Source organism: Scomber japonicus, chromosome 18 (assembly GCF_027409825.1).
Source record: "Scomber japonicus isolate fScoJap1 chromosome 18, fScoJap1.pri, whole genome shotgun sequence".
NCBI classification, from domain to species: Eukaryota; Metazoa; Chordata; class Actinopteri; order Scombriformes; family Scombridae; genus Scomber; species Scomber japonicus.
This window is the reverse complement of record NC_070595.1, coordinates 11,735,664-11,879,842: the sequence shown is the minus strand read 5'-3', so window position 1 is coordinate 11,879,842 and position 144,179 is coordinate 11,735,664. Positions and strand designations below refer to the sequence as shown.

Below are 144,179 nucleotides of genomic sequence, written 5' to 3'. Positions count from 1 at the left end.
TTGTTATCACTTGTTTCTTAGTGACTGTGATCAAACGTTATGGGGCTTATGTCAGATAATAAATAGAATTAAAATAGTTATACATTGTGAGCTGAAAGTAGTTTTGGTTTTATATGACTTTTTCAGGACATTTAAATGACATTTAAAACACTAAACCCCCCTCTCTTATAGTAACAACCTGAAGTTGGACTGAACCTGTTGAATTGTCTTATGTTGTTTTTTTTTACAAGTTACATAGGACATTTCTGTATTTACAGACATGCCCTGTGTAACTTGTAACAGAAAAGCAGCCTGTTGATATTACCTTCACCTCTTATCTAAAGATCGTGCTTACAAGTTGCTCAAAAGTCGTGTTAAAGGCCAGGAAAAGGTTATCAATAATTTACTGGATGATGACTTGCGTTAAACTTGGGGGATTTTTTTTTATTATCTCAATGCCAGAAAATCAGAATCACATGTCCAAACCATGTCAATAGATTAAAAAAAAAGACATTCTGATCATAATTCAGTTAGTTTAGACTATGTATCCCTTCTGTTTCCATTCCGAGCTGTTACCAGCTGGACACTCACAAATCCTTGAATTATTTCACTACTTCACTTGAATTGCAAAAAAGCAGCCATATCTATTAAATCCTCTAATAGTACAGCAGAAAAGTCCTTACCGTTTCGCTCTGACAACAGCGGCTGTTTAAAGCTCAATTTCTTTGTAAATCCCAAAGTGCGTAAACTGGACTGACAGCGGTAAATATCCTGCAAGCAATCCGTGTCGCAGCGCTGGGTAGATAGGGTAGAACGAGGCTTGGGGGGCCCGATGGATACAATAACGTCGACCTGCTTGCTTGACTGTGATTTCTACCCTTCAAAATTATACTATCATGTGTGAAGCGTTGTCACAGTTTCCAACGTTTTTATAGTCTAAGCCCCGCCTGTCGCGCTCTTTACAGTCAGCCGCGATCATTAGAAGAAGTGAAAGTGAAACTAAACTCGGTTCGTTTCTGCCTCTCTCAGTTTATTTGAACTCGCGTTGTATTTTGAGAATTTCTCGAAAACCACAAAACCCACATGACAGCGTTTACAGAAAACACAGGCTGATCCGAGTAATGGCAGCTTGTACGAGATGATCTTGCTGTAGTGTTGTTAGTGATCGTTTTTTAAAGTTTTGACGTTACGTTGACGTCTCATGTTTGCTAGGAGATGAAATATTTTATTAAATGGTACAGTTTGATTAAACATGAAAAACATCCTAAGGCATTCTATGATCTTGGATTATTATTATGTCGCTATCATTTGCCAGTTTAAGCAGATTTTGCACGAAGATTAAAGTCCATTAACCTTTGCTCACTCAGATAAATCAGGTAAGGAAGTCTATTCTCCTTTCCAGTAAAGGTGCATGTGCCCAAACAGTCATATAGAAGTTTCTGTTACACAGCAGCCATTTATGATATCATGTCACATTAACAGGAAAACTCTTTTTTTTCCCCATCCACAGTAAATATTGAAGGGGGAAAAGCAGCTGTGATTAATAATCACAAGGAGCACAAGTGAAATCAAGTCCATGCTTGTTGCACTTCTTCATTTGCTGTTAAAAGTAGACACTTCTGTAGAAAAAAGAGTTTCATCCAACCCTCACATTTGAGGTGATTCATCTTAGTGATGCTGGTATTGTGACATCGTAACAGTCATTTCGCTATTTTGACTTTCAAAACTTTATTTCAACTAAGCCACATCAAGCTGTTTCCACCACTTTTTTAAGTATATAGTGTGTGGTATCAATGACATCATGAAAGATCAGAACTTGTTGACTACTCAATGTGGATTGGGCAGTGAATCTCTTAGACTGGTTATTTTCTTATTATATCTGGAACCAGAACTAAAATAACATTGTATATTGTCAAACTTAACTGTTGTTGAAAACTATTCACATCTCATTTCAACTTAATGTTTTTCAATCATAAGTAAAAAAAAATTGACTGATGCTGCAAATTTGAAGATGACATATAATCATATCTAATCTATTAAAGTCCCCTTGCTTGTTAAGGTTGCAGCATTTGGATACTGGCTGCAGACGTCCCTCCTCTCTACTTACAGTGCTGCAGTACTACGTTTTGGCATTGGATTGCATATTACTCAATCAGTGATTCATGCCAAAAAGAGACATCTATTTGGCAAGCAGCGCAAACTTAATGAATCTGCATATGTTGACATCACCTCATGGCATCATAATTAGGAGACTATTTTGAGAGAGAATAGTAAGAAATGAAAGTTAAGAGCTGTCTCCTACTTGCAAGTCTGAATAATATCACATTACAGATAAATATATCATTGCTTTAAGGAGAGGCAGATGGATCAACACTCCCAACACCCCAACCCTTCCCCCATCCTTCACATGTTGTAACGTTAGAAAAGAGCGAGTCTGTTAAACAGAAAGTTAAGGAAAGATCTGAGGTCAGCTGCTGCAGGCTTAAAGAGACAGAGACAGGCATGCAGACAGATGATAGCTATGAAAAGGCATGTGAGGTAATAGTGTCAGTATTTAAACTAGTCTGACTCAACTTGTGGTTAGATTAGCCTGCTGGTTCCATTGTGTATATCTAATCATGCTAATGAAGACCACAATCTCATTTACCACTGCCCATTACGTCTCCACCATTGTGTTGTTCCTCCCTCATAACAGAAACAGGACAAGAGTTCATTTTGTATCCCATCGCCCAACTTGAAAACCATTAGTGTGAGCCTCTATTGTTGTGTGCATGTCCTGGTTGCATTCATTCTTTTTCAATTAGTTTCATTCAGTTTTTATCATTACTTGCTTTTGAGACAATGCAATCAATGCTTATCACGTTATAAATAATTCCTTCATGTGTAGCGTTGTGTATTTTGTGGGTGGCTTGGCAAATAAACACTTATACCAAAAAATGTTATCAGATCTTTGGTTTTTTTAATGTAATTTGAAAGTTTAATGTTGCTTTCACAGTGCAGAGAGAGAGATAGACAAGGCAGACAGGGGGAGCGAGGTCACTGGGTTTGAGGATCATGCTTAAATAAAAACACATGCTAAATGTAACAGTGGGTGTGTGCTGCTGCTGCATGACTGCCCTACTGTCCATGCATTGTGGATTATTTGAATTGTAAATCATCATGTCATATTATACAGTCCATTGTGTAATGGTCTGCTCATGTGTACATGTGTTTTGTGTTTACTTGTGTGCAGTCAATGTTTAATTGTACGAGCGTGGATGTTCCATGAGTTTCATTTCTGTGAAACAGGGAGGGAGAGAGAAGACTGAAACATAGCGAGCTTAACAGTGGGTCTATGTTTTGTAATTGCGGATCCTTGCGTGTGTATTTATGGTTGCAGTAGTTAAGATGGCAAACACGCTAGAAAATAAATTCAACATATGCATTCATATGGAAGTAGGGAAGTAGTATGAAATGAAAGCTAACATGTATATTGCACTTAAAATGATCTGGGATTAGTTTTATTCGTAGATAAGTGTTTGTTGTTGTAGACACGTGAACATTTTTTTGCTTGCATGAGACCATGGACAGATGCATGAAAAATGCAGAGCAGGGGAAATCCTTTTTTTTATAGTCTTGTTAAGGCATGACTGCTATTTATAATTTGCAGATCACCATATCAACATGTCACAGCACATTGAGCTTTAGGAGTTTCTGCAGGAGGAAAAGGATGATCTGATTCTGTGGTTGTTCAGAGGTCCTCATTAACTTCAAATTCAACTATGTATACCTGCAATTTCCAGCAACATGTCACACCTGGTAGAAGACGACTTGTGTGTCTTCGTGTGTATGACTTTGTGAGTGCAATCAAATCGAAACTTTTCCAAACCTGAGGTGTTCATGAAGGCTCCATGTCTGACTCTACAAAGAAGAATTCTGCACTTCCTTTGCTGTGTCCTTTTAATGATTTTAAAGCTAATGTATTATTTTATGCTGCAATCATTTTATTTATGTCTTTCTATTTTTCTGTACTTTGTTTTATTATCATTGGGGGGGGGGGTTAATTGTATGTTTTAAGTTTCTCAAATTACATGTTTTTCTGTTTTATGTAAAGCACATTGAATTGCCATTGTGTATGAAATGCGCTATATAAATAAAACTGCCTTGCCTTGCCTTGCCTTGCCGTAGCTTCAACATACTTCAAATCTATTTCCTTTTCTTGTTGTTTAGCAGTGAGAAAGGGTAACATTGACGGGACATTGTGTATTTACATTATTACATTGTTTGCTCTTTTCTCTTTTCTTTTCCTGGCTTCCTCACAGAGATTGTCTTCATTGTTGTTTCACAATTTGAACATTTCAAAACCTTCGTAATGGGTATAATATGTGTTACATACTGTACTTGTACTGTGAGTACAACACCACCTCCCCCTACTTCAAGTCAACTGCCCCTATGTCAAGTCAACTCCCCTACACGCAGTCACCGGGCATTGCTCCATAGCAGAATATAGTTTCAATATGAGGTCACGGTGAAAATTTAGAAAGAAAAAACAGTTTTATTGCTGTTTTGTACTCTTTACTTTCACTTTATTCTAATGTAATTCAGTGATAAGGACTACTGATGATAAGGTGTGAATGGAAGCTTCAGGGAATGGAAAGCTGTTATCTTACAGTAAACACTACACTGTAACATTAACTGCTGTTTTCACAGCACATGTAAATGTTAAGGCAGTGTATCCTAAAGTGCCCTGGTGCAGCAAACCAGCACCTACACTATGTTAAAAAAAAGTGATTTTAACGTCTCCACTCTTTGTGTGTTTTGGCTTGGTAGACTGAAAATAAAACCACAAAGAAGAAAAAGTACATTGTAAGAAGTAGTAAGAATGAACATGTTTAAAAGAAAAGGGGAAGCTGCATTACAATTACATCAAAACAATACTAGGAAAGTTTGTTCCAAGACAGTACGACATGTTGCTACTGGCAAACTCTCAAGCTAACATTTATTGCATTGTGGAAGTTGTTTACTTAGTTTAGGACAGCTATTTATTGCTGCTATTCATTTACTCTGGAAACACTTCCCTGACCTGCAGCATACACTTCTGAATATCACTATAGGATTAGTCAGATAGCTCTGTGGAAACATGGAAGTTTTCTTTTGTTATTCCTCTAAATCGTACTATCTGTAACAGTTAGTCATAAGGAAGATAATCAACACTATGGGCCAATCCAGTAAATTTGATACTGTACTTCCTGCAGTCATCTGTAATAACATAAATGAGCCAGGATGAAAGAGGAAGTTAAGGTGAAATGAGAAGCTGAATTTCAGTTCTAATTATGGTAAGAAGGTTCTGGAAATCCACTGGGGCATTAATAGATTACTACATTACTACTTAATACTACTTTCTAATTCACAAAGCAGATGCATAAACTTGCATAATCGAGATAGTGAGTGGCCTGTGCACTACAGCCAATTCTTCTAAATGTGAAAGTAAGAAGACTTCCATGAATTCTTGGTTTTTATGGGAATCAGCTTTTAGTGGTTGAAAACTCAGCAAGAGTCCATAAAATCCACTGAGCCTGTTTCCAGTTCTTTCCATGTTCAATAAATTCATGTGATAAGGCCACAAAAATGCTTATTAATTGTTGAAGGAAAAAACTCCTGCTCATGTTGTTTTACCCTTAGAAACCTTCTCAGACTATGGTGCTTTTTGTAATGTTTGAGTTATAAATAACCAGAGTATTTGGGGCACATCTTGTTTTCTACTCCACTAGGGTTTCTTGCTTTTTCCACACACGCAGAATGGATGCTTTTAAAGGTCTAGCGCACGTTCTGTATTGCATACAGACAAACAAACTTGAAAAAAAAACCTTCCATAATTTTTTCATCCGGCTGCATATTTCTGCAACTGAACAGTCTTTGTTTCCTGTGCACTAACAGAACAATGATATGTCATTGTTTATAATATAGACTCTCTGATTCATTGCCCTGCTTAAGAGCCCAGCTTCAGGACTATCACTTGGAGCCATGGAGTCCATGGCTTCATCCAAAGCATCAAGTCACTGAAGGATTTTTAAAGTCTGTGTAAAGAACAATGAGAGATTTCTTTTTAAACCCATTTAACATGTTAGGAAATAATAGCTGAAAACATGTGAAAAGACTGTGAACTATTTAGTACTGAACTGTGGCAAAGTTAAACTCTTTTTCAACATTTCTATATTCAGGATTCTGTGGATGGGCCTGAAAAAGTGGCTCAATTACAAATATGCGTTGCTAGCATGACCCCTCTCTCCACTAAAAACTAGAGCACACATAGTATTGTGGTATTTTAATCGGAGACAACTAGGATTCCTGTCAGATAATCTGCTCTTACTGGTGAATGGAACCAAACTCCATTGACAAAAATGCCTTATACCTACAAGCAAAATACAAACTTTTTTAAAGTTTGTATTTTTACATGGAAGTTGGTATGAGAGTTGTTAATTCAGAAACTTCCTTAGTTTGGCAATGCTTTCAGCCCCTTTAGCACACACACTTCCAATGACTCCTGTTGTAAGTATACAAAGGTCATCCAGAAAGTGAAACAACTCAGTAGTAAAAACACAGTAAGTCAAACAATGGTTTTACTTGAAACACCAAGATAACTTTGAATAACCAGTCCGACTGCTGTACTGGTAAAAGTCTTATAGAGCGTTTCATCATGATGTTAACTTTTGATAAATACTCTGGAGAGCATCACAGGCACCGTGTGAACTCTGGGGAAGAGGTTGATACATTAATTATGTGAGTTGTAGGCACCTTAACACCAATAGAGGAGTCCTTTTTGCTGGTTGTCTCCTAAAACCAGTGGTGAAAGAAGGTGTTCAGAACCCTCATATATATATAAAAGAACCAATACCATACTCTAAATATACTCTTTGTAGAAGCCTGACTCTGGACACTCCTTTTTTGTAAGAATGTCAACCAAAAAGGCTGGACGCTGATTTATTATTTGATAATGCTTTATATTTTATAAACTTATCATAGTTGTTTTTTTTCAGGTACATCCTTAATCCTGTCAGTAAAGTAATCAAAATAATAACATACACTACAATTACTCTAATAAGGTACAAGTTCCTCAAAAATCATAAGTTCAGTTCTTACACAAATGTACTTTACCACTTTTCAGCACTGTCTGAATATACAGGAAAAATGAGGTGACACATCCTTGAATTTGAAAACCATCAGCTCAAAGTGCGTACATGTATGATGAAATGCACGATAGACTACACACATGACTTATTAACAGATCATATGTTTGACAATGTATCACACTGGAGTCACACTGTCTGTTGTGAAAGCGATAAATGCTCCGTCTCTTGGCTCACTATGCAAAAATACTACCATGGTGTCAAAACGATACTGAATGTAAAATCATCTTAACTACTTAATTATAGTGTCATAGTTCATATTAAAATAGATAAGATTCAGCTTTATTGTTATTGGACAGAGTACAAACACTGAGATAACAACATTTATTATATGTATTGTAATTAGAGGCTTTACGTGAAAATGGTAACGCTGAGGAAATAATGAAATAGAAAAAAGCAAACTAATGCTAACCACTGAGCATTACCTTCATGATTTTAATTAATGATCAAATGGCAACTTGAGATCAGTGGTTGTTTCTGTTGAGTCCAGTCAGAGGGATTTGACCTAAAAAAGCAGCTGAGTTTCTTTGATTTCCTTAAGCCCATCTGGCATGGATTGTTTAAACCAAACAGAGCACTAAAAAAAAAGAAACCCGCTGTGCAGGTGTGGGCTTGTTGCTTCAAGTACTGTTGACAAAGTGAAATGTGATCCATGTGAGGCCCTATTAAACAATAGTTGCATTAATGAAGGCTTATCAGATGCCAATAGTGCCAACAGGTTTTTGTTGAGAGAATTTGAAAACTCGGAGGAAAAGATAACAGTAACAATAACTTTATATTCTCAGTCCAGGTTTGAAGATTATTCCAAGTTGCTCCAAACTTTGTTGTATTACTTGTGTATTATCAAACGGGTGTCCATGCCAAGGATCACATCATCTCCTACTCCAACACACTTTTAGTCTATCTCTCTCTGCAGAGTGCCATTCTAACTGCTAGCAATCTTTCCAAAACGTGCTTGTGGTTTAATAGCCAACTGTTGCAAAGTGCTTTACTACTGTTGAAAGATTGAAAAACATTACACCATCATGCATTCAGTATGAAATTTCAGCCATCTGCTGAAATGCAAAACATACAATAACCATTTACTGTAAAATCAGTCGCTTTCATCAGGAAACTTTGTAAAATAAACGGGCGTTGTCAAAATGAAACTGAAATGAAACTACTTAAGCAATTCCAGGATTAAGGGTCTTCATTATTTTGAGAAGAGGATACAAGTCCTTAGAAGTTGCTGTTTCCTGTTACCCCCTCCACTTTCTGAGGTAATAGGTTACAGTTTAAGTAAGGGCCAGGTGGAGGGAGGAGGACAAGGAGAAGAAAACATCTTGTTGTCTGAAGCAGTCATGTAAATAAGTGTTAACATGCAATCCCACAAACACATGTAATAACAGCAGTTGACAGACAACTAGTTGAATATGCACACACTCATATATACACACACACACACACAGAGAGAGAGAGAGAGAGAGAGAGAGAGAGAGAGAGAGAGATACTGCATATCAGTACTTTATGGCATGATAAGTGTGTGTGCAGGCGCCAGATGTACTTGGTTTATGTCTATGTCCATGAAATGCTCCGTCTTCTTGGAATACGAAACTGAAAGTTATGTTGCCAACCCGTCTCTGGCCACATAGCAACTGATGATGCAACATGCGCCTGATTGGCTCTTGTTCCTCCATGCTTCCTTCAAGGAAATTAGAAAAATGGAACCTTAAATTTAAGGCAAGTTTATAAATTAGCATTTATAGGATATACAAAAGTTAATTTCGGGTATTTCATTAAAACATATACACTGTAAAAAATATCCGTAGATTTCACGGTGGAAAACTGTGAAAATGCAACAGTCTAAAACTGTAAATCAAAAAAAGGTAGAAAACAGTTTTTGAAACGGTAGAACACTGTAAACGAATATACCACACTGAACTGTACAAATTACAGATTTTTTCCGTAAAAAATACAACATTTATCCTTAAAAAAGTCACAAGACAGTTTATAGCTTATATCCGTAGATTTCACGGTGGAAAACTGTGAAAATGCAACAGTCTAAACCTGTAAATCGAAAAAAGGTAGAAAACAGTCTTTGAAACGGTAGAACACTGTAAACGAATTTACCACACTGAACTGTATAAATTACAGATTTTTTCCGTAAAAAAAATGCAACAGTCTAAACCTGTAAATCGAAAAAAGGTAGAAAACAGTTTTTGAAACGGTAGAACACTGTAAACGAATATACCACACTGAACTGTATAAATTACATTTTTTTTTCATTAAAAAAATGCAACAGTCTAAACCTGTAAATCAAAAAAAGGTAGAAAACAGTTTTTGAAACGGTAGTAAACTGTAAACGAATATACCACACTGAAATGTAAAAATTACAGATTTTTTTCGTAAAAAAAATGCAACAGTCTAAACCTGTAAATCGAAAAAAGGTAGAAAACAGTTTTTGAAACGGTAGAACACTGTAAACGAATATACCACACACTGAAAAAAGTGAACTTGGGCAACCATTGATGTAAGGAGGGATTTCTCTTTGAACTGACCCATAATCGCTATGTTTCTGTCTTTTACTTGGTTTAAGGTAAAATATCACTGTGATTAAATGTAAATCAAGGTCTCATTGGTTCAAAGTAATTCACAAACATCCAATCAAGCAACAATTGTACTTTTAAGTTGAAAACGTTGCATGTCACGTGACGTGCGTACGTACTGACGTCACGCTACAACCAGACTTCAACTTTGAATTTTCCGCCATCTTGTTTTCCCGCATGAAGACTTCACAGAAGAAAAGAGAAAGAAATCGGTAAGAAATATGCATGACTGTTAAATATGTGTCTACATTCATACACCACTCTTACACAATGTAACTTTACGCTGTTTTTATCACACAACGTCGATGATTAGCCGTGACTGTTTGGTACAATTAGCTAACGTTAGCTAGCGGATCGATACAGGTTAGCGTTAGCATTAGCATTAGCTTAGAAGACGCCGCCATGTGTCTGTGTCTGAGCGCGAGTTTCAGGTAACTGACGTCCTGCTTCACACCTACTGCCACACAAGTACAGAGTAACTGAAAACTTTATTACACTTTCACTGAAGTTTTCAGAAATGATAGTTTTCAGTGACTTGAAGCTTATTTTTCGTGTTAACAAAAGGAGAAAGACAGTGTTTGTATGTGTTCAAATGGAAAACACTTGTTTGCTCTCATTAACAAATGTCTCCTTTCTTCCAGGCATGCAGTGATCTCATATAGTTAAAAGAAGCAACGTTTAATGGGTAAGTGTTTATATTTGAATGTCATGTGAGTTATGCAGCTGAGTATCAGGTGTAAGGTTATGGTCATGATTATTATGAGATAAGTATTATTATTGTTCATCACCTGTGATATGGAGTTTTATTTTCTGTGACTGAATCCAAAGTCAAAAGCAATAGAAAAAAAAATCAAAAGGACTTTTTGTATATCATTCCATATGTTCAACATATGCATTAAGTATTATTAAAATAATACCACATGGTAATATCCTGTGTGACGTAAAAAAAAAATCAAAATTCCAAGTAGTCCTTATGTTTCATGCTTTATTTTGTCAGTGGTAATCGTGAGGATTTGCCTACCATATAAGACAGAAGTGTATCCCTATATTACTGTATATTAAATTTATAAAATATATTTAAAATATTTTTATGTATTTTTTATATTTTATTATAATCTATTTTGTAATATATATTTATAAATTGAGTTTTCAGTATCACTTCCACTTCTACCAACAATGCCAATGTAATTTGGGTCTTTCTTATGCTCCAACCACCCCCATCCTCCCCTTTTCAGTCATCTGCTGAATGTGGAAATGTAAAGACTGTGGGGTCACCAAATCACGACGATCGGAACTTCTGAAGCATTACAAACTCCAGGAGCGATGGCCAGCGATGTTTCAAGAAGCGGAGGTATGAGCTGTTAAAACTCTATTCCAGAGTCCAGTCAGGCAAACACTATATTTTCCTGATCTTTTTTGAACTTTGCCAATGCCTTAACATGAAATGTGTTGTCTAATTTGTATATTTCAGATCAATGCTGAATTCCTAAGAATTACAACGGTACCGCTACAACCACGATTCTTGGCTGGTTTGGATAAGCAGAGCAGTCAGCTTCTTCAGGTCATGAGGAAAAAAGGTGGAGCTGTCGGTCAGAAAATCAGGGACACCCTTAAACCTTTGGATCAGGTATGAAATGCATATGTGTTGCATTTGATTTCCTCTTTTGTCAGTTCAGTTCTCTCTGTGGGTGAGTTGAAAGGTGATACGTATTTTATCTTTCATCTTTTGATATGTCTTTGTTGCTACAGGGTGTGGACTTGAACAGAGTGCCTCCTGAAGTCGCTCGTGATTTACCTGGGTGAAGATGTGAGCCACCTGATCAAAGAGTACCTGGTAAGTCAGCAAATCATGGCAGTGCACTGAGATCAGGGTGTTTTCTGTTAAATGTAACTGTTGGCCCTGGGCGTTTGATCAGACTAATCAATAACTACCGGTATCCAGGAGAATGACATTGAGGGTCTTTCCATCTCCTTGCTGTCTTTCTCTCAGTTCAATTACTTATTTGGATTGTCATGCAACTGTCCCTATTTCTCTCTCTCTTTCTCTACCTCCCTTTGATATTTAACCCTCCTGTTGGCCCGGCGTCCGAGGGAGAGTTTCTCTCGACGGGGTAGAGACAGAGACGAGGGGAGAGACCCTAGGCTGGGACCCGGGGCGACAGGAGGGTTAAAATTAGAATGTGATCAGAGGAGTGCACATATTATGTACTACTTGCATGATTAATTGTGTGTCAATAATTGTAATCATTATTTAATTAATAATCTCCCCTCTCCCCTCCCTGGGTACAGTTATCTAAACTAACTTAATTGTCTGATTTCAGGTTGTCCAACAGGAAGAGGCGGAGGAAGAACTTGAAAAAGCCGCCATGGCCATCTTTGTCCTGCACAATGGTGATGCTCTCTCCCCTCCAAAGGACATTGGCCTTGTCATCGATGGTGTTGAGGTACTTAATGACTTGTCCTCCATTGCATCGGCTTGTGCCATGCTATCTGGCCTGACTTATGCACTCAACCTGAGTTACCCAGTGTCGAGATACGGCTCTGAGCGCAGCAGCCCATTCTTTCTGAATGGAGTCTGCACTCCCCCTAGAGTGTAGAACCACCCAGAAAAGTGGAGTCTCTCGTTATATCCCTACAATATCTCTGGTGTGTTTGAGTCAACGATGCGCACGCATTCATGAGCACGTCGACTCTGAACGGGTCTATAGGAGGCGCGCACACACACACACACACAGGTGTTCATGCACAGTTTTAATTCCCTTCATGAAAGTGTACTGTGAAGCACCACAAAAAAACAATTTAAATTGATTGATTGACGTGTGTCCAAACTTTTGCCTACACTATATATATATTGGTGTTTTACTGTTAACTTTATTTGTTTGAGCAGTGTTGTCATCTTCAGGTTCCACTACAGCATTGCATTTTAACAGATGGACTATGCACCCACTGAAATGGTGGCGATTTCTTGTAACGGATAAATTGTCATTTATTCTGTCTACTCCATTAGTTCTAATGGCTTAATGTTGTCTTTGTTCTCACAGCTCTGTGCTTGCACTGGTGCTTCTGATTCACGCAGTGGAACCAGCAGATGTTAAAGCGGCATACCTTCATCGTTCACACACCTTCAAGCCAGGTTGGATCACCAGAACAGCCCCCTTTTTGACTTTGCATGCCACAGAAAGGCAAGACCTTTGGCTCCTTTCTATGGTGTTTGGACTTTGGGGCACGTTCTACACCGAAAGACTGTTGAACTCTTTGGGACTTTTACCAGATTTTCCATTGTTTAAGTCTTTTAAGACAATTTGGTGCAAAACGCTCAAAACGGCAAACTTATGTTAAGAGATGGGGGCACAGAGAGTTGTAAATTATAGGAATAAAGTAACTATTTATGGGAAACTGGTCATTTCTGTGATTTCTTGTGATTAACTATTTATTAGGGTTAAGGTTTAAGCTGAGCTGAGTGTCAGACTTTTACCGTCAAATTTACAGAGAAATTCTGGCAACTCAGCTGCCAGATTTTCACCGTTAAAATAACGGATGTCCTTTCACCGTAAAATATACGGAGAAATTCTGGCAACTCAGCTGCCAGATTTTCACCGTTAAAAATAACGGATGTCCTTTCACCGTAAAATATACGGAGAAATTCTGGCAACTCAGCTGCCAGATTTTCACCGTTAAAATAACGGATGTCCTTTCACCGTAAAATATACGGAGAAATTCTGGCAACTCAGCTGCCAGATTTTCACCGTTAAAAATAACGGATGTCCTTTCACCGTAAAATATACGGAGAAATTCTGGCAACTCAGCTGCCAGATTTTCACCGTTAAAAATAACGGATGTCCTTTCACCGTAAAATATACGGAGAAATTCTGGCAACTCAGCTGCCAGATTTTCACCGCTAAAATAACGGATGTCCTTTCACCGTAAAATATACGGAGAAATTCTGGCAACTGATCTGCCAGATTTTCACCGTTAAAAATAACGAATGTTCTTTCGTCGTAAAATTTACGGTGAAATTCTGGCGACTTAGCTGCCAGACTTTCACCGTAAAATTTACAGGGAAAAACTGGCAACTCAGCTGCCAGATTTTCACCGTGAAATTGACGGGTTTTTTTTTACAGTGTAGAGGAGACCAACATGAGAATTAATTATTTTAAAAAGCATGTGATAGTGTGATGTCAGTAGGGCTGTAATGATTAGTTAATAATCAGGAAATGAATCAGAAAATGAACTGCCTCATCTATGAATCATGAATGCCAAATAAATGATGGGTCCAGCTTCTTGTGAATATTTGCAATTTTTTCCCCCCAACATCCATGACAAGTGTTACTTGGAAAAACAAGAGCACTTAATATGACCATGTCACCATGTCCTGTGTCACATTTTTAAGCATTTCATAGACTCTAAATGATGAATTAAGAAAATAATATGCAGATGAATCGATAATGAAAATAACCGTTAATTGCAGCATGTTCATCTCTTCTGCTATAGTGGTGTTGATTTTGATTGTGCCAAAAGACAGCTGTCAACTGTCAACTGTCAGTCACGATAGTCTAATCTGATGAAATAGTGAGTTTGTGTCACATACCAGCACGTGTCCATCAGTGAGTTTCCACACCACTGAGTGCTGTGATCTTACAGCTTCTCAACTAATGGCGGTTTATTTCCAGCCTGGTCTTCATTATCAGCCTTGCACTTATCACCACTGCTTATGAAAAGGGCCATTTCCAATGTCAATCAGTACATCTGATTCTGATGAAAAAACACATGAATTATCATTCAGCATCTGTAAAAGGACTGAGGTCTGTGACCAAGCTGCCTACTCACTGTGGTCTGCCAATGTTAGTTACCAGCATGTTGGGGCTTTCTTTACCTTCTGTTCTGCACACAATCTATGACCATTTTCTTAAAAAGTGACACACTGATAGGAAGGCAGGGTCACACTGAGGCATCAATGCCAACATCACCGGACATTTCAACTCACGCAATGCATAAAACATTTGATCTTACATGCATAGCATAGCATATTTTGGTATGTTCATGTCAAGTGCTAACTGATAAGGAAAGAGAAACCAAAAGAAACAGCCAAATGACACTGACATAAAGTTCAGAATGAGCTTTGAAACATCTTAGGTATGTGATATATGATATGCTTTTGATTGTTTAGATTTCCACAAAGATTCACTTTAAGTAATCTTTGCTGTCGTCAACATCCTGCTCATTCAAGGCAGCAAAGATGAGATCCTGGATAAATCTTCCTCCCTCTGCACACATATAAGCCTTGTTTAGTTTATGTGATATGGCATGATCATTCTATGCTGCTGGAGAGTTGGATGTGCAATATTGCTCAATGTCAACAGTCTGTCTCCCTCTGGATTTACTCTGGACCTCCTCCTTTGGCTGGCTGTCATGCAAATCAGTTAAACCCGTAGTGATCACACATAACAGTTTTCTGTGTTAAAAGAAACTCAAAGAAACAAAAGTAACTTAGATTTTCCTGTAGTTTTGACATACTTTTTGTTTGATACATTTTCACTCTGGGGGGGGGGGGGGGGGGGGGGTAGATGTGTTTACAGCAGGGAAGTAAAACCAAAAGCTCTTGTAAATTAAACTCAACAAGTGCTGAGTGGTCTGTCCCCCATTATAACATTTGAGAGGGTTAAAAAAACAACTACTCCACTGAACATCTTCCCTTTAGTCTGATATGTTTGACATTTTCTAAAGAAAAAATTTCACAAATATGTCAACTTTTTAAAAAGAAATTGTGCTATGATAAAGTGTCATTGTTAATGTTTTTGTCCATTAACAAATAGTGCACTTATTTTTAAACATATGAATAAATGTAGATTTGTGAAGAAAATTTGGCTTAGAGACTTAATATGGGGGGGATACTCACAAGGGTCACAATATGAACAGTTTTTAAGATTCAGACTTTTGCTTTCAAGTTAAGCACATGCACGTCATGCTCAAAATAAACGTGTGTGTGTGTGTGTGTGTGTGTGCATGTGTGCGTGCGTATGTATGTGTGTTTGAATAATACCACATTTTTTAAAGACATTATACTGCAAATAGGCCTATTTTCTAATCTTGAGAGATTTATATTTCTTGTTTGAATCAGCCGAAGCAACAGAGCTTTTTATTCACCGCTACTGTTACTGCTGTCAATACTATCCATCCATCCATTTTCATGACTGCTTATCCTCTAGAGGGTCGTAGGGAAGCTGGAACCAATCTCAGCTGGGCAAGAGACAAGTTGCATTACTACTGCCACAGTGCTTACATTTATGTATAGAAATGTCCTAGATGGAGTTATGAAAAATGTTAATGTTAATGCCTTGGAGAATGTAAAAGGAATTGAAAGTAAAATCAAGACATTTTCATCCCGGGCCGAGATGGACCTGCTGCGTCTTCTTCCATTGTTTCCTCCATGGTTTCATTTCTCATCTAACCTGACCATGGAGTTGACTTTGGCTGAAGGTGATTGCTGATAGGCTGTCCCAATCAGTGGTGCCTGCACAATCCAATCACGTTTGAGAGGGAAACGACAAATTGAGTTTTTTTTGTTTTTTTTTAGTAGAAGTAACGGGTATTCACGGTTATGGATAGAAATAGTGGAGTAAAGAGTACAATATTTGCCTCTCAAATGTACTTGAGTAAAGTCATGAGTACTCGCCAAAAATGATACTCGAGTAAAGTACAGATCCCTCAAAATTGTACTTAAGTACTGTACTCAAGTAAATGTACTCCGTTACTGTCCAGCTCTGGTTAGTTCAATAGCATGTTATATAATGTCACTAGTCCGTGTGTTATTGACCCTGGTTGGGCTTCCTGGGTGGTGGTGCCCTGGATCAGATAGATGCATACATTGCCCTACACAGTAGACTCTTGAGGGCCTGCTACTGATACTATAACTACTACTACTAATACTGCATTAGACATTTCCTCTATGATCACTGCCTTCATATTATTACCACTACCACTACAGTTGCTGCTAAACACTCCTAATACTATTTTACTCTACATACTATTCTATTTTAATTTTATAATTACAGTACTTCTGCTGGTTTCAACAAGTTATTTTAAGGTTTTTATTTTTATTTTTATCATAATGACTGAAGTTACTTTTATAACTCTCCAGTGTACACCTCAGCATCTCGGCTCAACACTTAGGACTTACAAGAATACACACACATACACACAGCTACATGGTTTACGGTAAATAGCCTGAATCATTATTTTTGTCTTTCCACTAAACAGTCTCAAATGTATGTCAAGCATATACCCAAACACACAAAACACCAACGTACTCAAACACACACACCAACACACCACATCTCTGTGGTCGTCCCTCTTTCACACTCATTTTAGTTTATAAGAGTTTATGTGACCTCCAGTTGACTTGGTAGTATTAGATCATTGATATTATTAACCAAGTAATATTAAAAGACTATGCCTGTGTGTGTGTGTGTGTGTGTGTGTGTGTGTGTATGTGTGTGTGTGTGTGTGTGTGTGTGTGTGTGTGTGTGTGTGTGTGTGTGTGTGTGTGTTTCATTATTTTAGCCTTTAGCTTTATATTTTCACCTGATCTAATGCAATAAACAGACCACACCGAAAACTGGTTTGATGTCATTTTCTTTTTACACTTTTTACTTTTAAAGAAATTAAATGATGAAACGAAAGTGATGTCAGTATCACGGTAGTAGCCATTTAAGAAAAACAGGAATAAGCTGTTACTGTTACTAAAACAATGACTGTTTGTGGTGGTTAAGTATTTACTGCTCATGTCTGTCTGTACTGTCTGTACCATATGCTGTGTGTGTGTGTGTGTGTGTGTGTGTGTGTGTGTGTGTGTGTGTGCACTTAGTTATGGTGTGTGCGAAGCCATAAAAAGAAGGAAATGACACTTCTCTATAATAATTTAGCATTTCAAAAGAAGAGGATCTATGTAAAGCATTTACAGTAAGTGTACACATAACTTACGCACAGACAGAAACTTTGATTTGAAATTGAACATTTGCAACTCCAAAGAAGTTTCACTTGTGTTTTGTTATCAGGTTTGGCAGTCAAGCCTGTCATCACTACCAGTTCTCCACAATCAAAGACAGTGTGGCGACAGACACGTCACCGATCATTAGGCCTCGATGGCGTGTTGGCATGAGGCTACTGTAGACACCATGATGCAGGCTCCAATTAGAAAAATGTTATGTGAAAGTAAACTGTATTTATTTGTTTGCATTTTACAGGGACTGGGCTGTGTCTGTTCATCACTGAGCACATTGACGTGATGCATCCTCATACTCTGTCGCAGACTTAAAATCTTCATATGGCGGACACTGTCATCCAAGGTGGAAACATTTCTTGTAAGTTCATCCATGCCATTGCCTTACATTATTTTTGAGGCCCTATTTTTAAACGTACCCTACATGTAAAAAGTAAAGTTGGTGTAATGGTCGTGCTGTGATTAAAAGACTTATGACTTTGTGAAGCTAGCCGCTAACTGACATCTTAATACTGAAACCAACCTCAAGCTTTTTGAAAGTATCAGTTTAAACTTTAAACACGGATCTTTCTTTTTTTTCTTCTTCATAGGATCATAGGGGCACTTAATGGCAACATATGTACAAATGTAGAAAAAGGAGCTCGAAGCACAACTTTTTTTTAAATTCATGACGATAATTTAGCCAAGAAAAATCTCAAAAACGGGTGTGTTTATTGTTCTCAAAAAGAAAAATTGTTGAAAGGTTACTTACAATATTAATGAGACATGAGAAAAGTGGCTCCGCCCTTATCAGCAGTGTGCTCAGTACGTCCTTCACAAATAACACCCACCCCCACCCAATCGTTTGTCCCATTATACATAGTTGGCCTCTCCCACTGGATCATATCAGCAAACTTAACATTTAAAACTGAAACAACTATGACCACTGCTGTCCATTACGCCTAATAAAAATGCTTATGACACATAAACACATTTAAGTCAATACCATAAAGATTTCACAGAACTCTTAATTCGGTTAAACTGGTCTCACTTGTCTGCTCCACCCTGCTAAGGGACAAGGATAAGAACTAATTAGAACATATTATATTGCATTAATGTTAAATTACAGAAAATAATTCATGAAAATAAATAAATTTCTCCTACTTAAATGTGTCTGGCTCTTATTTGGTAATGGGAACAAAAAGTAGATCAGGGTATTTTTTTAATGTGAAATATGAGACTGGGTGTGCACATACCAGACTAGCTTTTGTGTACTTCCTTGGTACTCTCAGTAAATCAAGATGCTTGGAACCACCTATCTGTCAAATTCCCTGAAAACAAGTGTACCAAAGAGAACTGGTGTTTTAAAGGCAAAGCGTGGTCTTTGTATAAAATAAATTGATAAATACAAACAGTTCATGGCATTATCAGTTTTTTTTAGTGTATAAAGCATCTTGCACAGATCTGTATGACTCATATTTTGTATTGCATGAGATAGAATTGACCATGTGCAGAATGGTCCATAATATAATGAGACACTCCATATCAGGTGCAACAGGTATAGCTAATAAAGGTAATAAAGGTCTTGCCAGGTGTCTCTCCTACACGTGCACAGTGCCACAAGTGTCTATTTGAGCAGAGAGAAAAAAACACACCTTAAACACACAGTGAATGTATTCACCGCTGTACAGGCCACCCACCAATTGACTGAAAGCACTTGAAAGCACAAAAACCATACCTCTTCTTGGATATTATCTGGACTGTTACAGAATCACAGGACAGGATCTTTCAATTGGCCTGAATTTTATTCAGTTCCCTTTTATTAATTATATTTCCTTCATCTACTATATGGCATTGAACTGTTTTTGTTAACAGTGTCTTGGGAATGGCCGGTATTAAATCTGCTCCACATGAGCTGCACAATAGCTGTCATCAGGTTATTCATCTGTAGTCCTGTGGGTGTTGTACACGGAGCAAAGGTACATTGGGAGTTCCCGATTTAAACAGAAACAGACAAACAAGTTGAGAAAAAGACAGTAAATTACAGTGCAGCATTACAATGTAACTTATAGAATATTCTAAAGATTACAGGCTAATGATGATGATTTTGGTAAGAGAGCAGATGTCTCCTTAAAGCCCATTCGTCCAGTGGGAGTGGTGCCTGTTCCCATCCAACACAGTAGAGGAAATAAATGAATGCATACAAATAATTACCATAATAACCATTTATATTGACACTCCCGGTCATTAGGGTGGAGCTACTAAAATCTGGAAAGTATCAAATGATTTTGTTTGTGTTGCTTAAAAAGAGCACTTACTGGGTTCAGACTGTTGAAAAACAGGCCCGGTCAGCAAATTAAAGTATTAACAGAACTACGCCCATCCAAACACAAGAAATAGAGAGTATATTTTCCTATTCCTAATAGATATTTATGCCATTTTTATTCATCTAAACTGTGGGTTGAGACTGTGGGATTAAAAAATAGGTAATATAAGACTCCTGCACTTTGTGGTTTGATGAGAATTAAAACTGTGAATGTGGAAAACAGATTTTCTGTGGAGATACATTAACCCTCAAACCAATTTTGTGCTAGTAAATCCCATTTGAAGTAACCATTAATCACATGGACCAAGACTGATAGATAAGCAGTTTTCTTTATTAAATCAACAGTCACTGTCCTTGTAAATAACTACCCTGGCAGTGTATAGTTAAGCTTTCCCTTAGTGGAGATTTATCAGCGTGCACTTATACAGTATTAACAAATATGTAGCTCTGTGTCCCTCTGGTGGTTGGCAAGTAAGACTATCAAGGTGATGTCTGTGTTAACTCTCCTTAGCTTGATTGTTTTAACTATAACACACAGTAAAGAAATACATAAAATAAATTAATAGGCCATTTGAAGAACTTGACAGGACTAGTTTTTATAACATGTAGATTAGTAAGGGCTGCTATAAACTGTAAAGAAACACAACAGGCTATAAGAGAAGATGAGGTAGGACAGGATTTAACAGAAGGTGCACAGTAGAGTGTGACAACAAGAAAATAGGAGAAGAGATGCTGACGCACAACAAAAATGGGAAAAGGTACAAAAAGCTTCACTATCTAGGAAATTAGGGGAGGCCAGGGAAGACAAGAAAGCTGCATATTGGGTAAGAAACTACATCTTGTAGCCACTAGAGTGCACCATCTGGTTATTTTCTTTTCCCTACTCTTTGGCTTTGAGAAGTTGATAAAGACTGTGAGAATGAAGCAGAGAAAGACAGGACGAGAGAGAGAGAGAGTGAGAGAGAGAGAGAGAGAGAGAGAGAGAGAGAGAGAGAGAGAGAGAGAGAGAGAGAGAGGTCATAATAAGGTGTTGTGTGGGTGTGTTTTTCTAGATGAGAGATGGAGATTGCCACCAGGCTGGAGGTAGAAAGTCTATCACTATTTTCTCCCTCTGCTCTTGCTTAATTTCCCTACATCTACATCTCTCTCTCTCTCTCTCTCTTTCTATCTCTCTCTCTCCCAGGAGATCCAATCTTTCATATATTTATAGTAGTACTGTACACAGTGTAATGAGTCCTCTTTAGTCCTTGGTTCCGTATTGCTTATTTGATGTTCAAGAATCAAGGATTCATCAGTGTACCAATTATTGTTAGTTTATTAACTGAGATATTATTGAGTGGGCAGAGGACAAAATGGAAATTTGCTCTCCTTTACATTCATTTCTATAAAAAAGCTAAATAAGAAGCTCATGTTAACACATTGCCGTTCTCTATGCTGAAATACCTGTTATAATGTGAAACCCCTGGCAAATTCACAGATAGGCTGATACATATATGTGTTCAAAATTTGTCATAAAAATACAGATACATCTTGGCAGCTGGGAAGCCAGTGAGGGATTGCGCTTTTCACTGCTCTGTTGGTTGATTGGGGGTACCTGGTGGCTGGGTTTGGGGGAGAAAACGTGAAATTCTAAGTTTTCTCCAGGTGAAACTAATCCTGGACAGGTAAAACAAAGTAGCTGGCACAAGTCCATGTGCATCAGAGAAGAAATGTTGTTTACTCTCTCCCCAGGCCAACAGTGGGAGTAAGCAGCAGCAACAACCACAGTGTGAGAGGAATTAGCTGTTCTAATGTGGGAGAAAAAGGGAAAACATGCAGAAAATACAATAATAGAGGTCAGATGTCCTCCAGCAAAATACTGACTTGTGTGCTTCTAGCCTTACCAGGTTTGTCAATACACTTGTGCTGATACATCAGGGTGTACGCAAACAGCCTGACAATGAATTGTTTTACTTTATTTTGCATCTAAAATGACATACTTTGTGTGCATTTTAAACTTTTGGCTTGTCAGTCTCCACTTAATTTCTGTTCCTTACAAAAATAATGACTATATGTGATTTCAATGCTTGCATGCATATTTGTATTTTATATTGTTTTTGTGGATAAAATACAGTGGCCCTGAGTTGCAAAACACAACATCATTTCAAGAAACACAACAAGGTGGTTGAGGCAGCTGTAACTAAGGAGGTAGAGCAGATTGTCCACTAATCAGAGTTTTGTTGGTTTGATCCCTGACTCCTCCTGTCAACATGTTGAAGTGTCCTTGGGCAAGATACTGAACCCAAAATTACTTCTCATGGTTGTGCCTGCACCTTGTATAGTAGTTTGCTGCTATCAGTGTGTGAATGGGTAAGTGAACAGCAGAAACATTGTTAAGTGCTTTGGATAAAATGTTATATACATGAATACCATTTATACTCCCAACATATTTACAACAACAGAAACCACAGCATTTCACAAAATGCAACAACACTGTTTTGTTGTGTTTTGTGGAACGTTGTGTTTTGCACCTCAGGGTCAGTGCAATAATATCTATAACTGGATCAAAGTGACATTTGCAGGTACATTTACATGCAGGTTTGGACAAAACCACATAACCACTAACTGAACACAAAATCAGTCTGAGACTTGGCACTACAAATAGACCTCAGGTAAGCTCACCTCTTTTGTGAGAACTTTGCAAACAGGGAGGCAGTGAGGGCAAGAGGGAAAGACAGAGGTAGAGGGGAGAGAGGAGTAGGAAAAGGGTGAGGACATGATCAAAAAAGGGGAGCAGGCAATAGCCCAACCTGATCACATAACATAATATCTACCATGTCAGTATTTCGACACTCTGCCACATCTTGCGTCAAGACTAACCTACCATAGAGAATTTGTACAGGGCTTCAATTGAGGAACACATTAGGGTCAAAGATCTTCACTATGACAATTTGTAATTGTCACTGTACTGTACTGTGATACAGTAATGGCAGTAGACTGTGTCCTATTTGCACTGCATACAGACAAAGCAGTATGTGACCTATAGGCAGTTGTTCCCAATCTGGGGGGTGGGTGCTATGGGGGCACTTGCCTTGCCTGTAGCTTGTACTTTTGACTAAATGTGTATGAGCCATACTTGTGAGAAAATGTAGATATTGTAGTCCAGTGTTTTGAATTACACTAGATTCACAGTACAGTGTATGCATTTTCTCTTACATCCCTATCTTACCTATGTAAAGTACTTGATTACGTGGTATAAGGACGACTGGAACATAGTAATAGTTTCTTTGGCAGGTACCAGGAAACCAATGTGGAAGTGCATTATTTCAAATGGCCAGCAGGGGGCAAATCCATTGGTGTCAAAACCATAGACTGTAGGTCAAAACACAAGTCTATATAGTGACTGTATGGAAGTCCTTGAAAATGACCTAATACTTCTCACTTTAAGCAATTTTCTTATGAGTTTATGATTTCAAACACCAGTTTCAAGCATTCTTTAATACAGCGTCATGTTTATTTAGTAAATTTCAGTTTTATTTAGAGTACAATAAACGATAAAGCAGAGTATTCTTTAGGGCGTGGATACGTTGTGATTGACAAGTGGCTACTATGGCGACAACTTTGATTACGTTGTCGCCATAGTGCAGTAGTAGATGCCACAGTCTTTTGTCCAACAGAGAATAAATAATTAGGGCCAATATGTAAAAAACATAATAATAATATTTCGAGAAGAAAACTGATAAAGTCTGAGATTAAATTTGGGGGAAAAACTGACTTCCCTTAATTCATACTCCTTCAAATGTATGAGAAATAAACTCTTAATTCTTTTGTATGGGTTTTTCTCTGAAACAGATCCAGTTTCCATGCCTTTTTTAAAGTCCGGATGCTTAGGATGATATGGTGACTCTGGGCTAAAATAACAAACACATTTTGTAATGTTACTGATGTGTCATTTTTTTCCTGCAGCAAAGTCACAAAAACACACTCTTGTGTATTTATTGTAGCTGGCAGATAGTGAGGTCCTAGTCTCTAAATTGCTCCAGCAGTTCAAACCATATATAGTATTTTGACCTGAAGCGATTCAAAATCCAAATGGTTGTAGGCTGTAGGATGCTGCTTAAATCACAGTGCTGGTAAGATGAGGTTAATACCCATTTTATGTAATAAAGATTGTGCAAAATATCCGGTCGCTAACAATAACAAGACTTGTTATTGACAGGTGGACAGCACGCATTTGATTTTATACTTCCTGTCATTTTGAACTCTAGCTGTGTGGCTGGATTCACACACACTAATGTTGTGTGTATACATTATGTCCCTTGCCATGAGGAAAGATTTTGCTCTTTTGTCACATATGATTTAAGCTTCCGAACTTATGTTAACTGTATGAGTATATATAAAATATAATGGACACGTGCACTTATGCATTATAAGGTCAAGTTATGTTTATTCCGGTTGAGCATTCACACAGTGAAGATGTGATTTTATTTTGAAGGAGTATAACGGAAGTGAGTGTATGTGGATGTGAGGCAACTGACGTGTGATCAGAAAAGTGAAGTAATAAATGTGTGGCCATCCTGTTCTAGCAGCGGAGCCTCTATGTTTTAATTTTATAACCTATTTAAGCATAACGCTCGGTTACACAAGTATCTCCTTATTGCTAAACACAACTGAAAAGTACAATTAGATCAGTTCTTCCATGATGGCAGCATAAAGCACAAACGACTCTCCAGTGTTGCAAAGTGAGGTGATTGTTTGGCAGAATAAAACACCTTTTTCCGAGTTTTTTATGGCAGATTTGTGAGTTATTATCTCGCAAATTTGCAAGTTTAATTTCAGAAATTCTGAGTTTAAACCCCCAGTATTTTTATTTTACTTTTTACATGTGGCCCTAATACGCTGTCAATACAGTGTGTTGTCAGCTCATGTAAGTTCATTGCAACACCTGGTCGCCCAAACAGTCTTGTTCAGCATTCTGGTAAGTATGTTTTGTTTTTTAATGGTTTTTGCTAGCGAAAATGATCATTTTCATTATCACAGTTATGGCAGTCTTTGTAAATGCGCTGTGCTGAGTCTGACCAAGCTAGCAACTAGTGCTAGGCTAAGCTCCACCCTCTCGTCTAAATATGGTAACCTGACCTATGGCTCCAAAAATCAAGGGGATGACGGATCAAGCTTCAAAACAGCAGTCCACCATACTGTCCACAAACCAATACGTGGCGTCATGGTGACTATATTTTTAAAAAGTCTGTGGCAGGTGTGTTTACATGCTGTAGCTGACCAGCTAATTAGCTGCTAGCCTGCTAACTGACGTTAGCTGTACCTTCCCCTTTGCACATGGGCAGATAGGCAACAAAAAGCAGCCCGGGATCTGTTCATTTGTTTTCCTTCCTTCCTTCCCATGTTTGTGTGTACGGTAAGCATACATTCAAAGAATGAATGTAACCTGATTTTATCAGAATTATGATCAACAATTAGTTGTGTTCAATCAGTAAGACCACATAAGTGCCAAAAACATATCTATGCTTCACTTAAACTCATTTTAACTCTAAAGGTAAGAGGCAATGGCTGGTAGAAGTAGTGCAACTTGATTACATGAATGATGTATTATGCTCGAATGTACTTCACAGTTAAACAATCACATTGAATAGTGCATGCTCCTCTTATAAGATCTGTGCTAGTTCCTGCTGTGTAGGTTGTAACACCTCTCTTGTTCTTTCTTTTGAAACAGCAACATTTGAAGGGTTAATTTCAAAACACTATACAATATGTCCATATGAAGTTTATCATTAGTCATTATAAAAAGCAAATCATAAAGATGTTGTGTAAGCAAAGGCCTCGTAGTGACCCATGATTTAGACAACATGGGAGGGGTGGTTTACTTAAATCATAGTACATCAGAGATCTTTTTTCAAATGTAGTCTTATTGAGTGGATTGCTGTAAGATCTGGCACAGATATTCATAATGCCCAGAGGAGGTATCCTAACAGCTTTGATGGTCCTCAGACCTTTTCTCTAGTGATGTTCATATTTATGGCGGTAGCTGAATTATCTTAATAACTACATGATGACTGGCCATGAAATCTGGTACACACATTCATTGCCTTCTCTGGATGAATTGTAATAACTTGATATGATTTATAACCTTTCATCTAGCGCCATCATCAGGTCAAATTTGTCCTAAACTGTAATCAACTACCAAAACCAACAACCAACTACAACCTAATATCTGCAAAGCTAGTCAAATTTCCATCACTGCACTTTAGTGCTAAGTTTAGTGCTAATTAGCAGATTCTAGCACGCTAAATTTGACTTTAGTTTGATTTTTAAAAGATCAAACATTTTCTTAATATGTCATTATTAGGCAATCTAGCATCACTATGTGTTTCTGCTGAAGTGACTTAACCTGAAATATACAATGCCTGCACTTTCTGTTACGCAAGACTTCACAATTGGAGCTATGTTTGGTGTGTATGCATGTGTGTACATGTTTGGGGGTGTGTATGCATGTGTGTGACCAGCCCTTATGTTGTGCCTTGTTTGACATGAAACAGGGTGAGATTTTAGTCTTGTTTGCATATCCAGAGCTGACCTGTTTGTGCTGCTCAGAGGGAGTAAACATGATTTCTGGCAGTTTCCTTGACCTCATTAGTAATGAAGCCATCACCCAGACCAATTAATCTCAAACTTGTGTTTTAAAAAATCACAACTGTCATTATTGTGAGCCATAATTTACATACTACACTGACTCTGAAATCACAAAAGATTAATACAATAATTATTACCTTGAAATTTAGCTGCAGGCTGCAATATAAATGTCAAGTCTTTGTCATGACCGTTCCTTTTCAAAACACACAAAAATTGCCAGAACTGTACTGTATGCCATCCAATCCAGTATTTTAATCAGATGGTAGGGGAAAATTCTAAAATATACGTAATATATATGTATGCACAGTTTTCAAAAAAGTTACTTCCAAATCCTTAATGTCAGTGTTTCTTGCTCTTGTTGATCATTTCACTGTAAAGAGTCCATGCTGCCTGTGTGTGGTGTCAAACAGAAACACAACACCAACGTGCTCTACCTTCACACTGACTGCCAAAGAGAGAGAAGGAGAAGTGCATTTATGCAAATACAGTGTGAAAGCAGAAGAATGGTCGCTCTGTGGTTTCAGATCAATTTTGTTTGAGCCGTATTTAACCACTCTTAAAGTAAGAGAGACGGGTGGATAGACACAGAGCAAAGACATAGAAGGGGGGAGATGGAGTGGGTGGGCGAGACAGGAAGGACTAGAGGAACAAGTTAAGTCATAAGAGATGTACAAAAGTTGAGTTGAGGGTCTACGTTGAAACATGCTGATTGCCAAATGAATAAATACATTTATTAATAGAATATTTAATAGCCTAACATCGTGTGACTTAAAAGATTTGTTGCCAAGACAACTTAAATCTACATTTATATTATATGCAAAAGTTAGGCTTTGTTCCCGCTGTGAAGACATTTGAAGATTGGAGTGTTTTAGTCATGTGACTGCGAGTGGCACGAGATGAAAAGAGTGCACACTTAAGCAAAAACCCTGAGCTTCGGCTGGACAGCAGTTAACATGACTCTGAAAAGTCCAAGGGTTTCCTCTCAGGTAACGTTACATCCATCCATCCTTGGCACAGAGAAACAAACAGATCAGCCCAGAGCAATACGCTTAAATACTGATTAGTAGGAGGTTGTTGTTTTTTTTTACCCTGCCCCGGTAAAGATGGGAGAAATGTGTGAACGTTTAGGAAAGACGAAGGCAACTGAAGAAAGCTGTGTTGTTGTCTATAGCTGGATATCTGGAGTCTTAACGTACTGCCTGTCAAAAAACAAGTGTAGTGTAAATTCTGATTGAGTTACATAAGTAAAGTAGTTGTGCTTCTAAGTGTGGGTTTGCAGCTTGATTGTCGGTCGTTAAACATATTTGTGACATGCGTGTGTGTGCGTGTGTGTGTGTGTGTGTGTGTGTGTGTGCGCATTATGAATGACATGAAAGTTTTAAAAAAATGACACAACTGAACTGAGTGAGGACAAGTGATTAAAACTCAATGTACCGAGTTGAGTGTGTGTGTGTGTGTGTGTGTGTGTGTGTGTGTGTATGTTTAAGTGTATGTGCGTGTGTCAGAGTGTGTTGTGTGTGCTGTTGTCAGTAGATGACGACAGAAACAACAGGTTTATATAACAACTCCCTCCCTCTACGGAAGAAAAAGATGAGAAAGAGAAGGAGTGATGGATTGGAGAGGAATGACGCTCAGAGACAGAGAGAGAGAGAGAGAGAGGCAGAACATGGCGTAATGAGACACAATACATGACAGAAAGGAAGAGATAAACTGTTTGGAGATAACAGGAGACAGAGACAGAACGGAGAGATAAATCCACGCTACGACACATTTATTTTACATTATCACACATCCTATAAAAGTAAAAAATATCTGTTAACTGACATCCAGGACAGGTTTTGTATGAACTCTTTTTTTAGGTGAATTATTGGAGAACTTTCACCCTTCTCATATCACTGTTTTGGTTTTTCATTGCAGGGAAAGCACAGGTGTGATGAATGACGTTAACAATGACTTCCATTTAGCTGTGGCAATATGCTATTATTAATATAAGTAGTCAAGCTGCCAATATGATAAAGATCTGCTTGTATATCTATCTCTTCTAGGACAGGTAGTAATATAGTTACAAGTTGATGCAGTCGTGATTGTAAGAAATGCCTTTATTCTGATTGTGCTGACTGTGACTTTGAAATGGTCAATTCAAGGTCATATTTGTATCAAGAAGTGGCTGCAAGTAGTCTACATTTGACCCGTTATCCAGAGAAGAATGAAGGTCTGAGGTTGTAGTCACCCTATAACGATGTTGGTTTGACTGATGGTAAGTCCGCCACATTGGTCCAGATTGAAAAGATTCAGATATTCATGTCCCCACATAATGTATCCTGTTAACTCTGATGATCCTGACTTCTCTAACGCCACCATAAGGTTCATATTTGTGGACTTGAGTGAATATCTCCTAACCTCTTTGGTACAGATATTCCTCACAAGATGACTCCTATTGTTATCCTACACTATCATCACATCAAGATTTTAATTTAATACTTTTTGGTCAGTTATTTACAAAACTGATGACATTCCCATCACTTGCAGCCTACCACTGTATTTGTGCTGATTAGCTAATGTTAGTATGTAAAACACTATGGTGAGATGTTGAACCTGATAACATTATACAGTACCTGCTAAAGATCAGCAGGTTACCGTTGTTAGCATGTGGAAGTTAGCCTTTAGCTGGTACTGCACAGCTGGTACTGTATTTAGTGCTGTCCACTTGTGATCCGATCACCCAAGATGCATTGTAAAACTTAAACTGATTTGGGTGATGACACATACATTTATTGGCAGCAAGTTGCCTAAATTAGTACAATTATCCACGGACAAATGGAAATGTGTGGTGCACCTCCAACAGATTTTTAGTTGGTGATAATACCAGAGACATACCTGCTCTCATCCACATCATATCGGTCAAGCTGGCTCGCCCCGCACAGACACTCGCTCTAGTTCAACAGCCCAGGGGAGTAGTTACATCAGATCCTGTGTATTGATGAAATTGAAAGAGATCAGTGGCTTATGAGCAAAATGATGAGTCACTGTGTCACCCACCGTCTATACATACACACAGGCCCGTTCAGGTATTCGTAGGGCATGCTTACGTCACTACCAGTCTCTTGATGCCTGTTACCATTGCAAATTAAGCTGTTCCTATCATTTTACTGTCTGCCGGCCTTCGAGACAGACCGTTATGTAATGTTGCAGGTAGCTAAGCGGTTGTATGAAGGAATAAGCAAGGTAATGGGGGGAAAAGAAAGGGTATAAATTAAGATTTAACTGGTAGCTAAATCCATGGTAAACCTTGTATTGATGAGACCAGGGTGAACTGCACACACTGTTATCTGTCCTGCAGCTAAATCAATCTCATCTAGGTCATTCACTGCCAGCTGACTGCCACCGTGTGTGTGTGTGTGTGTGTGTGGGTGCGCACAGAGGTAGGACTGGTTAGGATGATGTTGTCGATGTCCTGAAATGAGAATCTGTGGCATTAAAACTGGTGGAACATCAATTAATGAAGAATTAGGGTTTGTATGTTTTAACAAAGGTCTGTCGTTGTGTTATACCTCCACCTTTTAACTATTAAAGATTGTTTCTTGCACTGTATCTGTGCGCCACAGTGCTGTAGCTCAATGCTAAATGTATTGCGTGCAGTATGTAGTGCCATATAAGTTTAGCCAGTACCAGTGTGTATCTGTTGTTACTGCTTTAATGCTTTACAGTATGTACCTGAAGGACGTGTAGTCACTGCTTGCACATGGTCCAGTTTTCCCACTCACAGTATGAACAGTCACACCTGTCCCTGCATCACTGTCGCTGGCTCACATATTCATCCCTTTACATTTAAAACACTCAGAAACACAGGTGGTTAAATAGATATGACGGCTCCTTATGTGAAGTATCACATTCACTGATTGGACTGTAGGAAGTCATATAATTGATGGGTTTCACTCTAAAAATACCTCGTTTGGAAAACTTGGTGACATGAAATGCATCCAATGCACATGATAAAATCCCTTTGAAACTTAAAGTCTTAAAATGAGTCAGAACTCAGCAACTGTGCCTGCTTTCAGTGCCAGCACTCAGGATGTCACTGTTTTATTTCATTTTCCCAAGTGGTGGATATCTCCTTTTGGAAATGAACACTTTATTTTCAAATATTGAGAATCTTGGCCCGTGTTTGCTGTCAGCTGTACATACTGCTAGTGATAATGGAAATTATGTTTATTCTGCGGTTACACACACTGCCTCACTCAACATAGAGCTACAGTATATCTGAATCTTAAAAAGTTTGTGACATGTTAATGTGTCATTTTACATTAACTATCACCAGGCGAGCAGTTTGACAATAATGGATTGTTCACATTTGAAATGAGTTTTCAGACTGAAATCCTTGAATCTGCAGATTAAAGTCTGTGGTGTACTGCAGCTGTGTTTGGAGGTCTGTGACAAGGAAGGTTTACACAGTAAAAATAGGAAAGACTCACTTGTCACGACTTTAACTATTGAATACCAACCCAACACTTGACTTCTGGTTACTTTAACATTTGATCATCCAATCACAATCACTTCATCATGATGTATAGCCTACCAGAATTATTTCTTCTTTTTAAATGTATTTAACCTTTGTTTGAGTGTCTTGAGATACATTATTTTATATTACAGGGGAGACCTGGACAAAGTGGTAGCATACAAAGCTGTCACAAAGTGACATACAAACATCATTTCCAACAATCACATCCAATGCAACAACACAGGATCTGACAAATAAGAGAGATAAAACCTCACTGTTTAAAAAAATGTAGCTACATGCATCACAAATCTTTTTCAATTGCTTGAATAGCTGATATGAAGGCGATGTTTTCAGGTAAAGTTTGAATCTACATTGACATCATATCACTGATTTTATTCAAACCACCCAAACCTGGCCTATTTATTGTATTTAAAGCACCCCAGCCACCACCATTCAAATGTTCTATGTATACATCCAAGTCGCAACGTTATCGCAAAAGCATCAAGTCTCTTTCTCTATCTCTATCTCTTCTCCATTCGCCCTCTCTATTTATCTCTCCTCTCTCTCTCTCGCTCGCTCTCTCTCTCTCTCTCTCTCTCTCTCTCTCTCTCTCTTTCGCTCTCTCTGACAGTCAGGCTCTCTGTGCGCTCATAAGAAAAGGAGGAAGCAGAAAGCAGCGCAGCGCAGCTGCAGCCTGTCAAGTCAGCCGAAGGACGCGATAACAAATATCCAAACTACCGAAAACTAAATTAGCTGATCGGTTTTAAACTCCTTCGCTCAGAAGAACGCACGAGAAGCCACTTTTCTGAAGCCAGAAACGCTTTTTCCACCAACTTCCGTTGGTTAATTAAAGTAGATAGAAAGATAGTTGCACAGATAGCAGCAGAATGGCAGACTCGGCGGCGGCCAACAGCGACGGGGAGGACGGACCCCGCGAGCCCATGCGGGGCTTCGCGCGCCAGGGAGCCCTTCGCCAGAAGAACGTGCATGAAGTGAAGGACCACAAATTCATCGCGCGCTTCTTCAAGCAGCCCACCTTCTGCAGCCACTGCACCGACTTCATCTGGTGAGGAGCGGACAGAGGGATGGATGGAGGGCTTCACACGGACCCTCCATTCATGACAGTTTTTGAAATGTATTTATTTCAGTTGGTTTATGCATTTATTAGTACATCACATAATAAGGTAAATACATAATTTGGTAGGCTATGTAATTGGTAGGCTATAATGGTATTTTAAGTTAATTTAGTCATGGGCAGAATAAAAGGAATTCACTATAAAGACAATAACAGGACAAGTTTCAGTTGAACAATGAAGCTCTGGTTAGATCATGAGTTAATGACTTCACAGCTTAAATAAAGAGGTAAAGGGAGAGATGAATAATGAAATGATGAAAAAGACAAAATGGCTGTAGACTAAAATGTTTGTATTTGGTAGTATTACATCAGTAAGTTACAACGGGATAAATAAAGTGGGAGGGATATACTGGTTACACAGTTTTCCCAAAATAAACATTGATTTTAGCCTTATTCATGGACTTGTTGATGCTATAAATGTGAGGTAGGACAGAAGCAAGACGAAGAGATATGTGGGCTGCACCAATAAAAAGGAATGGCTGCAGACCATTGTTTGATGGCATCAAGTAGGCAGAGGAACTGAGAGAGGCTGAGAAAAAAATGCAACATGTTCTCCAGTGGTGGTGAAAGGCAGTGAAAATCGGTGTGAACGTAAAGTGCTATGTGTCTTAAACACTGGCTCAGTTGCTGACACAACTTCAGCCTTCCTCCTCATTCCCCCTCAATTTTCTCCTCTCAGTCACCTGTGCAGACTTGTCACCAGCCCACCGGGGTTTACTAGACAGTGATACAACGCTCGGGTTATTAAATGAATTTCCGGCTCTAGGTTGGCCTAATTTGTCCCGTTTCTTATTATCTTCACTGTGCACTATTCCCTAAACGGCCATTATTTAAGTCCTGCGACAGGCTTTTTAATTTGTGAATGGCTAAATGATTTGACCTAGAAGACTGTGCGTGTGACCATGTATCTATGCGTATGTGAGTGTGCAGTATATGTGCGTGTTCGTGGGATTGTCTCACAGGTTGTAAAATTCCCTAAATAGAGGAACATTGTGCACCCAGTCTAACAGCTTGACCCGTTTCAACAATAAAATCTATCTATCCATCTATCTATCTATCTATCTATCTATCTATCTATCTATCTATCTATCTGGGTCAATAAGCATAATGAAAAAGAACAATGAGAGCACTAAGTGATTTCACACCCCGAGAGATGATCTATTTGTAGCCACAATATGAAAATGAGCAGGGCTGAGTGTGCGTTCGTGCGTGTTTGTGTGTGTGTGTGTGTGTTTGTGCATGAGTGCGTGCGTGTACCTGCAAGCATCCCAGCATTCTCTATACCACCAACTAGGTGTGGTTGACCATCTTGCCCTGAGGCAGCTGCAATCCAGCCTCACAGCATGTGTGTGTTGTGAGTGGACCTTAGTTGACCTCAGTACATGCACTGTACTGTTTGTACAATAATCGAATGTCCTCACTGCCTGCATACTTCAGTGGTGGTGTGTGTATGAGTTTTCTGCCCTTTTGGATGGAAAGCTTTAGCACTGCAGGACAAAAGTGGCAGATAGTATTTGACATTTGCCTCCATGCAAATGTCTTGAGGCAAAGAGAGAGATTTTCAGAATTCCTCTGCCAGGTTTGTTTTCTCTTTGTGTGTAGCATGTTTTCATGTGCACGTCTGTGCCTGCACAATGTTCAACCTGTTTTTTGCTTATGTTCTCTCCACAGGGGTTTTGGCAAGCAGGGATTCCAGTGTCAAGGTACGTGGACCAACTAGTCCTCATAATGAAACAGAATTAATGTGTCTATTTCCAGTACCTCCCAAAATGACATGTATGAATATTTCCAACGCCCTCTATAGGAGAGATGGGAACCGCGTAGGTTGATGGCACCTACACTCAAAAACGCCCCATAGGAGCGAAATATGGCACTTCAAAACCGTTCCAAATCACTGTTAGAATATAATGATGTTGCTGTGACAACGCTGTGGTTAAGGTCTAGTTAGGTTTAGGCACAAAAACCACTTGGTTAGGCAAAGAAGTTTGGGTTCAAATCTCTTGAAGTGTGGTTAATACTTCCTTAAGGTTACGAAGCCTTCATCGTCATGGCAACTGTAAACACTACAAATGTATGTTGTTGTTTTTTTTTAATGTCCCAAATCTCAGTTGGAAACTGGAAGTGAATGGAGGTCTCCCGCAGCTAAGTCAACTTCCTGCAATCTAACTGTAGCCATCCACCCAAACGCCTCCTCCTAAAAAGGCAAAATCACTTTAAATCTGTGTCGTCTGAACTGTGTCACTCCCCCCAGTCATAATTACGACCGCCACTAGATGGTGTAAACATAACTACAGGTTGTTTTTGCGGATCTGAGTTTTAGACTTTTACTCTACTTTAGTCATTTGCACATAAAGTAGGAGTTCCGAGTTGGTGCTCTGTGTTATTTAATGGCTGAATGTCAGCTTTGATGTCGCTAGTTTCTTTTCTATTTTTCTGTGTTTTGTCTCTGTTCTCATATCCGTGTCTCTCTTTGGTCCTTCCATTTCCCACTTTCAGTCTCTCTTGAGCTTCACACTACAAAAGCAATCTTTTCTTAATAATTTAATAAGTTTATTTTCTGTTCCTCTCTTTATCTCCTTAATTCATCTCTCTCCCCCCCTCTCTTCTAATTTCTTTACTCTCCACTATTTCTAAGCTGGACCTTTGTTGTTTGTCTGTTGTTTCTCTCTCTCTCTTAATTCCATTACTTTCTTCTCTCTTCTTCCCTAGTAAATAATTTAATCTGGTTTTAACATGTTTTCAATGTATGATCTACCTATTTCTACATGTGAAAGATGAGGTTCCAAGTTCTTGTTTCTAATTCACAAAATGGCAAATTCATGAAAATATTGCACAAAAATATGCTGTCAACTTCACTTATTCTGATGAAATGAGGCCATGTCATTGTTTGTTCAGTGTTATTATTTTTAGCAAATGTTAATGAACACCATTACCAAGGCCCAAATCTTGACTGCATATGTCACAAGATTGACAGGCCAGTCAATCTAAGTGTACATTTAGTTCACAGTGTAGCGATCTGAAAAGAGCCTTGAAATTTGAGATTTAGATGGGAAGGAAGAACGACACTGTGAAGCTCTCACTCCAGTCTCAAACAAAATAAAAGGACAACAGGATTTTTGACATATTACAATATACAGCGTGGTGGGTCGTGTGGTTGTTAAATGCCAGAGAAATATTCTGTTCCTTACATCAGGGAATTTAGCTTTTTCGTATAAATAGCACAACCTAATATTATGTCTCAGCTTTATTAAAAATGAGTAAGAAAAGTCTCTATGGGAAACAATATAGTGCAACAGAGGCGAGTCTGGTAGTGGAGGCAGCACTTTGGTGCTTTATTCACAGAGTGGAGCATGTTGTAGGTGTAGATTTAGTTATGGATATTACTGTAGGAAGGCCTCAGGAAGTAAATAGATATCATGTTTATTACTGTGTTATGGTGACTGAGCTTCAAACTGCCTTAGCTCTATCATTAAATGTATTTCTTTTAAAAAATGGGCAGAAATAGTGACATGTCATTGTAGGAAAAGGCGCAGGTGTTAATAATGACATTAGTGATCATTTGTGTCCCAGTAAGTGATGTCAGTGTGACAGTGAGCCAGCACACACAAAACCAAGACCTTGAAACCGAAGCAGAGAATATATTTGATTATTTCCACTTGTGTTTTAAAGTCTGGCATGTCAAAATGTCAGTAATAAAACCTCTAGTGTACTCAAGAACTTTAAAAGACAAATGAGCAGGAAGCATTCTGTCTCCAAGTCAACTGCTTTCACCCTTGATGGAGGATTGAGTTAGTGTGTTTGTTCATTTGGGATCAGTTCATCAACAGCGATACAGTGTTCACTTCCTTTAATGGTGCAGCAGAGCAATGACACATCTGATTTTTGTGGCTCTTGCTGGATTCATATATGCAGTAGTAGACATTGATGAAACTCATAGGTGCTGTAGGTTTTTGCTGCCATTCTGACTGATCATAGGGACTCACAAACAGAGCTGTCCTAGCCGAAGGTCATAACACCACCCTGTAGAAAAAAGTAACCCATCTGTGTTTCTGTGTTGTGTGACATTCAAATGGTCATTTTAAACAAATGCAGAGTTAATCATAGAAACACTTGGGAGACAGTTTTCTACTTTGCTTTTCTCCCTCCCTTCTCCCTCTCCCTCCCGCTGTCTCACTGTCTTCCTGTGAGGTCCATCATCTCTATATGTTACAGTGGAGATTCATTTCACTCACATCTGCATCTGGTTTGTAGCTGTTATGACGAGAAATGACATCAACCATCAGAGAAACATAGTTAGATGACAACAATGTTGAGGTGCTTTTGGACTTTTGTGTTTTGTATCAATTTACATGTCTTTTTTTTCTACTTGTACTAACAGCCAACTGGATGTGTTCAAGGATTTTCACGTCTCCTAGCAACAGTGAAAAATTCAGACGCAGCCGTCTATATGCTGTAAGATGGAAGAGATGTTGTTTGACACAGCAGTGGCTTTGCTGGTAATTAGCCTGTGTGAATATGTGATGGGTCAATAGTGTCCTTTTAGGGCAAGCATCTGCTGCGCTGTAGGAACCCTCGGTGCTCTCGGAGATGAAGGTGGGGCTTTTGTAGGTCTGGGGGCACCTGGGCATGGTCATTGGTGGATGGATGGAAGAATGGATGGATAGAAGAGGAAGAGGGAATGAGAAAAAGTGTCTGACATCTGACATTGTTTGTGTGTGTGTGTGTGTGTGTGTGTGTGTGTGTGTGTCTGTGTCTGTGTGTGTATGAGTGAATAATCACCACCACTTAGCAACAGTTTGCACCTACCTTCTTCCATCAGGTGTGTTTATCCTGAGTTACTCTCTGACCCATCTGTCTGTCTGGAGCAGGGTATCACTTTCCTAGAGCTCAGGGAGAAAGGGAATTCCTTTGCAAGGTCACACACACACACACACACACACACACACACACACACACAGAGTAAAGTGAGATCAGGGTTTGGGTGTGCTTTGCGTCTTGGTTGTGTTTGAGAGTCACATAGCAGAACTAAAGGCTGACTATTAGTGTTTATGCAGCATTATATACTGTAGTGCATGAATAGATAGATTTATGGTTGTGCAGTGGTGAGAAAGAGAATAAAGGAAGAGACATTTTTATAGTTATTTGACTTTTCAATCACCCGAAGCTGTGTAAGAGAGATCGTATTAAATGGTCTGCATGTTTAAATGTGAGCTTTGTTTATTTACATGGTGTCTATGGATCAATTGTAAACTCGTAAGTCGGTTTCCTCTGTCTATAATTTCACTCCTTTCTTACAGTAGTTCATTTCCATTGTTGGTGTGAAATAATTGCAGATGAGCTGCAAAGCAAATGTGTGGTTTCAGCAAAGCTAAACTTTATTCACGGTATTGACATTGTGCCCTTTGTTCCTCTTGGTCTTTAGTCTGACTTGTCATATTTGAAAAAGGAAGTACATTTTTATCGCTTTTTTTAGAAGCAAGTTGGAGGGAAATTGCTTTACTATCAAAGTGTAAACAGTTAAGTGTACTTTCAGTTAGTGTACATGTTAGTGAACATTCTTGATTCTTGAAGTGAAGGGTTACGGTTAGGGTTAGGGTTAAATGTATGAAAGGCTATGCGATATTTGATGATGCAAGTCCAGCTCTCTTTATTGGACGCATATATACACACACACACACACACACACACACACACACACACACACACACACACATGCTTCTGACAGTGGATTAGGTGTGGGCTGTGCATGGCCAATCCTATAACTTTCCAAAATGGACAAGCCGACATTCACACCCACTTCACGCAGAGTTTCTCTAGTTCTGTGGACGTGAGAAAGGATTCAGTTTTTGACCTTCTCTAGCTTCTCTAGCTCTTCTTTTTCATTCATTACACAACAATTTCTGTCACGTTTCATGTGAACAGCAGAGTACAACACTATGACTGCCTTCAAAGAGTGACTGTCTAAAATATATATATGTAAAAAAAATTCCCGTATTTAAACAATATCACGTCCCCCTCACCTTTCCACCTTTCTGTGAGGCTGTTTGGAACAACAACTATAAAACACATTTGATTTCCAACACGGTCAGACAGCAAGTCATAAGAAGTGCACTGAGCGACCGTATAAGTCAAGCTTTAGTAAGCAAGGGGAGGCTGGAGCAGCACCCCTAACAGCAGCCTGTAACAGGTTTCGTAAAGCAGCAACAGCTTGTGGTAAGAAGGAAGTGGTGGTGGTGTTTCAAACATGATTTGATGTTTTTTTATATCTACTGAAAGTCAGCTGATATGAAGCATATAATTTGTATTTCCTGTCTGAGACTGTATAATTTCGCTTGAGTTATCTTTGTTAATAATTGTCTTGTTGGATATCCGCAGTATTTTCAAAGTAAAATGTATGTTTGGTACATTTGCAATATAAGCCTTTATTACAGACAGTAGTAGAGGGTAGAAACTACAGGAAATGAGAGAGAGTGATCTAACTAGAGACTAACTGAAGACGTTGCAGTTCATGGTCAGTGTCTTCTATTTTCAGTTTCAATAACACATCATCAAATATCTGTTGTTTAGAGAGACAAACACATCCAGCAGTCCACCACTTGGCTATCCAGTTGTCTGCTCAGTATGTATTACATCTATTGTCCTCACATGAATTCAAATTGATGAAAGCCATTTTTCTTAATGAAGGACAAAACCACAGACTTTAAACAGCCACCTTTGAAGCCCAGGAAGTGTTTTTGATTTTAAAAATAGAGCTTTAGTTTTTTGTTGATCAGGAAAACATGTGAACAAATGAACCCTGCTCGTATGCTCACCTTTCCATCTGCTGTACATCTAATGTATATTTCCATTTGTCGTTTTTTTTCAAGGATGGGAAAAGTGAATGAGTACAGTACAGGCAGAATAAAAAGGAAGGAAACCTCATTGCTTTGAATGGTGGTTTGCTCAGTCTTACTGCAAATGCATGTACTGTCCGGGTTTTGTATATTGCGCAACTGTGTGTGTGGTATTGCTGGTCAGAGCAGCTCTCTGCCTCTTTGTATTGTTGTTGTAAACAGTGAAGTGTAATGCATGAGTGGGATTCTGCTGTGTAGTTTTCCATACATGAGAAAGAGTCAAAGACCACACATGTTGCCAGAGGGAACTAATTGGGCGGGTTTGCCAGTAAGGAGCTGCTGCACCTGTTACAGCACAATGTTTATTCAAGGGGATTTTATTGCTAAACCAATTTGTATTATTACCACTAGGTCCATATTCACTTAACAACTGTTGCTGATATGATTATAAAACTATTCATACCATGAAAAAAAGAAGCACACTTCATTAAAAACACAATACCTGAAGCTTAGTGAAATCCCTGCTGCTGTGTTTTTCAGCTAAAATACACCTTCACAAATAGTCATAACTAGCTGCACTGTATGCATGTGCATTTCAGTTCCCTTTCTCCGTGCAATACATCCACATTATTAAAATCCAAGGCTCATCATTGTCCATACGACAGACCTCAATGATTTCTTGATTGTCTTGGCTCTCAGTTTATTTCATTCCAGTCCATGTGTCCATTTAGTCATTTCAAACTCACTGGATTAGAGGTGTGCACTAAGCTAAAGGCATCTTCAGACTGTGCAACATCAGTGACTGTGTAAGTTTATTGCATGTCGCACTATGTGAGACAGATAAGAGAACCTTGGTTGCAATCCGCGTCAGAACATACAATATTCATTTGAGCGATGTCAGAATGTGCAATGATGAATGAATGATGAATTCTATCGCTATGATGTAAATAGTAAGAAATGAAGGCAGAGGCGTGCCAGTACTCCTGTCATCTATCTTAGTTTGTGACTGACATGTTTATTAAGGAGAAAGCTTGTTTTTCCCCAGAACTTGACTATGACTATGACGATGACTATGACATTTACGAAATGTCTTGCTAACCAGTGTATTCTGTATAATTTTTTAATTCAAAATCCAACTAATCAAAGTAAGAATGATTGGGAGTGCTTCTCCCTGTTTCTCTAACTCTAACCCTTGCTAGCTACTTTCAAATAAAGGCAAAAATATAATATTTAAAAAAAAGAGAATAGGAGTGATTGGCTTATAGACAGAGCTGAAAGAGTTTGGGGCGGGGGGGGGCACCTGTGGCCCAATCACATGATGATAATATAGCTTGTCCTTTATAATGTGATGTTTCTTAAGAGTGTTTATGAACATATTTCATATTTCTTTGTATTGGGAGTGTGTGTGTGTGTGTGTGTGTGTGTGTGTGAGTCTGTGCACGTGTGTCATGTTCCATTTAATGAACCGGCGAGGACTTATTTCCTTAATGGCTGCTTTTGGTGCTTACCAGAACTGTGTGTACTGTAACACTTCCACGTGATTGGTTTTGTGTGTGTGTGTGTGTGTGTGTGTGTGTGTGTGTGTGTGTGTGTGTGTGTGTGTGTGTGTGTGTGTGTGTGTGTGTGTGTGTGTGTGTGTGTGTGTGTGTGTGTGTTCATTCGTGCACTTCTAAATGGGTGTGTTAATAATGAGTTTGGTTTCAATGTGTCACTGGCGGTCAAGTGTCCTCCACTGTCTCCCCACAGCCTTAATGGACAAATTATCCCTCCAGAGTGCTTTAGAGGGATGGAAGGAGGACTGGTTGGCAGGAAGTGTGAGAAACATGGTAAATACGTAGCTAGGGAGGAAAAGAAAGAAAGAAAAAAAGATAGAAAGAAAGAAATGCATGAAATGATGGAAAAGAGAAACGAGATGAGAGATTAGAAAGGGGAGGAGACAGAGGAAAATGGAAAGAAAAAGTGTGGGTGGAATTCATAGAGGAAAGAGGGAGAGACAAAAGGGGGAGAAAGTGAGTGGGAAGGACGTAGGAAGGAGAGGAGGATTACATTTCCTCGAAAGTCCTGAAGAAAGTGGATCATACAGTAGCAAGTGCAGTTAAAGCAGAAGAATGAAAGACGTGCAATATTTGAATGTAATACGAAACGTGCAGTATAGAGGAAAGAGCAAGTAGGTTAAGTTTGGAAACAAAAGAGGAATTTATAAAGATTGCGGAAGGATGAATTGGGTTAAAAATAAAGGCAGATGCATGCTTAGTTCTCTGTAATATATTCAATCCACCATTACATAAGACATCACATCCTAAAAAATCCCCTTGCAGTGTATATGAGCTCTTATTGTGCATACTGTAACATGCTGTGTCAAATCGTGGTACATTTATTTCTGTTCTGTATGATTTAAGATCGTACTCTGGATCAAGAGGACTGCACACAACTAGAGTGGCTACGTCCTACAGCCAGAAGACAATTACATACAGTATATTCTAAAAGAAAAAAAGGGAATAAATTAAAGCAGGCAGATGGTTTAAAATGAGTGAAAAAGGTATGCTGGAATGACACTCTAGCAGACAGGTGGTGGGTGAGATTTTTTTTTTCTTGCATGCAGAGGAGATAATGGACAGGGAAGAAGGGGTATATAAAGCATGCGAGAGAGAGAAGCATAAAATGGTGTAGGCACAGAGTGTAGATTGCACCTGAAACAAGCCCATAAAGGTGTCGTTAGCTTGTTAGCTGCAGCTATTAGCCCTCATCAAAAAGAAACATGTATGTTTTAAAGGGGGTCTATTCAAGCCTCCCTATGACTAAGGGAGTCATCTATGTTCAAGTTTAATCGGGTGTCTTTCGCTTTCACCAGCAACCATTGAGCTGCCGCTGGGCACGGTGCCCGCGCTTTGCTTCTGAATTCACATAATACGTTTTCTCCCTTTTCATGAGTCTATCTGGGTTCAAATGAGTTAGTGAGCATTTGCAAACATTGGCGTCTGTTGGCGGTGCCGAGCGCAACTCAGGTGCTTCTGCAACTCCGACCTGCGTGGGTGGGAGGTCTCCGGATCCAAAACCTGCCTCCTACACACACAACTGTACACACATACACACACACTCACACTCTCACACACACACACTCACACTCACACTCACACTCGCACTCACACTCACACTCGCACTCACACACACACACACCTGATGTTAAAGTGTATCATTGAGATCCTGAAGAAAAGGGAAGTGGACGAAAACATATCTGACTCTCTCTTCCAGTCTTTTCTTTTTTTTCTACCTCCTCCTCCTTCCTCATTTCTTTTGACCTGCTGCTCTCTCCCCTCCACCTCACTCCATTTTTTCCCCTGTTTTTTTCCCTCTCCCTCCTTGTACCTCTCGGTGTCCCTTCTCTCCTCCTTCCTCTAGCTCCCCACTTGTCCCTCCCCTCCTCTCTCTCTCTCTCTCTCTCTCTCCATCTCCCCCTGTTTCTCTCTAGTGGCTGTGTGTTGGAAGCTGTGGGCTTTGATGCTTTTATAAATAGCCTAAGTGTTCCGCTGAGAGTACCACCAAATGGGATGGATGGATGGATAGATGGACGGATGGATGGGTGGTTGGGGGAGTAGAGAGGGGGAAGGAGGAGGAGGAGGGAGGGCTTGAGTGTGTAGGTGTGAAAGGAGAACATTGGAAAGCGCCAGAAAAATGGCAATGATGAAAAAGCGACAGAGGTGTTTATTAACAGAAAGCACCGATGGAGAATAAAGTAGAGAAACTGTCGGGTTCTTAACACTGCAGCAGAAATGCCAGGAGTTGAAGAGGCAGAGGCTACTACAGCTGCTCGATACGTCCATACACAGAAAATTAAACGGCAACTGTTTGATGATCAGTTAATCGTTTAAACCAATTTTCAAGAATAAATATTTTTAAAATAATCTGATCCTTTTCTTGATTTGTGAAATAAATACAATATTTTTAAATTAAAATATCAGAGCCCCTGAATTAAAGAAGAATGGATACCTGAGATTTGAGATTTTTATTATTTTATTTTCACAACTAGTTCACCTTGAATAAAAAATAACATTATGTAGTCTTTTTTAAAGTAGACTTCAATTCCAATGATTCAATGAGAAAACTCTGCTATAATAAGTCCACTCTGTACTTAAATGTTGTGCTACTGGTCATTTTATAATGAGAATTTGAGCCTGTGATTGTCATTTCCTTGGTAAACAGACGTGTGTGTGTGTGTGTGTGTGTGCTCCATGTCTGTATGATATAGTACAGATATAACGTATATCAAAATTAATGAATTAGAGTTAGTGCAGAATATCTTCCTGTACATTAGTAGCGTGGTTAAGTTAACACAGTGTTAGCTTTCAGCAGTCAGTGTCATGCTAACCGTCAGTGTAGCAGCTGTAGTCGATGCTGTGGATGCATTGTCTGAGTTCTCAAAGTCAGTCAGCAGATTATTGTAAGCGAAGCATCGACCACGTCCAGTTTGTCAATGACTTTATTTGCAGCATTTTCAAGAGTTCCTGTTGTACATCAGCACTGTGCGGTGTTTGAAGCTGTGCTACTGTAGTACATAGTGTCAGCTTATTGATGGGGCCAAAAATATTGCAGCATTATAGTGTATTGATTTTTCCCTTGTTCCCCTGGTGCTTTTCAGACACAACAAACTTGCATTCTAAACAGGTTGCACTCATGGCACACAGCAACATAATACAGAATGAATCATATGGTTGAGATGGGAAGGCGAAGTGTGAGTATTTCTAGGGCTGTCGTGCTCAAGGAATTTCTCCTGCGATGAGTCAGGCTGGCTCAACATCATAGTATAGGATCTATACAATGTTAACGCCATTTTTGGGCTGGCGGGATCAAGCTATGTTAGTCTGATAATATGTCAGCTGAATTAAGCAGCAGGACCAGACACTAAATTATGTTGTAGCAGGTTGGCTACAGCTGAGTCCACTTAAACCTGGGGTTTATGGACCGGCCTTTAGATTGTATGATTGGTGGAAAACGACTTTACCTCACATGTTTAATGGCAGCCTGCTCGACCACGTAAGAGAGTTTAAGCATATAGCTGAGACAAAATATTCATACAGACGTATTTGTAACTACCGAGCCTCAGCACTGACCCCCTGCCACCCGGTGCCCAGCTCTATCATGAGGGCTGGCTGCCAGGTAGGTTAGCTAGAGCTCAGTGTACGAGACGTAGCATGCTGTGGGTGGAATCCTCCACAACCGCTGTACATTCAATACATACACATTCAAGTGTAAAACAAGAAGATGAATTCAAGAAGTGGAGTTATAGATTAAATCAGAATGTCTTTAATTAATTCATACAGAATTATGCAGAGTTAAATAACTGCGAAACAAAAATGAATTAATTCATTAACACAGCAGACAGATGGGTTATCCACAAATACAGAGACGAGACCTGCTGGTCTTTTTGTTGAAATTTGACAGCTGATTTTCAGCTTTTAGTAAACATGCATGTAAACTGAGACTCTGTCATGTCTTTGTTAGTAGTAGTTTATGTGACAGTAACTACAGTAACACCCAGCGTGTTTCCTCCCAGAACAGCTTCCTCTTCTCACTTTAATGTGGAGGGTGTTAAAGAGCTAGTGTGTGTGTGTGTGTGTGTGTGTGTGTGTGTGTGTGTGGCCTGTCATAGGCTCCTTTTAAGGACAAATTTCAGACTAAAGAGCAGTTAATTGGGGACGGCTTGTCTGATTGGGGGCAAAAGCTGTGTCCCCAATTGGGAAAAAGCAGATTTTTTCGGTCAGTGGTTATGGTTATGGTTATGGTTAGGCTAAGTCTCCAGGAAATTAAGTCTATGTCTATGTAATGTCCCCAAAAGTGACCCAGGACATGTGTGTGTGTCCAATGCCAGACATTGCACTGTATGTGTGTGTCCAGTTCTGTATACTGACAGAAGAAGTGAATAAGAGTAAATCAGCTTAAAACAGGACATGTCACTGTTTCGGTTTATCAGTCCATCAGCGGTGGCTGTCTGTGTGTGTGCGCGTGTGTGTGTGCGTGTGTGCGTATGTGTGTGTGTGTGTTAATCCACAGGTTTGTGTGCAACAGAGTCTAATTTTACTTGTCAGCGAGGGGCAGCTCCTTCTGCTCTGATCTACTTTCACACATCTGAAGACTGATCACTGAGCGTTTGTTTGTTTGTGTGTGTGTGTGTGCTTGTACCACTTTCAGTTACACATTGACAGACAATCTCCTTCAGGGTTTGGCTGTCCTTGCTGCTGACATTTGTGGTAATAGTAAACCCGTTGCCACGGTGACACCTTGGAGACGTATCAGGACGGATCAGACAGCCAATGTGGGTCAAGATTGTTCGACATCTCAGTCTACAAACACACACACACACACACACACACACACACACACACACACACACACACACACACACAAAGACTGAACACAAACTACAGGTGTTTCTAAATTTAGATTTGTCCTCCTCAGACTGACAGAATAAGCAAATGTGAACGTGTTTGAGGAAAAGATATTATCACTTCATCCATCAAATGTGATGAATTTGAATAAAGAGCAAGGATCCAGAAAATCAAGACCTTAATTAGAGTGTGCTCATCAGAAAAACTAAATGTCTTAAGGAAGGGGTTGAGTGGACATTTTGGTGTATAGAAATGTGTGACTCCAACACAGGAGATAGCTGTCCTCCTATATGTCCGGCATCCAACAAACAGTCTCATTGGTTTAAGTTCACCCTTGAGCTTGATCGCTCCCTGACTGTAACCAAGTCGATTTTATTTCCTGAATTGAACTAAACGCTTAAAAGAGGGGTTGCAGATCAGAAAACATTCACATGAGTCATTTATGAACAGTCACACAGTTTAGGCGTTTAGTCATTTTGGTTATCAGGCTGCAGTTGATCGCTGACACTCTCATTTGTCAGACGGAGATAACAACTCTCCAGACCGACTAAGATTCAGCTCATTAAACTGATGTCTTGTTGGATATTGACACTTGTGTATGGTTGTAACACATTAATAGGTGCTAACTGTTGGTAGCATTGCAAATCTGTGTCAGTCCCAGACAGAACCGTCACCTACACTTAACCCTGTCGATAGCTGGGAAAAGGCCTCCACCAGCTACTGTTGGCAGGTACTAATCAGACATCAATTACATCTCCTGTGAGGAAGATCTGAAACTTTGACTTGATGACTTTAAGTGGCAGTACTCTTAGTAGCAGTAGTAGGGTTAGGGTTGGGGTTGGGGTTGGGGTTCAGGGGTTGCTGGAGGACATAAAGTGCACTGACCTACACACTTGGGCTATCCCTGTCCTTTGTTGGTGTGGTGTGTAATGGTGTGGATGGTAAACGGGGGAAGTATGGCAGTGACTATATGTGTTTCTGTGGTACAGGTGTACCAGTACCAACTATCATCCGGGGGACCAGGGTTTGAATCCCAGCGCTGGCAACCCCAGGTCTCTCACTCTTAGGGGAGCAGCCATCATGGCCACGTGTCTCCCAACTAAACAAAACTACAACATAAAAGCGGGTATATTAACCTCTGTATGTTTCTTTTCCTTTTTTATCAAGGGTTATGGGGTAAAAGGATGGTTGTTAGGATGTGTCGTGTGATACAACCATTCAACCATAAAATAAATATAAAATATATAAATAATATAATAAATTGATATTATATTATATAAAACATAAATAATGGATAATGGAAGAATAATAATCTGAAATCTGAAACTTTGACTTGATGACTTTAAGTGGCAGTACTCTTAGTAGCAGTAGGGTTAGGGTTAGGGTTAGGGTTTTTTTATTAGTATTATTTTATTCATTCCTAATCCTGGTACAGTGGTCTGTTAAAAATAACCAGGATTCACCTTGGTTAGTTATGTTTGTCCCTGAGGTGTTTCCCAAAAAGTGTCAGTGTTAATAGTTAACAAGGCTGCAACTTTTATTTTGACGATTATCTTCATTATTGATTCATCTGCAGATTACTTTCTTGATATATCGCTTAATCTTTTAGTCTGTGAAATGTCAAATGAAAAAAGTGAAACATGCAATTAAAAGTTTCCAAAACTAAAGTTAACACATTCAAAAGTGTTGCTCGTCTCAAAGTGGACTTTCCTAATCGCCATGTTTGTACCCACCAGACATACCGTCATGAGTCATTTTAGTGTGGGCATTATTACTTTTAGAGAACACCCAACATTTTTAATTAACACAGTAAGTAACATGAGTTGGTGGTAAATTCCCATTGTACTGAACAGACTCATCCTTTTATTTTCTGCAATTACCCCTAAACCAAAATAATTATAAATTGACAATGATACAATGATACGTCTTAATGTGGTTCTTCTCCTTCAAGAAGAGGTTTGTGTCAGACTGATGCTTGAACAATCACATTGTATCATAGATTTATTTTTTGATACCTTTTTATAATTTCAACATAATTACCCATAATTAGAGAGAGACTATCCTGCAGTGAAAGCTCTACAATGATGTATTCTTGCTATAGTTTTGTTTTAATGTAAATGTAAATGTCTGTAAATGTAGTCTGAGGAAAACTAAGGGTCTGTTACAAACTCTTCCACCCACTCACTGAAAAAAAACAACAACCATATGCCCCCTCAGCTCGTCCCTGTCTTTAATTATTCACTTTCCCAGCACTTGTCTCCTACGTGATCAACATTACGGGGACTTTAGCACCACTCAGTATTTGTTGTCAGTAATATAGGTGCTATACAAACTGAACCCGATCAGTTGCACTCATGGTCCAATTGGCGTTGATGATGAAGAAGCTAAATGTCTAAAACGTGAATCATGGTGTATGTAGGTGGGATGGCCCACCTGGATTACTAACTGCTGGGGCAGAGATGCTGCTGTGCTGCTGTTGTGGGTTTCAAAGTATTCTTTGAAAAAAAAAGGCTTGCAATTGTATAAGGACTTTGCTTCCAAACTGAGTACCAGTATTGGAAAATTAAAAGCAGAAAACAGTGATATAATGCTTAGCAAATGTTGTTGGAAGGTTGGTTTGGTCAAAGTTTAGTCCAGCTTGTTTTAACCCTTAAACAGGCAGGAGTGAAACATTATATGATGTCACTAGTTATCTCATTTGCACTGAAGTAAAGCATTTCTACAAATATATGTTTTTTTTAATATACTTGGGATTTCATGAGTTGTATGTCCAAAAGGATACGTTGCCCCTATTAATGAATTAAAATGGTCATAATGGTAAATAATTGAATGAAGTGGTACATTCTTGCCTTCCCTGGTCATTAATACTAGTTTCTAAACTGATTTTTTATCATTTATATCAAAGTATAGACCTACAACAAGCTTCAATTCTACCAATCCAGTTCTATCAATTCAAGGCACATACTATTGAACTATCACCTTAACCAATCATGCTCCTAACAGGCTGTTAAAGAGACCGTATGTCCTGGTGCACGTTGCCTGTTTAAGGGTTAATATCATGTTTATGGTATGTTAATGTTGACTTTACAGTGTTTTCCAGCCAGCAGGTTTATGATGTGTTTAACCTATAAGCATCCCTGGCAATGAATGTTTATTTCTCAACATGTTTCCAGACAGTTCACAGCAATAAGGACTCACTGTGTGTGTGTGTGTGTGTGTGTGTGTGTGTGTGTGTGTGTGTGTGTGTGTGTGTGTGTGTGTGTGTGTGTGTGTGTGTGTGTGTGTGTGTGTGTGTGTGTGTGTGTGTGTGTGTGTGTGTTTACATCTTCTTATATCACTGGCAAAATCTAAATCTAAATATGGGTAAACATATTTGCTCCATTTCTGTGTACACTTCAAAGTCGCTTGTGTGTCTGTGTGCATGTGTTTAGTGTGTGTGTGTGTGGTGTGTGCGCGCCTGTCATCTGATGGAGACCAGCTAACTATGTCACTGTCGCTCCTGAGATACTTTAACCCGTTCATCTACGGGTGGTAACCTAGCAACAGGGACAGGAGTGCAGTGATCCCAGACCTCTTTTTTTCTGTCTGTCTCCATCTCTCCATCTCTTTTTCTTTATTTGCTTTTCTGCGTTTGTGTCACTCCACCTCGCTTTTTTTCCCCCTCATCTGTCCTCTTCCACTCTGTAGCCTGCTCATTCCTCTTTCTTTAAATAGCTTTTGAGGAATCTTTGAAGAATCCAGGGTTTTTTGGGATGAAATATTTAGTTTCTAGTTACAGTAAACTAGTAACTGTAAGTATTATAGTTTGTGGGTTTATGTGTTATATGACTAAAGTGTGTCTTTAGTTTTAGAGATATCACCTCCGCTGTCACCTACAGTGTCTTCAATTTGACTATTTGAATTCTTTTCTCAATATAACCACCACTTAAATAACCTTGTAGTGTGAAGCTTTGCTGTTTTTCAATAAAGCACATTTAAATTATATATTGCAAAAAATAAAACCCTATAGATATAACTTTAGATATTTAAGTTTGTGTTGTTCAGCTGTCTGTCTGTCTGTCTGTGGCCTTGGCTGTCATGATTACTAAAATGTCAAAACATGTTCGTTTGTTGTGTGTGTGTGCGTGTGCGTGTGCGTGTGTGTGTGTGTGTGTGTATGTGTGTGTGTCTGCGTATGTGTGTTTGCACATACAGAGAGAATAATACGCAGCCAGGCATCACTGGTCTGTTGCCAAGCATTGAGCGAGTTGTTGTAGACTCTGTCCTGCCCTGCCCTCGAACACACACACGGAGAAACACACACAAACACAAGGCCTTGCATCAAGTTTCAGTCTCAGCTTCTTTCAGCTGTCAACATCTGAGAAATTATCACAAAGATGTTTTTTTCCATATTTCAATTGACATAAATGGAGAATAAATCAGCTGTTGTTGTGTGTCTGGCTGTAATACAGTAATACTGGTACCCACACCACCAGTCAGCATCATATGTCTTGTTTTTCAGCCTTTATAAGCAAGATGAACGGTGGTGGATTGTATCATAGTTGCCATGTCACATCTCTAAAGATGAAAAGTTCTGTAACAGCAACTCAGCTGGTTGAGGCAGATGGCCGCCCACCTATAGCCCGGCTCTGCTCGATGTTTCTTCATGTTTTAAAGGGGAGTTTTTCATTGCTGCAGCCGCCATGGGGGAGTGTTGGTGTCTCTGTAAATGAAAGATTACAGTCTCAAACTGCTCTATGTGAACAGTACCCTGAGATAACTTCTTTTGGGATTTGGGTGCTGTATGAATAAAACTGACTTGACTTGACTGGACTGTAGAGTGTGGAACCACTGAAATTTCATAAATGATGCAACGACATCCAACTTAATACATTTTGTCACCTTGCAAAGCTTTTCCTCTCTCCTCTCTTTTCACCAGACAGGTGCTATGTATGTACACGTTTAAGACATAATCAAAAGTACACATAAAAGGGCTTTTTTCATCGTTGTAAGAGAGAATTAGTAGTTTTGAAAATTGCATCTATCCCACTGACTGATGCTTAATAATGCATGGCCGTGGCTCAGCAGGTGGAGTGGCTTGTCCACTAATCACAGGGTTGGCTCCTTTCTACATGTTGAAGTTTTCTTGTGTCAGAAACTGAACCCACTGATTGCTTCCATTGCTGTATGAATTGGTGAATGAAAGGGAAATTGTAAAGCACTTTGGATGATAAAAATGATTTATGAAATGCAGTCCATTTGCAGTTCCGTAATGCATCAATTACAGTGTGCCACAGGATTATATGGAAATAGCGCACATGCTGTGTAGTGATTCAGAGCACATATAGAAGCTTTTACAAAGCAGACTATTGTTTGCATCATTTTTTATTATATTGGTAAATTGATTTGTGATGAGTGATATTTTAGCTGAAATTCACAGATAGATTGTTGACCACTGCTAATTGAGAGTTGACAGCAGATCCTCCCTGTGAGTGTTGTCTAGTATATTAACAGCACAAAGTGTGGCCTAAAAAATGACCCGACTTGAATCTATACTTTCACAAACACAGCAGCTATCACAGGGTTATTGTGCTGGATTTTGATTGAATGTGTCCATGATAGAGTGACAATTATGAGTATCTTTTCAAAAGATGGAAGCAGATATCATAGGATCAAATCAGACTTGTGGTATTATGAAAGAATGTGTTTTTTATAATGCAATGGATGGTAGCATTTTTCCCAACTTGCATTTAGTTCATTATATGGTATTCAAAGCTGTTAGTCTCATCCACTCTCTTGTTAATATCTGCAGCTCTCCACTTTCACCCCTCTGTCCTCTCTCTCCCACTCTTCCTCTCGCTTCCCTCTTCATACAGTACCACTCTCTCTCTCTCTCCTCTCTCTCCTCTCTCTCTCTCATTGAAATGAGTAAATCAGTAGATTAGATAAAACTGCATGTTGACGGTGATGACTACACTATTCAGCAAATTATATACAGCAAGCACTCATAATGTATGCATTCAAGCTTTGCATTTCTCCAACTTATTCTTTCCTACCTTCAGTTTTTCTTTCCTTTTTTCTTGCCGTCTAGTCCTAAAACAGCTGGCGCTGTTTGCGGGGGAGAGAGACAAAGTGGCATAGAAGGGTGGAGGGAGTGAGGGAGGAGGGCAGCAGAGTAGTGAAAAGTTGATCTACAGTACAGGAGATTAGAGGGTTGTGTGCGTGTGTTTGTGTGTTCGTGTGTGCGTTTGTGTGCGTGTGTGTGTGTTAGCTGGACATGTTCAGGTCACACTGTGGAGGTAGATGTACAGCACTGCTGGTATGAGAGGAAACTTAAGAGCCCTTCAAACACACACAAACAGACAGAGAGAGAACAGAGCATAGACAAACAGTGTAAATGTCATTATTTCTTCTTTACAGTTAATGATTCATGTTAGCCTCTTCTCTAGAGATTAGGGGAATCAATTTACATATAAATAATAATTCTTACATCTATGATTGTGATTCAATTCACAGATTCCAGAAAAGGTGATTTTTTTTGTATGTTAATAATGTTATTGATATTAAAACAATTAGTCCTTTTGGTGACATTTGGATTGAATAACTTAAGAATTAGCTCACTTAAATGTATTTTCACGTCAGTATCCAGAGACTAATGTTTGTGAAGCACCAAACTCTAGCTCAAGAAAACCAACCAACTCAGAAACACACAAATAACTCAGCCAACTCTGATCTGGCAAAGAAAATAAATTAGTCCATCACCTCTTTTATTTCAAAAGACTTGCATCCCCACGGTGTTGAGGATAAGGACAGGTTTCCATGGTACTACTGTGCAGCAGAGGATGTGTTTTTCTACTGCAAGACACATTAATAACGCTGCAGTTATTGCCTGAAGATAGAGCTTTTTCTGTGTATTGAACCAAGAATCGACTCACAATGGAGGAATGATTCTGAATTAAATGATGGCACCAAGAATCAATATCTAATCACATTGATTCCCCAAGATTCTATATGTCTTGTATCACTTAGGGCTGAATATTGATCGCCAATAGGTTGAGTTGAGACCAAAATGTGGCACACGTGGTGTACAGATGTAATGATTAGTCAATTAATAGATCAGTGTATTGACACAAAATTCACCTGCAATATTTAAAATGTCAATTATTGATCAGAAATTGGAAAGGTTTTCTGCTTCTGGCTTCCTTTTTTAAAATCTTTCATCAGTATAAATCAAACATCTTACAGTTGATCGGACAAAAGAAGACATTTTAAGCCATCACTTTAAGCTCTAATAAATTGTGACTGGCATTTTTGCTATTTCGTGATATTTTATGGTGTAAATTATCACCAATCAATCATTTTTCAGAATCAGAATTGTCATCAAATCAAATTGCAACTGTGTAAGTTTGAATCAAGGTTAACAAAAAGCAGTTGTGTAATAATATCAAACACGGGAGATAGACAGACAGAGAGAACAGTGGAGACAGGAAGTAATGAAGAAAGAAGAGCAACGGAATGAAAAATGGCAGAAAAAGAAACAGATGGATGAATCAGACAGAGAGGAAGGAGATGAAAAGAAAAAGACAAACGGAGAGACAGAGGGATCTAACAGACGGAAATCAAGACAAGGAGATGGAGTGAATGAGAGACGGTGAGAAGGATGTAGTGAATTGAATGAGGGAGACAGAGAGAGAGAGAGAGAGAGAGAGAGAGATGGAGTGAATGAGAGGTAGTGTAAGGGTGGAGGTGTAAGCTGGACCATGTAAAATCATCTTGTGCCAGACTTTTTTTTTCGCGGCGCTGGCACAGAGCTACAACTGAAATCGAACAGAGCGTGAAGCCAGCCAGACTGTAGTGTCTCCCAAAAAAAAAAAAGATTGGATTTCATTGTTTTGGTCCCTCTGGTTTTGTCTAATTGAATGTTACACTAATGAAAGGGATAACATGCTGCATTGGCTGATATGCACATGGGATAAAGAGGTCTAATTCTGCAAATATTGAACCCAATCACAGTCGTCGTAACACTTTAACAACAGCTGAGAAGAGTCAAAATGTGTTTCTCACTGCTGTGCTCCGTGTGATTCTTAGATTAAAAAAAACACAGCAAGGCCACTTAAAGAACAGATGGACAAGAAACCCTTATGAGTAGAATAGAAATATGAATAGAATTGTTCTATAGCCTCAAACGCTTTTTCACAATTATTCAGCATGACCGTTCTTTTGGAAACCTTGGCATCAAAGAAACACAATTTTTTAAAAGGGCGCTTTTGTGAAAGTGTAATAGACGCTTTTGTTTATACGAGGTTGTTACTTTCCTTACGATCATCGCCAACTGGAGGTCACCGTTTGCCTGCCAAGTGAAGTCCTTTGTGGTTTTCTCATGAAAAAAACATGAGAAACGATAGATGTAGAGTTGGAGGAGGAGGAGAATGGAAAGGAAAAAAAGAGAGAGGATGGATTGATAGAAGGGAAGAGAGAGGAAGAGGAGGAGTGATATGGGTGTGCTGACTCACTCTGACCCTTCTCCCTGCTTCACCAACAGCATTGTGGGTATTTATACATTGGCGTAGGCTGCTCAGCCCCCTTATATAAGCCCTTACACACACATACACACGCACATAAGGGGAGGTGCCCAAGGTGAATGGCATGTTTTGTTCACATTATTGACTTTCTTCCTCCTGTTTTTCTCTTCTTTATCGTCTTGCCCTTGTTCTTCGTCTTTGAGATTTCCACCCCACTCATCAGGACGTTTCCTCCTCACTGAGACAGTAGGAAGAGCAAGAAACAGGAACGATCGTCTGTCTCGCCTGGACCTTTTAACACTGTGCCAGGTCTGCTGGGCCGTAGTGAGGAAGAAGATCTGACGGAGACAGGTTTTTTTTTTCAGTCAGTGAATCCAGCCAGTCAGAAGACCAGTCGATATAAGCGTCAAATAGTCATCTAGCTGTTTAATTAGAAAGCCAGAGCTCATCTAGTCAGTCAGAAAGTAATCAGGCTCTTCACACCGAACACACATGTGCAGCAAGATTCTCAAAGGGGTGTGCAGCTTGAACTGCCCTGATTTTCCTGACACGTTATGTATCCAAATCCCACATCATACTGTGTCATCAGTGTGGAGGATGCATATTTGTACAGTAAAAAATGGAGTTACTGCCGGAAACCAGTTAGTGAAGCTAACCTGGCTGTGTTCAAAGCGTTACAACAAAAAGTGAAAGTACAGAGATAGCAATATAGAAGTGCAGCAAGAGCAGTTCATAAAATAAGACGATCGCTATACTTCCTGTTATAAACCCTGACATTTCCCTTTATGGAAAGGTGTCTTTATCGTAACGTGAAACTGACAACATGCCAACAACACTTTAGGAATATAGGAATGATGAAGCAGAAATTCTAACCCACATCCTTCAACTTTAAAAGTCTGATTCAATCCATATAAAAATCTTTTGAACATGTGCAATGTCCTCTTCATAATACAGTGCAACAACATCACACTACTAATCTAAGCAAAGCCAAGCGACTGCTGGCAGTAGCTTCATGTTTACTGGACAGATGGTGTGGTAGGAATCTTCTCATCTAACGCTTGGCAAGATGGTGAGTCAGCTAAAATGTTGGACTATTCCTTTACGCAGACTGAAAGCCCCTCTTCCAGTGGAGCTCTTTCTTACAATAAGAAACTCCATACAGAAGGTGTTAATTACTGTAAATGTGCCCATTATGGTGAATAATAGCAGAGTTGTGTTCAGATCTGACACATCCAATCAGTCAGGTGTTAATTCTAAGTACTTCATAATAGTCAGCTGATCAAACCATCATTAATCAAGCAGTTATACTAAGATATTACAGCTAGAGATGAATAAATGTGACATACCAAAGAGCATGTGGTAGTATTAAACCTGGCCACTGAATCGAACACTATCCAAATCTGGGACATCATCATACACTGTGTCACTGCGTTTCACACACAGATGCATGCACGCACACATTGGCAGCTCATTAGAGGGAGAAGCTGCGTGCAACATCCGTGTTCTGCCAACATATCATAAACAGAGTATACTGGAACGAGGGGATTGAAAGAACTAGAAGGAAGGGAGATGAGTTGAGGGGAAAGACAGAAATGTTACGTAATAAAAATCCTGTAGATTTAGTCCATGAATGAGTTATGAGAAACATTAGTCCAGATAGTAAATGATGACTGATATGGTGAAAGATACTTAACAAATACATTAACTGTCATTTGTTTGAATCAACAGAAATGCAAACGAGTTCACCTCTGCAGCGTGAAGAACAGTTTTCAGGGTGGATGAAACTAGATGTAAAATGATCTAAGAGAAGGGGCACACACTCTCTCTCATTCTCTCTCTCTCTCTCTCATTCCCTCTCTCCCTCTCTCTCTCTCTCTCTCTCTCTCTCTCCCTCCCTCCCTCTCTCTCTCTATCTCTCTATCTCTCTCTCTCTCTCTCTCTCTCTCTCTCTCTCCCTCCCTCCCTCCGTCCCTCCCTCTCCTCCCCTCTCTCTCTCTATCTCCCTCTCTCTCTCTCTCTCTGTCTCTCCCTCCCTCCCTCCCTCCCTCTTTCTCTCTCTCTCTCCCTCTCTCTCTCTCTCTCTCTCTCTCTCTCTCTCTCTCCCCTCCCTCCCTCTCTCTCTCTATCTCTCTATCTCTCTCTCTCTCTCTCTCCCTCCCTCCCTCCGTCCCTCCCTCTCCTCCCCTCTCTCTCTCTATCTCCCTCTCTCTCTCTCTCTCTCTCTCTCTGTCTCTCCCTCCCTCCCTCCCTCCCTCCCTCTCTCTCTCTCTCTCTCTCTCTCTCTCTCTCTCTCTCTCTCTCTCTCTCTCTCTCTCTCTCTCTCCCTCTTTCTCCCCTCTCTTTCACCCTGTATTGATACACAGAAAGGATGATATTGATTGACAAACCAGCTGTTACATAATGATGTCATGAGACTGTTGGTGTGGGCCGGTGAAACACGGGATACTTCACAGAGCTACATCTGACAAGAACATGTTTCAAGTAGTAGTCACTGTGTGTTTGCATGTGCGTGTGTGAAAGCATGCATGAAAAAATAACATGAGTTGTGAAAAGTGGCGGAATTGAGATAAACACAGGCTATATATAATAAGTAGAGTTTAATTTCTCTGTTGCACTGAATGAATTTAAAACTTGACACATTACCAATATTAAACGCCCATATTTTGCATTGCCCAATTTGATCTGATGTGGGCTGGACCATTAAAAAGATGGAAGAAAGGAGGGAAGAAAAAAAGGAAGGAAGGAAGGAACGAAAAGGAGACAGGAAAGAAAGATGGAAGGAAGGAGGGAAGGAAGGAAGGAATGAATGAAAAGGAGACAGGAAAGAAAGATGGAAGGAAGGAGGGAAGAAAAAAGGAAGGAAGGAAGGAATGAAAAGGAGACAGGAAAGAAAGAAGGAAGGAGGGAGGGAAGAAAGATATGATGGACGGGCAGAATGAAGGAAGGAAGAAAGGAATGGATGGAAGGAAGGATAAAAGGAACGAAAAGAAGACAAGAAGAAAAGAAAGGGAGGAAGGAAATATGGAAGGAAGCACAGATGAAAGGACAGAAGGAAGGAAGGAGGGATGAAAAGAAGGAAGGAAGGAAGGTGGGCTGGATTAGACCCCTCGGCGGGCTGGTTCTGGCCCACGGGCCACATGTTTGACATCCCTGACCTATAGGAACCTACAATGTAAAGGAAAGACGTGGTTCACTGCAATGACTGCGTGTAGTAACATGTCCTATACTGGTAAAAATGCTTATGTAAATCACTGTTGTTAGGTCAACGTAGGAATGTGTCAACGCTTGCATAGCAGCAACACAAGTCATGTAATTAGAGACAAAGATGGAGATGAGGTTTTTGAAGTACAGTACAAGAGGTTAACAGGGGTGCTACAGTAACTGCAGCCTTTAATGTAACTTAATGCTCAGCCAGTGTTACAAGTAGACTGTACAGGTACACTACATGGATGCTTACCTCTGCAGTAACCTGTATTAATCGGATTGATTTACCAGGTTAGCGCATGTGTGTGTGTGTGTAATGTTATAGCCCTGGTCACAGCCACAGTTATGTAATGTAACCGATGAGAGGAGGGATGTGGACTGTGAAAGAAATGACAAAGAGAGACATAGAGGAGAAATTTTAATTGTGTTTATTTCTAATTGTGTGTGCGTGTGTGTGTGTGTGTGCGTGTGTGTTCGTGTGTGTGTGTGTGTGTATGTGTTTCTCTCATGGATATTTAATGTAACCGATAAATAATGAAGGCACAGAGGCAGGGTGCCAGCTAGAGATCAGTACACGGAGGGTACCGAGAGGTCAGAGGGAAGGGTGTGTGAGTGTCACAGGCTGGGATGGACTGCTAACTGGAAGGACACCAGTTTGATTGATGAACCAGTCAGGACCACCAGCAGCAGTTACTGAGCGCTAACAAAATGGTGTTTCTTGACCAGTACTGAAATGTATATTTATTCAAGTCCTGTACTCTTTCCATTTAATGCCATTTAATAGTTCTACTCCTCTACAGTACATACATATTGCACTTTTTACTCCACTACATTGTTCTGATGGTATTTATTTATGTCATAATGAGTGCTGAGAAATGATTACGCAATCTCTGTTTTCTAATTTCTCCCACTGTAAAAAAGGCATGTGTAAATGAGTAAATGAGGTCACTATTGTTGTTATGGATGTTGGAGTGAAGTTTGTCATTTGTTGGTTAAAGAGAGAAATGGAGGGCACACTTCATTTCTGGTGTGCTGTAATTTTGTAAAGAGGTATTATTTGTTTTGGCCCAAGGGTCATTTCATTGGATATCGTACATTTCTATTTTAGTGAAAGTGATCTGTGTGTGTGTGTGTGTGTGTGTGTGTGTGTGTGTGTGTGTGTGTGTGTGTGTGTGTGTGTGTGTGTGTGTGTGTGTGTATGTGTATTGGTTAGGGATTTGGCAGAAGAAATACTCCAAAGGAGCAGTTGCCTTGAAGCAATATGTGCACACAGCTCTTCATTTCTATCTCTACCTCTATCCCTCCACCCTTACTTTGTGTATTCAATCTGCGATATCACTGGAATGAGTGGGTGGTCTGTGTGTGAGTGTGTGTGTGTGTGTGTGTGTGTGTGTGCGTTGTATCATCGCAGTGAGTGGGTGGTGTGACCAAAGAGAGGATATTGCATGGGAGTGAAGTACCATTGAGGTGCATATTGTGTGTGTGTGCATGTATGTGTGTGTGTCTTGTGTTAATCATAACCCCTCTGATCAGTGCAGGTCTGACAGTAGAAAAAGAATAGAAAACGATGGAATATCTAGCCCTCAAATATGTAAATGAAACAATGGAGGAGACCTTTAAGAGTGAAAATGTTAAGATTATATAATTTTGAACGCTCTGATCTACCAATCACTGATCTCTTAACTGAGATTACTGCATTATTTTACACTTATGTGACCTTGTTTCCCTAAACTCAAGTACATTTATCCAAATACCTCAGTTAGTTGTAATGAAGCAGCTCCGACTGTGTCCACTATATTCAGAAGACATAACATATTGTTCACAGTGTATTTTTCCATTTTTCTGGCTCCTGTTAGCCTGGGAAAGTTGTGTATTACCCATATACAGTCTATGGTATTACCACATAATTCTCTGCCATAAGGAAACATATCTACTGATAGCTTAGTGTGTCTGCACTGTCAAGGGGAGCGTACCTATGTTCCCCGGGTCCTATGTTCCCCAATTGCGGCTAACTCGGTTGCTTGCTCGGCGGCCAACTCGGCTGCTAATTCGGCTGCTAGCTCGGTGGCTAACTCAGCGGCTAATTCGGCTGCTAGTTCGGCGGCTAACTCGGTTGCTAGCTCGGCGTCTAACTCAGCTAACTGTAGACGGGATCATCCCTATGTTCCCCGTTCACATACAAAGCGGGGAACATAGGACCCGGGGAACATAGGGATGATCCCCTGTCAAGTATGATCAACATGATTTGAACCTGATGACATGTTTCAGACATCTACTACAGCGTCTTACCTATTTTAAACCAGTGCTTCAGGCTCATTTCTATATTTTCTTACCAATCAAATGTGGAAGCCCCCGTCTATAAAAGAAGCAAGGTTGCAAAATGATCAGCTCTCATTATGTTTTTTTTTTTTTTTTTTTATCTCCACTCATTTGATAGTAAATCAAAGTGCTATAAACATGCTTTCTTATTTTGAGTTGTTGCTCTTTGCCTGTTTTAACTGCTGCTATCATCAAACTGTCTTGTGATTCTCAGTGTATTTACAGTACCTGTCTGTATCTCTTACTCAGACATACACACTTATGTAAATATACTCAGGGGCACCATCATAAAGACTGCTTGTGTGTGTGTGTGTGTGTGTGTGAGATTGCGAGATGTAGGTTATTTTTAGCAGCTTGTGTTCGTCTTGCCTGTCAGTGGAGCTGACATTGATCAGGGTGGAGATGACAGGCTCGCTGTGCGTCGAAGCTTTCACATCTGCACCGCTGATTGTTATCAACCTGGAAACTACACACAAAGTGGAGTCTTGTTACGCTTTTCATCTCCTGTAGATTTTGATTATTTGATTTTTCATACGTGCTTACGTGTTTGCTTGTTTTCAACAAATATGTGTCGTGGGAGAAAAAAACAACAATAAATCTTGGGTTTGTTTGTAAATTCAAATGTTTCAGTTCTGATGTAGACACAGGAAATTCAGTTTAAAAAGAAGCCATTTCGGTAAATACTCTAACATGAATATGAGGTTACATTTTACATTCTAGACATTTAGAAGGTGCTCTTATCCAGAGTCGCTGACAATGAGTCAACGGTGCGGGAGTGACAATAAGAGTGCGTGGGTGTTAAGACAGAAACACAGCATCGCTCTGTACATTTATTTCCACTAAAGCCTTTCATAGGTTAAGTAAGTGGTGCTTCTAACAGCTTGTAGACAGCACAATAACTCTACTTCCATCAAGCCTCCTTCTCAGAATCACATCTAATTTTGCTTCAGCTGAACTAAAGATGTTTCTTTTGATTTAAAACTGTAGTTAAAAGAGTCTACAAAGTCAACCATGGGTCCAGTTTACAGTGAGTTAGAGTATGTCGACCCTATTCCTCTCAATTTAAACACAAATTAACACACCTCAACATGTTACTATTATCACAACTGTGGTTATCACAACTGACAGCTGTATAGAGACGTGACCTGAAAGGATGGGGGTCATGTAGTCAACAGCTAGCACCACTATGCTATTCTGGCAACATGTTTGCTGCCAGCTAACCGCTATTAACCGCTATTGGCTGTGTGAGTTTGTTTTTAATTAGAACTGCACTCATTAGTCCATTGATTGATAAGTCGATCAAAAGTAAATGAATCTGCAGGTATTTTCATAATCAATTAATCGTTTTAGTAGTTTTTCAAATAAAAAAGCCAAAAAATAATCTTTGGGTTATGGATGGTTTCAGACAAAACATTTTAATACATCACCTTCAGCTGTGGGAAATAAGAACACACATTGTATTTTCTGACAACTCATAGACTAAAAGATATTCAGTTAAGCACAATAATTGGCAGATTGATAATGATAATGATAATAATTGGTAGTTGAAGCCCTAATTTTTCTTATATTAAAATTGATGTTTGTCTTTTACTACAACAGCGGAAGAAGTCTTATGTTGGGTGTCAGACTCACACATTAAAGAATTTAAAGATATGTTTTCTTATAATCATCGTTGAAATTGTCTCTCTGCTGTACAGTTTTTTAATGTTATAAGGAAAGTTGTGTTTGGTTGTGTTTGGTGCCTCTCGTCTACTAAAAATGATCCTTCTGGTTGCCTCCGGCCGTCTCTGTCCCTGACAGACGGCTACGACCTGCAAGGTGAGAGTCATGTGATTTTACATGACCCTCACCTTGCAGTCCGTCTGTAGAGTCCCCCGCCATCTATGGCCTTGAGTGGGTTCATCTCTTTTTCTGTGCCAGACAAACTGTATCAGATGCAGTTTCACTATGAAAAATGTTAATACATTCTCTCTCTGTCTTTTCTCTCTTTACAGTTTGTTGTTTCGTGGTTCACAAACGTTGCCATGAGTTCGTCACTTTCTCCTGTCCAGGCGCTGATAAAGGACCTGCATCAGATGTGAGTACAAATAAATGAGTGTTGAAGAAATAGTATGGCTGCCTGTGAGAGCGAGAATGAGTAGTGAAAGACAGATGGAACGACAGAGAGAGAGATTGCACAAGACTTTTCTGGCTCATGAGCCGCCGTCAACACCACCAGCGTTACAGCTGAGCTGCCTTCATCTTCTTCACTCTTCTCACTTTCCTTTTTCTGTAGTGACAGTTATTCTGAACCATCACACACTCACACACACAGATAAACTAGATACTACATATTTGATACTGTATATAAGTTACAGACATGACATGTAACAGCTGGAGCAGCAGATGACGGGAAATGAATTTTCATGTTTACTTCAAATGTTAGAATAAGAATTTTTCTGAGCTTTGATCATCAATGGAGCTTCTTAAACATAGTGTGAAATGTTTTGTTTCATCATATCGTTGTCAAATTATATTAAACAGATGGTATGGTGTAATCAATACATATATAACCATATATAACCAATTATGATAAAATGATATTTAGCTGTTGCCTTGTTTAAATGATAGTTGCATTTGTTTACAACACTGAACCTCAAAAGTGAATTTGTATAGCATTATCTTAGAGTTATTTAGTACAAATCTTTCCCTCAGGAGTTGATAGAGAGCAACCACAGGGCGGCAAAGACTCCAAATCAATGGCAATTTTGCTTTATACTTGTTTAGTGTGTGAAAAAGCAACTGTTAGCCAACTTAAACTCAACTGAAAGTGTATTGCAATTAAAAGGTGATGATATGATGTGTTCACAGCTTGTTTTCACTGCCCCCAAGTGTCCAAAAAACCTATTAATGCACGTTTAAGATACAAAATCTACAAAGTTTAGACAAAAGATACGTAAAGATACAGTACGTGTCCCATTTAGAGTCTCAAGTTTCTTAAAAATATATATCTGTCTGAGACCAACTTTTATAGATTTCTCTCAAAGGGCTGATTTTATATTGATTCACTCATGGGTCTTAAAGTAGAACCTTAACTAACTAAATTTGATCTAATCAACCTTTCAATGTTGAATAGGTTTAACAGCACTCTATAAAATGACTTGTGTCTTTTATTGAGTATCTTTAAAGTTTGAAAAATAAATCTGTTGCGTACATTTGAAGGATGAGTGCCGTGCCTTTCCTCACATTAATAATTGTCTTTAAACATTTTCTCTTCACCTCTCTCATCCGCTCTAACAACAGGACGTGCTGTTAAGTGGTAATTTTATTATAATCTCATCCACCTTCTCAAGGAGCTGACAGTCCCTCCTTTGATTTTTTTATTTCAAATGCTAACTGGTTCTCTTATCCATCCTTTTCAAGGGGACAAAATTAGTTACCTTTTCTTCTCCTAAGAGCACTCTCATAATGCCAACTAAACTCTTCAAAAACCCAGGGGTCTTTAAGTTCCTCATCCATGTCCTCTCCTCCCTCTGGAGTGCCCTTTCAGTCTGACAAGTGCACTCAGTGAGCCGCCTCCAGAGGAAACGCTGGTGTTCGTTGTTTGGCTTCCTGTGGCGCATTCAGCAGTCTTTCTTCTCATCTATCTATCTTATCGCTATTTTTTTTTATAAATTTTGTCTTCTTTCACTTGACTGTTTCTTCCTTTCTCTCTCTCAGTGCTGTTGGAGTAGTGCATGTCATGCCACAAATAGTGTCTTTGATAGCTTCTGTGTTAGTTGGGACCAGAACTGCCAGGGCTAGAGGTATTTGTGTACACGCAGGAGTTTCTCTAAAAATCTTTTTTCAGTGTTTTCCTTCCAAGAATATCTGCAGGTTGTCAGACGGCAAAATCTTGAGACGTCTGTTAAAATTTTAGACAATGTAAAGAGTGTATTGAAATTTCTTATTTCAGTTTTGACCTTCATAGTCAAAGGAACACTGTGCAGGGTTTTTATGGTGAAGGAGAGAGGGAGCGGGGCTGGTGAGAAGAAAGTCATGAAATCAAAGAGAAATCAGAGAAATCAAATGTTTTCTGATTTATTTATTTATTCTTTCTAAAGCACAAGTAAACACACCTCCACACAACCCTGCAGGAAGGTGCTGTATTGCCAGATTTTAGGTGAATGCATCATTAGAAAACATTTGATCCTATCCACTGTGTGTAGCTCAGCCCGGCTCTTTATACATCCAGGACACACAGACAGAGAGCAGAGCAGAGCGGAGGCAGTGATGTAACCTGGTGTGTACATTTGCAAAGCCACAAGGTTTGCTAGCTTGAAGTCCTCATCTTTACTGTCTTCGTAGGTGCATTGGAGCCATGCTAATCTGTGGCATGACAAAACAGGGAATCACTTCTAGAGACATTGGTCTGTTGCACTACTAGTGTTTAAAAACTCCACAGGGGACCGATTCAATGCAGATAGCACTACTGAAGTCTGCACAGAAGAATTACAGTTAGTCCTTTCTTATGCTGCTACTTTGTAGTTTCAGAAGTGTTCAATCAAAAAATATGCTTTTTAAAATGTATTTTGGCTTAAATCATTCTTTTTCCTGCATCTAAAACATCTTCAAAGACTTTACACTTGACTTTTTGGAACCAGCAGATAATTTGTTTTTTGATTGGTCCGATCAAATGTCATTACATATCTGCATGTACGGCACAGTATTCCCTTTTATCTATTTCCTCTGAATCCCTTCTCTCGCTCTCTCTCTCTCTCTCTTTCTTTCTTTATTTGTCTCTCTCCACCAACCCTCCCTCCCTCCCTCCATATCTATCTCTATACTGTACATCCTCTTTTTAAATGCCACTCTACCCCTGGGGCTCCTGCTCTTAATTACGGGGCCTTACCACCCCCACCATGTCATTTCCTTAATGAGTTCATGGCCTTACGACCTCAGTTCCTGCACAGTGGGAATGTAGTGTAGCTCGGCTCCAAACTAGCTGCACATTTAAATATAGTAGACGGGAAGACAGGTCTGCTCTTATGATTATGCAAAGAACAAGGAAGATAAAGATGAGGAGACTCACAGAAACCAGCCTTTCCCACTGGTCACTGAATTATATACAGTTTATTGGAGAATCAAATATATTACAGTATCTGATCATGTGTTCAGATTTTGCTGTGTAACATTGTGGAGCAAAGGACTAAAGATTGTCTAATAGGGGCTGTCAGATTTGTGCAGCTTGGAACAATGTTTTCACCCACGCACACCTGCAGAGGCTCTGCTTTTTGAACCTGAAACCATGAGAACAAAACATTTCCATCAGTTAGTTAGTTTAGTCATTTTAAGCTTGGTCGTGTAACATATTTAGGTGTCAAGGACAGTTTTATCTATCTAATGGTTTATAGTGTGTGAGATCAGCTTTTCTAGGCAGCTAAAAAAAGAAAATACGGCAGCATTTTTCTTTTACTTGCTTTGCATTTTTTGTATTAATAACAGTGAATTTCCACATGACCAATGAGGCAGATTTTTGGTTTCTAGAGCATTTTTAGTTCACTGTAGGATGCTGTCCAACTGTCTTCCAAAAACTTGGTTTTTGAGTCACTATTTAATTTACAAAATCAGTAATGATCTGCCAAATATTGACAGCCAAATATTTACAAACTTGAAAGACTCTTAGAGCCAATAGTGTCAGTGTAGTGCTTTTAACTATTTATTCAGTCTTTTTTTTAACTTCAAAATTAGCTGCTTCCAGCTTCTCAAATGGGAACATTTGCTGCTTTATTTGCCATAAATGAAAGTTAACTGAATGTGTTTGGTTTTCATATCATTTGTCTGACAAATTAAGACATTTAAAGGCCACATGCTTAATAGAATAATTGAGACAATAATGGGAAGACTAAATGAAGAACATGATCTCTGTTGCACTATAGTGCAATTATAGGATTCATCTCAGGATGAAATGACAATCCTGAGACTTTCTTTGATCAGATCATGTTAAAGGAGTTTTTCATGCGTCATATATATGAATATGGAGATGTTTTTGAAGGTCATCAGATAAATGCAGCTACAGAGGAAGATTTATTGTATGGAATTAGTCAATCTTGTCTCTTTGTCTCTCTGTAGCAATCAACTCACCACTCCTATTTTACCTCCTGCCAATCCCCCCATCTCTCTTCCTCTCTCTGTCAGCTATGTATGTTTAAAAGAAGAAGTCAATTATAGATCTGGGTTAATAGAATGGGTTCCCTGTGGGAGAAGTCGAGGGATGAGATCCTGTAATGAAACCTACATTTCAGGCCCACAGCCCGCACAATGGTATAGAGCTGTTTGTGTGTGTTTGTGTGTGTGTGTGCGCGCATTTGTGTGTATGTGTGTGTGTGTGTGTGTGTGTGTGTGTGTGTGTGTAGAGGCAAAGATACCAAGATATACCACATCAACAAGTGCAGCACTACTCAAAATTAGGGAGACAATTAGGGACAATTTGCCATTTTGAGAAATACTTTTGGGTATTATTGAGACTTCAATGACAAGATTTATTCCACTCTCATGTCTGTACAGTGCATATCAACCTTAGCACAAAGACTGTAAACAGGGAAACAGCTATGTCTGCCAAAGGAAGCAAAATCTGCCTACCAAAACCTAAACTCACTAATTAAGACATTATGTCTCCTTTATTCAAATCATACAAAAACAGAAGTGTAAATACATCACATAGTTGTTTTACAGAGTAAAGTGGCAGACTATTTCTTAGTGGGGAAAGTGACTAAATTTCTAGCTAGTTCCAACCTTCATGCTAAGCTAAGCTAACTGGCTACTGACAGAAGCTTCATATTTGCCATACACACAAGAGAGTGTTGCAGATCAAAGTAGGACATTTTTTTCAAAATGTTGAACTATTCCTGTAACAAACTGGACCGGAGACTAGATTGGTCCTGTAATTATTTTCATTTAACATGGAATTCCTGGAATGTCATGGAATTTACTATTATATTTTGTCCACAGGAACGTTAACATATTTATATTCAGTGATTTAAAAAAACAAATCACAAATTACAAACCCAAACTGAATACAGTATTTCTTTTCTTACAATAATGTGATTTAGTGAAAGATAACTTCAGTACATGAAGATTTGTATTTTATTTTATCAAATTTAATCATTGTCATTTTTGTGTGCAGTCTTGCCTCCTCAGGGAAATGTCACAACTCGCATATCTTTTATTGTAAATCTGATAAGACATGCCTCCTCCCCCCCTCTCTCTCACACACACGCACACACACACAGACACACACACACACACACACACACACACACACACACACACACACACACTGTTTTATATGCTCATACATTTGTCTTGCCATATGCATCTAATGACAGTTGTCATTACATGCCATATGCATCTAATGCACTCATTTTCAGACATTAACTCTGTTTATGTTCAGTTTATCACTGACTCTGATTTTTTGAATTTTTTAAGTCAGTGAATTGTCCAAACACTGTTAATGAATGACATCAGTCAACACTGAAAGTTATTATTTATTGGAGAATTTCTCCTCCTTCAAAACTATAAGGTTAATGAAAATGTTCCAAAGATCTTTTCAAGAAGTGCAGATAAAAGTCAGGACCACAGTTGTAGAGTAATTATCAGGATTTTATTATAAACAGATGTGTTCAAACTCAGGTCCAGATTCAAATGTATTACTAGTTCTTTTTTCAGATTTCACATACAGTAGCACATAAATTCAGTTTGAGCCAGAGTTGAGTGTGTAGATGTGATGATATATTTAACAGTATGTGTGACCAGATGGTTAAAATCCACAAGGTAACCTTTGAGAGAGGAGGGCTGACAAAAAGATAGAGACTGCAATTAGCATATGGAGGGGGGGAAGGAAGAGAGGAATTATTTTTCAGGGTGTGAAAATGAAACCGCCATTCCCGGCCCTCTCTTCCCTTCCTTGTTCTGTCTCTTTTTTAACACTCTTTAATTCTCAGCTGTGCTTACGATGTCATTAGTCCTCTTTTCCAAAAATGATTGCTCTGCAAATCCTCCCCAATCAAAAATAGATCCTGTAGAGAGCATCTCAAACAAACGCAATCAAACGCTGTAAACTTTCTTAGAGGAAGAATTACAAGCCTTGAGGGGGATAAACACAGTTATATCATAAATGAGTGGATATTGGAGGCCTGAATTGTGGGAATTGGTTATTTGTTTATTTCAGGATACACACCATGACACTTGTTGTATTGATCAGGATGGAAAAAGCAGTAATACAGCCTCTGGAATATTACATTTTACTTTGTTCCTCATATGCACGATGTTATTGAAATAGAGTGGGAAGATGCTGGAATATAATTGTAAAAGAAACGTTTCTTTACTGAGTTTAAGAACTTTGTCCACACTTCTAAAGGAATTACAGATTTTCAGAAAAGCAACACTTTGATTAACTTAATGCTGTGAGGAATATGAGTAATGTAATTTTTAGCAAACATTCAACATCAATATATATTTTGGCAAGAGGGTGCAGTCATCCCCATGGTAACCAGACACTACCCTCTAGCTGGCTTGTTTTATCACATTTTATCTTTCTGACTGGGACTAATTAAACAAGGACGTTACAAGTTTTTCTAAAGCATACCAAAATATCAATAAGGAAATTCCGTCTCCATGGCAATGTTAGTGACACCAGCAAATCACATCGCACAACAAAATATGGCGGTGTTGACCCACACTTTTTTCTGTTGAAAGTGCGTCATTTCTGTTGAACAACACTTATCAGAAGCGTGGAATAACTCACCATAAATAAGTCTTTAGTCTGCTGCTGTGGGGTTTTTTAGCAGAAGTATTTAGTATTAAACTAAATATACACCGGAACAAACACAGTGGATTAAATAGCTTATCTAACAATATCCTGTTGTTCTGTTTTAAGTTTTTACATCATTGTTTAATCCTGCTAAAGGAAAACAATTATGAACATTTTAATTAGCATGAGTCACCAAGAGAAGCACAAAACAAAGTTAATAAAGCTATGCTCTTCTTTGTGGCCTCACCCTGCCTGTCTTCATCTCTATTCAGATGAGCTTTAATATTTTGCATTGTAAAGCATTTTAAAGCATATAGAGTTAACTCATTTTATTTTATGCATAAGTTCAAAAGTGAATTTACTTTATAAGAAAGCTGGGAAATGGATTCAGACAGCTGTAATGGCCCACATACATTTTTCTGTTAGGTTTGGGTTTGTTATGTTGTTGTTTTTTCCAGTTTGTCTATAATTGCTTTGATCTCCTTTCAGATTTATTGCTAATGTATCTATGTATGGGCACAATAAAGATATGAGAAAACAGTGTACAGCAGATGAGTGATGTGGGGGCACGATTTGATGATTCCACTGTAGAAATGTCAGAAAGTCAGTAAATTAATAAAAAAATGTAAAAAAGTCAGAAAAATAGTTCTTATGTCAGTCACTCTCTGTTACTGCCTGTCAGGCTGCTTGTCACAAAGCATCACAAATGACATGACAGGATGTCTGTGTGTGTGTGTGTGGGGGGGGGGGGGGTTGATTGATGTTGCTGGCAGGGAAAATAACAGATAGCAGAGTGTTAAACAAAAAACCAAAGAAAAGCGGAGCATGAGAGAAAGCAGAATGACTAGAAAACAGTCAAAACAGTGTGTGGCTTACTGCAGCATTGACTGATGGGTAATGACTTTTCTGGCATCATGTTGATGTTGTGAGCGGGTTCTCAGTTCAGACACTCAGTAATATAACATATGCCATGCAATACACTCATTTGTCCAGGAGCACCACACAGTACCATCTGCTTTTGATTAATGGTCTCCCATAATGAATAAAACAATTGAAACAAGGCTACAACTGCTACAAAAGTTGACACCAGGGTGGCAAAAAAGAAAAAGTCTACACAAACCAGCTTGTGAAATCATAAAAAAGTAAGTGTATTTATATAGCACCTTAAGGAGCTGACATCACACTGCATTATTGTTTCATTAAATAGTCCCAGAGAAGAAAGCGATTGTGGAGTTTACATCAAAACTGATTTTTATTGATTGAACATTGCAAAGATGTAAATGCATTGCTTCAGGTTTTCTCTCTCTTCTCAGTCAGAAAATCACATATTACTTTTCTAGTAACAGCAGTAAAAATGGTGGTTCTCAATCAGGGGATTCAAATCCTTATGGTCTGAATATTCTGCAAAAACCTCCTCAGTCCTTAAAGCCAGCGCTGTAGGATTATTTCTGCATTTGATTAGTGGTAATCAGTATTCTCTAAAAAATCAAGTTCAGTATTCGACACTGATTTCTAGAAAATCATTTATAACATTTATTCTCACCTCACTTGTATATTTTTTCACTTGTTTCAAGAAAATTAGGTTTTTAAGATTTAAGTATAGCCAGAAATGATGTGACAGGGTGGAGCTCTTTAAACAGTGATAATTAAAGGAATTAGAAAGTCATTTTTCAAATGCATTTTCCTCCATCCTCTGAAATTCTTAAATGAAAGTCTGAAAAGAAAAACTTTGGGGAGAACCTGTAACAAGGGGGTGCACAAACAGACATTTCATCATTTTAAAGGGTCACCAGCCGGTCTAGGGAACATTTGCCTCTACGGGCCTGATATGAGGCACGACAATGTGTGCAACACTTGCATTGCATGGTAAAATTGATTGACAGCTGTATTGGCATCACAACATTTTTATAGCTATCTATCATTCTTTTTATTTTACTTGATCAGCCATCAACGAAAGATCACATGCAGTGATTCATAAAAAGAGAAAGACGCAGGAGACGTGTTGTCTTTTTTGTCCCCATTCATTATTTTTTCTCGCCTTCTTTTTTCCTGCTGCTTTGTTTCTGATCAGTCCTTTTATTTTCGAGGCGGATGTGTCATTATGGTCAGTGTTCATAAATAAGCCAGCACCTGTCCTTCATCAGCCCTCATATCGCTCCCTTGCTGCTGTCGCTCATCACAACGTTCTCTTGTTTTTCAGTATGGCAAAAACGAGCAAGAGGTGGTCTCGTCCTTGAGAAAAACGAGAACCGGCAGAGAAACAAACACACACACATGCACGAAGAAAGAAACACACACACCTACGCGCAGGCAATCACTGGCGCCCGCACAGTCATTTAGTCCTAACAAGCACACACACTTGTGAAGAAACCTTGGGGAAGCTGGGTATAATTCAGGCAGTGGCAGCCTAAATTAAACATTATTTTCCAGGACAGGTGTGCAAGAGAGGAAGAAATCAATCAGCTCGTTTTTCTGGCTCATGAGGCGAAAGGACGTGAACACACACACGTCAAAGTAAACCGTGTACACATACTTATATAACAGGTGCTGGACTTAATACCACAATCTGTAGATAAGCAAATGTTTCATTTTGCAAGAAGCAGTTCTGTATTTGGCACCTTATGTGAAATGATCCTTTAGAATTTTGTGTATTATAGCTTCATATGGAGCATACTGTATGCAGGACATAATCCATTGAATACAGTAGATATTTAAACTCTTAGCTCCACTTCACTGCACAATCTGGATCTTTCTCAAGCGGTGGATTGGATGTTCTCACACTCCGTGGGTTCATGTTGCAATATGTGTGTGTGTGCGTGTATGTGTGTGTACCAGTGTCTGAGTTAATGTGAATGTGACTGTAAACCACTAAAACTGCATTGCTTTATATGCAGGTGTGTATGCCCACTGAGCCGTGGCTGCAGGTGTTTCAGACACACATATGAACACGTAGCACACTCACACATCAGACAGAAATATACTTTGTTTCTGCCCCAGTTACGCCTCAGTTATGGATGTTCACAAAAGAGGAAATAATACCCAAGTTTCCCGTTGTCAATCAGAAATACATAATTAGCATAAAAATAAAGAAGAAAAAAAAAACAATGAATCAAAGATGAAAGTAATATTTTATGTAAGGTGCAAAGGGGTGTAATGCTGAGTGGTATGTCAACAAGATTATCGATGAGGCCTGAACTGGCACACGTCATGCATGTAGCTGTCTTTGTGGTCTTTGTCAGCTGACGTCAACAAAGACTAAATTTATCTGATCAGATTACAAACACACACTGACAGCATGCAGCATACACATAAGGCACAGGACTGAATTATAAATGACACATTGTTCATAAACAAAATGTGCGCAGAGTTGAAAGGTGGACGATAAGCAGAGAAATAAGAATGCTAACAGTTACTTTCGGTATACATTTTTCCACAATAATGGACGTGTCTTTTGGTGTAAAAAATGACGGTCCACAACTCAGATATTCCATTTACTATCAAAGGAGATAAAGAAACTAAACTAAACTAAATTAAACTAAATAATTACAACTGAGAAGCTGGAATGAGAAAACGTTGGCATTTACTCTTAAAAATGACAAAGCAATCATAGTCGCTGATCGGATAATCATTGCTGCTCTTTCAAGCTGCATGATCGCTGCGTTAATCTGAATCATGTCTTCCTGTTATCAATTGCACTGAGGAAAAGAAGACAGGAAATGGTCTGAATGTAGATTTGAATGATTAATTGTACTCCCCCTCTCTCCCCCTCTCTCTCTCACACTCACTCTCTCCAGGACCCGAGGGCAAAGCATAAGTTTAAGATCCATACCTACTCCAGCCCGACTTTCTGCGACCACTGTGGCTCTCTGCTCTACGGCCTTCTACACCAGGGCATGAGATGTGACCGTATGTACTCTAAATACATCCACTCATGTCTACAGCTTTAGGTTTGATCATGTTGTCATTAGAACATGCACTACATGCTGTTTTTTTTCTTTCCACACATCCATGAAGTTTTGCAGCTGAGTTCAATCTGTCCTTGTTATGTGTCTCTTTGACTGAGCGGAGCAGTTTCTAGTGTTCCAGGCTTTTTTCCACATTTCAGCTCACAGATTGCTATTATACTGTATATACTACTAATGCAGATATTATAAATGTATGTGTGTGTGTGTTTGTGTTTGTGTTTGTGTTTTCCAGACTGTATGATGAACATCCATAAGCGCTGTGTGGCCAACGTGCCAAGCCTGTGTGGAACAGACCACACAGAGAGGAGAGGCCGCATCAAGATCACTGCTGAGATCAAGACTAATGTGCTCACTGTTACCAGTAAGTATATCTCAGACACACACACACACACACACACACACACACACACACACACACAATCACACACACAATCACACACACACAATCGCACACACAGGCAGTCGAGCCAGGTGATGTTGCAGAGGAGAACCAATACCAGTCATGTGTCTCCCTCTGCTGGTAGACCTACAGAGGTGAAGCACCAGAGCTTAAATATGAGATGAGAGAAATCAAATCAAATTATTTTTACGGCTGGTGGGATGATGACCTAAACGAGGCATCACTGAGCAGTCACTAACAGCATTTAGTAACACACCAATGATAGTATGACAGGCCTGACTTATTACCACTGGGTAGTTTATATAGTTTTAAATACCATGAAGGCAGCACAGGTTTAAGCTTTTATTTATAAGAACAGCCGATCCTTTTCTCTGTCTATCAAACTCCAAGGCTTTCTCTTTAAAGTGTGTGATTCATTTTGTCCATTTGCTTAAAGTGTTGCTTAACTGAACTTTAGCCTCATATCAAATAATGATTGTGGTTTTCAAGGTGATGAAGTAACTGAGATTAAGGTGATCAAAGAATTTTTAAAAATTCACACTGGCTAATTTTTTGGATTTAGAGTGTTACAATTATTTTTCCTTCAATCCGCTTTTTCTCAGAATCACATCGTTCCAAGTTTTGTCAGTTGATTTAATAATGGAGGATTTCCTACATTTCATATGTCTTTCAATAACCTTCATTCATCACTTTTTCTCTCTTTATCTGTATCAAACAAGTCTCATTTCAAGAGCATTGGTTGAATTCAGCTTCACCTTTGTCCCTGACCTGCTTTGTGTTTTATTTAACTGATAAATGGAAAATGGTAGAGAACAGTGTCACCACCGTTGTTATGCTTTGTATTGTTTGGTTTTACCTCCAGGTGGCAGCAGAGGTTTATGTTACCTTTGCTTTGTGCAGGCAGGTCAGTTACAGCTGTGCCTCAAACTGAAAACATCAGACTTTCTATGTGTTTTTTCAGGCTGTGCTCTTCTCTCTGGTTTGAAATGGGCAGAGTTTGATTGAGGAAATGTAATGTCATGACAACAGCAACATTTGAATCAGAATCTGAAGGCAGCCGGTGTGTTGTCTGATCTTTGTCAATCAAGTCAGATCAAACAGCACCCACACAGTCCTAATAAAGCAGATTAGCTGAATGTTCTATGTTAAACTATCAGTGATATAATAATGTTTTAGAACTACATCACTTTTCTGGTCACGAATATTTAATAATACAGAGAAATACATGTTCTTCTGGGCCTTTAAATGAACAAACTTGGTAGAAAAGCTTCCATTAAGTATTTGAAGAGATAATGATGATTTTATCTTGTAAAAATTATTTTGTTTTGGGGGAAAAAGAAGACGAAAGAAAATGATTGATTGGACTTTACAGCATATGTAATCTATATGCTGGATCTGTTCATATGGTGAAAGAATACAATGTATCCACTAAATACAGCTTAAAATAGAGCAAGAACATTTCAAACATTTTATATATATATACACACATATATATATATATATTGCATGGGCATATTGCTGCATATGAAAGTGTTTTCACTGCGTGGTCTTTCACTGGGATTCATTCACACCTCTTTCTATTTCTCGCTTATTCTCTCTTACTCTCTCTTCTCTCTTGCTGGTTCCCACGCTTGTAGACCTGATCATTAGCTGAGATTTACTGTGGGAAATGATAAGACAGCAGACTTATCACACACACACACACACACTATAAGACAGCAGTAAAGGCTGAACAAGGCTATATTATAAGCTATAATATAATAGATATTAATGTTAGAACCTGTGCAGGAAAATCAGCAGCTGATATTCTTGTTTTATGCATTTTATTCTCATCTCAGTGAAAGTCAGTCTTAGAATATTATTGCTACCACCTGCAAGGATTGTATATTCAACACTAGCAGACTTAATTTTAAAATAGGAAGACATTTTTATGCAGAAAATACACTGACATTGTTTAACTCTTCTGTTTCTAGGTAGCTGTGATAAAATCCTCCTCTCATTTTCCTTGTGATAGTTACAGCTAATATAGAGGCAGCAGGGGTTGTAGTACTAATTTTTGTCCACAGGGGTCAGTGTGTAGCCACCAGCAGCCCACTTCCTCATTGCAGGGAGGTAGAGAAAAAATAAAAGCACCATTGAGAATGAACTGTAAAGCCACTAGGAATGATTGTATGGCTACACATAGCAGAAGCCGATGGAAATGGCTGCTACATTGAGAAATGCATTTTCGCTGTGAACTCTGTTTGTGGATTTAATCAAAGCAATTGACATGGGTTTAAAGTGACACTTTATTGATCACTTTTCAGTCACTTCCCTCCCTTCCCCTTCGCAGAGAGATGAGAGCTCAGGGTCAGTGACAGAACAGCACCCATGGAGATGGAGGGGAGTCAACGTTTGGCTCAAGGACACTCCAGTAGGAAAGATGCAGTGTGATTAAGGCTTTGAAAGTTGCCCACCTCCTTTGGTTTTGCACTCATGATGAAGCAATGTTTGAAAAACATATACCGTAAAGAAGATGATACATAATAGTTACATTGGTTTTATGTACATCAAAAGTCATTATGTCAATTTTCTGACATGGACACCAATCGTTGTTTCACTGGGCACCAAAACACGTGTTTTATGTGAAATTTGATACTTTCTAGACGGCCCTGTTGAGAATGCAGACACTTAACCCTGTCATTAATGCACTCAAAGTCACTTCATAGCCTGAAGGACACTACATTGCAGAAGAGTTTGATGTGGAGTGAGCAGCGAATGTTGTACTTATAGACATTTTTATTCCAATCTAATATCATGTTCAGACTAGTATAATTTACCATTTGCTCATGATGGAGATTTGATCCTATAATTGGGGTTTTGGTTTTTGACTTTTTACCCTTCAAATTAAATAATACAAAGATTCGAGAGCAGCTGCTACACCATCATCTTGTGCACCGAGTCAGCCAAGCAGAGATGGGGTTGTAGTTTGAGGCATAAGCTCTGACCAACTGAATACAGGCTCCAAGCTGTTCCTCAGTGTCTCGTTTACCTAAAATTTCCATATGGTGGCAGGAAAAGCCGCAGAATCACTGACAGATTCCTGAATGGAAATCAAAACTAGCTGCAGGTCATGTTGTAAAAATGAAAAAACACACGATGCACCTGATGTCATTTTGGCTTGATAAATTATCATTTTAATGTAATGCAGAGTGTCTCTCAATGGATTGGCTCACTCCCAGCTCGAGGGGCGATCACATCAATCATTCATTTTATTGGGTCTGAACCATAGAGAGGAAAATTTGTTTATTTCACTTAACATACTTTTATGAAACATAATGTAATAGATTATGTACCTACATGATTCTCTTTGGCACCAGTAGACATACTGCAGCTAGTATGAGCATCAGGCCAACAACTATTTAATTATACCTGTACAGATAAGCCAAAGCTGAACACATAAATGTTCAACAATCATTCAAATCAACCACTTGTTTCACCACCTTGAGAGGATTTATCTATGACTTCAGTAGTTTTGCAGCAGATGATGCAGGCAAGTAGAAGTTGGACCGACCATAAGAATCCGGCTCTGATGAGGCTGTTTCTCATGGGAAAAGGTGCACTGCCAACACCCACGCAGCTGTGCACATACAGTATTCTGCTGTTACTGCACTCTTATCTTCACTCGCCCTCCCTGTAGACTCAAATACACGCGTTATCTACCTCTCTCTCTCACACTCACACACAAATCTATATGCAGACTCATGCATGCTTTTTGTAATTAGCACATACTCTATGCAAGCAAGATCCACACACATGCATGTCACATGTAAAATACACATTCACTCACTCATAAACAAATACACACACACCCATCTCTATTTACTGTATGTATCCTATGAGACTGTTTGGCATGCTACCCTCTTTATATCTCCCCTCAACCAGCATTTGATGGTCACTTTAACAGGCATCATCTAATATTTATTGACCTGCTCCACTGAGGGTTTAATGCTGGCCGTAGGGTCTGTGCTGTGGTTAACCTCTTGGAGCTTAGCATAGCATTGCACCTTAACAGCAAGAAAACCTACTTTCTCTGACATCTTGAGGTTTTTTACACTTCAAGTTTGCTGGGAAACTCTCCTTTTAGTTGTAGTTTGAAGGATGCTGCATGTTCCCCACAGAACAGCGAGCTTAGCATCTTAACTGTTCACTTTTATCGTACAGATGTGCGTTACTTTTTCTCAGCAATTACTCAAGAACAACAGTTGCTATGAGCCAGAGACAGCCTCAAAAGTCTCGGGTGTCTCTTCCAGGTGAACTCAGGTGTGCTTCATTTTTATTGAAGAAGCAAGAAGGACGAGTTACAGTATTACTGGACACTCATGTGACATTTGTAGTTTTCAGGATTTGTCTCCTGGCTTGGTTTTGGGGTCAGGTCTTCTAGCACCAAATGGACTTGTGAGGACCTCTCATCACTGGCATTTAACATGGTCCAGTAAATAAGTAACATGTCAGGTCATGTGGCTTCATGTTTGCAACTCTTTGTCTATTTGTAACCAGACAGTATGAATTCCAAACCGGCTAAAACTGGCAAAAATGCAACATTTTCTACAAACGAAAATGAACAATTGTCACTGACCCAGTAAATTGAGGTACCAAGAGACACACTGTTAGGTTTCTACATTTGTCATAATCTTTGGAAGCAGGCAGGGTCAGATCTGATTATAAGTGTCCTTAAGAGGTAATAAAAAAAGATTGTCACCTCTCCCACGGGGCGTCTGAAGTTGAGAGGCACCAACTTAAAACAGTAAGTAGGTCTCACTTCTGGGTGTTGCACTGGCCCATGATCCAAACTCCCACACAGGAGATGTCCAATCCTGCCTTGTCTGTAGGGTATTTAAAGAAGAAAGATTGGGAATTAAAATGTCCACCTGCCCTCCTCACAATCTATTTTAGCTATGGGGAAGGCAATGCCAGTCTTGTCACATGTGAATCTTCCTCAAGTTCAAGTGCAGGCTAAAGTTTTCACTTATTCAGTGAAATATCATAACAACTACTTGATGGATTGTCATCAATTTTTTTTTACATTCATTCATGCAACATTAATGGATTCCCAGCTGATTAATCTTACTGACTGTCATCCATTGACTTTTCCTCAAGTCGACCATGTGGTTGCCTTTTTGGTTTTCATTTAAAGATCTTCATAGATACTGGATGGAAATTTGGTGCACAGCCTCTGTACTTTTTGTTCAGTGATGTCTAGTAAATATTAGCGTTCTAACAAGCTAAACTAAGATGGTAAACATTATAGCTACTAAACTTAGACATGCCAGCATTGCTATTGTGAGCATGTTACCATACTGGGAAAGACTCTTAGTCTTGTTATGTAATGTACCACAAATCATAATATACAAGTAATATAGCGTCATAATTTAGCGTCATATGGGGGGGGGGGGGGTAATTCATAGGTGTTTGTGTGTGTGTGTGTGTGTGTGTGTGTGTGTGTGTGTGTGTTATGTTAATGTTTTTGTTACCTCTTGGGAACCTTTGCTATTATAAATACCTTGTTGGGACCAATAGTGATCATGACGACCATAGCCCTGTCCTAATGAGGCAAAATGTCCTTTCTGAGGTTCTGGTGGTTAAGGTTAGGGGTAAGGTTTGAATTGGTTATGGTTAAGGTTATGTTTAGGGTTAGGCTGCCCACAGTGAATGGAAGTCAATGCAATGTCCTAACAAGGATAGCTGCGTGTGCTTATGTGTGTTCTTGAGTGCTTCCCTAGCGAGCTGCCTAAGACACAACACCAGCCCTGCTGCTGGTAATTGGATGTGACCTCACAACTTGACCAGCAACAATAATTGCACACATACACACTAACACACACTTTTAAAAACCCAATCGCAAGGGATTTTATGCCACTGGAATGCAATTACAACCCAATAACAATAAGACAGCCACAAAAGAAGGATTAGTGTCGGAACTGGCAACCTTCATCTGTCTACATGGTCATTACAGACAGATCTGGTAACCCCAAGGCTTTAACCCCCAATACAACTTCAGGGGTTCTGGTGTGGGATTGTGTGTTTGTGCATATTTTCGGCTGCCTCAAGTTTACCGTGTCTAATTCAATTTGTTGGTTTTCAGTGGAGAGTTTTGTCGTTAATTAGATTACAGACAGGAAGTACCTTGTAAATTCAGGGCACGCAAGTACAATGAGAGAGCTGCTGTTTTCATTCAAGCATACAAAAAGCATGTACAAAAGGGTCAAGTAGAGTAGAATATAAATAGAAGAGTGTGGTGATTATTCCTTGTTTTTAGCTTTATAGTAAATTGGCTTACTAAATGGAGAGGAGAGTCCGTACTAGTTTTTCCTATTGGGAAAATAATATTGTTGTCCATGAAGTTCAGAGTAGTAAAGTATGGCAATTCAGTGCTGTTAATATGAACAGTATTGCCCTTAAAGACCCCCCTTTTGAAGGTGGCTTTTTTTTTTACAATATTATAATATTATAAGACAAATCAATTATTGGTTTATTCATTTGGTTTCCCTTCAAAGTCATTTTCACTGCTGATTTCAAAAGTCAACTTACACATGCAAACCATTTCCCATTTCTGTCTGCAACACGTATTGTAACTGATTCTTACTCAGAAATATATTGTCTCTTCTCTTTATCTCAATATCTTTCTTCAATCCTTCACCTTTCTCCCTCTCTCTTCCTGTATCCTTCCCTATTCTTCTTCCTTTTTCTCTCCAGTAATAGAGGCCAGGAATCTGGTTCCTATGGATCCCAACGGTCTGTCGGACCCCTACGTGAAGCTTAAACTGATCCCAGACCCCCGCAGCGAGAGCAAACAGAAGACCAAGACCATTAAGTGCTGCCTCAACCCCACCTGGAATGAAACCTTTAAATTGTAAGGCCTTTTCACATCCTGTGTGGTTGTTTTTGTTTTTTTTTATTTATCCCTGAAGGCTGTTTTTCTCTGTCTCTATCTTCCCTCTCTTTTCTTCCATCAGTCTTTCCTAATTTTATCTTTGTTTCTTCTCTTTCATCTTTGGTGCCCCTGTTCTCTCTCTCCCACTCTCTCTCTCTTGGTCTCTCTCTCTCTCTCTCTCTCTCTCTCTATCTCTGTGTCTCTCTGTGTCTCTCTCTCTCTCTGCAATGTTTTAAGAGCATCACATTAGCTCGGCTTTCCAAGCGTGTGTAACCGCTGGCGCTCAGATAAAAACATCTGGCTCTTTATATTCATAAAACCTTGCTTTTGGGGTTGTTTACTGCAGTTGGTTCCAATAACATTCTTAATAAGCGTCATCACAGTTTGTGTGGAAGAAGACTTGCATTTTCAAGTATTTTGGTTCAAGCAGATGTTCAGTGCAACCAGAAAATACAAGGGCTGTTCTTCAAACTTGTGTGTTTTGTGAATGCAACATACAGGCTATACGGGAAGACATCCAGATAGCTGTTACTATATATGTCCTGTACTTGGTGAATTAAGTTGGTCTGATTACCTGTCAGGTGCTCTTTGAGGCCATAAATTGTTTTGGAAGGACAAAAATGGAAATTATAAATTCAAGACTGCTCTCACATGGCTTTAAGAGTTAAAATGGTTTCAATGGTCAAAATATATTTAAAAAAACACCAAGAGATATTATTCTTGGCCACCATCCAATTGTTGATTTCTCTCGTTTTCTCTCCCAGCCACCTGAAGGAGTACGATAAGGACCGCCGTCTGTCGGTGGAGGCGTGGGATTGGGACCTGACCAGCCGCAACGACTTCATGGGATCACTGTCCTTTGGCATCTCGGAGCTCCAGAAACAAGGAGTGGATGGATGGTAAGATGAAAGGAGGGATGGAGGAATGAATGGAAGAGGTGTTGGAGAGACATGAGACAGAGAAGCACAGGTAGAGGAGGAGGGAGAGTGAAGGTGACCTTGTTCATTACTGCACTGTAGGAGAAATACTTTAGTTGGAGCTCTTCTTTTTATTCTGGTGAGACTCAGTGCCAAGCATCTCTACCCCGTCTCTTTATCTCAGCTTCTTTATCTCTCTAACCCTCTCTCTTCTCTCTCTCTCTCTCTCTCTCTCTCTCTCTCTCTCTCTCTCTCTCTCTCTCTCTCTCTCTCTCTCTCTCTCTCTAGCTCAGTCTCTGTATCTTTCTATCTTCCTCTCTTACTTTCTTTTTGCTGACGCTGCCCTGTCAGGGCTTTTAATGAGATGCCAGTGTTTGAGGTGGAATGGTGGAGGTGGAGAGATGCCATTTAAAAACCTGATATTCAGAGCAGAGAAACCTGTACAAGTGTTTGTTTCCTTCTACTCCATCCAAGTACAGCTCCAAAGCCTCCATCAGCCAGGGGGAGGAACAGAATAAGAGTGACTTATTCTGACTTATTCTGTTATAGGTTGCATATAACATAAGTTGTTGTCAGGTGAGATTAAGGGTGCGGTGTGTAAAATTTAGTGGCATCTAGTGGAAAAGGCATGGCAAAAATGGTTTAGTGTATAATGACCTGAAAATAAGAACCATTGTGCTTTCATTACCTTGGGATGAGCCTTTTATATCTACATAGTGAGCGGTTCCTCTTTCACCAAGGCTGCCATGTTGCACCACCATGTTCTTACAGTAGCCCAGAAAGGAAACTAAACACTGGATCTAGGAATGGGAGGAGATTGGGTATTCAGTTTGTTGCAGTCTGAAGCCACACTGTTTGTTTGACAGTGCTACCAACATACAGCAATGACTATTTAGCACTATGTCACAAAGCTGTTGAAAAGTTGTTAAATGGTGCATAGTGTAAAATAACACAACTGAGGTCATTACAGCATTAATACCCTGAATATGGTGGTTATGCCATGAGCTATGAGGTTAAGTCAGGAGTGGCATCGGTAATCAGACCCATATGAAAAATTATATTCTATTGATTCCGTGAAATGATGAGCATCTCAACCTTGTTTGGGCAAATCTCTATCAGGCTTTGCTAGATCACCATGAAGGAGAGTGAATTACTAAATAATGAGCTGATTATTCTTTAGGACGACTAAATCGGTGCACTAACTGTCAGCAGCTTTAGCTAATGGCAGCAGTTACATGCCTAAATTGTATAAACTAATTGAGAATTGATTTGACTGGAAATATGCACCCTCTCTCTCTCTCTCTGTCTCTCGCTCGCTTTCTCTCTTCAGGTTTAAGATGCTCTCCCAGGAAGAAGGAGAGTACTTCAATGTTCCCGTTGCTCCAGAAGGGGAGGAGGGCAACGAGGAGCTACGGCAGAAATTTGAGGTGTGTGTGTGTGTGTGTGTGTGTGTGTGTGTGTGTGTGTGTGTGTGTGTGTGTGTGTGTGTGTGTGTGTGTGTGTGTGTGTGTGTGTGTGTGTGTGTGTGTGTGAGCCTGAGTGAGAGCCTCTCTGGGAGAGCTGTTAGCAGTTGGCAGGCATACTTATAGTACCATCCGGTCTGGCACACTGCAGGTCCAGACGTGTGTGTGTGTGTGTGTGTGTGTGTGTGTGTGGCTGACCAGTAGGCCCCACTCATTAACACATTTGGCAGAGGACAAGATAACCCTACTCTGTGGTTTTACTCCTCTTCTCTTCTCCCTTTTTCCTCCTCTCCATCTCCTCCCCTTGGTCTTGTTGACACTAAAACACAGAGCACCAGAGACTCATTCTGAACTGTTGATCACAGAGTTAAGGGGTGATTTGGGGGGCAATTCTGTTTTTGTATCGTCACCTGTCCCTATTATAGGTTTCAGTTTAACAGCGCTCGCTCATTCGAGATAAATATTCATGAGCCAGATGTTAAAGAAAAAGAGAAAAACAGAGATGCTGCTAAAAATGGACTCCTTTTTGTACAATGAACATGGGTGAATTATATGACAGTTCTATAGTGAAGACTTACTCAATTTTACAAAGATTTAGTAATCATGGGCAGTACTGAGCCTGTGAAATCCGTTGTATAAATTCTGCATCACAAACTGGGGGTGTGGAGTTTGAATGACTATCAATTGCAGTATGGGGAGTATAGTGTTATTGGAGGTCGTCAAAAGTCTGGATATTCTGTCTTTAGACCCAAGACCTCCAGTATTATGAAAGTTTGTCATTAAATTGCTAGAGTACTCTCTGAAAGTAAAACTGATCAGCCTCTTTGACTGTGGAGAATCACTAAATGAGGAGCTCGAGCTGACTGAATCAAAATGATCGTAAACACGAACACTTTTGAATGTTAGTTGACTCGGGAGGAAGCAAGAGACACTAATTGGATTGCGGTACTTCAGTTTTTCCTCTTTGTTGTTTAAGAAACACTTCGCTGTAAGTTAAATAGTTTTCTCCTGTAAGTGTACAGTTTGATGTTCCTGTGATAACTCTGTTAAGGAGGATGCAGGCCGATGTAATTATGTAGATTGATGAAACAGATGTAATTTCCCTTTTTCCTGGTACAAGACCTCCATGTGTTAGATTCCTCTTATGCTCTCCTGTCATTATATTTAATCAGCTCTCCTAAAGTATTTCATCTTTATCTGTTATCTTTATCAGAACGTGTCTTGGTTTTAGATAAGCTATGCTATGAAATAATATTATTATCACTGTTAATGGTCTATTTAGTTAAGAGTCTGGATGCTGGCTTTGTAAGGAAGTATTGTAGCTTTCTATCTGTCCTTCCTGCTTCTCTCTCCCCTCTTCTTCCTCCCTCTCTTCAGTTTGCTTCCTTCTCTCTCCTTCAGTTATCTGTTTTGTCCTCTGTCACCTTCAGTGCCCCCCTGTGTGTTTCTCTCTCTTTATCTGTTTTTCTTTCCCTCCGTCTCCTCAAGGTCATGGTCCTCAGACGTTCACTGAGACACACTCTCAGGGGGAGGGCTATTACAGACACACACACACACACACACACTCACACATACACACACACTAGCATGTACGTACCCTCCTGGGTGAAGCTTTCAGAGAGATGGTAGAGAGGAAGAAAGACACAGAGACAGACAGAAAGATTTCACTTTGGTAACATGACCTGCATGCCACCTTTTCACCCCCATCCAGAATCACACACACACACACACACACACACACACACACACACACACACACACAATCTGTGCCACAGTAATAAATAATGCATGTTGTATGCATGCACACACACACACACCCTCAAAGTGTTACTCAGAGGAAGTTAAGGAGCAGAAAGCTAATATCCTGCTAATTCTCATTTGGAGACACATTTCAGTTCAATTCAGGTTAATGAAACTTTACTGGCATGAGGTTTAAACTTGAGGTTAGACAAGAAAAGTAGAGTAGTCAAAAGTCTGGAGACACCTTCGCATTTACTTGAATGAGAAAGTGTGTCTAAACTTTTGACTGGTACTGTATATAAAATGAATTCCCTCTCATTCTTCCTCCATTTCTTTTTTTCTCATTTTCCTTTTCTAAAGTCCTCATTGCGCTTTTCCTCTTTCTTTTTTGTCTGTCCCACTTTCTTTTTTCTGTTTCTTACACACTCACAGGTAGGGAGGGTGGTGGATCACAGTCGAGTGAGAGGGGGAAATAACTTTAAATACATTTTATTTTAAAGGAATTTGATGAAACTTTTCTTTTATTCGTCTAAAAAGAAAAAGTATAAATTTCCTTTTTTTTATGCAGCAAAATATGATGGTGGTAATGCACTCATATCTTGGATGCTAACCTCATACTTCTAAGAACAATGAGGTTCTCATTTAAAGTGTCATTGAAAAAGAACAAGTTGTCTGCAGAGAGAAAATTGGGTAAATGTCCTCGGGAAATGTTTTTAAATAGTTAAGCTGTCACACTGCTTATGTGTCAGTGGGGGTTGCTACACAGAGGCTACAGTAAGACTTTACATGTTTGAATTTATTCCACTCATGTATCCACTAAAGCAAACCCCATCTTAAGCCAGTTTTGAGGGCATTTTATTGTATTTATATATTTCTTCTTACGGTAATACTTTATAATGTACCTAAAATATTTGGACACATGGGTGTAAACTGAGAGACAGAGGAGAGAGAGCAGCGTTCATCTCTGAAGGCTTTGGGGGTGTTGCCTTTAGCATGCTCTGCTGCCCACAAATACCTCTACTGCTTTCGTGTGTGTGTGTGTGTGTGTGTGTGTGTGTGCGTGTGCGTGTGCGTGTGTGTGTGCATGTTAGCATGTGTGTATTTGTGTGTTTGTGTCAGAACAGATGGAGACAGATAGAGCCTTTTATCCATTGATGAGTCAGGAAGCGTATGGGTTGCATCGCTCACACACACACAGACATACACACACATGGACCCGTACAGCGAGGAGAGTAGTTGGATGCTTCACTCTGTCAATTTTCAAGACCAGGCAGCAGACAAATTACTGCAACTGCCCAGGCTAGAAGAAGAGCGATCCCCAGTGTGGATCAGCAATTTAAGATAAGATAGGTTAAGATAAGATGTAGCATTTTGCTAATGTCTTAGGATTATTTTAGAAATAGAAGCAAGGCTTCACTAAGTGTAGAATAAGATTGTAATAGAAGTTGGGTTTTTTTTATGAGAGAGTCAGGATGTGGCAAGGTCAATGCAGAGACGGATCAATTCACAGAGTTAGAAATAAAATAGTGAACAGAGGAGAGAGACGGGGAAGCGCTGATGGACATGAATAAATGGAGAGACAGAGACACAGGCCAAATGTATGAAGATGAAGTACAAATGAATTATTTTAGAAATGGAGAGATCAAAAACTTTCAGCATGAGTGGGAGAAAGTGGTTGAAGGACAGAAACAAGGGAAGTAGTGACAGTCCTGATTGAATAGAGTGGCATACTCACAGGGAGGTCATATTTGTTATAGAAAGTGTGAACTGGGGAGTAAAGTGCCTGCACTGAATAACTGAAATAGACTGGAAAAATAAAGACTAAAAAACTTTGCACTTATAACATATTTGCCACCTTCACTTATGTCTCTAACAAAAAAGTTTTCTCTGTGCCATTCAATTTTGGAAAAGAGGCTCATAAACTAATTTCATTTGCTCTCAGTGATTTATTTATTTTAGAAACTATTGCATGACCTGTGACCTCTCTTTCTCCTTTTAGTCAAAACCTTGAGTGTGAATGATGTCTTACGGTGAAAATCTTTACAAGTGTCCCATATGTTTTCTTCAGTGTATTATACTGATTATAGCTGAAATACTGGTTGTTTGCAGTGATGAAAGATCTAATGTGTCTAATTGTATCTCCTAATGTGTCTATCCTGGATCCAGAGGGCTAAGATTGGTCCAAGCAAGAACACAGAGGGCAAGTCGGCCAATGCTGCATCCCGGTTCGACTCCAATGGCAACCAAGATCGCATGAAGCTGTCTGACTTCAACTTCCTGATGGTGTTGGGAAAGGGAAGCTTCGGCAAGGTGAGGCCATCATTCGGATCCATGTTTATGTATGTATGTGGGACTGCTGCCTATTTTTGTGCATTGGTGTGTATCCACAAAAGACTCATGATTATCTTTACCACCTCGTACTCTTCCTGTAGATGAGCGGCTGCGATGCTGACTACACATAAGCTGACTACATGATGCTGCTGGTCACATACTTAGCCGCATGCTTTATTCATGGGATTTAAATGTATATCCACTAGTTAGCAGATAAAAGACAAATAATCCCTGGATGATTCCAAAATGTCTACATACAGTATAAAAGGGATGTGACTTTATCAGGTGCCTCTCAGTTTAAGGACATGTTGGACTCTGTTGAATGCTGAAAATCAGTTTGCTCCAATCTGTTTTTCTCTGAAACAGATTATCTGTCTTGAGAATGTAAGCATGACATTTGACAGTGAGATTTTGCACATCACAACATACAATTTCAACTCATCTGTCACCACAACCCGATTTAAGGGCCGTGTGTGCAGCTGCTGATGTGATTCACTGCTTGCAGGTACTGCTGGTAAAGGCAGGGTGGCTGATTTGTCTCAGCTAGAAGCTAAGTTTATGAGAATTTCACACATTTTAAAATAAATGGCAGTTATACTATGTACAGACAGCTTTCGTGTTATTAATGGTCATGTAAACATACCAGTGGTGGATGGAGCAACTGTGGGCAAAGCAGTTGAAAATATACATGTTCCTGCTTGTTGAACAGGTGGTTTGATAAAGTACTTATTGGCTTTTTACTGGCAGCGGTTTTGTTCCTCTTACAGTGTCGAGCGTAGTCGTCATCAGCTCGAGTAAAATGTTATATTTCACTTCAAAGCATGCCAGCAGTGTCAGTTTTTCAGAATCTGCAACTTCACATCCTAATACACTGACCCAGTGTTCATGGGCTTAATTGCGGATGGAAAGCATTCATTTCTGAGGACACACACGACCAGGCTCTGTAGGAATGCAGGGTATCTGGTATTTGGTATTTGGTGCTCCACTCTGCATTATGTATTATCATTAATATCACTGTGTGTGTTTTCATTGAGCATTAGAGCACAAAAAACCCACAGACACAAAGGTAAGAAAAGATGGACAGAGAGAGCAAGACAAAGATCGAAAGAGTCAACGGAGATGAAGCGAAGGTAGACAGAGATGGATGAAGGGGAAGGGGCGAAGAGGATGACGTGACAAGTGGAGGGAGCGATGAAAGGGGAGAGAGACAGAGATGTAAGAGCATGGCAGCAAGGTTGACATGAATGAATTGAGAGAGAGGTAAAAACGTCAGACTGAATGAAGGAAGGGAGAGTGAGCAAGGAGGGGGAAACCTTGGCGAAGGGAAGACTGACATGAATGAATGAAAATCAAGGCAAGAAACAGAAAGAGGGGTGAAGGGAGAGCGAAAAAGAAATTTGGGTAAAAGACAGGTAGAGCAACAGGGATGGAGAGAGAGAGAGACTAGCCAACTACACTTAAATTAATATTAAACACTTGTATAATGATATGGGACACCACCTCCATTGATTAATTAACCAATTCATTCATTCATTCATTCATCAGGAGGAAAAATGATTAAATCTGTGAATCATGAACTCTGAATACAGTGACCTCCATGTCTATTATAAAGGAATACACAACTACAACAACAAGGCCACAGCCAGATGAGACCAGCTGCAGGTTCAGTGGAGCCCTCTGTTCTTGCACCTCTCAGGAAGGTGAATCTAACCCTGGAGATGGGCTCAGACTGGTTAAGGCCACATCATAAACACACACAGTCTGCAGAGTTGAAGCTGGGCTCAAAATACTAAAAAGGGGGTCCTTGGAAAAGTCTTTAAAAAGTTACTACTACGTGTTAAAAATAGGAGATTGCAAAGTAATAGATATTCAAATGGCAAACGGTGTGCAATGACTCGACTGGAATTCGTCTTATTGTTTTTGGCATCTTTGAAGTTCTTCTTAGTTTAGAGTGCCTTTCTTCAGCTTAAAATAAAAAAAAGACAACACCTTAAATGCAACACGAGACATAACAGCTGGCAAAGCTGTGAGGAAACACAGAAGACAGGGTAGCAGCGGCCAGCACACGTATAAGCAGAAGAAAAAAAGCAAAGCCAGACACAGCTTGACTCTTATAGTCTTTTGAAGAGAGTGCCTTGATTACTAATGAATTTCTTATTTTTATTTTATTTGAACACACTTGCAAATTGGTTACTCACTCATTCTGTTGTCAATGTGGCATATCCTAAAAGCAGTGAGATAACACTTAGAAATTGCGATATTGATTAACCAAATAAACAGAATGAAATCAATACCTTCTTTTCTCATCTGTAGATAAGGACTGTGACAGTGGAACACATCTAAAGTCTACATAATATCCTAAAGCTAAATAACACACTTGTTGTTTAATATCAAATGAATCCTTGCAATAATAGTGTATGTGACTTATATCATCTTTCAAAAAGTTGCCACCAGAATGCCCACTTAGTTCTGCATGGTACTGTGTGAATTAACAGATTCCAGATATATATTTATACACATTTTAGTGGCATTTCTGACCATTTAAGACATTCCTTGTTAATGAAAAGAGAAAGGAAGAGCACTCAGGAAGGAATGTTATGTGTCTATAAATGAATGACACAAAGTCGTTCATTTCCAAATCTGTCCATTTTCCTTCTGTGACTGGTGGGAAGAGGCTGGGTTTTTTTTTATTCCTGTTCAGTGTTTCCTTGACATCCTTACACCTTGAGGTCATAGGTCATTGGGTGTGTGACTGTTAGATTCAAATCACATAATGTTTCTCCTTATATTATATCCTCTGCATTATCCACTACAAGAGAGGGGGGGGGGGGTGACAGAAAGAGAGATAGAGACCATTGTCTGTGTACCAGACCTGTATGCCCGCTGCCTGTTTCCATGGTAACAGGCATTTAAAGCAACACTGATGCGTCAGTGTGGAGGGACTGAGTCTAGGGTCGATCATTACTGGAATACCAGACACATACATATACAAACACATACACGCGGATTCCTGAAGCATGCACAGATACGCATGAGCACACGCCTTCTGTAGAAACACATAATGTAGACACACATGCAGCCTGACACTCATACACACACACAGACACACACACACCCCATCTGGGCCTATACTAGATACACACACACACACACACATACACCAGTGCACTCTGTGAATAATTGCTTTCAGAAATACTAGCATTTCAGAAATAAAGAGACATGCACACACACACACACACACATACATACATACATGCAAAAGCAGGCGCTCACGTGATGTGTGTGTCATTTGAATGGTTCCTGAGTGTGCGTGGGAGGCTGGTACCTTCAGAGCTGCTCTTTCTGCCTCAGTGTCTGCGGACATCTGCATCACAATACCGCTGCTGACGTTTCTGCGCGGACGTGCTTACAGTGTGATAATTACACACACACGCTCGTATCTCACGGGCAAGTGCATGCTTCTTCCTAATCTATATTGTCATGTCTTTATACACAAACATCACAAGCATTCAAGCATTAACGCACACGTATGAGGTTATGTTGTGACTATACGTTCATGTGTGAAGTCAACGTATGTCCTGGAAGTTTTAGCACCACGGACAGCGCCCTGCTCAAAGGCGAAGATGGCTTACATCTTTTATAATTACTCTATTTAATTGAGCCTGAGGATAGACTGTTTTATCACAAAATCAATCTGTTGTGTCATAAGAGGCGTGGAAGTATTATTTACTCTGCAAACCATCACTCAGGCCTGGATTTACTAAAGCTTTTGCTCTGGTTTTTAAGACACAGATTTGACGCATTCTGCCCCCGATGTATGTGATGTATTCATTAAACAGAGGACCACCACACGGAAGCCACAATTTGTGGGTCATTTGTGCGAATGTTTACCACCTATAAGTGAGGACTGCACAAATACCAGGTGGTAAAAGAAGCTGATTATATATTGTGATGGATTTGATAAGACCAAACAAATGTACAACAATCAGTTTTGCAGGAGAAGTTGCTTGCTTCTGAAAAGCAGGTGTAAACAAAGCAGATCTACACCAATGTGGTTGGAAAGGTGATTTTAGATTTCAACAACTTTAGACACAGAGTAGTCCTAACATAACTAAAAATAACATATTACATACATATAACTTTTAATCACTGTTCCAATAAGTAGTGTTGAGATGTCACTCGGCTAGGAGCAACAAGCACATCAGCTTATTCAAAAATGCTGCATCCTCTCCAGATTGTATTAGAGAGTATGTTGCAGGTTGTAATGTGCCTGTGTGTTTAGGTTGTATTCATGTGTGTTCTTGGATGTGCTTTGGATTTTTCCCTCCACACCTGCCATGCGTCATCATGATTAGCCCTGCCCTGCTCCTTGTGTCTCCCCCAGTCAATCAGCTGTTTTCCTGTCCTTCTCTTCCACCTGCATATCATCAGTTTAGTCAGTACAGTTTCAGTTTTCAGTTCAGTTTTCAGTTCAGTTTTCAGTTCAGTCTCAGTTCAGATCATTTGTTCTGTCCTATTCAGTTTGGCTGGGTCTGCACACCTTATTACTGGATTTAGGAGTCCAGTGTTTAGGTCCATCCACTGCTACTCTCACAGCACTCAGTGGATATAGGGCTATATATACTAGATGAATATACTACACAGTAATAAACATAGTGCAGCATCATGCGGTGCACTGTAGTGCAGTAGAGTGTGGTTTCATTTGCTTTTCCTGAGTAAATCCACTGTGCAAGGTCAGCAGAGAAAACACACTGGCGTCATTTACGACATATGACAGATAATATCCTCAGGTCTGCTTTTCTGGCAAATGACCCTGAACAACTTTCTTGGATAAAACAGCATTGCCAGTAGTGACACGCCACAATTCATAGTACAGTAGACAGTTTATGAATGACACTGTGACAAAAGTGACCTTGATTGAGACACTGAACTTTTATTATATCATGAAATGTAGCTATGAAGCTAAACTCAGCATGCTAATGGCCTCAAGTGACATGCAAAAGCTAAACAATTGTTTGCTCCTGTTGTTACTTTGTCTCCTGTGTGTCTTTTGTCTGCAGAGACATTTAGATTTTTGATGAAATCTTGTTTCATGTCTTCTTTCTCTTCTGTTGGTCTTGCCCTTGTGGTTGCTTTAAATGAGCTTCTGGCCAGATGGTGTCCTTCCTCCCTGTTTTAACTTTATAGAGTTTGTATTTACATAAAGTCACACTGACACCATATGGGACACACACACACACACACACACACACACACACACACACACACACACACACACACACACACACACACACACACACACACACACACACACACACACACACACACACTCACTCACTCTCTCTCTCTCTCACTCACGCCTGCTTTAGTCAAAGGATACCACCAGCATAGATCCAACTTCAATAGAAATCTAACTTTAATGCTGAAGATTATAACACACATTCATGAACTGTGGCCGCACTCTATGCAAACACACACTTTCAACCTCACATACATTTACACACACTCACACACTTATATACTGTAAGTGTGACTCTTTGTCCATCTGTGCTGCTCTCCCAGTAGAATCCCAAACCCAATAACCCCTCTGTATTATCATACCTGAATATTTATAAGACATAAACAGCAAAGCTGCAGAGTTTCCGATCTCTTGGGTGGGGGGGGGGGGGGGTATGAAGTGGATATAAGGTCAGTCGTAGTGCTCTATTCTTGGTAGGGTTGGAAAAAATAAAGAGTGTGTGGTGTGGTTTCCATTTACATCATGAAGCTGACATTCATCTACAGCACCTTTACATGAGTAACCAGGTAGTGGACGCTTGACAGCACATGTTGCTGTTTGCAGACATGCTGTCTCTCAGCTGCTCTATGTAAGATCTAGACTATCTCACTGCCCCAGAACAATGCTGCTACATTAAACACATCAGTAAAACCATCAAACTCAGCCTTGCTTGAGAAGACTTGAGCAGCTGCAAAAAAAAAACTTTTAGTGCACCCTCTGCTTTATGCAAATGAGCATAAGAAATGTAATAAAAGCTTTAAATTTGAAATACGATTGGTTGAAAGATTCTTTGTTGAGGTCCAAAAACTCAATTAGCCTTGTGGGAAGAACAAACACACCATGGTAGCATGGTATGTGATTGAGAGCCCAGCCATTTTTCTTCCACATTGCTCCTGCCTTTCCCACTGCCTTGTTTTAAGATACAATACATACATACTTTTATTAGTGTTAGAACTGTTAGAAGAAGAAGACTGTGCAGTCAGTCAAGTAGTTTTAGTAGAAAGACAGCTGAAGAGAGACTGTATCTGTCCTGATCATTAGCATAAATTACAACTTTCCTCAGTGTCTCAAAAGTTGTCCTGGGTCTCTTGCTCTCAAGAAACCTCAAAGAAAAATTCAGATTTTTGAGCACTGTTGTGATGCTTGAATTTTTGTTGTCATGTGCTTTCTTAATTTCAGAGAGTAGCTACAGTCAGGGTGTCAGGGTGGATGTAATAATGTCCTTCTATGTAGTCAAAATCTACTTTAAACACAAATCTCTTATTTACTGTGTCATGTTTTTCTGTACACACAGTACACACACTCATGTAACACCCCCACATACTGTACAATTCAGTCCAGAAAGTTTTGACTTCAGTGGCTTTCTAGTCACAGGCCTGCTTCAACTTTTATGAGACGACCTGTGAGTGGAGATTTGACCCACATTTGGCATTTATGCAGCAGCCACTGGGGTCTTCAGGAAAGAAGATATGATGAGAGGAGAGGAAAGGAAAGGATTGAGAAACGAGTGTTGAGAAATTGAGAAACAAAAGGGAGGAAACATGCATAAAAAAGGAGAGGAGGAGAGGAGGATACGCTAAGAGAGAAACCTGTGAGAGGAAGTCGAGACAGAAATGTTTACTTCTCTGTTTGACAGACTGAGAGCAGCATTAGCCTGACCTTGGATACAAGACATTGAAACTGCTGAGCGCGCACACACACACACACACACACACACACACACACACACACACACACACAGAGAGAGAGCAATGCAGAGGCAGTCATCTCATGGTGGATGCTTTCTAGGCATCTGACTTGCCCTTCTCTGCAGCCGGTGTGTGTGTGTGTGTGTGTGTGTGTGTGTGTGTGTGTGTTTGACTCCTAGCAGATGTGCTCCCAAACTTCACAATTTCAACAATTAGGATTCTGAATTGCTAGACTCTTTCTCTGTCGTTCCCTCCGTCCTTCCTCTCTGCCTGCCCTTTGCTTCCTCCACTTTTTAAAATCCCACTTTCTTCACCTGTCCACCTTCCTTTATCTCCACACGCCCCCACACTGTGTGCCCTAAGGATCCTGAAAAAGAAATGGGAAATAATCCCCTCTTTCTCCTCTTACTCTTTCTTTTCAACTTTCTTCTCCTTCTCGGTGTTCGTGAAGGGCAAAGAGAGGCAAACATTATGGAATTCCTAGAGAAGCATTGAATAATCTTTCTCTATGTCTATTATTCCTTCTTTTTTTAAATAACACACAATTTTGCATTTGGCACAAATTACATTTTTGCCCAAATGCTAATGCAAGTTGATGTCACTTCTGTCTGCAGGAAGAAAACCTGCAAAATAGTTGTAGTTACATTTTGTAATAGTCCTTTAATCACCTCTCTTACCTCTGTACTGCCTACCTTTTTCTTCCTGTTTCTCTTGTATTCTCTCTCTCTCTCTCTCTCTCTCTCTCTCTCTCTCCCTTTCTCTCTCTCTCTCTCTCTCTCTCTCTCTCTCTCTCTCTCTCTCTCTCTCTCTCTCTCTCTCTCTCTCTCTCTACCCAAAGAAGATTTCTGTATCACCCCATTCCTTTATCCCTGCCCTTTACACTACCTCCTCTATCTCTCTGTCTCCCCCTCTTTTCTTTCCTTCCCTTCCTCCATCTTACTTTCAAGGTGATGTTGGTGCAAAAGTGTGACAGTAGCTGTGTATCATAAAGATTTGTAATATTGATGAATATTTCTTTCTTGTATTTGTAATCTATCCCCTCTTTCTCTCTCTGTCTGTCTCTCTAGGTGATGCTGGCAGAGCGTAAAGGGACAGAGGATCTATATGCCATAAAGATCCTGAAGAAGGATGTTGTGATCCAGGATGATGATGTAGAGTGCACCATGGTGGAGAAGAGAGTGTTAGCATTGGCCGGAAAGCCCCCGTTCTTAACACAGCTGCACTCCACCTTCCAGAGCATGGTGGGTGGTCCAGTACATTTTCATATATCCTACAAAAAATAACAGCCCTAATTTTTTATAGCTTTACTGTCACTGCTTAATTGCATATTCTAAAACTAATAAAAAGTACATTTTGAGGGGGAAACTTCTTTTGGTTAAAAATAAGATATCATATGATGACAAATGAATAAAACATAGCAATAATAAAGCAGGAAGCTGGAAAATTATGTTTGGAATCATTTTTTCAGAATGATACAGGTAGCAGCGACAAACATCAAGATCAACTGTTACTTTATCTTTGAGTTTTATTTACTGTTTAAGGGAAAAATTCATGTGTTGGTAGCAAAAACACACAATCACTATAAAACCTGTTCATTTTACATCACTGTATTTAGTCTTTCTTCATTCTTTGCAAGCTGAACTGACTCTTTCGCATTATATTTGATCAGAAGTGATGCACAGTGCGGTGTCCTGCTGAAGAGCACAGCGGCACTGCTGGTGAGCACTGTGGTCGTAACAGCAGCCACCCTGCCTGCTGTCACCAGCTCACAGCTGGAGTACACAGTCCGGATTCATGTTTGATTCATGCTCATCTTCCAACGTATAATCCATATTACATTAGATGAGTTTATCACGCTAGAAGATGAGTCAACAGAGGAGCAACTATAGCTCACCGGTCCCATCCTTAACACTGAGTACATGTCGTATACATTCTTCTATGCTAAATAAACACACACATACGTCCATGTTTTCATTGATCACTGAACATAAAATATTGTGAATCCATTTGAAGTTGTGGTTAAAGGCTAGCTAATAAAGTTGACCTGACCTACACACACACACACACACACACACACACACACACACACACACATCAGAAGTGAGTGTGTTAATCCTTCTTAGCACTAATTCTCTGACCAGATGAGGGCTTTCGTACATATGGGACTCATGCAGTCACACACACACATACACACACAAACAGGCAATTATAACATGCATAGACACATATATGGAGCACATATTACACACAAACAAGTGCTCATAAGAGTTATCAGCCAGTGCAGGCACACGTATTCACAAACACACTCGCACAGATGCACACTAAAAGCCCAAGCTAAATATTTTCTTCAAAACACACACACATACACACAAACACACACACACACACACACACACACACACACAAACCGACATATGGCCACATCCCTCCACGCTCCCTCACATACTGTACCTTATTGAAAATTTCTGTAGATAATGGAGGAGAATTGGCTCTTAAATTGATGTCGCTGTGTTCCCTCAGTTGCAGATTGATTGGATGCACAGACGACAACCCAATCACCTCTTTGTCACTGTCCTCTTCCTTCTTCTTTCTCCAACTTTTATCCTTCTATTTTCTCTTCCAATGTAATTTTCTCTCCGTCTCTCCTTAATTTATCTTCTATATCTGCCCTAAATTCTGTCTTGTATCTTCTATCTCACTATCATTGTTCATTTCTCTGTGACCTCACCTGCTCTCATGTCTCATGTACTTTTTGACCTTTTTCTCTCTCTCTCTCTCTCTCTGTCCTCCCCTCTGTCTCTCCATAGGACCGCTTGTATTTTGTCATGGAGTACATCAACGGCGGAGATCTCATGTATCAGATTCAGCAGGTCGGCAAATTCAAAGAGCCCCACGCTGTGTGAGTAGACGCACATTCACATGCACACACAAAGTAAGCATTTGTACACTAACAGCCAAGATATCTTCTTAGCCACTGTTAAAAAAAAAAACCTCTCAATCCTGTGCTTACCTACAATCGGTTTTTTAATGCTTCTTTAAATCATATTGAATAAGCCATCAGTACTTTTGACTGGCCGAGATGATGGATGAGCGATCCTAGCAGAGCCTCGGGGTAAAATATGTTGTTCACCCCCGATGAACATCGCCGCTCTGAGGAAACTCAAAGAAAGAAAGTAATCCAGCTTCTCCCGAGTTTTCAGTGTGCGGTAGAATACCTGCATAGAACTGCAGAGTATAATTAAGGTGGCTGGTGGGATCACCGGTGTCAAGCCGAACCAGCAGGCTGACATATTTGACAAGCAGGCTGTCGGGGAAAGTGAGAGCAGTGGTGGAGTTTGCCCTTCATCTGCTTTACAAGGAATTACAGTTCCTTCCCTCTGGCAGAAGGTTTAGACTGCTCAAGGGCAAGTTGAACAGGGCGAGGAACTCTTTTATCTAAGGACATCAACTGTGTTTAATTTATGAATTAGACAATAGTCAGGATGTCTTGAACTTTTATCTCAGTGTGTTTACTATTCTCCTATATATTAATGTTGTGTCTTAAACCTAAAGCGGACTTAGCCTCCTGCTGCAGCGACACCCCTCTGGTCATCATTCCGATCACAGATAAAACATCCAACAAGCTCTAAGCAGGCCCTACATATTCTGCACCACTCTCCACGCCTTCAAAATGCCTCTTGACATCTTTTATGTGCACTTTACAAAGAGACATTGATTGCGCATGTCCACACAAACACATACACACACACACATAGTTGACCGTGTGGTCAGTGTGTCCAGACTCCTCCTGTTGATCTTATCAGCTGCTCTCTGGCCTTGAAGAGACAGCACTGACCTTTAATGCTGACACACACACACACACACACACACACAAATTATTCCTCCGGTTTCCCCCTGTCCTTTCCTTCAGCCTCTTTCTAATTACTGTTGTTGTTTCTCTGTGATTGTAGATTCTATGCAGCAGAGATAGCCATTGGTCTGTTCTTCCTGCATCTAAAGGGCATCATCTACAGGTAACATCCATACCACAACATAGTGAATACAGAACATTTACACCAAACTATGGACAGCTACCATTAGACCCAATCCCAGTCTCCACCTAATCAACAGCGTCCCCTCCATACATATGGCCTTTTGGCTGGAGGGTCACTGATGTCACTGACTGTACATCACATATCATATAGCCTACATATCCTGGTAAAAATGACACCAGTGAGTTTGTATCTCTAAGTGACACACTATGTGACACATTATTAATTCTTAACTCACTTTTATGATATGATGACATGATAACCAAATGTACTGTGTTAAAATGAGTAATAAAACTGTAATTTCAATAGCCCAAACACATTTGACACCTTGGGTTGAAAAAAAAGGCAATTTTAGACTTAAATGTGTCATAAGTCACTGAAGTTCTTAATGTGGGTTATTGATTTTCTGGATAATGTTGTTTTTGCTTTCTTTTGAATTTTTTTCAACAAAAGCAGATCAATTTCAAGACTAAAACTGCTTCAGAGATTAAAAAAACAAAAAACAAATAGTTGAACACTGTGTTTTAATGGATGATAAAAATTTCTCTGGACTAAAGCACGCACTCGCTGTAACATCAGCACTACAAGGAGGAAGTTAAACATTAATGTGTGATATGCAGGATGGGGGCAAATCACATTTTTCTGACTACTTGACTCACCCCAAGAAGCCTCTAAAAGAAATTTACGGCAACAACTAGGTTTTGACCTTTTAGATTTCAACTACAATTAACTGACACCTATTGTTTATGGTACCAAGCTGGGCATCCTAACACACAAATGACGCAGTCCCCCCCCCCCCTTCCACCTGTGAATCTGAATCACATCTGTCCTCCATGTTGGTGTAACTCTTGTAAGTCCAACTCTTGGATCAACCTGTGCATAATTACTATTAAACTTGAGAAGATGAGCCTTCTTGGTCCATATTTGCTTATAAATTGAGTGCTGTTCCTTGTGATGGAACTGATGGAGAGCTGGCTGACCCAAAGCGAAGAAGTTGTCAGGAGAACGGGTTTAATACTCGACATCTAATTCTGGTTAAGTAAAGGTAGATTATTAAAAACCTTCACCAAACCTGTAACCTTACCACGTGTCCATATAAGGTAATTCTTTTATCATCTATGCCTCTATTGGGTATTGAACTATAAACAAAACACTAGGGCTGGATGGTATGTCCAAAATCTCATATTCTAATATAGATTATTCCATATTCCGATGATGATACCTATACTGAAATGATTATACGAAATGATACTTCTTTCAATCCTCCCATGATATATATCGTCATATCACACAGCCCTACAAGATACTATGCTGACTAAAGTTATCTGAAGTCATGTAGTCTATACATAGGTCACATGAAATCCATCCTACGAGGAGATCAGTCTGACCGTCTGCACAAAGCCGGCATATCTCCACCCGACCTTGGTTACAATAGGACAGAGCCAGCCTTATCAAGACAGCTGCTTAATCCCAGCCAGCCTCTGTAGACAGAGAGATGAACAGCTCTTAGAGAGACAGATCATGACCTACTGCTCCCAGGAGAGAAGGTGACCAGACTATGACCCGGGGAACACAAATAATTCCCCCTTTTGACATTGTTTTCCCCCTCCTGTAGGGACCTGAAGCTGGACAACGTGATGCTGGACTGCGAGGGCCACATTAAGATAGCAGACTTTGGCATGTGTAAAGAAAATATGTTGGATGGAGTCACCACCAAGACCTTCTGTGGAACACCAGACTACATAGCTCCTGAGGTTTGTGTCTTTGTGTGTGTGTGTGTGTGAGGTGTGAGTGATGGTCCCTGGTCTATATTTGATCATGCTGTTGTCATGACGACAGATGCTATAAAGTGCTTAATGCAAGGACAGGACACAAACACCCCTAACCTCAACTATACTGGTTGTCCAATTGCCTTGATGTAGCTTTGCTCTGTTTCAGATCTATGGAAATCTTAGACTGAATTTATTTCTCTGTTATTAACTAAAAACTGTTCCAAGTTGATCCGGATTCAGTTTTATCTAAATGTAGCTGTGTTTAAATGAGTTGTTAATTAGCATAATGACCTTGTTAGAAGAAAATTGCCTCATGTAACCACATAAGTCAAAGTAAACTGGCTCCTTGGGTCATACTGTACATTTTATTACTATGTGTTTTGTGTTACAGTATATTACAGTGTATTCTTAATGCATCTATAGATAGAGATAGCTGATCTGTTACCTAGAAGGTTTGATACAACAAAAGCACTAAACTGCTTGGTTATGATGGAGTGATAACTTTGGTGTATTGTCAGTGTCAGAAACTTTATTTCTTCCTTAGCAGTAAATAATATCTGATCGTGGTTGGAAGTTATTTGAATTATTCATACTAATGTATCTTGAAACTGAATGAGGAAGTGGACTGATATGTTTGATATTAAAACTGGTTGTGTTGAGGTTAAAGAATTGTTCATTGTGTCAACTGCCTTGTCAATTCATTCAATGATTAAGTGATGGGGACTTTATCTTTATTTTTCAGATCATAGCCTACCAACCTTATGGAAAATCTGTGGACTGGTGGGCCTTCGGAGTATTGCTCTATGAGATGCTGGCTGGACAGGTTGGTTGGTTTGTGTGTGTATGTTTGACAGTGTGTGTGTGTGAGTGTGTGTGGGTTTATGGTGCCCGTCGGCTCCAGAAGCTACATAGTCGAGCAATAGTTGTCGCATTTTGCTTCATTTGAATGAAATATAAACTTCTGAAATACATCCGTACATGTGAGTAGACAACAGGAACAATCATAGCAACAATCTTAGCAACAACAGCCAGTTTTTGGGCATGTGATGTTATCAAGAGGAGGAAATAGAGGTAACATTGCAAACGCTTACAGGGCAGGATAAAGCCCTGGTTTTTGACTTTCAGGCAGCATTTTTATATACTTGAACTTTGACTATGCTAAACATAGACATCTGACATCATAACAGCATATAACTGCAAAATCAGAAACAGCATGTTATGACCCCTTTAAACCCAGTAAAAAAAAAAAAGAAATGAAGCAAAGCAGTGAATTAAACTCCACTCTCAGCAGCATTTGTATTCATGACTGACATTGAAAAAACAAACACAATGATCGTAGCCTTTAAAGTTTGACATTGTGTAATTAAAGGTTAGCTATTAAATTATACCCCTTAATGAGTTTTCCTCTTGTGGCATTAATAATTGTTAAGAGCAGATGTGACATTTTCAAATCATGGATATCTCATTTGTGAGCATTACAGGCCTGCGGTATTCTGATATTCTGAGCAGTTCAGACAAAAAAAAAGCTTTTTAATTATTCAATTTAAATATCCTCCATTTGTCCTGCCCTTCACATCTCTCCTCTCCTCTCCTCTCCAGCCTCCATTTGATGGTGAGGATGAGGATGAGTTATTTCAGTCCATCATGGAGCATCACGTCTCCTATCCCAAGTCGATGTCCAAAGAGGCTGTCGCTGTCTGTAAAGGGGTGAGTCTCCACACACACACACACACACACACACACACACGCTTTGTACACCACAAGTCACTTGTCTATCTCACAAGCTCAAAATCTCTCTCTCACACACATGCACGCACACACTCACACACACACACACAAGCAAAAGAGATAATTGGGAGTTGGGTATTACATTTGTTTGAGGAAAGGAAACAGGAACAAGAGAGGGAGGAGGTGAATGGAGGAAGAGAAGGAGGCAGAGAGGGACATCGAAATTATCTGCATAATTAAAGCCATTGTGAGGGAACATTTATTTGGAGTGAAACAACATTGTTCACTCTCACTATCTGTCCTGCTTCCATCTATCTCTCTCCCTCTTTCTCTCTTTCTCTTTCTCTCTCTCTCTCTCTCTCTCTCTCTCTCTCTCTCTCTCTCTCTCTCTCTCTCTCTCTGTCTCTCTCTCTGTCTCTCTGTCTCTCTCTCTGTCTCTCTCTCTCTGTCTCTCTCCCTCTCTGTCTATCTCTCTGTCTCTCTCTCTCTCTCTCTCTCTCTCTCTCTCTCTCTCTCTGTCATAACGCTCTCCTTTCCCGTCCTTCTCTCCCTGCAGTGTTCATTTTTAAGCTGCTGTTTCGCTTTTTTTCATTGTACATTCTCTCTATCTCGCTCTCTCTCTCTCTCTCACACACACACACACAAACACACAGACATGCACACAGACATTCTCCCTCTCTCCCCTTGCTCTGTTACTGTCACACACACAGTACACTGCTGTAATAGCCTTAGTGTGTGCAGTGTGTTCAGTTGGCTGTGGAAACTCCTCTTCAGAATAGACTGGCCAGTACCAAATGATGCCCTGACACTTCCCAACTGGTCTGAGCTGTGTGTGTGTGTGTGTGTGTACGTGTTTGTACGTGTGTGTGTACGTGTGTGTGTGCACGTACATGCATGCGAGCTGATTACTGCTATAAACGGAGTGGGTCCTCTCTATCAAATCACTACCTCTCTGTCTCATCTCCTACCTCTGCACTTCACTGAGCATGACAAACTACACGTACACACACACACACACACACACACACACACACACACAGATATATGGAATGTTTAGATACACATTCAGGCCTTTTACACAGAGCAAGTAATCTCTCTCTCTCTCTCTCTCTCTCTCTCTCTCTCTCTCTCTCCCTCTCTCACTGGAGTGATTTCATTGACATTCAGGACCTTACTGAGCTCTGCCGTAGACCTCTAGAACAGCACTCTCCATTTTATATATCACATGTGTACAAAAGAAATGCAAATATAGGAACAATGGGCCTCATCACAAACAATGTGATTCAAGTGATTTAAGTGCATTTGTGGCATTCATCAATTTTTGTCCAAATCTGAATGAATTTGGAGGCTCAATATCATACTGAAATGACCTAAAAAGTAATATATAATTAAAAAACAAATAAACAATCTGTTTACCATGTTTTCGTCATCATGACTGTTAATTTAAATGTTAAGATTTTTGTTGGTCTACTCTGGTGCAGCAACTTCTACATGTCAGTTGTTGCTAGGAAACTTCTCTCACTCCGACAGCTGCTTCTATGTCTCTCTGCAGGTCTCTGTCCAGTATCATGTCGTGTTCAGTTGACAGTGTAACGTCACATACTGCAGACTATAATATTCTCCTCTAATATGTCTATATTAATTATTGCCTCCTACTGACACTCCTAAATTAAAAGCAGGACTTGAAGCTACACAGTGTTTTGGGAACATGGAGCCTGATATGGCAATGTTAGGGGTGTGGATTATACTAATGATCACATCTCACAAACGTCCTCCCATCCTCATGGACAGGTGACATTCTTCAGGCTGAATTGAGCGATTTAAAACCATTTCAGGCAGTTAAGAGAGTTTATTGATTCCCCTCTTATTGCTTTGTGCAACAACAAATATAAGGGTTAGGGTTAAATAAGACAGCGTTCATGTATGAGGCCCATTGTTCACATGAATTATGTTATTTGTAAATATAAAAATAAAAAGTTTATTATTAGCACGGTTGTTTTTGATAAGACAAAGTGGGAGAAAGAATGGGAGAGGCCCCCGTTTCTCAATAGTCTACACACACACACACACACACACACACACACACACACACACACACACACACGTATTAACTCCTCTTCAGAGCAGACTGGCCAGTACCATACAAGCATGAATAACATACACACGTTCTTGCAGATCTGCAGGCCATGACTTAAGTCATACGTCCTCCTACTTAATTTAAAGACATTTATAGGCAAACTGATGACAAAGATGTTCAGTTCACTCTCTCAGACACACACACACACACACACACACACACACACACACACACACACACACATTGCATTATGTATTAGTGATGATTACTGGGTTGTAGTGCTACAACAGTGGATCTTCAGTGGAGCATGAAAGCTCGCCTCCATCCACCCCCACAGCTCCCACTGTGCCCTGCCAGCACCGCCTGGGTTAAGTCAGTGCATGCATATGTGTGTGTATGTATGAGTGTGTGCATGTGAAAACTACATGAAGTGTTCCTTTTCAAGCACTACAAGATATTTCCATTTTGAAAAAGCAAATATAAATATATATATATATATATATATATATATATATATATATATATCAATATGTAAAGTTCATTTTCAGGACTCTGCATGAAGACAGTGAAGTGTGTGGATGTTGTAGTGATGTGCTGCACTTCAGCTCACAAAGCCTGATGGGATTGTTTCTAATTTAGTGCTAAAAATGCATTTCTTTGGACTGTCACACTATAAATGTCTGACCTACTGTCAGTGTAATCAGGTTTTGTTTTTTCAAGTATCATGTGGATATATAATGGAAAAATATTAATACCTTCAGTTTTTTAGTGCTGTATATTATTAAAACAAAGTAAAAGAAAAAAACCCTCACAGTTTGTTTCTCAATGACAAAGTATTTAGAAATTCTTTTCTTATTCTTATTTCCAGCATACAGCACCAGTCTGACTTATAGTATGTGTGTGTGTGTTTGTGTGTGTGTGTGTGTGTGTGTGTGTGTGTGTGTGTGTCCGAACACATGTGTGGAAAGGGAGTGATCAGAGACATTTCCACTCTCCACTCGCCTGCTTCCACCCTCACCAGCATCCATATTTCATGGCCAGCAATGACTTACACACACATGCACACACACGCACTGCTACTATATTGTACATAGCTGCGGTGTTATAGGTACATGATGTCTTCAACTTCACATGATTCTACTGCAAAGGCTAATTGTGCAAATATGTTCTTACACATACAAAGGCACACACACACAGACCATTTCCACTGCTGCTTCATTTCACATTCAGCATTGCTAGAGCCATGGCTCAGTTTTCACGAAACAGGGCAGCACAAGTATAATCACCAGTATGAAGTGCACGCAGATGAAAATAGAGTGTTTTGATCATCCAGAAGAAAGGATGATGAAAGTTAAAATGTCTCAACATGTTTGATAGGTCAGGTCCTGACGCTGTGGCCTCCTGCTTGCACCAAATGATTGAACTGTATACGTGTGTGCAGCAGCTTAACCAATCTGAACACAAAAAGGCTGTGTACTTATTGTCAGATTCTCGTTCCATTTATAGTCTGCGTGATTACACAAAGCACATCCCTCAAATTACAGAGTGCAGATGAAACACTTTACTGTTATGAGCAAATTATTCCTGCTGTTTTACAATGGCTGCAAGTATTTAATGAATGTAAAAGAAAGGAACTTTGATATAAAAGCCATGAAAATTGCACTTTGCATGAGTGGTTGTCTGCACAGGTGGAAAGTCAAATGCTTTTTTTTTTTTTTTTTTGCCAAAATGTGAACCAAATGGTACAGAGCAGCTACATCATCTGATCAACATAAACAAAAACAAGAAACACAGCTCTATCTGTGCAGCCACCTTGGTGCTAGCAGGTCCCCTTAGAGCCAGAAAAATAGAAAAATAGACACAACTTAGTTTTTATAAAGGGGTTTTTGGAAAGGGATCAGTTTTTGCTCTGCTGCCAGCTTTTCACCTGCTTGTAAATCAAGCCCAGGAAGTAAAAGAAATAATGTAGAACAGAGATGTCAAATATGCGGCCCGTGGGCCAGATCTGGCCCGCCGTGGGGTCAACTCCGGCCCACTTTCCTTATTCCTCCCTTCCTTCCATCTTCCCTTCCTTCTTTCCTGTCTTATTTTCCTTCCGTCCTTCCTTCCTTCCTTCCTTCCTTCCTTCCTTCCTTCTTTCATGTCTTCTTTTTCTTCCTTCCTTCTTTCCTTCCATCTATCCTTCCTTCCTTTCTGTCTCCTTTTTCTTCCTTCCTTCCTTCCTTCCTTCTTTCCATTTCTTCCTGTCTTCTTTTTCTTCCTTCCTTCTTTCCTTCCATCTGTCCTTCTTTCCTTCCTTCTTTCATGTCTTCTTTTTCTTCCTTTGTTCTTTCCTGTCTTATTTTCCTTCCTTCCTTCCTTCCTTCTTTCTATCTGTCCTTTCTCACTTTCTTCCTTCTATCTTTCCTTCCTTCCTTCCTGCCTTCCTTCCTGTCTTCCTTCCATTTTTTTAATGATCCAGCCCACGTGAGATTAAATTGGGCAGTATGTGGCCCTTGAATGAAAATGAGTTTGACACCCCTGATGTAGAATATAGGAACTGGTTAAGGCCAGCTTTGTTGGTTGTCAAGTACCAGTACAAGTAATCCATACCGTTCTCACACGTGCCATGAATAACCTGCCATCAGTGACCTGCTTCAGCCTGGCTTGCTTTGTGGTGGAATGAATGTGCTGCCCTTACTCCCTCAATGAATGCAGAGAACCACTGCAGGTTCACAGAGACCACCTTTAAAGGAGAGCTACTACAGCTGCACCATCTGCCCCGAAAAGTCATTGGATTTAGACTCTTTTGAAATTAAGTTGCATAAAACATGCCAAATGTACTGTAGCAGCACAGGTGTGGGTTTTAAGTGTGCCCTGCTGGGTTGCCTTGAAACTGTTGTGCATGCATATTTCCACAATATGTGTCAGTCAGTAAGGAACACTTACTGTCCTTGGGTGTCCGGAGGGAAAGAAGAAGAAGAGAGAAGAAGAGAGACAGATTATCATTGCTTCTGAGAAAAATATTCCAAACAAACAATTACCGTTTTATATATATTTGTTACATTCCTCTTAGTTTAAATATTTGTGTGTATGTGTGCGTATAAGCAGCCAGTGTGTTTGTGTGTGCAGTGTAAAGTTGACTGACCCATGGAAAATGTTATTTTAGTTCTAATGTAATGAGTTATGACTGCTGCCCTTGAGGGAGGCACACCCCACCTACACACACACACACACACACACACACACGTACACACTCACACACACACTCTGACGTCAGTATCCTTGATGCCGTTCTTAAGGTTTTGTGTGGACAGACATTGTAAATGGTCCTTAATTATGCCTGTGGAAATACCGTCATGGTAAAAGAGGGAAAAAAAACAACAGTTATTCATTTATCTGCAGGCAGTGACATGGTGGCTTAGATGAGGGGTCCTTAGGGGGAGCCATTTAAGATGACAGAGAGTAGAATGGACGGATGGTTAAAAGGAAAAAAAAAGAAAAAATGAAGGTGACAATATAATAATAATAATAATAGTAATGTTTATTTACAAAAAATGAGATGAATGAAAGGAGGAATCAAGGACGCAAACACTGAGGGGAAAGAGAGAGGAATATATGAAATGAAACTTTAATGATTCCAGAGGGGAAATTTGGGGCATGGCAGCAGCAGCACACTGTCGAGTGTAGATCAGATACAAACCTGTCATGTAGTTTAGGATTATGCCTACAGCTCAGCTTATGTAAATGTAACAAGACACCACACATCATTAAAATGTAATTAAATGCCTTCTCCTGCTATCTGAGCGCTAATCATCATTATTCACTCATATTTTTTGCAAGCAAATAAATAAACCCCATCGTGTCGGTTATTGTTGCTGATTTCCTCTTAAAATTTAGTGGAGCGGAGTTTTTTTCATGGTCAGGGGTCGTAACGTGAAAATACTTCCTGTGAGGACGCTCATATGTGTCAAGCAGCTCATTTGATGTTTTTTAGCCATGCTACTGTACAGCAGAGGTAATGAAAGTCAGTCTGTCCATCCAGCACCTAATAGTATAACAACTATTAGATAGATTGTGGTGCAGACATTCATGGTCCCACTCTAAATAACTTTGATGATCCCGCCGCCATCATCAGGTCAATGATTTTGTCACTTCTCTCTCTCTTTGTCCAGCTGATGACTAAGCATCCAGCGAAACGACTGGGCTGCGGTCCGGAGGGCGAGCGAGACATCAGGGAGCACAGCTTCTTCCGCTACATGGACTGGGAGAAGCTGGAGAACAAGGAGGTGCAGCCGCCGTTTAAACCCAAAGCTGTAAGTCTGACCCCGCTGACCCTGACTTGACCCCTATTAAAAGGAATTACAATTCACAGCCTGCCGCCGCACAGCAGAGACCAGCAGGTTTAATTCCTGTTAGTGGTTAAATTCGTGGGAAGGACTGCTTAGAATAACAAGTGTCGCCGTGGTTACTGAACTACGCCTTTTTCCTTTTGTTCATTCTAACTTCCTCTATTTTCCTTTTGACACCTTTCTCTCTTCTGTCTGTGATACACATCTCTTCTATTCCGATGTGATGTTTCTGTCTCTTTCCCCTCCTCTGTTTGGGAAAATGCACACAGGTAAGTCAAGAAGTGACGATGATGATGATGATGATGATGATGATGATGACTGTGTGGCGATGACGGCAGGGGTGGTGGTTACAGTAATGCCTGCAATGTTGATGGCTGTGATGGTGAAGATGATGATGGATGAGGAAGAGGTTGAATATGGCAGTGACTTTGGTAAACAAGGTGACAAACATGGAAAGACAATAACATGTTCATTTGTTGGACTGTTGAACTAAAACACAGAATCTGTGTCCCCAGTTTGGTGAGTTTGTGTCCTCAGCAGGGTTAGTCTGAGTTTAGATTAAAGCTCCAGGGAACAAGCGTGCGTCCACACTGCGTCAGCAAAACTGACCGAAAACAACAGCGTGTTTGTGTTTATCTTTTTGTGTCCTTTTTTTCCTTTTTTTTTTCTCAGCACGACAAAATTAGTTTGATCATAACTAGAGTCAGAATGATGTCATCTCATACTAAGACACACACACACACACACACACACACACACACACACCATTATATGTGGAGATACTCACGAAGCCTTAGGCCACACTGCTGCTAAAGAGTTTTTCTGAGTTGAGCTTTTTATGCAGCTGTCTTGTCCCACTGGGGTTTTGTGTATGTGTGTGTGTGTGTGTGTGTGTGTGTGTGTGTGTGTGTGCGTGCGTTAAGCTGGATCATGAATGCTGCAATGTGTATGCATGCTTCTGTGTGCGTACTATGACTGTGTGTGCACGTACATGTGTGAATAAATTTGACCATATCTTTATACATGATGTATGTTTTTTCGTGTGTGTGTGCGTGTGTGTGCGTGTGCGCGTGTGTGTGTGTGTTAGAGGTCACAACTGGGACCTGGCTGTTTTGCGAGGTGTGTTTCTGCAGGCGTCTGATGTGACTACTAACATATGTTGTCTGATCTCTCCTCTCTTCTCGTCGGTATCCGTCTCTTCTTTCTGTTTGATCTCGTCTTTCTAACAGCTCTTGTCTTCTACCTCTCTGCGCTGTCACTTGCTATCTCTTTATTTCTGTCTTACTTCCCACTGAGGAGAACAAATAAAGGTTCAGGTTTTTTGAAGAACCATTGTGTTTACCCTGTATAAAAGTGTAGGGTTCAGTTTCAGCATCTTAAGGCGGTTCTTTGATCTTTTTTGGTGCGATGCTGTCAGACTTGTTTGTGCCTCAGAAGGTCAATTTATTTCTGCCTAAAAACCACCTCAAACTATTTTTCTTCAGTTTTACATGATTTATTTTTTTATGAGTGCTTGTTCAGGAAGGATTCATATGGCTGGTGGAAGTGGCAGAAGTTTGTTTCCTAACAGTCTGTGATCATGGTTTGAGGAGTGTGTTTAATATTGGGTTGCAGCAGATGAACTTTTGACTGACTGACTGACTGACTGACTGACTGACTGACCGGTTGGTTCATTGATTCATTCGACTGATAAAGAATAGTCATGCCATCACCTTTGAGTTTCATTCAAAGTTATTTTTGTGCAACTGTCTTCATCCGTCTGCCCATCCAGCAATCTATTGTCAATCCATTCATCCATTCTGCTCCACAAGACTCCATCCTTCCATCCATCTTTCCGCCAATCCATCCATCCATCTGTTCATTTTTCAGTGCTGCCATGCATCCACCCATCTGTCCTCACATCCACACATTTTTATTTGTCCAACTCTCTGTGTTTACAGTTTTCTCATGTTTGTTTCAGTTTATTTGCATGCTCTGGGGCTCAGTCTCAAATGAAACCTGTCATTTAGTGCACTACTTTTAACAGAAACCTCTATATTTATCTCAGCTAAATCAAAACCCAGAACGTTCAAATCTCAGAGAAACGTTTTACCCATTCTTGTTTCGAAGGATCCTCTTTACTCATAGTTTAAACCAACACTAGTCTGACCCAGAACTAATGCAACAAAAATATCTTTTCTCTCTAAAGATGCACTTCATCAAATCCAAATCTAGTTTTGTCCCTGGTTTAAAGTGTTTACAGGTTGTTGACCATTGATTTTCAAATGCTTGTAAACATTGTAGTGTATCATTTCATTTCCCTATATGACAAATCTTTCCCGTCTGATTCCCCAAACAGGTTCAAATAAACGCAAGTAATTAGCTGCAAATACCATTTGACCCTGCTATATCTCTAATTTCACATATTTCCCCAACTATAAACACTCTGGCTTAATTTCATTTGGTTTTAAGAGTTACAGAGATTTAATGAGTTTGTACTTTTCCTCTGGGTGATGTTGTCAGAGGACACTGAATCCTTGTTGTGTTAATTAAAGCTCAGCACAGTGATGGAGATGCAAAAAAAAAAAAAAAAAAAAAAGGAATAGCTTGGCACAAAATCCCCACGAGGCATACTGTCGGGAAAATATAGTTTTCAAGTTAATAACTTGTTTTATGTACTTAGATGGACGCACCTTGCACGAGTATATAATATTTTTTGGGGTTCCCAGTGGTCAGAACGAGAAAATGAAATGGACTGAAATGAACAATGACTTCTTTTTTTCCAAATCTCCTCTAGAGGAAACAAATTCTGACTGATTTTCTGACTGAATTTCACAAAACTTAGAAAATTGAGATATCATCTATAACATATAGAAAGTGCTGAAAGAGTTTGTTTGTATAGTTATACTGTAGTTGATCTTCTGTTGCTAATTATACACTCACCAGCACGAGTAACATAGACCTATTTTCAAGATGATGACATTTAAACACAGTGAAACATCGTTGTATATCGTTGACAGTGAATGAAATATTTTAGACAAATCGTGCTGCTTCTGAGCAAATATTTAACAAGTTTGAGCTGCTCTCTACACATGATGTAATTTATCATATCTCAGCAGGTCTCCACAGCTGCAGCATACAATTAACCCACAATAACACCATCATCTCATGGCTGTGAGCCCTTTTTTCTGTCTCTTTAAAATTTCCAATTAAATTCAGGCATTACAACCAAAGACATTTAGTAAAAAAAACGTAAAAATCAAAAACAAAAAAAATTGTCTGTTTACTTAAAGCCAAGGTGGGATGAAATGGAATGAAATGAAACTATGGCATTGTTGCCAGTATGATGTAGTGCACTACTGCAGGTTGTTTGAAACGTCAGTGTCCCTGTTATGTTTAGAATTGAAGTTGAATATGTTTCAAATATTTGAAAAAGGAAAGCATATACCTGAGGCGTGCTTGGTTTATCATCTCTTGTATCGCTCTGAAGGTATTCAGGAATCAGCTGATACACATAGAGAGTTAAATGAAGCACACCCCAAGTACTAGCACTTGTTCTGATATTTGAAACCATGTTCAAGTGATGTCATCTCACACCCTGGTTCAATCCACCATTCCCCTTCTTTTGTTTTCCTCTCCTCCTCCCCCCCCCCCCAACTCTAACCCCACACCCCCAAAATCCATCCATTCCTGTCCATCCCCACTCTTCCCCCCCCTTCTCCCAATCCACCCTCCTCCTCCCACCCCCGTACTCCATCCCTCCCTGCCCTACTCAACAGTGTGGCCGGGATGCGGAGAACTTTGACCGTTTTTTCACACGTCACCCGCCGGTGCTGACCCCTCCCGATGAGGAAGTGATTCAGAACCTGGACCAGGACGAGTTCCAGGGATTCTCCTTTATCAACCCAGAGTTCCCAGGAATTGCTGCTACCACCACTGCCACCGAGCAGGCTTGATTTCAGCTCATGCACGGACACATGCACATACATACACACACACATACACACATATACACACACACATAATCACATACTTCATAATTTCCCCCAAAATCAACCCTGTGTACCCTGAAACATACAGTACACATACGAAATATGATTATAAGTCAAATATAGAAATATAGAAAACGATGATGCATGAAACTACAGTAAATAAGATTTGTTTGGATGTAACAAAACGTGGAAATCCGATTCATCACAAGCTTTAAATCTGACTTATTTAGCATTTTAGGTTGATTTTTCAACTTGTGTTGCTCAAAGGACATCATCAAAAATCTATATTAAAAATGAATGATGACCCTTAAACTTTCAGCAAACATCAGATTTAAACCTCCGCTCACTTACAGACACATTTACTAGCTAATTACAGAAATATTGACAAAGCATGATTCCTCCCTTCACATCCATCTACACACCTGCACCATAATATTAACTCTACATGTAACATAGCCGCAGCATTTCATGTTATGACTCTTTTTTTGGGGGGGGGGGGTGGAAATTGTGATTCAACTTTTCTTTTACTCATTCCTCGGCTCTTCCAGCGCGCTCCGAGTTAGGCTTTGTAATTCTGGTGTGCTTTTTAATCAACGTAAAGGAATATTAGTGTCTGTATGTTTATTCTTATATTAGCTAAAACTGGAATGCTTGACCTATTTGTGCATGAGTTTCTATATCAATAATAGCCCTGGACTTTGTCTCCCAGCTGCATTTTAGCATCTTATCTCTTTGCTGCCATCCTGCAGTTTTCAAAAATCAAAAAGCATTTGAAACACAAACTGTGGAGTATTATTTTACCCAGATACAAATATTATAAGATCAGATTTTTTTGCCATGAAATACCACAAATATTAGTTTTTTGTGTGTATTTGCTGTCCTGTAGTGGGGTAATGATGGTAAAATGCTGTTGGGAAATGTAGTCCTCATAAAGGCTTTGAGTCAGTTTAATAGATAGAAAGTACTACTTCTTATACTCGGATTTCCTGTAATCTAGTATTTAAGCAATGAAAGAGACTAGCAGTCAGTTTCTTTGTGTTTTACAAAAGCATGACTCCAATACCTGGGCGTTTGTTTACAGTGTGTGTATGCACATGTGTGTTTTATATGTGTGGGAATGAGTACCGTGTATGAAAACGCACATTTGCATTTTTTGTGTCCATGCCTGCCTTCCTAAAGCCTTGCCTGGCCTTGTGTCTAAGTTTTTGGGGGGTTTTTTTGTATGGTGAATGAACAACCCTTCATATGAAGCAGTGCTGGTATGATTTTACTTTGCTTCCAACTAGCAGCTCCACAGGTGGTGGAAAAGAAAACAGGGGAAAACAAGTACAAGTAGAGCAGAAGGGATGTTTTCCTGGACAGTTGCATGATTTTGAAATTGAAATAATTAGCAAATAATATGCAGTTTCAGTAAATGAGTGTTCCTGGAAAGCAGGTAGGGATGTTCTATGATCTATGGCCCAGGAACTCAAATTCAACCCAGGTTCCTGCTTTTGAAATGTAGATTAACTACCTGAGCATATCAACAATTTCCAAGGCCCAAGAACCTTTTTCTAATCTAGTTTGTTTTGGTAAGGTGGGAAAGTACTCACTGTGATTGCTGGTTCTGCACGAGTTAAAAAACCTCTAAAACCCCAAACTACAGCAACGGTAAACATGGACACAGGTCAAAGCCAGGCATTCTGGAGCAGGACAGTGTGTGTACTTTTTGTCTTTTGTTATCCCCTAGCTAGCAATAATCCTGTTGACAGGAAGGCAGAACCAAACTTCAGAAGGCTCAGGTTAGCACTGTTACTGATTTACATAGAAAGGCTAAGATGCTCGTAGGTAATGAAGCTCGTAGGTAGGCGTGTTCATCCCAGTCATAAAGGTGGCTGCGTATACACTGGAGTGCAGCCAATACTGTTTCGAAGAGACCGAAGCACTTCCTCATATCACACTCCTCTTCATCACAGAGGGACATCAGATTTACTGGTGTGTACTATCAGTACCAATGACATGAAGTTGTCTTTATCTGCAGCTGAAGAAGTCACTTTAGCTGTTTTTTTGTGGTAAGATATCATACAGTAAATACACTTGAACAAATAGCAATGATCTGTCATGCTAGTAGTAGTCATGACGATAGTAAGTGATTAGGACTCTTAAAATATCTATGGAAATGACTGGAAGTTATCAGATCAATGTGATGACAGTAATGATACATGTAAACCAGAATACAGTGATTATTTCAAAAGAGGTATTTTGAGAAGGTGTTTATCTCTAATCATTGTTCAATTATTAGCGATAAACACTGAAAGACACTGATTAAGGGAAAATAATACTTAACATCTTGATAAGGTTGGTCCTGTTTGTGATTTATTGTCCTGACATTTGAATTGCTGACGAGTTCAGCAACGTAGAGAGAGAGAGAAAGCAGCTTTAGTGCTTTCATGTTTCATTCATGACATGTACAAGTAAACGCGACTGTTGTGTTTTTATGACTTGACGATAAAGTTAAATCCATTATCTGTGTCATAACTCCATGTAAGGTATTTATTACAGTCAGTGTCTCCTGTATTATAACAACAACACATACCTATATATACTTACAAAAAAAAAAATTGGCACAACTGTAACTGTGTCAAATGTTGAGACACCATGTGGTCAGTATTGTAAAGGACTTAGAGGAGAGGTCTTACTCCAGGATATGTGTTTTTGTTTCGATGATTCCTCCCTGCTGAAGGAGAAGCAAAATGAATTCTGCATGAAAAAAAAAAATGCTTTTGTTTTACCTTTTTCATTATTTAGGATTTATATACATTTAGTATATTAGGGTGATTCATGTTTCTGTGTCAGCAGTGCTTCAAAAGCATGATCCAGGCTATTGTTGTGTGCACTATGTGTGAAAATAATGAAATATATCTAAAGAAAAACAAGGAAAAAATGCTTTTCACAATGCTTTCCATGTGCCAAATATTTTTTTTTGTTTTCCAGGAAAAACAGGCATACCTATAATAAAGGATTCAAAAGAAGTGTTAGGGGATGTTTGTTGTGTTTTCAATGATGTTCAATGTATACAATTCGATGTGCTTCAGGAAATTTACAGTATGTTAGTAGCTGTGATGTTTATGCCTCTGTATCTTTCTTTTAGCCCCTCTTTTACTCTCTCTTAATTTATTCTCACACAAACACACACACACACACTGCTGCTGTCCAATGAGTAGTAGCAGAGAATATGAAAGGGATAGAGGACAGTGAGAGAGAAGGGAAGAGAAGGAGGTGAGGAGAAAGAGAGATTAGAGTGATGGAGGGTGACAGACGGGGAGGTTTCTGAGCAAATTGGCGAGAAAGAAAAACAGATGAAAGAGAAGAAGAGGGGAGCAATTCAACAATGAAGGAATGCAAGGAGGAGAGAGAAAGAGGTAGTAAGAAGGGACTGTGGTGAGAAGGGAGGGGACGTGGAAGCAAAGCAAGGCTCTGTGAAGCAAGGCAGGCGGCTACGACAGGCTGTGCATATTTCATGGCTGCCACTTATCATAAGAGCCTTTCCTTGATGGGGGAGTGTAGGTCTGATGACTTCAAGGAAATAACATGCAGAACACGGCCTACATACACACAGCCCTGCTGAGCCACTCAGCCGCTTCACGCCGCCTCTAAAGCTGCTCGCAATCCACTGAAGTCGAGTCGCTGCTGCTGCTGCTGCTGCTGCTGCTGCTGCTGCTCTGACTATAGCTGCACATTTACTTTTAATAGGGGCTGCTGTATCTTGCACCATTTACTACCCCTCGTACAATATAATGCTTACAAGCATGGACACCAACTAGCTGCAGTGGTTTTGAACCGTGTATGAGTTGTGGCAGAATGTGATGGGGAGCAAAACCTACAACGCACCAATTATCCACTGGGAATGCCTCTGCGTGTAATAATATGAACAGTGAAATCAAGTGAGGTTCAAAATCCACAGCTGCAAAGGAAAAAAACAATGCCAGTGGGATTTCAGTGTAATAAAATTAGTCAAACGTGTTGAAGTGACCTTTAAGTTCTTTACATTTGGTTGGAATCTTGAGGCATGTGGCCGTAGGAGGAGTGTGCCTGACATATAAGGACATCTTGCTCAGATGGTTTTTAAACATTTTTTAGCATTTGTTGGACCAAGAATAGAGAAAAGAGCCACTTAAGAAACAAATGTGCAAAAAACATTTATATGGTGGCAACTCCAGATTAGTCAGCAGCAGTCCTTTGCTATGTTAGCTGTTGTTTATATATGTTTACACCAGAATCAAGTACATTATTTTATATAGTATACATGATTCTTCATTATTACCTCAAAATGTACCCAAACGCTGAAGGGAATTTGATGGGAAGATCAATATCGTTCTCATATCTCTCCATTAATTACAAAGTTGTTGCCAGGAAACGGTTAGCTTAGCTTAACGCAAAAAACGGGGGAGACAAGCCTGGCTCTGTCCAAAGGTAACATCTGCCTAGCACCATCTCTAAAGTTCAGCAATTAATATATTATGACTTGTTTGTTTTATCTGTACACAGAAAAATGTGAAAACGCCAATGTTGTTATGTTACTGGGAGTTACGTGGCCGGGGGCAGTGACTTTCTAGAGAGACAAGCTAGCTATTCCCTCTGATCTTCATGGGAAAAGGATGTAGAATTGTACTATAATGTCAAACTGTTGAAGGGGGTTTTTGTCTCATTTGCATTTTATTCAGCAGATAATTGTTTATTTTGACTAAGTTGGCGAACGTTCATTAACAGCAAGCATTAGCTAATTAACCAGCTGATCAGCTAAAATGAGACACCAGGGATATTTGCTGCACTCGTCCATGCTACAAATTTGTATTCATATCTCAGAAAACAGCACAAGAATCAACTTCACTTCGATCTTAGTTGTGGAAAGAAATTCTATTCAGTGCCTTTCCCCGGGTTATTACTTCTTGCAAACTCAACTTGTAGCTTCTACATCTTACATGCTGATCTTTATATTTTAGTGTTAAGAATGGCTTCCTGTTGCTTTGTAGCCCTGTTGCAGCTTCAAAGACCCAATTCCCTCTTTGTTAACTGTATACAAACATTGTAGTGCAGCTGTATTTTATGCAAATTTATTATAACAGCAATACAGACTCCTCTGTAACAGGAAGTTCCAGCACATAAGCTGTATAAAGTTTGTATTGGAGTGGATGTAATAGCCAGTGTACACAGTAAGCCGCAGCAGTGCTGGAGTGTGTGTGATAATTAATTCCAAATATTGCGGCCCCCAAATTAAAGCCAGTGGCTTCAGCACAAAGCAGCCTGCGCTTATCAGCCCAAAACAGGTCAGCGTTCGATACCGCCTTTCATTCACCCTCCTCTCCTCTTCACCTCCCCTTTCCTCTGTGCCTCCCACTCTCCCCGCATCCTCAGCTGACATCGGCTCGTCTCCCGCTAATCCTCTCGTTACTGAAAAGAGATGGGGTGAGGCAGGAAGGCAGAAGGGAAAAGGAGAATGAGAGGAAAGAGGGGGAAAGGGAGGTTTAAAGAGGCAAAGACTAAATTAAAGACTCAGAGTCATGTTTCTCTATTAGAGACACTGCCTCTAGAAAACAGTGACGTGGAAAATAATTGTGTGTGCTTGCCCTGATGCTACTGTATACTCTGAGCTAGCTATCTATACATCTATACCAAAGGCCATTGATATTTATCTCACACCATGTCCTTTACTGCATCTCTTTCTCCCTGTTTTCCCCTCTCAGTATCTCTGTCTTTGTGCCTCATAGCATTAACTGCAATTGAAGCGTGCTGAGATGGAACACATTATGAGCTGGCCTACATGGCTGGCAGCTGTGTGTGTGTGTGTGTGTGTGTGTGTGTGTGTGTGTGTGTGTGTGTGTATGAGTTTATGTGCATGTTTGCCAGTGTGCACGGTTTTCAAGGGTTTTGGTAACATTAGAAAATCAAACGTCTGTAATTAATTGAGATGAACTGTCGTAAATGAAGAGTCCTTGCTCTGACAGTGTATTGATCAGCATCAGCGAGTACTGACATATATGTGTAAAATTGTCTACTAATATTCATTCAGGATATGATAATAAAAGCATATGTTGGCACACTAAGCTATATTCAAACAGATGCCACTCATCAGATTCCCGTCCGTTTAATTGCCCTGCTAAAGCCCTGTCCCCCCCACAGGTACGATGGTTGTCAAACTTTCTGTTACATATCAGATATACAGTGAAAAAAAGCAGATTAACCACACAAAAGTTTAGTAATTTGTTTGAAAGAATGGGCCCTGGAGTTCAGAGAGAAGAAGACTTAAACAGGCAATTTTGGTTAGCTGAAATCAGGCAACAGCTACTCTTCCCGGGGTCTATGTTAAAATAAATACAACCAATTACAATTACCATTACAATATAACATAAATGCATACCTAAATAGAGTCTAAGCTAATGTTGGGTCGGGATTTGATTGAAAAGCTCATTTTCTCATGTTTCGACCTGACTTCAGATGAGAAGGGGTCTCAAAAGTGCACTTGATGACTACATACAAGATTTTTTGGTAAAAGAGGCTAAAGCTGCATGACAGAAAACAGCCAGCAAAAGAAACAGCAGTTGAATAGCTGTGTAGAGCTAGTCAGTCCAAGTATTATGAGGATGAAAAATGTTGTTTCATTCCAATAACTCTGTCTGGCTGCCTAGTGTATATACTATACTAGTGTAAACTTCTCCAAATCAAAATGGAGAGTCCAGGACAGCTTCCCCACAACAGAATTGGTGATGGCGATTTTTTTTTCACAACTGTAACCCCAGTGGTCTATGAAATGGCGTATGCATGTTTTTCTGTGCGTACACAGTGTTTGTATGTGTATGTGGCCCCTGGTATCAGAGATTGAACACCTCTGACTCCTCCGGTTGAACAGAAAATCATCCTGTTACATGCTGTCTGAGTAACATATTGTATTAGCTTGTTCCTGCTCTTCTTTATAGCTATGTTATGTGTATACTCAGTGAAATATTCAGACCCGAGTGTGTTTTTTATAGCTGCACCACCAAATGGGAATATTCAAGACATCTTGCTTGTGCACTATTGTATAGACGTCCCCAAAATTCAGCTTCAGTTTACACTGACTGTGGTTTGAAGAGGTTAACTCAAACTAAATCTAAAATTTATAAAACTACATCTGATATCTTCTATGGTAAATGATTTACCAGTGCTATACTGCACCAGCCAGGAGTGCAGGCCTCTTTAGAGGAGGCACTCTGGTGGATATCATACCCAGCAACATGAAGGGGGTGTGGGCCAGCAGTGGCTGGCGTGTCCCTGTGGATGGAAGGAGCTCCTTTCAGGCCACGGGAGAGTTGGCTGATGAAGGTAGGAGACATTAGTTTGCGGTTTCTGTGATCTTCAAAACTCTCCTGTCCCTCTCTGTCTCTCTTGTTGTTTCTGACCTCACTCCCCCTCTCTTCCTCACTCTATCTGAACAGAGAAAACAGGAATTGTTTGTGATGCACAGAACACAAACTTTCTATCTCCACAAGTCTTGGACCAAGATTATAATCAACACATTACTTTGCAAGCTCTTATTTAATCCTGTTTCTGTCTCTCTTCACCTCTCTCCTCCCTCTTCCTCGTGTCGTGAGATGGACTGTGGCTTCAGCTATTTGTGTTTTTGAGATGTACATGGTGTTAGACGCTCAGGCTCTTGACTTTGTGGATGTATTTGGCAAATCTCTGGCTTCCGTCGCTGTCTATTTACATAAAATATTTATGGTTGTGGATTGAGATTGCCCCTTGTGTGGTTTTCTCTGTGACCGCTGCTTGCTCGGTTATGTGAATATATATATATGTGGCCAGCTCTTATTCTGTCCATTTCCTTCTCTCCCCCTCTGCTGCTCTCCTTTTCCCACGTATATCCCCTTTAATATTTGCTGCCCTATCTATCGATCTGTCATTTTCTGATAGGATGTTTTACCATTGACAGTATCTTTTGGGTTATTGGCCAAAATCACATGACAGTACACACACACACACACACACACACACACACAATCTGAGCTTCCCACCACTTTTCTTCCTTGGAGAACATCCTACAGGCCATACATGACATACATTAATATGACTGTGTGTGTGAGTGTGTGCGCGTATGCACATGCATGTGTGTGTGTGTGTGTGTGTGTGTGTGTGCGTGCGTGTGTGTGTGCGTGTGTGTGTGTGTGTGTGTTTGAATGCCATCTTCCCTTCGGTGTTTGCTTGTATCCTCAAAGCCTTATGATACCATGAGTGCATACAGTACGGGTAGCTCTGATAAGTATCAAATCCTCAACTGTGTGAGTCTGTGTGTATGTGTGTGTGTGTGTGTGTGAGAGAGAGAGAGAGCGAGAGAGAGAGAGACAGAGTGTACATGCGTGTGAATCAAGTGGCAGCCGCTTTCTCTTACTGCATCCAACGTGCCCCTCCCCCACATGCTAACTAACACTCCTCCATCTTAAACACCGCTCTTTTCTTTCCTCCGTCCATGCACCGACTGATTAACAATGCCCTGCCCCAGAGAAACACTCCAGTCACACACACTCACAGAGATGCCTCACCTCCCACAAAAAGTCACAGTTATTGTTGCCTCTATTACAGACACTCCTCTGCATTTCATTTACCTACAGTACGCTCCCTCCACATCCTTTAATGTATTGTCCTGTCTTTTATTCTTTTTCTGTTCTGGGATCTGCTAGCATGGGTTTCCTGCAGCCAGTCAGTCCAAACTGAAAATATGTACCTCAAACAAAAAGACACAGTCCAAATGAAGATGACCTGCGCTTTTATGAAGTTGATATTACATACAAAGTATCTAACCGAAGTGCTCTCTCTCCTTCTTCCTGATCCATCCCATTCTCTATCAATCATGTTTGTCTTTCTGTTCAACTCAACCTCCCATCATACCCCTCTCCCCTTCACAATCTCTTAACTCCACCTGCAGAGGAACCGTCGGGACACCTGTAACTTTGACAAGGAGTTCACCAAGATGCCGACAGACTTGACGCCGACAGACAAGCTTGTCATCATGAACCTGGACCAGGACGAATTCCTAGGCTTTACCTACACTAACCCCGAATATGTGGCTCCTGGAAATTAACACGCATCAGATCCCGCTGACGGACTGGTAGAAAAAGAGGTTTAAGAAAGCAAACTAGAGTTAAAATTACAATTAATTTGTGTGTGTTCAGATCATGTCCGCATTCATTTTAGGCCACACCAGGGTTAGTCCAGTTCTTCAGCACAAGAATGGTATCACAACACTAAACTTGCACAGTACAATACACTGGATACCAAAGACTTTGAAGACTTCTTTCAAATATGTCAAAAGGTGTCAAATTTGTATACAAATATAGGTTAAAAAATAATAATTTAGAAGAGTAGATAAGTAAAATAACAAGATAAATGCTCCTTTATCCCAATTGTATGCTATAATGATGCTGTTATAAAGACTGAATGAATAGCTGCTCTGTTTATGGCTTTAATCTGCAGCAAGACATTTTACCATTTTTCAGTATTCTTAAGTGAAGTATTGTGATACATTTTCTGGTGTTCCACAAGTTTCCCACCTCGCTCTGCCAATTCAAACCAAACTGTGAAATTTCCCAGAACCACAAGGAATGAATGAAATATGACGTGACAGAAAGTTTAAATCTGAATGAATACAAACAGCAGCAGTCTCGCCAGCCTGGTATGATAAAAATGGCTGCCATTGCTAAGATATATAAGATACACTGAAAGGAGCATTGACTTGAATACTTATTGGAATAGCACATCCACACTAGTCCTGATTTAGAGTATGTCCATTGAAATCCATTGAAACATGGACATGGAAAGATGGGACCAAAACAAACAAGAAATCGACACTGAATGTTTGTAGATTCAAAGTTTTTTGATCGGACCAAATGTCAAATATGTTTGTATGTATTAGCGTTGCATGATGTTAGCTCTTTTTTAAAAGTTTTTTAATCTAATTATTGTCATTACTTTGTTTAACTGTATGGGAGTACAAATTAGTAATGTCCCCACTGCCAACAAGCTGTCTCCACATCTGCATCTGTAGTATCCTTTATAGAATCTCCACTGAACATGCACCATGAAGAGCCTTGTCCACATGTTTAATTTGTGTGTGTCTTGACCGTTGCTGCCTGTTAGGACCAGCCTGCACACTGTCATGATTTGTACTGTGTAAGCGCTGACACACACTCAGACCGAGCGTCTCACACTGGGCCGTCACTGAGGAATATCCCTAATGAGCGAACTTCACAGCCTGTCAAATCTTTTTGTCCGCTTTGCTTCTTTTTCTCCCTTTGCTCTCGCCTGCTCCGCCTGTTGTCTCTTTCTTTTTTTTTCTTTTTTTTGTTGTTTTGGCTCTAATCCTTACTTCTGTCAAGGCCTCACTGGGAGCCTAGTATGATGTGATGTCACAAGGTTGGCAATGCAGCAGTCACCAGTGGAGCGCAGGCAGCGCACACATGCAGATGTACACACAGTGAATGAGGACATGCTTTGACAACCCCCAAGTGAGCAATAATAACAATCGCAATGCTGCTTCCTCAATTATTTAATTTGCACTTCCTTTCCCCTAACACGTCTGTGTATGTGTGTGCTCGTGTGCATGTATTGACAAATGTCCATATGCTAGAGTATATGAACAAATGTCTGTGAGTGTGTGTGCGTGTTTGTGTGTGTGTGTGTGTGTGTGTGTGTGTGTGTGGTTTGTAAGGCTTCATTGGATAAAGCCAATTATTTCAAATTCAGCTCAAATTCAGCAAATCTGCCTTCCAGCTTCAAACCACATTACATTGGCTATAATGCCAACTAGCTGTGTGTACTGTACACACAAACACACACACACACACACACAACCATACAGTCCAATCCACGACAGGGTTGGAATTATTAGGTGAAGCGTAACAAGGCGGACAATGACTGTGAAATGTTTGCTCCTGGAGGCACACAAGATGTATACTGTAGGTCCATTACACAGACCTCGAGTTTTTTTCCCCTTCCTTAATCAGCACAAACAGTACTCTCATACATACTGTATACAGCACATATGCGTATATTGTACATTTTTATACATATGTAAGCATACGCAGACACACAACGTTTCCTAGCTCTATTATTACATCGTATCTGACTCCATAATCCTATTATTTTTGTTTATATGTTGTATATTGTAAACTATAAAGTATAATGTTTGTGACTGCCTTTTTCTCAAGCACAGAGCTGTGTATTGCTCAGGTCAGGAGTGTAAATATCTCGTAATGTTAATCACGCCTACGCTTAACATCTGCCGTTGGGAATCGTAGACCCTGAAGCATTTAATAGCACTCAGCTGTGTACCTGCATGTGTGTGGGGGGAGGGGGGGTGTGGGTGTGAGTGAATGGAATGAATGAGTGTGTAACTGTATACGTGAATGTATTTCAGATAATATAAGTCTTTCTTTAAACCTCTTTTTGTTCTTGCGGCAAAGACAGCCCCGACCAACTTCAGAGAGAGCTAACATGAAATGAAAAGTGCTGCACACTTACAGTAACACACACTTACAGTAACACACACAAACACAAACACATTTTTTCCCATTTGAAGCTGCAGTGCTTAAGAACCAGTAACATAATCATCAGCCAGTAACTCTCACTTCATATTTATGGTTATGTTTGGTGTTAAAAATCTTGATCAGTACTATAAGGAATTATACTATGCATGCATGTGATGATCTCTCTCTCTTTCTCTCTCTCTCTCTCTCTCTCTCTCTCTCTTTCATATCTTGTGCCATATGATATGGATTTATCCTATATTAAGTGTTGTTTGGTGGACTGGTGTGTGATAATTACTTTAATAGACATTACTTGGGTTTATGTCACTTAATTTATGATAAAAGTATGCCTCACGCCATTGTTACTTATGTAGAAAATATTATACAAGAGCCATGTTCTGCTTTCATTTGTACATATATAAATATTTTTCAAGTCTATAGAGGTAAGAGTCTTCCATTCCCATAGTTGTATTTCTACACAGAGAAGTCAGTATGTTTATGGGTAAATAAATATATATGAACTGGAATAGAAAACATGCAGATAAGGCAGACAAATATCTGTGATGACTGAAATATGATGAGATTTTTATCAAATGTTTAGTTCCACCTCTCCTCTCATACAGATGGAATAACTCTTAAGTAGTGTCCTTCTTTCTTTACTTTCTTTTCCGACCTTTTCTTTGATCGGGCCTTTCCATCTGTTATTTTGTTGTTTTTTTTTTCTTCTGACCTTTCCCTCTCCTTCTTCCTCCTTCACTCAGCTTCCTCATTGTCTTCTTCTTTCCTCATTCGCCTCCCTCTTGACCTTTACCCCTCTCTATAGGCTTTTTTCATGCTTCACCGTCTCCACCATTTTCCTGTCTCTCCTCCACTCTCCTTCTTCTTCTTCTACACTATTTTATTTTCCCTCCTTTTCTTTTTCTTTTATTAAAGATCCAACCCACTTTTTATATACCTCTCTTATCTACAATTCTTCCTTTATCATTCTTGTCTTTTTATCCCTGATTTGCACCATACCACTTCTCTTTTACATTTCTCCTCTTGTCTCTTGCAATACGTAGCCATGCCAAGGCTACTCCAGACAAACGTGAAATCTGATGAGCTGTTACTGCAATTTCAAATTTGATGGCTGCCTTTTTCTGCTTTGATTTCAGCTGAGCTTGCACGCTAAACAAGAAGTAGTTTTATAATAACACAGAGAGATAATTAGCTGTTTTTACATGCAGAGAACGGCAAAGATACTGCAGACGAAGAGTAAGAATGTGTTTTGTGAGATAGTTTACTAATAAGAAAATGTGCATTGTTGTTTATTTGTTTCGATTGTAAGAATACCAATAAATAATGTTGAAAAGATCACAGATTTGCCTCATTTCTAGTCAAATGTGCTTCTCAACTGACTGATTTTGGATGTTGGTATACTTCCTGTGTCGTCTTCTCACTAAATTTGAATATCAATAGCTCTGGTGCAAAGAAAAAGGCCCAAAAGTGAATCAGATGTCATCCCATAGTCCATATTTACATTCACTTTTTACTAATCTATCTAAATAAGTTATACAGTCATATAAGTGTATAAACAACTACTCTCTATGTAGGAATTAGTTTTAATGAAGTGATGTATACATTTCCATTTAGTAGCTGTAACTAGGCAAATTCTGAGTTTATTACCTGCTGCATTATTTGATTATTAGAAATCACACAATTTAAATCTTCACATTTTCAGAGCTCAAAATATAACTGTTAAACTACAATAAAATAACTATTTTGGCTCTCAAAACCCTCAAATTGAGAGTTAGAAAAATTGCATGATTTGTGTATGTGCTGCTTGCATTCACAGAGAGGAATAAGGTACCTGTTATACATAGTAGCTACAGGTTTGACAGCAATTGCAGAACAAACCATTATTACAGTATGCATGCTTTTCAATTCCCATTTACACCCATTTACACACACTTACATAATGGTTTCAGCTGTCTTTGATAATAGTAATAGTAATAATAATTAATAATAATCCAATTTATCATCACAACGACATCAATATAATCTGCTGCTTGGAGCACGAGATAAGATGGAGGGAAATGATGAAGTTTAAAACCTATGTGAGGATTGAAAAAGAAAGAAGACCAAAAAGAAGCAGAAACATGTAAGAGAAACAGAGGATGGAAGAGCAGGTTGTTAAGCAAGTGCTGTACTCACTTGCCTACACACTTGGCATGTACTGCACACGCACCACAGTAAACTAACACAGCAACACACATTAATTCAATTGGGGAATACACACAGCAAACTGTACACATATAAACATTGTGTTCTGTCCCGCCAAACAAATGGTTACCTTCCCTGAAGACAATGACATTTTCTAAATAAAAAGATGTCGCACATGCACGCACACACACACACACACGCATACACACACACACACACACATAAACTACACATAGCTTAGAGGCTATAGTGTGCATGAGTGTGTAGTGAGTGTTTCATGAAACTTAAATCAAGACAATGTCAACTCAAAAAGGGGGGGGGGGGTGATAATACAACACCAACAATACACTGATAAACCACCACAACAACACATAACATCACTGGACAGCACAACATAATCACACAATATTTTGTTACACCAGGATTGGTCACAGTCAGCCATGTGCACTTCCACTTCAAGTTTGGGTTGGGGTCCATTTTCAGGGAATTAGAAGTGTTGCTGTGATTAAAACATTTCAATTATCTCTAATTGCTGGAACTGGGAAAAAAGCAAGTGTTCCTTTAATATTAAGTAGCTTGTTATAGCCACATGATGCTAAATGATCAATTAGATGTGTCATCAATGGTTTTGATGTTGATGGGTAGCTGCACTGATTCTGTGGTTGGCTACAGTAGCTAGCACAGATCTGCTGGCACTGATGTAAAAAAGAGATGGTGAAAGGAAGACGGGGGCTGAAGTGAACGACAGCAGGGCACTGCAGCACACTGGAGAGAGAGATGAAAAAGGGAAACTGACAAAAGCAAAAGAATCTCTTATTTATTTCATTCAGTGGATCTTAAAAACGTTCAAGAGGGGAGCATGACGGAGGAGCTTATTGGATTTATTTCACACTATCTTTCTTGCTCTTTTACTCTCTCTCTCTCTCTCTCTCTCTCTCTCTCTCTCTCTCTCTCTCTCTCTCTCTCTCTCTCTCTCTCTATCTCTCACACACATACACGCACACACACACACAACCCGGCACACATTTTCATTAGGCAAACATATTAGACACACTTTCACAGCATCAGACATGTGCCTTCACAATTAAGATACATCTCTTTCCCCCTGTGTCTCCCTTTCATTCACTCTCCACTTCCCCTCTCTCTCTTAATCAATCAGTCTCACTGTCAGTCTTTTGCCCAATCAGTGTCCAACACGCACACACACACCAACACCAACACCAACACTAACAACAACAGTTTGTTTGGAATTTTTTTGAAAAGACAAATAAGTTTGTAACTAGCATGAACATTGATAGCCAACATGGTTGAAAGAGTGCCACAATTTGTGAAAAGTGGAGATCCAATCTGAGACTTTAAATCTGACTAGAAATTAAATAGTCTGCCAAATGAGACCACACGTTTGGAAAAATCCTCACCTCCAACCAATACACACACACACACACACACACACACACACACACACACACACACACATTTTGGTAGACCGTTGCCCTGGGCTGTGTCTGTGGATATCGAAATCATAAATCACAGTTTTGACATATTAGGATCACGCCAGAATCATGCCACATCACCATATGTCCTCTCTCTGCCCTGCAGTCATTCCCATCTGGTAAAACATACAAATACACAAACAAATGCAAACACAGATGCACACACACGGAGACACACACACACAGACACGCACATACACCAATGCTATGCACAGGCAAAGATATGCATTGTAAGACACACTGTGCACACTGCCATCCTCAGAGAGACATAGAAAAAAGCCAAACTTATCAATCAGAGCAAAAATCTTTTCATGGACTTTTTAACGGTAACACACATCTATCTGCCTCTGAGTGTATCCAGCCCTCTCTCTTTACAGTATATTTGTTTTGTCAGTCATCTTCCTACTCCTCTCTTCCTCCAAACAGTTTATCTTTCGCTCTCAAATTTCTCTATGGTTTTCAGTTTCCTCTAACTTTATCCTCTTGTCTTGCATTGCCCTCCTCCTCCTCCTCCTCTCAGTCTCTGAGCACTGGCCAGAGGCGTGAGAAGGTTCCGGCTCACTGAGCAGAAACCCTGCAGTCCTCCTCCTCCTCCTCTTCCTCCTCCTCCTCCTCCTCCTCCTCTCTTCAAGAACCACCCCATCTTCTTCTCCTCATGCTCCTGTTGTACTGAGAGGAGAGAGGAGAGGAAAGTGAGAATTATGGATAGTTGTGTGTTCAAACTGCATTTCCCATGATCCATGGTGGGCCTTTGACCCTGCTCTACCCCTGCTGCCTAGCAACACCAAGAGCCATAAGCTAAATGGTAATCAGACTTTTGGTAGTTATTAATACTCTATCTATTTTGAAAAGTTGCTGTCAGCGGCTTGCACTACACTTCTTCTTGAAAGAAAGAAAGAAAGAAAGAAAGAAAGAAAGAGAGAAAGAAAGAAAGAAAGAAAGAAAGAAAGAAAGAAAGAAAGAAAGAAAGAAAGAAAGAAAGAAAGAAAGAAAGAAAGAAAGAAAATTAATTCAGTTTTCTCTTTAGCTGCAGACAGTGTTTCCTTTGTAGAGTCATGGTGGGCAGAAAATTATAGAAAAATGTAAAAAGGAAAACAACTGTATCCACTCATTTACATTCATATATCTTCATTTCATTTGTCATTCATCAATGTCGTCTCTTAGAGATGATGCTATCCCAAGTACAGTTTTAATCAACTTAATGAGGACATATTTTAATACATATATCTGCCTGATTGCAAAAAGGTTGAACAGAGTGGACAACATAGTTCATTTGTTTTCCCTACAAAATCCTCTCAAAGCAACCAAAGCCTGATTAACATTTTATTGTTACATTAAGGCACTAAGAGTTTTTGGGTAAGGTCACCAAGCAACTGTCATTAACCTTAACTAGTGTTTTTTTTCTCCCACCATCAACCCCACCCACCTCCCAACAGTGTATGTGCACCATAGAAACACAGCACTCCCCTCACTGGAAAAAATTATGCCACTGAACCTTATTCAGCAAACAGTTAAGTTTTCCTCGAAACCGCTTTTGCTCTTTTCCATGGCTCTCTTCCTCCCTTCCTCCTTTCTCCCTCTCCAGCACCTCCTTCAATCATATTCACTCTGTCTTCTTCCATCTACCTTTTCACATTTGTTACCTCTATCAACACCTCCACCTATATCTTTTCTCCACTCCTCATTCTTTCCTTCCCTCATCCACTTTTCTTCTTTTTCTTATACCTTAGTCTCCCTCACCTCTTCCTTACTGTGTCTTTCCTCCCTCCTCTTCTCCTGTGCTGTCACTCCTCCTCCCTCCCTCCCTCCCTCCCTCCCTCTCTCCCTTCCTCCTGTCTCTCACTGTACTTCTCTTCCTGAAGTCATTTCTATGTTAATGAGTCTCCTTGTGAGATAACGCAGGCAGCAAGGGCTTCGGACACACACACACACACACACACACACACACACACACACACACACACACACGGCAGAGCAAAGTGAGAAGGATGATAGGACCTGTCACTGCTCTCCCTGTTGATCTGTTCATGCATTTATTTATCTGTAATCCTTCTCCCCCTCTTCCCCTTCTCTCTCTTTCTCTCACTCTGTTTGTTTTTGATCACTTTAATTCCTCTGTTTCCTCCTGTGTTTATTTCATAGTCAGCCAGACAACCACCACTTCCATCCATCACTCCATCAATCATCTAATCTGTCAGTCCATCTTTAAATCAGTCAGTCAATTATGATAGCCAGTCAGGATATCAGGCATTCAGGTAGTTAAGGCTGACACTAACATGCAGCTAATTGTAAAGAGATATACTTAAAGCTGCGCCAATCAATATTTTTGTATCAAGTTTATCAAATGACTATGTGTAATGTGAAAGGTGTCCCTCATAGTGACAAGCCCACCGAGAATTTTCACCAGCTCTGATCTGCTGTGGCAACAGTCGTAGATCATCTGCAAATGAGGAAAGTTGAACTGAATGTGACCAAGCGAGGGAGGAGGTAGAGAAAGAAGTAGGAACACACACACACACACACACACACACACACACACCACATCACAGAGGGACTTACAGAACACCTGCTCAGTCTCACAAAACTACCTTGCCCTTAATTCTCTGTGCTTTTTCTCTTGATGTATGAATGGATATATATGTGAATGGGTGTGGGGGTGTTCATTCACACACAACCATGCAGGCTGGATATTTCAGAGCCTCCATAATAAGTAATAAATGTGGGTCTGCGTGCTCAAAGAGAACGATAGAAGGAATAAAGGAAATGAAAAAAGATCAAACCACCAATAAACACACAGATCCACATAACAAGAGGAGAGAGGGGTGCGTTCATGCAGTCCTGTCATTGGATCATCTGCATTGGTCTTCAGAGAGGAAAACAAGCTTCCTCTCACTGCTGTTTAAACAGGCGATACAATGAGCTTTAAAGCGGTCATATCTGTTCACACAAGAGCGCGCCTACGGTAGGCACACACACACATACACACACACATACACACACTCGTGCACCCACTCGCATGCACACACAGGCTCCAGTGTGTTAAGTGAACTGTGAAGCTCAGACCGCCTTGTGTGGAAGCCTCGCTGGAGTGGAATCATTAAAAACGGTCCGTGGCTCTTTAAGTGGCGTCTCTGCTTCTCTCCCGGGCGCGATTCTTCATGCATCGCTTGCCAATCTCTCTCTCTCTCTCTCTCTCTCTCTCTCTCTCTCTCTCTCTCTCTCTCTCTCTCTCTCTCTCCCCCTTACACTCTCTTCTAACTAATCAGTGCGGTGCAGGGGCTGGTGGACGAGAGAGGAAAACAGAGGGGGGAACAATGCTACGCTTGGTTAGAATCAGCACCAAGGATAGCGCCACAGCTCGGCCCGCTGTAGCCTACATTCAGCACCACGGTCAGCTCCTCAAACACTGTCAGTCTACAGAAACATAAAGAGGGTTAGGGTCTTTGATAACACCCCTACCATAAGAACCAGCCCTCCTTTCATTCAAACTCTAATTGTTGTCTCCTCTCTGGACCGGAGCCCCTTTGTGCTTTATACTGACGGCGTTGCGGTGTTGGGCGGGACATGCAGCAGTGATTGCACACGATTGGCTACTAAAGAGCGCTGTTACTCACGAGCCCAATCCGAACCGAGCGGCCCGGCCTCAGGCGGAGTTTGAGGAGACGCGCGGTTAGTTTTAGTTTGTGTTGGTTGGACCGAGAGGAGGAGGAGGAGGAAGACGAAGAGGAGGAGGGGGAGGAGGAGGAGGAGGCGACGGCTGTCATTTTTTTTTCATTTGTACCAACGGGCACGTTTCTCGGGAGCAAACCCAGGCGGGTGTATCCGTCCTCCAGACTCCATCAGCAGGCGTCTTATCGGCCGGTTTGTCCCGTTGTGGTTCAACTTCGGCGGTGAAAGAGAGCAGACACGGCTGCTTTGGAGAAGAAAATTGATAAACCGCGTCTTGGTCTCATTTTGGTGCCTCTTTAAAGCCTGTTTCACTTAAATACCTGTACTGTGCGTTTCTCCACTGCAGATCATCTGCTAAAACTGAATTTATATTCACGGCTGCGGGTTTGGACGAGTCTCTGTAGCCTATACTCTGGACATCGAGGAAGAGGAGGAGGAGGAGGAAAAAACATGTCAGTGAGTCAACAGCTGGAGTGGAAAACACACGACGGATCTCGGTCATCGTCCACTCTCTTCATAGCTGACGTATGGGCATTATTCATGGGTTCATTCATTCAGTAATTCAGCAGGAAACCGAATACATTAAAGAAAGAATTAATCCGCTGCCACTTCATATTGGCGAGGGATCATCAAAGGAAGGTAACCCATCTTCTGTCAGCGGTGAGTGGGGCGAGCCGCCTCATCAGAGATGTTTTAGTGGAAACCCATTTTTTTTTTAAATCCTCTCTATCATCTGACTTCTGCTGTGCGGTGTAGAAAATTAACTAACACCCTTTTTTTTGTTGTTGTTTTAAAGATGGAGTCCCCCCGCGAAGACCTCGGCTGTTAATGGTTTAACGAGGGAGCTGTTTGAGGAAAAAGCGGCAGCAGAAGTTGAGAAGATATAGGAGGAGAACAAGGAAGGAAGAAAGGAGGGAAGGAAGGAAGGAAGGAAGGAAGGATAGAGAGGAAACGGAGCGAAGAAGAGGAGGGAGAAAAAAGATCTGTGTTTACTGGTGTATAACGCAGCTGTAACGCAGCTCGCCCTGCTTAACCCCGGGACCAACAAACGGAATAAACGGAAGAAGGAGAGGAGACAGAGGATGTGGCATTGCCGTTACACCGACTGCTCTGACTGAGTGAGGGCAGTGTCAGGTAGTCGGGGACAACCGGTGGTCGTTGAACCTCCGGTGAGTGTGCGTCTGTGTGTGTGTGTGGATGTGTGTGTGTATGTGTATGGGGGTGGTGGTGGTGTTTGTGGTGAAAACCGCTTTTTGATGCACGAGAAAGTGACGTGCAGCCCTCCCACCTTCCCGCCCTTTGCCACGAGCCTCTTGTCAACTCAACGGACAAGGCAGTCAAGTACTTCTTCCTCTTTCGCCTCATACTTCTAAAATCACCACCTGTACCTCTATATATATATATATATCTTTTTTTTTTTTTTCTTTTTTTGAGTGCCTGTCTATTGAACCATTCATTCTGACTCTCCAAGTCTCGCGGGATATAAAGGAAATAAAAAGGGGGTGAATCTAAAAGAGAGGAGGAAGGAAAAGATTAAGCCAAACAGGAGCCGCCTATATGAAGATGCTGATGTGTGACCGCGGCGTCCAGATGCTCGTGACGACGGTGGGCGCGTTCGCCGCCTTCAGCCTCATGACCATCGCCGTCGGTACCGACTACTGGCTGTACTCACGCGGGGTCTGTCGCGTGAAGAGCAGCGGCGACAACGACACGAGCCGCAAGAACGAGGAGGTGATGACGCACTCCGGCCTCTGGCGAACCTGCTGTCTGGAAGGTACGTGATCAGTCTGAGTGACTGGCTGTGTGTGTGTGTGTGTGTGTGTGTGTGTGTGTGTGTGTGTGTGTGTGTGTGTGTGTGTGTGTGTGCATGTGCGCGTGCGTGTGTCTAGTTGTCTGCATCTCTCTCTGTCTCTTTCCCTGTGTGTGTTAGTCTTCTCTGTCCCTGTCTAACACACACATCCTGTCTCACCTACTGTCTGCCTCTGTCTATCTAACACCAGAGGAGCAATGGTGTGCTCAGTGTGTGTCTGTGTGTGTATGTGTATGTGTCTGTGTGTGTGTTTGTGACAACATCCCATAATCCCTGTAACTCAGTTCTTCAGAAACCCGTCCTTTCCTGAGTTCACCCTTGCATCTTTTCTTCTGCCACAGAATAGAGCAGAGCAGTGTTGTGCTCTTGTTTGGTTGTCATCACACTGCATAGCTGAAGCTACAAATAAAGCACTAACAGGCACAAACGGAGACAGCTGGCAGTGATATTAGCCAGTCAGCTGCACCACTAACAAGTACCTGGATCTGCACACTGTTGCCAGGACTCCAGCACAATGAACTGTTAGGAATTTGTTCTTTTGAAGCCATCTTGTTATCTTGTCTTTAGGAGTCAGAAAACACAAAACTGGGCATAACCTGTAAAGTGACTGTAGAGGGTTCGGGAACCACCATAGTGAGAGTTGAGAGTCTAGTGAGAGTCTCCAACCCTGTCCAAATCATACCTTGATTTAATTGATATAGATGTGATCATAATAGGCTATTTTTATCCCCAGTTGAGCATTATCCATGGAGAATATACAGAATCTGTTGCATGATTTTTTTTTCAGTCTGAATGTAGTGTGAACTGAATTTGAAAGCAGTCCCATCCATGATCACACAGGTGCGGTGGTTGTTGCTTCTTCCTGCTGCATTAGCTGCATTTCTAATGTAAACCTTAAAGATCTGCAGTTAGCTCCATCAATCAGAAGGAATGTCACACAGGTATCTTTATGTGTAGTAAGAATGTAACATTAGTGCAGTTTGGTTGTTATTACAAAGGAGTCTAGTCTCACAAGTTATGAAACCTATAACAACAGTGACTGCCCCATTAAATTGTGCTTTCTCCAGCAGCTCAAATAGCACTGCTTCAGACACATCCCCTGTCTGTTACACTCTGTACTCTACTTCAACTACAGTTTTGGATCAGCTCTCTGATTTATGATGTCATCTCATTTCCAGTCCTTATTTTAGCCATCAGGAGGAGAAGAAGAAAAAGTGGATTAAATATCAGGTGAAGAGAGCAGCTTCAAGAGAGGCTGAGACAAAAGAAGAGGAGAGAAGAGGGCAGGGGATAACACAAGCAGATAAGATAAATGAAATAGTCACTTTTTTTCCATTTGAGGTTACTTTAATTGGAGAGCAATCAAAGCACTCTTCATAGTTTATGTGGCTTTAAATGTGTCAATGAGAAAGTGAAAGAAAGCACTAAACAATGTGATCATGTAATAAAAATAGGGACAACAGGGATTGGTAAATGTGTTTCTGGGGCAATTTGGTGGTGACACACACCTATGTTTAGGTTGCAAATATAAGCGTGTGTGTGTGTGTGTGTGTATGAATCATAGATTTTTAGTCTAGGCATTGACCTTGGCTGAATGTTGTTGTCTGTCTCTTTCCACCTTTACTTTTGCCTTTCCTCTGAAGTCTCATATGAAGCAGAGATGCCATAAATTCATTTTAAGATGTGGGGGGGTTTATGTCAGAGTGAGTTCAAATCACTTGTTGTAAAAATGGAGTTCCAGCCAAACCCATGGATCGCTTGGTTGCAGTATCGTGTTAATAAATCCCACAATAGCAACACCGTGGAAAACCAAATATTTCTACAACAACGTACAGTAGCTACATTCTCAGATCATCCAAAACTTGAAACTCATGATAGGATCAGTGGTTTGATTGGGAATCTATGATATGTAAATGTATCTTGCCACTTTTTGGGAATTCAATCAAGAAAGTGAGATGAGAGGATTCAAATTGGTTTAATCTTTGTGTGTTCAGTACAGAGGTATCTCCAATGACATGTTTAGTTTAGCTCAGCACAACAGCATCTCCTTTTCAGTTGTCCCTTGTGTATTTAACACATCCATAAAAAACACTGTGATTTAATGAGCAATTTGTTCATGCATTGGTGCTATTGACCAACAAAAGGCTGGGCTCGGTACAGCAGCACACAGCACCACAGAATTCATCATGGTGAAGTTCTCTCTCTCTCTCTTTTTGATTGAATCTTAATTCTTGGGCATATTTGTGGGTTTCATACTTAACAAATAAAACCTTTTGGAGCAGTTTGAAGGTGTATATTTCATCTTTGGCTAACCCATTGTTTCCCACTGCTTCTGTTTTTAATGCTAAGCGAGGCTAAACTTGCCTTGGACTAATCTTGTGACTGAACTTACTTAGATGAAATGATCATAATAATCCTCTCATCTGATTTTAAGACAACAAACAAGCCTGATTATAATGGATTACTTCTTTAAGACTGAGAGATATAAAACTATTACTGTACCTGTTTGGACATCACTTAGTTTTTTTGTTTTTTTTGCCTGCTTCACTGTGATTGACACATTATAACTTCCTGTACATAATTTGACTTTGATCCTCTGAAAATTCTCTGCAGAAGGACAACTAAACTTTGTTTTTCAATTATCATCAAAGAGATTTTACATTGCCTCAAGAAAAACTGTGTGTGTGTGTGTGTGTGTGTGTGTGTGTGTGTGTGTGTGTGTGTGTGTGTGTGTGTGTGTGTTACTAATGCGGCCAGACACAAAACTATCTCATTCTGGGGGGCATAGAAGGCTATTACAGGGCCAGATGGTGCAGGTATGAGGCTTTACTGAACACACACTCATTTACATACATATTGACACACACACAGACTTGTAATTGGATGAATAAATTGACAAATTCTAGGATATTCCAGCCTATCCTCACAAGAAAAACAACAGTATAGATCTAAAAGGAGGAGGTGGGTTGGATGTTTGCCATGATGACAAAGGTTGCATAACTTTAAGGAAGTAGAAACCATGTATCAAATCATCTTTCTAACCTACACCATGCCTAACTCTAATCAAGTGTTTTTTGTGCCTAAACCTAACCAAACCTTAACTATAGTGTTAGTACATTATGAAACATAATTATTTTCTAACTGTGATTTGTAACGGCTTTGAAGCCACATATTATGCTCCAATGGTCCGTTCTGAAAATGCTCCTTTGGGTCATTCAGGAGTGCATGGTACAAACGACCTACGTGGTCGTTTAATTATGAGGATGTGTTGGATATTCCCAAGCCACCAAATAAGCACAGCTGTGGGAGCAGTACACCAAGTGAACACAGTGTCAGCACAATGTCAGTGCATGCACACACGCTCACAGGCTCACATGCGACAGAAAAAAAACACACACACACTCACTCACTCACACAAAGACACACAAAGATGAACACACAACTAAAGTGAATAAGTTCTCTTATCTCTTTCCCTTTTATACCCATCTCATCCCCTCTCCCCTCATTCCCGGGTCCCTCGTTGTCACGGTTTTATAATTCATAAACGCCTCATAAACTGACAGGAAATGGATGTCTCCTACTGGTGTACATGTGGCTTGTACATCAGAGAGTGAGTGAATGAGCGACAGAACGAGAGAGGGGGGTAGAGTAACATCATGTATGCACTAGTGTTCTTAAATGTATAGAGCAGTGATGCATACATACCGCAGTACATTTTACACATTTTCTTCCACAGACAATATGAGGACAGAGAGAAAAAAGCCTTTTATCAAAAAGAAAAAAAACATTATTCATGCATGAGCGAAAGGTGACTTTTTTTTTTAAGTGGTGTAATTGGGCATTTTGTGTCCCATGATAGCTTGTGACCCCATTTACACCTGCGACCTGTATCAGAATATCTTAACCTGGATAAAACTAAAAGCATGTTTATATAATGCTTGGCTCACATTGTCACGGGATCTTAGCCAAGTATAAATGCAATTTGTATATTTAGTGTTTTGTTGAAATTGGTTTTACTTCATCGTGGTTTAGACGCCACTTCTGAATGTGTAAAAGTAATACAATAACTGTAAAATACATATAAATATATTTCTTCAAATATTGATTTTCTTCTTTCTTTACTCTGATCTCTATTAAAACCCAAAATGTAGAGAAGTATCTAGCCTTGTTAGCCTTGTTCACATCAAATAATGAAATATTTCATGTTCTATAGCTTGTGTGGGCTATGAATGAACAATAAACTGTAAATTCCTTTTATATGACATTTACAGCTCAGACACAGAAATGACACCATATTATTGTATCCTACATGTTACAGTATGGTTCTTGTCAGTTAGTCCCCAGAGAGGTCCAACAGGGAGGTTATAAAATCCAAATAGACTTATTGGGGAGATTGGAGGATAGTATTGTGTAAAAAGTAACACCATTCACAGATATAGTGCATATAAAGAATTCATTGTACTGAAGTGTTTTACAGCTGAGGTCTCTGAAACACCAGACAGAAATGGTGTAATGTTGTCTACAGCTAAGATACAAAAAGTCATGATGTATCTAACTGATAGGATTATGTTAAAGGGTAAATGCACTTTACACATCAAAGTCTGTTCACAGGTCTTGGGGAGTACTACTGCAATGGGGAAAGATGTATGTATAAATGTATAAAAACCATTTGTGGCTTCAGAGGGAGCGGTGCAGAATCTGATCAATTGCCTCAAGTGATGCTTGGGGCTGAAGACTACAAGTTTGAAAATTAAAAAAAAAAAATCTAGGGGTGTGGAGTTAGAAGAGAAGAATTGAGGTTAACAGACCTCTGTAGTCCAATCCTCATCTCACACCCAGAATTTGTGACCCAACTGTTGGCGGTCGAGTTGCGCAATGGGAAATTAAAGTTTTGATGAGGAAGAAGGATGCATAGACTAGTAAAAAAGACAATATCTAATAATATCAATATCTAAATTTTCACCTGGGATGAGTCATGTTTGCTTGCTTAACTTGCACTTTGAGATTCAATGGAAATGCGAGCAGAATCAACAAGAACATTTATTGATACCAAATGTAAATGCAAAGACCCATGATCGTTATCCAGATACCAATCACATGTTGAGGTGTAAATGGGGGTCTATATCAGCTGTAGAGGCTTTAATATATCCTGATAATACCTGTGTGGTTCCTCTACATCAACAGTGTGTGTGTGGTGGTCAGCATGGGAATTCCTGCATGCAGTGAATGTTGTGTATCTTGTGCAGGTTTACCGAGATGTCATGTGATAAATGAGCACTGGAAAGGCTCAGGGAACGAGCAAGAGAAGGAATGATGGGTTCAGATAGAGGAGGGAGACAGAGCATGAATGGAGAGAGACCTGGAACGTGCATGAATGAAGCAAGGGAGAGGGGCGGAGGGTGGAAAGTGATGGATGAGCCGTGCATGGCCTCTGTTTCAGGTGAATCTCTGCGGAGTGTTTTACCACGCCGGGGATCTAAATGATCGCCTGGAAAGAGAGAGGGAGAGAGAGAAGCGAGAGGGTTTTAAAAAGAGACAGGGACAAAAATGATCCCCCAGGTAGCCGAGGGACGACAGAGAGAGTGAAGAAAGAAGGAGGGGGGGAGGTAGGTAGTGAAGGACAGTGTGAAAAAGGAGGTCGCAGCATAGGGAGATTGGCATTAATTAAAGATGTGGGGTGTTGACCGTGTCTGGGATAAAAACAATCACCTGACAGAGAGGGGCCAACGTAAAGATAGAGGGGGCAAAAGGAGGGGAGAGATAGGTAATAGATAGATAGAGAGAGGGTATGTCTGAATGTCTGAATGATCACCTGAGAATAAAGAGAGAGCTAGGAGGATAAAGATGGGGAGAAGTATAGTAGAATATGAATAGAGTGGGATAATAAGAGTCACTGGGGATTGAGAGCAAAGAAAAAAGGAAGAAGGAATGAAAAAAAAGGAAAAAAGACTGAAGCGACAGCTCAAACTGAGTTTTACATTCTCATACACCCATATTTATTAGATACAAGAGTTTATAGCTGCAACAATTAGTCAATCAATCAATCGTTTAACATCAGTAGTTAGCAGTAAATTGAATATCTTTGGGTTTTGGACTGTTGCTCAGACACAAAGAGCACATTTGGGCTCTTGCAAATTGTAATGACTTTTTTAAATGTTTTATAGGCCAAAACTATTAAACAATTAATCAAATAAATAATCTGAAAATGAATCAATGCTGAAAATAATCTTTTGTTGCAGCTTTACAACAGTGTTTTATGCATTTTTAGTTTATATTTGTCCCTCCATCTCCAAATATCCATCTTTAGTTTAATGTGTGCCGTTATTTCTCTGTGCAGGAGGTAGAAAGACAGGGAAGGATGAAAGAAAAGATGGAAAAAGGGAGACTAAAGACAGAAGCTGTGTAGCCACACAGAGGGTAATGATCAATCCCCTATTAACAGAGAGACAGAGTGAGCAGAGAAAGACGGCGTGCAAAGGATGAATGGAGAAACTGAAAAAGGTGATAATGGCAAAGAGGAAGGGGTGAATGGTGGTGAGATGGGTGAAGATGGATAGTGTTCAACTAGGCCTGTTAAGAAAATGATTGGGGGGGGGGGGGGGGTTGTTACACAGGTTGCAAAAGTATGTAAAATAAATGCAGCAAAAGAGGGAGGGTAAGTCTTAGACAGAGCCGAGGGACATTTAGCCAAAAAAGATGTATCAAGGGAAGGGGAGAGGATGAGAGGAGGAGAGGAGGGAGGAGATAAAGCAAGAGATGAAAAGTTTGATTGAGCCTTGGGAGTTAAATGATGAAGTGAAAAACGGCAGAAGAACCAGATGGATGGAGTAGAAGAAGATGAAGCACCGGGAAAGAATATTTGACCACACCTGGCAAGGGATTTGGAGAGAGATGGAGGGCAAAAGGATGGAAACTGAATGTGAAGATAAGAGAAGCAAGTTGTTTTGCAGTAAAAGAAGGGTAATAGAAAGAAGATGGGAAGAAAAGAAAAAGGAATGAGGGGCTTGTGTACTTTAGTCAGTGGTTCCAAAAAAAACTGAATAATAAGAAGAGTGAGTCTGCTTGCAGCATTTTAATGTATGTGTTCACATCCTCTTGACTGTATAGTGTTGAAGAATGCTGGAAACAAGAGTGTATAATGTAATGTATAATATGACAAGAGACAAGAGAAGATGAAGGGAGATTGGAAAGGGATGAATGGATGTTTTTGAAATGAGAAAGTAGAAAAGGAGGCAGAGTAAAGAATTGGCGATGAGAAAAAATTGAAACAGAGACGTGTTTCTGGAAAACGAGAGGGCGATATGGGCATCTGAGGAAGAACAGACTGAGGAAAAAAAGGGGGAGGCAGAGAAGAGAGAGGAAGAGAAGAGGTGTGCAACCAAGCAGAACCTGTCTCGTTCTCTTTCATCAGCCATCACCGTGGAAACTAGCTTCTTCCCCTCTCTCTCTCTTTCTCTCTCTTTCTCTCTCTCTTTTCCCAGCTTCTCTCTCCTCCGCCTAGAAAGAGGTAATCAGAGAGAGCGAGAGAGGTAGAGACACAGGGAGAGAGAGAGAGAGAGAGAAAGAGAGCGAGAAAGAGGCACAGTCACCCACACTGAGCTGTCAGAGGCGCTCTGAGGAAACAAGCAGTCCAATTTGCTCTGCTTTTCAACTTCCTTTCCTCTCCCTTGCTCACTCCCTCCTCTTCTTCTCTGATTTCTAGTTGACAAAACGCTTTATATTCTCAATGTATGTGTTTGTGTGTGTGTGTGTGTGTGTATGTGTGTGTGTGTGTGTGTGTGTGTGTTTGTATGGCTTTTGGACCACACACTAACTGATGAGGGACAGATTATGGGGCATTTCATCTTAGATAGGAACAGTGGAGAAATTAGGGAGATGCAACATTCCCTTTTTTCTTTTTTTTAAAACAAAATCTCAGTCTTTCCTCAACCATAACCAAACTTAAAACTTACCAAAACTCAACTCTATCTGTGGCTGATCAGAAAATAGTCATATGAATCATTTTTGCAGCAGAAAATTGTTATAGTGACCATTTCTGTTACTGTTACTTATTTTGTCACCTAGCATGGAGGACCAAAAAATATGACTAAAGATTACATCAGAGCACTCTTGATTGTTCTGTGTTAATACAGCTGCTTACTAATTTTCCAGTGGGCTTATGATGTGTAGTGATTTATAGTGTTTGACCTGTAATGCGTGTGTATGTGCATCGCAGAGAGAGTTAGATCAAGGACAAACAGCTGGCACCTCATGACCAGTTTGTCATAATTGTATGGGGCACCTGGACACACACACATTGTTATTTGTGTTTGTCTCCTTTTTAACCTTGTTTTGAGGCACTGTTTGTTTATTCGTAGTGGAATATTTTCACTGTTTAGCATGCATACCTTATTACTCTCACTTCATGAGACCAACAATGCCGATATTGACCTTCCGTTTTAAAATCGCAAGTGTGTTAACAAGTGTTGCTCATCTTTGATCCACTGTATAACAAATCAGAACGGCACTGCTTCTACATAGAAATCACTTAACCTGAATTCTAATGTGACATTCACATGTAACAGTAGCAGCAAATGTTAGCGTTATTTCATTTTAGTACAACAGTTATCCTGGATGAAGAGTTTTAAATACATTTTTTGCACCAGAAGGAAGAAGAATGATCGAGAGGAGTAATAAAATTAAGTAAAGAGAAATGGCAAGAAAAGTGAAGTTAAATAAAATAGATAGTAGAGAGAGAGCAGGCTGACCAAAGTAAAGGTAGAGATAGAAGAGATCAAAGGAGAGACTGAAGAGAGTGAAAATGAGGCAAAGAGGTGCAAAAAGAGAGAGTAAGATGTGAGGTATAGCTAAATAATGAAAGTGTGTTTGTAGTTTGGCACTCCAAAGAACAGAACAGAACAGAGTTAGTCAGGCGTCAGTGAAATGTGAAAGTGTTTCTCCCCTACCTCGTCTTTTAGCCCTTGGACGTGCTGCTCTACTGTTTTCATACATAATATTAAAATGTGTGTTTCAGCAACTGTGTATCTCAAGAGACATTTTCAGACACATTGTTAGCTTCATCTATCGGTTAAAGTGACGGCTTCTTGGCTTTCAAACATTGTACTTTGTTATATAAATGTTCTGTAATGCCTCTATTCAAACAAGACAGGCCTGTAGATGATACACTTCCTATTACTATTACTGTTATCACTAAGTATGAAGTATTTTATTATTAAGTGTAGTACAAATGTGTCTCTCTCTTCTGTTGGTTTTCTAAATATACTCTGAACTTTATCATGATGTCATGGTTCTCATCCTTAGTAAGAATAAATAGCACACAAAAGCGAGTGCACACATTCACATGTGCATGTTTAGACATAAGTGACAGCAGCAGCATCATGGGCCCACTAGGAGAAACTACACCACATGACACATGAGATAAAACACACAGGCAGACTAACATGCACACATCCCCATTCGCTGTGTCCCATAATGCCTTGCTGTGGCTCTGGTTGCAGGAGCCCTCAGGCCACCCTGACCTTTGTGAGGCAAATGTCTCCTGATAGATGCTACCACTGTGTGTGTGTGTGTGCGCGTGTGTGTGTGTGCATGTGTTGGTACATGTGTGTGTGTATGTGTGTGTGTGTGTGTGCCTGTCCAGGTATTCCTCATGTTGTGGGGACGTAGGTCTGTTTACACATTCATTTTGTGACTTGCCTCCCTCCTTGGGACAAAAAGCAAGTCCCCCTAAAGGGAACCTTCAGTATTTTCAACCTGGACCTTATTATCCCATCTTTTTGTGTCTAAGTGATTAGCGGGGACAACAATTTTTGGAATTGGTCCATTCTTCAGCCACGAAATGGGCTTCAATGTAATCCTTTGGGGCAATAGTGTATCATCAATGTTTTTGCCACTGACAGACTCAAATTGTTAGTGTCTGACAACATTACACAAAGGACCATATCTTTTGCTTGATCTAGTCCACTTGTTATTCTGTCTGACCAAGTCACACTCAAGGAGATGTCGTTGCTCTGATATCTTATGAAAGTTGAGTTGAGGTCCAGGTGTAAAAATATTTTTAAATTCTTTGTAACATAAATAATTAATCCTAGGATCAAGACGTGGTTTAAAGTTAAGATTAGTTTAGGGTTATGTTAAGATTCGGTTAGGGGTAAGTATGTGTGTGTATGTGTTCATTACTTACATACTCACTACTTATTACACATACACTGATAGAGGTTCACAACATACTTAAGCACACAGAAATTCATCCCACTGCTCACCAACCTGTTGAGGTTTTGTAGCTAAATCCTGTTTCCTGTGATGAAAGAAGGCTGTTTTGGCATATGATGTATCTAAACATTCATCAGGGTTAAGTTATTCATACTATGCTATTTTCAAGGTATTTACATTTATATGGAAGCTACTGTGTTTCACTGTGTAAAAAACTTTGGCATCAATTCACTTTCCTGCACTGATAGCCTGAAATTTGCTCAGTAGTTTTTAGGCCGGTCGTTGTTGTAATTGATTTTTGTTCCTCAGTACAGGTGAGGTGGTTTCTTGGTATACTTTCGGAGGCAGGCCTTAATTGCTGCCTCTGCTGGAGCTGGTGAAAATCATCTACTTGCGTTGCATCTTGTTTAAGTGTATTATTATTTAAACTACTCTCATTGGTGATCAGAGAGATTCGGGTGTGTTTGAGTACAATCTCAAGGACTGAAATACACCTAAAGCAATTAAATTGTGTCCTCTTATATTCTTTTTTAAGATTTTGTTGGCATAGACACTTTTATTAAGCAGTAGACAGACAGGAAATATGGGAGAGAAGGGGGGGGTGACATGCAGCAAAGGACCTCCGATTGGGACTCGAACCGGGGTCAGCTGCGTACATGGCATGCACTCCAACCACTCGACCACCTGCGCGCCGTGTCCTCTTATATTCTGAATGAGATAAACTTGTGTGTGACTTTTTAATCATCTGTATATCTCTCACAGAGCACAGATGTTCTTTCAGAGGGAATGTGAGCAGTGGATTTGGTCATGTAATGTCTTGTAATTATAGAAAATGTTTTTAGCTCATATGTATTGATAGTATGAGTGCCTAGCATTAGATTTTACTCTGTATGCTACATCTGCTCCATATTTTTTTTCCCATTTTAACATTTCTGATTCATCTATTGTGATGCAGATTATGTAATAGCTTTATGATGATGATGATGATGATGATGATGATGGTGATGATGATGATGATGATGATGATGATGATGTTGATGATGATGATGATGATGATGATGATGATTAGCTATTTCATTGTCACCCCATTAAATTAATGTAATTTTTTTAAGTTTTGGCATTTTTGCCTAACCAGACATAACCACTTCACAATTGGTGTCTCATCCCCTAAATTACAGAGGCACAATAGAGTTACTTTGTCTTGTTTTCTAGGAAGAGGTTCTGTGTGAAATGACCAAATAGAATTGAAGAACATATACGTCCTTTATATTAATTCATGAAAAGTATGGTCTTTTGTCTATCATTGCATTCCTCTGTCCCGTTTGAACATGTTGTCCAGAGCTAATAAGCTCTATCATCACAACCCAGAGAGCAAATATCATTAAAGTTTAGGTTTGCAGCATAATCAATCTGAATTAACATTCATTCACACAAAACACTGGCTGGGAGTCACTGAGAGAGATGAACAAACACAGACTGAGAAGGTGAAAAGACAGAGGAAAGCAAATGGAGATATTTAGTGAGCAGATGCCAAAGAGAGAATGTTGAAAGTAAGACTAAATGAAAAGGAAAAGAACAGGACTTAGATGGAGTGATGTAATCTAACGTACGTCTCCTGTGGCCTAGGTTTGTTCACAGCTTTTTCACAATAATTCATAAAACAAATTAAATACCTCTTCATGTCGGTCAGTGTGATTCATTTTTTATTTTACCAGGAAGTCCCACTGAGACCTGGACAAGGTAGTAGACATACAAAAATCACAACATACTAAAATGCAACATATACAACATGATATGCAAATTCACACTAAAACAGAACAACAGCTATTCAAACACTGGATGTATGTGCGTGTGTGTGTGTGTGTGTGTGTGTGTGTGTGTGTGTGTGTGTGTGTGTGTGTGTGTGTGTGTGTAGGGGCTGTTGCTTTGGTTTCTCCATGATGAGATCATAGGCTGCTTGTGACACTTGACATAAGCCTGTGTGACAGCTCCTGACTCATTCACTGATACAGCATTTGGAGGCAGCTCGCCAAAACCTCAGTGTGGGCTAAGACAAGAAAGACACATGTGCACTCACCTATACACACACACATACAAACACAGACACACACACACACACACACACACACATTTTGACGTTTTCTTTTCTTAAAGATTTATTTTGGGCTCTTTTGCCATCATCAGTATATGACAGTATGTGGCATAGAGGCCAAAAGGAAACAGGGAGAGAGAGAGGGAGGGAATGACCTGCAGCAAAGGTCCCTTGCCAGACTCAAACCAGGGATGCTGTCATTATGTGGCATTAGCCTTAACCACTCATCCACCAAGGCACTCCTTGTTTTGACCA

General features: G+C 39.9%; 3 protein-coding genes and 1 long non-coding RNA gene across 4 annotated transcripts in view; 3 read left to right on the top strand and 1 right to left on the bottom strand.

Annotated features, from left to right (window-relative positions):
* Window positions 1-825, bottom strand: part of socs1a (suppressor of cytokine signaling 1a) — a 2,838-nt gene extending 2,013 nt beyond the window's left edge. The window contains exon 1 of the mRNA XM_053338424.1: window positions 663-825. The gene's annotated coding sequence lies outside the window, so the exon portion shown is untranslated. The remainder of the gene's footprint in view (window positions 1-662) is intronic.
* A 9,048-nt stretch (window positions 826-9,873) lies between these two features.
* On the top strand, window positions 9,874-12,078 carry LOC128379151 (uncharacterized). The gene is made up of 6 exons (XR_008323387.1): window positions 9,874-9,942; window positions 10,372-10,415; window positions 10,966-11,081; window positions 11,202-11,357; window positions 11,480-11,564; window positions 12,052-12,078. It is a non-coding gene; the product is annotated as an uncharacterized LOC128379151 (long non-coding RNA).
* Window positions 12,079-31,879: 19,801 nt separating this feature from the next.
* On the top strand, window positions 31,880-110,983 carry LOC128378636 (protein kinase C beta type). Its single transcript, XM_053338203.1, has 17 exons — window positions 31,880-32,225; window positions 33,966-33,997; window positions 61,529-61,611; window positions 72,099-72,210; window positions 72,502-72,630; window positions 79,405-79,561; window positions 80,347-80,481; window positions 81,830-81,926; window positions 85,869-86,012; window positions 94,067-94,240; window positions 95,807-95,898; window positions 96,950-97,012; window positions 98,646-98,784; window positions 99,545-99,625; window positions 100,402-100,509; window positions 106,762-106,902; window positions 110,697-110,983. Exons 1-17 carry the CDS (start codon window positions 32,047-32,049, stop codon window positions 110,871-110,873), a joined length of 2,043 nt encoding a protein of 680 aa, XP_053194178.1. The 5' UTR covers window positions 31,880-32,046; the 3' UTR covers window positions 110,874-110,983.
* A 20,384-nt stretch (window positions 110,984-131,367) lies between these two features.
* cacng3b (calcium channel, voltage-dependent, gamma subunit 3b) overlaps window positions 131,368-144,179 on the top strand; it is a 22,457-nt gene continuing 9,645 nt past the window's right edge. The window contains exon 1 of the mRNA XM_053338355.1: window positions 131,368-131,584. Within this exon, the coding sequence (XP_053194330.1) occupies window positions 131,368-131,584 (217 nt within the window). The remainder of the gene's footprint in view (window positions 131,585-144,179) is intronic.

What these genes read in the sequence shown, in the direction of transcription:
- LOC128378636 (XM_053338203.1), top strand. Translation starts at nt 32,047, where the DNA reads ATGGCAGACTCGGCGGCGGCCAACAGCGACGGGGAGGACGGACCCCGC. An exon ending in CCAGGGCATGAGATGTGACC is followed by an intron (nt 72,211 to 72,501) that starts GTATGTACTCTA and finishes TGTGTTTTCCAG; the next exon opens with ACTGTATGATGAACATCCAT. An exon ending in ACTCCACCTTCCAGAGCATG is followed by an intron (nt 94,241 to 95,806) that starts GTGGGTGGTCCA and finishes GTCTCTCCATAG; the next exon opens with GACCGCTTGTATTTTGTCAT.